The 129,558-nt window shown below is 44.7% G+C and overlaps 1 protein-coding gene across 1 annotated transcript; it reads right to left on the bottom strand.

Annotated features, from left to right (window-relative positions):
- Nucleotides 1-7,910: 7,910 nt before the first annotated feature.
- Nucleotides 7,911-127,460, bottom strand: scml2 (Scm polycomb group protein like 2). Its single transcript, XM_055644921.1, has 17 exons — nucleotides 127,430-127,460; nucleotides 126,318-126,412; nucleotides 121,182-121,250; nucleotides 120,385-120,406; nucleotides 96,568-96,638; nucleotides 85,435-85,669; nucleotides 76,416-76,504; nucleotides 68,583-68,826; nucleotides 54,957-55,204; nucleotides 39,651-39,786; nucleotides 38,188-38,391; nucleotides 29,640-29,822; nucleotides 26,713-26,763; nucleotides 26,377-26,430; nucleotides 14,528-14,791; nucleotides 9,458-9,621; nucleotides 7,911-9,337 (listed from the first exon to the last, which is right to left on the bottom strand). The coding sequence occupies exons 1-17, from the start codon at nucleotides 127,443-127,445 to the stop codon at nucleotides 9,212-9,214; spliced, it is 2,271 nt and encodes a 756-aa protein (XP_055500896.1). The 5' UTR covers nucleotides 127,446-127,460; the 3' UTR covers nucleotides 7,911-9,211.
- Nucleotides 127,461-129,558: the final 2,098 nt, after the last annotated feature.

Genomic DNA, 129,558 nt, shown 5'->3' with positions numbered 1-129,558 from the left:
AAAGCATCCAGAGAATCAACCTCCACTGCCTTCTGAGGCTACTGCCCAGATCTCACCACCTTTGACAATTATTTCTCTCTCAAATAGTTTGAAGTTCACCCATTGATGATAAGAATGGAAGCAGGAAAGTTTAAGTATTGTACAGTGAGGTAATTATCCAGGTTATTGATTTTCATCTGACTGATTTCATTGAGAAGGGCAAGGGGGACTTGCCGAATAGGAGCACGTTAAAATCTAGATGCAACATTTTGGAATGGAAGCAAATTCAGGTGAAAATATTCAAAAGGCATGTTAAATATTTAAAAAGGAAACTTCAGGTCTACAAGGAAAGAGAAAATACCTATAATTGAGTCTTGAAACAAAAATAATCTGCTAAATAGTTTTATTCTGGGCAAGACTTGTGCTTCCATGCAGATGGAAAATACTTGAACTACATATTATTTACAAAGCATGCAGAGGTCTGGCAGTGTAAACCTTGTAACACACTGATCAGATTGTAGTTGTAGGTATGCTAACAATGGAATTTCAATAAATTATTGCAAAGAAACTGGGATAAAATTTCAGTGCTGAAACAGGACAAGCAACATATCCATTGAACATTGCAATACTACTACACCTGAGACAGTTCCCAAAAGCACTTCTTAATCAAATCTGTTTACAGAAACACCTTTTAATTCAGTTTTCTCATGCTCTATTGAAACAACTCTCTTCATTGTCAGGTTTGTATGTTAAACAAAAGTGGTTGGTGGGGGAATATCCCATGTACATTACCTGCAATTAAATTATTACAAAGTAGGTAGAAATGAGAGTGACTATTCAGTGTGGTTGATACCCATCATAACAAATTTCTGGTCATGAATCACAGATGTTTTTTATTGTTTGGAACATTTGCAATTGCTTTTAAGGGAGAGACAAATTATCAATTTGTTTTCCCAGATTGCTTTGCCAAACATGTTCCCAAGTTATATTTAAGATGAAAATCTAAGCAGAATTTTTTGAAAAGGTAAGGACAATGCATTCAATTTGTTTATTTTGCACTGATAAAATTATCAAATAAATTTTTGCTTAAAAAGAAAATTAAATGTTTAATACAGAAAAATACTTTATAATAGCTGAACCTCGAGTAAACTTTCACATTTGAAAGACCGGCCTTGAATCTTTAAACATGATCTCAAAAGAGCCATAACGAGATACAGTGCCCTCCATAATGTTTGGGACTGACCCATCATTTATTTATTTGCCTCTGTACTCCACAATTTGAGATTTGTAATAGAGAAAAAATCACATATGGTTAAAGTGCAGATTTCATTAAAGGCCATTTTTATACATTTTGGTTTCACCATGTAGAAATTACAGCTGTATTTATACATAGTCCCCCTATCTCAGGGCACCATAATGTTTGGGACACATGGCTTCAGAGGCGTTTGTAATTGCTCAAGTCAGGTTTAATTGCCTTCTTAATGCAGTTATAAGAGAGTTCTCAGCACCTAGTATTTCCTCCACCTTTGGAAACATGTATTGCTGTTTCTCTACATGAGGACCAAAGTTGTGCCAATGAAAGTCAAAGAAGCCAGTATGAGATTGAGAAACAAGAATAAAACTGTTGGAGACATCAGCCAAACCTTCAGCTTACCAAAATCAATTGTTTGGAACATCATAAAGAAGAAAGAGAGCACTGGTGAGCTTACTAATCGTAATGGGACTGGCAGGCCAAGGAAGACCTCCACAGTTGATGACAGAAGAACTCTCTCTATAATAAAGAAGAACCCTCAAACACCTGTCCGACAGATCAAAAACACTCTTTAGGAGTCAGGTGTGGATTTGTCAATGACCACTGTCCACAGAAGATTTCATGAACAGAAATACGGAGGCTACACTGCAAGATGCAAACCACTGGTTAGCTGCAAAATAAGATGGCCCGGTTACAGTTTGCCAAGAAGTACTTAAAAGAGCAACCACAGTTCTGGAAAAAAGGTATTGTGGACAGATGAGATGAAGATTAACTTAAACTTATATCAGAGTGATAGCAAGCGCAAAGAATGGAGGAGGGAAGGAACTGCCCAAGATCCAAAGCATACCACCTCATCTGTGAAACATGGTGGTGGGGGTGTTATGGCCTGGGCATGTATGGCTGCTGAAGGTACTGGCTCAGGTATCTTCATTGATGACACAACTGCTGAGGGTAGTAGCATAATGAATTCTGAAGTGTATAGACACATCCTATCTACTCAAGTTCAAACAAATGCCTCAAAACACATTGGCTGGCAGTTCATTTTACAGCAAGACATTAATCCCAAAAATACTGCTAAAGCAACAAAGTTTTTCAAAGCAAAAAAATTGTCAATTCTTGAGTGGCCAAGTCAATCACCTGATCTGAACCTAATTGAGCATGCCATTTATATGCTGGAGGGAACACTGAAGGGGGACTAGCCCCCAAAACAAGCATATGCTAAAGATGGCTGCAATACAGGCCTGACAGAGCATCACCAGAGAAGACACCCAGCAACTGGTGATGTCCATGAATCGCAGACTTCAAGCAGTCATTGCATGCAAAGGATACGCAACAAAATACTAAACATGACTATTTTCATTCACATGACCTTGCTGTGTCCCAAACATTATGGTTTCCTGACATCAGAGGACTATGTATAAACACTGCTGTAATTTCTACATGGTGAAACCAAAATGTATTTAAATGGCCTTTATTAAAATCTGACAATGTGCACTTTAACCAAATGCTGAGATTCTAAGCAATGAAGAGGATTCGGATAGATTTCAAGAGGATTTAGGCAGATGTGAATGGGCAAGGATATGAGAAAAATCATTTTAGCATGGAAATCTGAGATCAGCTGCATTGGATGAAAAAAAAGTAGAGTACTTTTTCAAATTATTGGAAATTGAACAAACCTTTGAATGATGACATCCAGATACAACAATTGGGAACTCAGGTTTGATGGCTCCAATTGCCTGATGATTTGAATAGAATGAAAAAATGTCTTACTGCAGTTATACAAGAGCTTGGTGGGACTTTTTCTAGAATCTTATATGCAAGCGTGGTGTGTTTATCTTTAGAAGGATATAATTATAATAGGAAAGCAATGAAGATTAATTAAATTGATTCCAGCCATGTGGTGGGATGGCAACGGCCATAAAAGGACTTTTAAGCAGGCAAGGATTCTACCCTAATTTAAAAGAATGAGTGATGATCTAATTGAAACAATATGTTTTACCAACTAAATGCAACTCTCTAAGCTGGGGTGTCAAAGCAAGGAATCAGTTTGACGGGTGAATGATTTTCTTCACCCACACGGTTGTGAATCTTTGAAATTCTGTCCCAAAGGATTGGGGGCAGTAAAGCAGAGTTTATCCGAGATTTATCCGGCTGCCGGCTGCCTTTCTTCCTTTTGACTCGCTGCTCCTTCCTATCAGCTTCCAACACACTTCAAAACAAAGTTGCAAGGCAGGAACACTCTGAACTTTTCACCTCAATGGGATATCACAGCAAGTGCTTCAACAGGAAGGGGAGGGCCAATTGATATTGCAATTGAAACTGCTGCAGCAGGCAGGGAAGGTGCAATTGGAATTTTTTTTCAATCCACTGCTGAGGGAGGCAGGATAGTGCTGGAATCTTACATTTGGGAACGGGTTCAGTTCCGTTGGAGGAGACGGATGCATGGTGGAATATTGGGTTGGGGGATCACACCATTGGGGGAACAGACCCAACGGGTCTGCACTTGGTCTAGTATATATATAAAACCATATAACAATTACAGCATGGAAACAGGCCATCTCGGCCCTACAAGTCCATGCCGAACAACTTTTTTCCCTTAGTCCCACCTGCCTGCACTCATACCATAACCCTCCATTCCCTTCTCATCCATATGCCTATCCAATTTATTTTGAAATGATACCAACGAACCAGCCTCCACCACTTCCACTGGAAGCTCATTCCACACCGCTACCACTCTGAGTAAAGAAGTCCCCCCTCATGTTACCCCTAAACTTCTGTCCCTTAATTCTGAAGTCATGTCCTCTTGTTTGAATCTTCCCTATTCTCAAAGGGAAAAGCTGATCCACAGCAACTCTGTCTATCCCTCTCATCGTTTTAAAGACCTCTATCGTCCCCCCTTAACCTTCTGCGCTCCAGAGAATAAAGACCTAACTTATTCAACCTTTCTCTGTAACTTAGTTGTTGAAACCCAGGCAACATTCTAGTAAATCTCCTCCGTACTCTCTCTATTTTGTTGACATCCTTCCTATAATTGGGCGACCAAAATTGTACACCTTACTCCAGATTTGGTCTCACAAATGCCTTGTACAATTTTAACATTACATCCCAGCTTCTATACTCAATGCTCTGATTTATAAAGGCTAGCATACCAAAAGCTTTCTTTACCACCCTATCTATATGAGATTCCATCTTCAAGGAACTATGCACGGTTATTCCCAGATCCCTCTGCTCAACTGTATTCTTCAATTCCCTACCATTTACCATGTACGTCCTATTTTGATTTGTCCTACCAAGGTGTAGCACCTCACATTTATCAGCATTAAACTCCATCTGCCATCGTTCAGCCCATTCTTCCAAATAGCCTAAATCACTCTGTAGACTTTGGAAATCCTCTTCATTATCCACAACTTGGTATCATCTGCATACTTACTAATCCAATTTACCACACCTTCATCCAGATCATTGATGTACATGACAAACAACAGTGGACCCAACACCGATCCCTGAGGCACCCCCCTAGTCACCTGCCTCCAACCCGACAAACAGCCACCCACCATTACCCTCTGGCTTCTCCCATTCAGCCACTGTTGAATCCATTTTGCTACTCCTGCATTTTTACCCAACAGTTGAATCTTCTTAACCAACCTTCCATGAGGAACCTTGTCAAAGGCCTTACTAAAGTCCATATAGACAACATCCACTGCTTTACCCTCGTCAATTTCCCTAGTAACCTCTTCAAAAAATTCAAGAAGATTAGTCAAACATGACCTTCCAGGCACAAATCCATGTTGACTGTTCCTAATCAGACCCTGTTTATCCAGATGCTTATATATATATTATCTCTAAGTCTCTTTTCCATTAATTTGCCCACCACTGAAGTCAAACTAACAGGCCTATAATTGCTAGGTTTACTCTTAGAACCCTTTTTAAACAATGGAACAACATGCGCAGTACGCCAATCCTCGGGGACTATTCCCGTTTCTAATGACATTTGAAATATTTCTGTCATAGCCCCGGCTATTTCTACACTAACTTCCCTCAATGTCCTAGGGAATATCCTTTCAGGACCTGGAGACTTATCCACTTTTATATTTTTCAAACGTGTCAGTACTTCTTTTACTTTGAAACTCATAGTATCCATAGCTACTCTACTAGTTTCCATTACCTCACATAATTCAATATCCTTCTCCTTGGTGAATACCGACGAAAAGAAATTGTTCAATATCTCCCCCGTCTCTTTTGGCTCTGCAGATAGCTGTCCACTCTGTCTCTCCAATGGACCAATTTTATCCCTCGTTATCCTTTTGCTATTAATATAGCTGTAGAAACCCTTTGGATTTACTTTCACCTTACTTGCCAAAGCAACCTCATGTCTTCTTTTAGCTTTTCTAATTTCTTTCTTAAGATTCTTTTTACATTTCTTATACTCAAGCACCTCATTTACTTCATGCTGCCTATAATTATTGTACATCTCCCTCTTTTTCCAAACAAGATGTCCAATTTCCCTTGAAAACCAGGGCTCTTTCCACTTTTTACTGTTTCCTTTCAACCGAACAGGAACATAAAGATTCTGTACTCTTAAAATGTCCCCTTTAAATGTCCTCCATTTCTCTTCTACATCCTTCCCATAAAACAAAATGTCCCAGTTCACTCCTTTTAAATCATTTCGCATCTCATCAAAGTTAGCCTTTCTCCAATCAAAAATCTCAACCCTAGATCCAGTTCTGACCCTCTCCATAATTATATTGAAACTAATGGTATTGTGATCACTGGACCCGAAGTGCTCCCCAACGCATACCTCCGCCACCTGTCCCGTCTCATTTCCTAACAGGAGGTCCAACACTGCCCCTCCTCTAGTAGGTACCTCTATGTATTGCTGCAAAAAACTATCCTGCACACATTTTACAAACTCCAAACCATCCAGCCCATTTACCGAGTGCGTTTCCCAGTCTATGTGTGGAATGTTGAAATCTCCCACAATCACTACTTTGTGCTTACTACTAATATCTGCTATCTCCTTACATATTTGCTCTTCCAATTCTCGATCCCCATTTGGCGGTCTATAATACACCCCTATAAGTGTTGCTACCCCTTTCCCACTTCTCAGTTCCACCCAAATAGCCTCCCTAGATGAGCCCTCCAATCTATCCTGCCAAAGCACTGCTGTAATATCTTCCCTGACTAGTAATGCAACACCTCCACCTCTTGCCCCTCCAATTCTATCACACCTGAAGCAACGAAATCCTGGAATATTTAGTTTCCAATCACAGCCCACCTGCAACCATGTTTCACTGATCGCCACAACATCATACTTCCAGGTGTCTATCCAGACTCTAAGCTCATCCACCTTTCTTACAATGCTCCTAGCATTAAAATATGCACATTTAAGAAACCCCCCGCCTCTTATTCTGTTTATTTCCTTTTTCTTCTTTCTCCTCTTGTGCCCGAGTGCTTCCCTTTTCTGCTTCCTGCCTCCCATTCTGTCTACTAGCTTTCTCTATTTGAGTCCCTCGCCCCAACCATTATAGTTTAAAGTCTCCCCAGTAGCCTTTGCAAATTTCCCCGCCAGGATATTGGTCCCCCTCGGGTTCAAGTGCAACCCATCCTTTCTGTACAGGTCCCACCTTCCCCAAAAGAAGTCCCAATGATCCAGAAACTTGAATCCCTGCCCTCCGCACCAGTCTTTCAACCACGCATTTATCCTCCACCTTGCTCCATTCCTACTCTCACTGTCGCGTGGCACAGGCAGTAATCCTGAGATTGTTACCTTTTTGGTCCTTTTCCTTAACTCTCCTCCCAACTCCTAAATCCTGCCTTCAGGACCTCTTCCCTTTTATATATCTTAAGGGAATTGATGGATTATGGCGTTCATACAATAAAGTGGCTGAGGAAAAGTGGCAGGCATTATCTTACTGATTGATGAGCAAGTACAAAGGACTGGTTTACTGCTATTTCTTATGCTCTATCTGATGAAAAAGGTGTGGTGGGCAGGTGAAATCATCTGCTGTTCTGCTCTTGTGCATTGATAACTTAGCACATCCAGGTTCACATGAGTACATTGGCCTAGTCAAAAAAGATAACAAGAAATCGGACTTAGATAGCATCTTCTGTGATCTCAGTATGGCTCAAACATCTCACACCCAAAACAATCTTGTCAGCGCTGCAGTATAGTGACGAGCAGCGATTTACTTAATGCAGGATTCCATAAAGAAGAATTAGATATCCTGGTCATTGAACAACTCACCTGCTCTTTCTATCCGAGGATCTACTGCAAGTTCTGACGGATTCCCAGTTTAACACCACATACATTCCAGAATTCATAAGAATGTTATCGAGTTGAAACACTCTAGTTTCACTTCCATTTCAGGCAACTCACTGTATGAAATGCATTACTTTGTTAGTTTTCAGAAATAAATCAGTCCTCTGCTTACTGACTGTCCTGCCATGGGAGGTTTCCCTTCATTTACTCAAAATCCACCAATAAAATATCTACAGAAAATAGGTCAGGTACCATCTGTGGAGAAAGGAAATTGTTAATTTTATTAGATGTTTCAGAGTTCTGCGGGTACCGATTCCACATTGCTCCAATGATGTCTAGTTCGGTCCTATAACTGTATCACAGTAAACATGATACTCGTGTCGACTTTCATAGACATTAACAGAGACGGTGAAACACAAAACTGACCAAAATCATTTATTTCTTGCCAAGATGTTTTATTATATATACAGTGCTTTGACTATTGCTTATTAGAATTGCAACAGAGAGAGATGCTCAGTTAAAACCAAAACAGGACTGTTTATAAACAATAACAAAGACTATTCTTAAATTATAACATGACTACACTTACAAAAGTTACACGAGTTTATATAACTACAAAATGTTTGTTAAGCATAAAGCATCTTTTCCCATAAGTGTTTCATTACCTATGCAAAAAATATTTTGCTTTTATTTTACTAAAAGGAAATTACCTTGTACAAAAAGGCAACCAGCAACAAAATAAACTATTTTCACAGACTACATGTGTAAAATAGTTACTTCTTCCAATTAATTTACTTATGAAATACATTCAAACTGTTACTGGCTAGGAAATGTTACATTCTTGTCCCTGATTTAATTTATCTTCACAGGCACAGATAGTAAAATTGATTACTATCAATATGTTAGATCTCACAGTGTATAAAAACATGGCTAGTTGACTAATCCATATAGTCAACAAATTATGTTTAAAAAAATTGAGGGTAAGAACATAGTATAAATGTAAATGTCTCAATGTAACCTTCCAAGACATTGTACTGGTCTAGTTTTCAATTACTGCATAACAATGTAAACTACTGTCTGACCCCAAAAGGTGTGACAGCATTAGTCTGGTTGAACATATGATACAAGACTGTTTGCTCCACTGGAGCATAGGAAGAGCTAGGTAAGAACAGTCACGGGATTTGCTAACAAGGCAAGAACACCTGATCATTCAAAAATCCTTCTAGTAATCTAGAAGCTTTGCATAAACATTTTAGTACAGTAAAATCCTGATGCAGATATCCTTTGGATTTTAGCTATTTTGGAAACAGGAAACAAACTGTATTTGTGGATTATCAGGTATTGCAAATGGAATATTGTAAAACGTGCATATTAAAATCAGGAACATACAATGAAAGGCCTGCATGACTAACTGCAGACTGAATTGTGTTTAAAGAATGAATGAATTTACAGAAATAGTATAAATGCACAATATTTAGCATTTTCAGCACCCTTGAAAACAAAAACGTACACAAACATCCTTTGACAATGATTAAAACAAGGGCCATTTCAATACTACATTGCAGGATGAAACTGTACATTTCTATAGCTTTAAATGTCTCATTAAACAGCAAAGCAGCCACTCCTCACAAGAGAAATCTGAAAAATATTTCACAAAAAGGATTTCAGTGGCTTTAGGGATCAAAATTTCCATCAGGTTGATGAAAAAATGTTATCCTCTGTTAGTACTTTCCATGCTTCAATCTTTCAATATGATAACAAAGCTTCAAAGCTGGACCCAACTTCAGCCCCATGTATTTCATTATCATGTCACTTCGCAGTAAGAGCAGTGCCTTTCCATCAATTTCCTGCAATACCATAAACACACATTAAAACATGTAAAGATGACAAATCTTGCCACAAAATAAGTGCTGATGAACAGGTATACTTGAAGAAAAATACTTCTGACAGCTCTGAAAAACACTTACATGTCTTCTGAAGAGATCTGCATGTGGTGCCAAAGCCATGGGATCTGCATCTTTAACAAACTTCATGACATCTTCAATAGACCAAGTTGAAGGATCTTTGCTATTAGTTCTTGGAGAGTCTCGTTCTGTCGAATGAAGGTCAGGTCCAGTAGTAGAACTTGCAGCTACATCAAAAAGTGCAAGATAAATATAAGCCAAACATCATAAAGCTCAAGGGTTGATAATTCTGCAATCCTTCCTATGAAATCTCCAAAAAGGCTTTCAACTTCTAAAATCATTTATTGTTGTTTTCAGAATGAATATCATCTTTTGTTTTTTTCAGATTTGTAGGTACCCACAGCTAAGTGTGGTTACAAGAGTCAATTTACTGTTCAGTTCACTTTAGTATAATGTAATTTCAAAAATATCCATTTTATGAACTAAAATTTGGAAGTGTAAACCAAAAGAAATTTCCTGCGAGTCAACAATGAACTGAGAATGTAAGCCACAAAGAAATTCAAAGTATATCAATATCACATTTTCATAACATTAAAATTGAATGGAATTGGGTGATGTGTGAAGTAATTCTGATCAGTTGCTAGCTCAATAATAGTTGAACCACAATTCTGATTGCACTTGCAATCAGAATAATTTGGGAGTCTTCCCTGTAACATCCTGTGTTCCCAAAATATTGTGTTATGCCGCAATTTGAGGTACATAAGTGTCCTTTGATCAAGCTAAAAAGGTCTGAGCTTTAGGTAATCTTTCATTTGTGGTCTGAGCTTTAGGTACCCTTTCATTTTAATTCTTCCCACATTCCATGTTATGAAACATTATAAACTGTTCAAACAGCATCTACCATCCCAGACCCAAATGGAGACACATGAGACTGCAGATTCTGGAAACTTGAGCAAAGTACAAACTACTGGAGGAACTCAGTGGACCATGCAGCACAATTTCATTTTCTCAACTTATCACCCTCCGCATTGGTTATTATCTTCTCATTCCCCCACAATCAACTCCCTCTTTATCTAGATTCGCCCATCACTTGCCGGCTCCTGCCCCTCATCTTGCCCTCACTCATTTCTTTCTATCGGCTATCTGCCCTCTACTCCAGTGCCCTACATCAGTCTGAAGAAAGAACCTGACCCACAATATCTGTCCATTTTTCCCCCACAGATGCTGCATTTCTAGTATGTTCTATTGTAGTAATAATAATAATAATAATACACTTTATTGTCATTGTAAATGCATACAACGAAATTTCAAGTGCACTGCCGAGTGGAGCTCCAATGTATCAGATAAATAATTACGAATAAAAAAACGGCAAGAAAACGTCAAGTCAAGTCCATAATGTGCAATATTTCACAGTATAGTGTTGTGGCAGTACAAAATATTGGCTATGGGGGCTGTGTGTTCAATGCAGAATTCAGACTGGTGATGGCCTTGGGGTAGTAACTGTTCGTTAATCTTGTGATGTGTGATTTGATGGACCTGTAACGCATTCCTGAGGGCAGAAGGGCAAACAAGTGATGTGCGGGATGAGATGAGTCCTTTAGTATGCGTGATGCCTTCCGCAGGCAATTGAGCTATAGATCTCTTCCAGGGACGGCAGGTGTGTGTTGGTGATCTTCTGGGCTGTATTCATGACTCTGCAGAGTCTTCTTGTCAGCCGCAGAACTGTTGCCATACCATACCAAGATGCCATGTGTCAGGACACTCTATGGCGCAACGGTAGAATGACACTAGCAGCTGTTGTGGCAAGTTGACTTTCCTGAGTGATCTTAGGAAGTAAAGCCGTTGTTGTGCCTTCTTTTGTTGACCACCTGAGATCTGCCGAGATGTGGGTGCCCAGGAACCTGAAACTGGAGACTTTGTCCACTCTTTCTCCGTTTATGTGCAGTGGGGGATGGTCACCTTGCTTCTTCCTGAAGTCAATGATTAGCTCTTTTATTTTTTTTGTATTGAGTGCTAAGTTGTTCTCTGAGCACCAGTCTATTAATCTCTGTACCTCCTCCCTGTATGCTGACTCATCGCCCTCAGTGATCAACCCCGCCACTGTCGTGTCGTCTGCAAGTTTTATGATGGTGTTTGTGTTGTGGGTTGGTATGCAGTCATAGGTATAGAGGGAGTGGAGGAGGGGACTTAGCACACAGCCTTGTGGAACTCCTGTGCAGAGTGTCAGAGTGGGGGAGTGGTGGGGTCCCATCCTGACTGACTGCGGCTGTAAGGAAGTCCTTAATCCATAGACAGATGTTGTGTTCGAAGCCTAGGTCGGACATCTTGGAGACCAGTCTACTGGGTACGATTGTGTTGAATGAGCTGTAATCCACAAATAGCAGTTGTGCGTATGCTCCCCATTGTTCTAGGTGGAGCAGCACAGTATGGAGAGCAGTGGCAATGGCGTCTTCTGTTGATCTGTTTGCTCTGTATGCATATTGGTGTGGATCCAGGGTTGATGGGAGAACGGCCTTGATGTGCTTAAGGACCAATCTCTCCAGGCACTTCATGATGATTGGTGTTAGTGCAACCGGCCTGTAGTCATTGAGACAGGTTATGGCAGTCTGCTTCGGAACTGGCACTATTTACGATGTTTTTAGGCATGTGGGGACCATGCATTGTGCCAGAGATTGATTGAAATTTTTTGTAAATATGTCAGTTAACTCAACACCACAGTCTCTGCGAACCCGTCCGGACCTGCTGCCTTCCGTATGTTAACATTCCGGAGTGTGTGTGTGTGGCATCAGCAGTATGTATGATGAGTGTCTGGCTGTTGGGTGTTGGAGTGGAAGTAGTGGGCATGACTGTCTCTCATGGCGGCCTAAGAAGTGGTTGAGCTGTTCTGCTAGAGGGGCACTGTTGCTGGTGGATGAGTTGGTATCCTTTTTGTAGTTCGTGATGTGCCGTATACCTTGCCATACTCGACGGGGAAGTCTGAGTTGTTAAAGTGACTATCGATCCTTCGCTTATAGGCTGCTTTGGCGTTCCTGATGCCCCTCTTCGTCGGACCTGGCCGCACTATACAGCTCTGTGTTGCCGGCCTGAAAAGCCACATTGCGGGCTTTTAAAAGCAGTCGGACGCCTTTGGTCATCCATGGCTTGTTGTTGGGAGGGATACGGATGCGTTTAATGTTGGTGACATTGTCTACACAGTTTTTTATGTAAAAATGTACAGTGGAGGCATCGGAGTCAAACTAGACTAAGTGCAGCTCCCCCAACTAAATATTCCACCACTCATGCATAGCCCCCAACTGTGCAGGTGCAGCTCATTTCCTCTCATCCCCTTCCTCTTTCCCCCTCCCCAATCCCTTCCTCACCTCTCCCTCTCTATCCCACTATCGCTCCTCACCTCCCCCACTGCCCTCCTCTCCCTCTATACCCTTCCTTCCCCACACTACCCTCCCTACTCCTCCTCTCCCTCAATCTCCCCACTAACCTCCCCAGGATCTTTCCCCTCCTCCTCCCCTCCCCAATTCCTCTCACCTCTCCCTCCGTCTCCTTTCCCCTACCGTCACTCCCTCCCTCCTATTCCCCCCCACTATACCTCACTTCCCCCACTGCCCTCCTCTCTCTCTATTCCCCAATCCTTACCTCCCCCCCTCCTCTCCCTCTACCCTCCCTCCTCCCCCACCAGACATGAGACAGGAAAAAAAAGAGAAAAAATGGAAGAATAGATTTCTCAGCAGATTTTGAAATTCCGCGGCGGCCTCACCACCGCAGTGCCTCCTGGATCGCTGCGTAGAACCCCGGCTGGGGCCTCGCGGGTATAAGCCCGGGTCGGATGAGGCTGCTGACGGCGCCCGGCTGGGCATCATGGAAGCCGCGAAGTAGGCTCAGCCACTTGGCACCACAGAGGCACCCACAGACGCAGCTTAAACCGGCAGAGCGTTAGTGATGCTCACTCCTGCACTCCTTCAGCTTTATATTCTCCTCGCCGGGCGCCGCCCATGACTGACAGCGGTCCCGGCCAATCAGTGAGGCGATAGTGCAGGAAGGGCCGTCGCCATCCCGGTGAATGACAGGAGAGGAGGCCAATCTGCGTGGCGGCGACCAATCTGCGCATGCGCGGTTTTAAAGATTTTTAAACCTGAATAACTGAAAATATACCATAGATCGGAACAAATCTTGTTGCCCTTGCTGCACAGGAGAAAGGTGAGTAAGGTGGCGAAAAACTGTAGCACTATCGCGTACCTTTTTGCACAAATAGAAAAAAAACGCAAAACCGGAAGAGCACAAGATCATAGTTTTAGTTATGTATGGATAGATAGAAAGATAATATTGTGATTGAAAATCCTGTTCATTATAAACGGTTGCATTACATAATCTGCTCTCCTTTGAATTAAATCTTGTTCGATTTATACATAGAATACAACCAAAGTTAGATTTTATTTATTTAAACAACTTTAGATGACACATTAACAAATGTTTCAAATAAAATTACTTAAACTGCTCCATAAATGTTTTCTCCCAACATGAAATCACTAATTAACTCAACTCTGTGGTTAAGAGTTATGCCCTCAGTTGCCTAAGCATGATGCTATGGACATCTTTCCCCAAATGTTTTTGCTTTTCAATATCCTTTTAAAATTCTGCCAAGCTTTTGAAAACCTTTCCTAATGTGGGTCGGTGCAAGTCTTGATCAATAACACAAAAGCATTTGTAATACAAAAACTGATGTTGGAAATTTCAAATTAGAACAGGAAATGTTTTATATACTCAGCACTTCCGGTTATATCTGCAGAGAGTGAAATGGAATGAATGTTTCAATTAATTTTGAGCACTTTCTATACAAATGCAAGTAATACTGTGCAAAATTTATCTGTCTAATACTACATCAAAAAATTGAGGTTTTAAGATTGTTGGCATGTAAAACCACTGTGATGAGGACCACCGACTCTTCTTAAGTGTTACTGCACTGACCGAAAGGAAAACAACCACTTCAAAGTGCAACCTGGAAATACCCATTCATACCATCATATTTTCTTTTCATTGCTTTAACTATGCAATCCTTGTGTCATAAATAATATGCTTACACAGCTGACAACAAATAAGCGGTCAAGAAAAATCATGTTGCAATGCTTAATTACTTACCTTCTATTCTCCTTTGCATTCGGGCTCTGTTAACATCGTAGTAACCATTATTTGCTGCGGAGTTTGAAGCCACTCTTCGTAAAGTTGATGTAGAGTTTGAGGTAGAACAGGATGGTACAACTGAATTTCTGAAAACAAGTTTATTTCCTGAGTTACGATATTCACTTGAATTTCGTTGAGAGGGGCTAGGTGGTTTAGCAGAATCCAAGGTCTCCGAATATTTGTGTTCCTTTGGTGTAACATTATCTTCTGCAGGTAATATTTCTACAAAAGGTATAAATGAAATGATGAGAACCTGCTAAATGCTAAAATCATGATTTAGAAATAAGCTTTTTAAAATCTTCATCTCAAATTGTACGTGCTGTTTGTATAACTGTGCACATTTGTGTAAATCATATCTTTGTTGATTTCCTATGCACAAAATTAGGCTGTTATTTTCCATTTTATAAAGATTCATGGAATAATTGTTCAACATTACAAATTATTTTTTTCACATTAAGCAATAACCTGGCATTAATTTTTCAATCAGAAAACCATCATTTATCTGCCAATGTCATCAATTGGCTTTCATTTGAACTGGCTCATTTCTGAGATTTGGTTCCACTAAGAAGAGAAAATGTTTAGCAGAAATAACTTGTAGCATAGGTTACTTCATAATGCGTAGTTAACCAACCAACATAATCAAGGAGCACTCACACCCATCATTCCCTCTTCTCTCCCATTGGGCAAAAGATTCAAAAGCTTGAAAACACGACATCTTGTGCTGTTCAATGATTGCAACATGGCCTGGCATGTCAATTCCAATGCATAGATACACAAGGCTGCAGAGAGTGGATGACTTAGCTTCTCTAGAAGATGGCATCTAACATCAAGGATCCCTACCGTCCATGCCATCCTTTCTCGCTGCTACCATTGCGCTGGAGGTACAGAAGCCTAAAGCCCCACACCACCACGAACAGGAATAGCTACTTTCTTACAATCATCAGATTCTAAAACAGACTTGCATAACCCTAATCCTACCTCAGCAACAGAACACACCATATTTCATCTGTAATTAAATATATGCAGGATTCAAGGATTCGGATGGATGAATGGAGGAAGCAAAGAGCACAATAAACAATTTATTAAAGCAAACACAAGTAAAACACAGAAACACTATCAATAAATAAACAATCTAAAATAACTCTTACACCCCTCTGCATATTCCAAGTCACCTGTCCGCACTGGCCACACACCAAAGTCCAAGCTCCTCCTCCCTCTCCTTGAAGCTCTTTTCTCTCCCCGAAGATGAAGCTCATGCTCTCATGGTCGAAGCATGTATTTATATAATAATGTTATCTCTAAGAACAACAGGTGATTATGTGTCAAGCTAGCTATCTTCCTTGGTTGCTTAATGGCGTGAGTTATGTGTCCTATCAGACACCGAGCTGGTCTTGGATGTCTCTGGGAAAGCAAAGCGAATCTCAGTGACCTCGCAGGTATCCTCATAATCTACTGGTCCCTTTGAATTGGCCCAAGCCCAAAAACATCTACTTGTTTTCTAAAGAAGGGTTTGAAATGCGGTGCTGCTAATTTAGCTGACAATTCCATTTTAGTTCACAATCTGTTTAACCCTTACATTAGACCATCTCTTGAACTACCATGTACTTGTATTCTCATTGTGTTTTGCAGTCTTTTTCTTTTTACTTTATGTTTTGTGTGTGTGCGCACCTATGATACTGCTGCAAATAAGATTTTCATTGTACCTGAACATCACCGTACATAGAACAGAAAAATCCAACACAAGAACAGGTCCTCGCTCAAAATGTCTGTGCTGAACATGATGCCAAGATAAACTAATCCCAACTTCCTGCACATGATCTCTATCCTTGCATTTCCTGCATATCCATGTACTTATCTAAAAAAAATTGCTCACCCGCTGAGTTTCTCCAGCATTTATGTCTACCTTCTATCATATCTGCCTCCACAACCTCACCTGGTAAAGCAATCCATGCACCTACCACCCTTTGTGTGAAAAACTTTGTCTCACTCACCTTAAAGCTATGCCCTCTAGTCTTTGACATTTTCCACCCTGGAAAAAGAGTCTCACTGTCTACCATATCTGTGCATCTCATTCTAATATTTCTATCAGATCTCCCCTCAACCTTTGGCGTTCCAGAGAAAACAATTCAATCTGTCCAGCCTATCCTTATAATTTACACCTTCTAATCCAGGCAGTATTCTCTTCTGCACCCTCTCCAAAGCCTTCACATCCTTCTGTATTGGGGGCGACCAGAACTGTTTGCAATATAGCCTAACCAAAATCCTATAAAGCTGCATCATTCCTGACTCTTATACTCAATGACGAATGAAGGTAAGCATACCATATGGATTATTTACCATTCTATCTACTTGTGTTGCTACTTTCAGGGATATATGCACTTGGACCCCAAGATCCCTCTGTACATCAATGCTGTTCAGGGTGTTGCCATTAACTGTAAACATCTCCCATACATTTGACCTCCACAAAGTGCAACACACAGCTGATCAATATTCCCCCACTGTATACATTGACAGTCCACCTCACAGTCCGCAACTCCAGCAATCTTGGAGCCGACTGCAAACCTACTAACCGACCCATCTACATTTATGTACAGGATATATCTATAGTCATGTATATCTATTTATAACTATAGTTATGTATATCTATATATCTATATCTATAGAAACATAGAAAAATAGGTGCAGGAGTAGGCCATTCGGCCCTTCAAGCCAGCAACGCCATTCAATATGATCATGGCTGATCATCTAAATTCAGTACCACGTTCCTGCTTTTTCCCCATATCCCTTGATTCCTTTAGCTCCAAGAGCTAAATCTAACTCTCTCTTGAAAACATCCAGTGAATTGGCCCCCACTGCCTTCTGTGGCAGAAAATTCCAGAGATTCATTTTTCCTCATCTCAGTCCTAAATGGCCTACCCCTTATTCTAAAACTGTGATCCCTGGTTCTGGTCTCAACCAACATCGGGAACATTTTTCCTGCATCTAGCATGTCCAATCCTTTAAGAATTTTATATGTTTCTATAAGATCCCCTCTTGTCCATCTAAATTCCAGTGAATACAAGGTCAGTCGACCCATTCTTTCATCATATGTCAGCCCCACCATCCTGGGAATTAACCTGGTGAACCTACGCTGCACTCCCTCAATAGCAATAATATCGTTCCTCAAATTAGGAGACCAAAATTGCACACAACACTCCAGGTATGGTCTCACCAGGGCCCTATACAACTGCAGTAGGACCTCCTTTCTCCTAAACTCAAATCCTCTCACCATGAAGGCCAACATGCCATAAGCTTTGTTCACTACCTGCTCTACCTGCATGCTTACTTTCAGTGATTGATGTACAAGCACACCCAGGTCTCGTTGAACCTCCCCTTTCCTAACCTGACACCATTCAGATAATATTCCGCCTTCCTGTTCTTGCCACCAAAGCGAATAACCTCACATTGGGGAGGGAGATTGCAACCTTCACGTGATCTGCCCTGTTTCGACTAATGCAATCATCCTGGTGTGCACAATCAAATAAGTTCAAATAGAACAAGTTGTCCTACAACTTTAGGCTGTGCATGTCATATGCAAGAAGAAGACCTCACATTTATGTTTAAGAAAGAACTGCAGATGCTGAAAAAATCTCACATTTATCCACATTATACTGCATCTGCCATGCATCTGTCCACTTGCCCAACCTATCCAAGTCACCCTGTAGCCTCATCGTAGCTCACACTGCCACCCAGCTTTGTGTCATCCGCAAACTTGAAGATGTCACATTTAATTCCCTCGTCTAAATCGTTAATATATATTGTAAATAACTGAGGTCCCAGCTTCGGACATACGTCACCCCACTAGTGACTGCCTGCATTCTGAAAAGGACCCGTTAATTCCTACTCTTTGCTTCCTGTCTGCCAACTCTCTATCCATGTCAATACCATGTGCTCTAATTTTGCACACTAATCTCTTGTGTGGAACCTTGTCAAAGGCTTTTTGAAAGTCCAGATACACCACATCCACTGGCTCTCCCTTATCCATTCTACTTGTTACATCCTCAAAAAATTCCAGAAGATTAGTCAAGCATGATTTCATCTACATAAATCCATGCTGACCTTGACAGATCCTGTCACTGCTTTCCAAATGCGCTGCTATAACATCTTTAACAATCGACTCAAGCATCTTCCCCACTGCCGATGTAAGGCTAACTGGTCAATAATTCCCCGATTTCTCTCTCTCCCTCCTTTCTTAAAAAGTGCGGTTACATTGGATCAGTTCCGGTGGACTGGAGGGTAGCCAGAGTCGAGAGAACATTGGAAAATGACCACCAATGTTTCCACGATGTTTTGGCCTACCGTCTTGAGCACTCTGGGATGCAGACCATCAGGCCCTGGGGATTTATCTGCCTTCAGTCCCAACAGTTTACCCAACACCATTTCCTGACTAATGTGGATTCCCTTCAGATCCTCCATCCTACTAGATCCTCGGTCCCCTAGTATTTCAGGGAGATTGTGTCTTCCTTAGAGAAGACAGAACCAAAGTACTCATTTAACTATTCTGCCATTTCTTTGTTTCCAATTATTAATTCTCCAGGACCTACATTTGTCTTCACTAATCTCCTTTTTACATATCTAAAGATGCATTTAGTCAGTTTTTATATTCCCTGCAAGCTTTCTTTCATGCTCTTCTTACCCCACTTAATTAACCCCTTTGTCCTCTTCTGTTGAGTATTAAATTTCTCCCAGTCTGGTTTGCTGCTTCCTCTGGCCAATGTATATGCCTTTTCGTTGGATTTAACACTGTCCTCGATTTCCCTCATTAGCCACGGTTGAGCCAATTTTTATTTTTTCACCAGACGGGGATGAACAATTTTTGGAGTTCATCCATGAGGTCTTTAAATTTTTGCCATTGCATCTCCACGGACAACCCTTTAAGTATAATTTGCCAGTCTTTTCTCGCCAATTCCCATCTCATACCTTCAAAGTTTCCTTTCTTTAAGTTCAGGAGCCTGGTCTCTGAATTAACCATGTCACTTTCCATCCTAATGCAGAATTCCACCATATTATGGTCACTCTTGACCAAGGGGCTTTGCACAACAAGATTGCTAACTAATCCTTCCTCATTACATATACCCAGTCTAGGATGGCCTGTCCTCTAGTCGGTTCTTCTACACTGGTTTAAAAAACCATCCCGTATACATCCCAGAAAATCCTCCTCCTCAGCGCTGCTACCAATTTGATTGGCCCAATCAAGATATCAATATATGTAGATTAAAGTCACCCATGATAACTCATGTACCTTTACTACATGCATCCCAAATTGCCTGCTTGATGCTATCCTCAACCTCCCTACTGCTGTTTGATGGTCTGTATACAACTCCAACAAGCGTTTTCTGCCCTTGGCTATTTCGCAATACTATCCATACCGATTCTACAGCATCCAAGCTAATGTCTCTCCTTGCTATTGCATAAATCTCCTCTTTAACCAGCAATGCCACCCCACCTCCTCTTCCTTTCTGTCTATCCTTCCCGAATATCAAATGCCCCTGCATGTTTAGCTTCCAGCCTTGGTCACCCTGGAGCCATGTCTCCGTAATTCCAATTATATCCTACTCAACAACTAACTGCACATTCAATTCATCCACCTTATTACAAATGCTCCTCGCATTAAGGCACAAAGCTTTCAGGTTTGTTTTTCTTATCTCCCTTCTACCTTTTGCTTCTGTCCTCCTTTTATGCACCCCCCCCCCCGCCCCACCTGTTTAGTTAAAACCCATCCGTGCAGTAGTAGCAAACCTGCCAGCCAAAATGTCCGTCCCCCTCCAATTAAGGAACAACCCATCCCTTTTGTACAGGTCACCCCTGCCCCAGAAGAGATCCTAGTGATCTAGAAATATAAATTCCTGCCCCCTGCACCAACTCCTTTGGCACACATTCAGATCCCCTATCTCCCTGCTCCTACCCTCACTAGCACGAGGTACTGGAAGCAACCCAGAGATAAATACCCTAGAAGTCCTGCTTTGCAGCCTCCTACTTAGTTCTCTATACTCGTGTTACAGAATCTCCTTCCTCTTCTTACCCGCGTCATTTGTGCCTACATGCACAACTACTTCCGGCTGTTCATCTTCCCTCTCGAGGATGTTCTTAAGTCGGTCTGAGACATTTTGAACCCTGGCACCACCTTCCTCGAGTCTCGCCTGTAGCCACAGAATCTCCTGTCCACACCTCTGATAATGGAGTCACCCACCACTATGGCTCTGCCTGATGTCGGTCTTGCCAGTCTAGCCTCAGTGCCTAGATTCGACTCAGACCTGTCCGCCGCACGGACTGGCAGCGTCTGCCCCGACAGCTCCCAAGAGGGTGTACCTGTTTTCAAGAGGCACTTCCACCGAGGTCTCCCGCACTAGTTTCACCCCCTTCCTTTCCGACTCTAACCGTCTTATACTGTTGGAGTGACGACCTGACTGTAGGTCCTGTCCAGGAACTTACATATAGTTATGTATATCTATATATCTATGTACATCTATATATATCTATACATAGATCTCTTTCCCTCTCTATAATAATATATATAAATATCTATTGTTATGTATATCTATATATCTATCAATATCTTCCATACCAGGGCATGGGAGATGTCCTCATTCTTTAGGAAAAGGCGGTTGCCCACTTCCATTCTAGATGAGTCACTCACTGGGGTCTCCTCGATATCCCACAGCTCCGCTCTGACTCCCCTCCCCCCATTCGTAACAAGGACAGAGTCCCCCTTGTCCTCACCTTCCACCCCATCAGCTGTTGCATACAGCATATAATCCTCCAATATTTTTGCCACCTCCGACGGGATTCCACTACTGGCCACATCTTCTCATCTCCACCGTTCTGCTTTACGCGGAGACCGTTCCCCCCCGAAACTCCATGGTCAACTCATCCCTTCCCACCCAAACCACCTCTTCCCCAGGTACTTTCCCCTGCAACCGCAGGACATGCAACACCCGTCCCTTTACCTCCTCCCTCGACTCCAATCAAAGGACTCAAACAGTCTTTCCAGGTGAGGCAGAGGTTCACTTTCACCTCTTCCAACCTCATCTACTGTATCCACTGATCCAGGTGTCAACTTCTCTACATCGGCGAGATCAAGCGCAGGCTCGGCCATAGTTTCACTGAACACCTCTGCTCAGTCTCTTAACCTACCTGATCTCCCAGTGGCTCAGCACTTCATCTCCCCCCTCCAATTCCCAATCTCACCTTTCTGTCCTGGGCCTCCTCCATTGTCAGAGTGAGGCCCAGCACAAATTGGAGGAACAGCACGTCATATTTTGCTTGGGTAGTTTACACCCCAGCGGTATGAACATTGACTTCTCTAACTTCAGATAGCCCTTGCTTTCTCTCTCTCTATCCCCTTCCCAGTTCTCCTATGAGTCTTACTGTCTCCGACTACATGCTATCTTTGTCTAGCACCCTCCCCTGACATCAGTCTGAAGAAGGGTCACGACCCAAAACGTCGCCCATTCCTTCTCTCCAGAGATGCTGCCTCACCCGCTCAGTTACTCCAGCTTTTTGTGTCTATCAGTATCTATAGTTATGTATATCTCTATCCTTCTAGCTGGTTTTTATTGTTTATTGTCATGTGTACCGAGGTACATTGAAAAGCTTTTGTTGCGTGGTAACCAGTCAGCGGAAACAATACATCATTACAATCGAGCCATTTACAATGTATAGATACATGATAAGGGAATAAGGTTTAGTACAAGGTAAAGCCAGTAAAGTTCGATCAAAGATAGTCCGAGGGTCACCAACGAGGTAGATAGTAGTTCAGGATCACTCTCTAGTTATGGTAGGATAATGCAGTTGCCTGATAACAGCTGGGAAGGAACTGTCCCTGAATCTGGAGGTGTGTGTTTTCACACTTCTATACCTTTTGCCCGATGGGAGAGAGAAGAGGGAGTGACCAGGGTGAAACTTTAACTTGATTATGTTGCTGGCCTTGTTGAGACAGCGTGAAGTATAAATGGAGTCAATGGAAGGGAGGTTGGTTTGAATGATGGTCTGAACTGCATCTACAATTCGCTGCAATTTCTTGTGGTCTTGGATGGAGCTGTTCCCAAACCAAGCTGCGATGCATCCCGTTAAAATGCTTTCTATGGCGCATCTCTAGATGTTGGTGAGAGCTGTTGAGGACATGCCGAATGTCCTAAGCCTTCTAAGGAAGTAGAGGCGTTGTACTTTCTTGGATGTTGCTTCTATATGGGTGGTCCTGCATAAGTAGATAGTGATATTGACTCCTCAGAATTCAGCGCCATCAATGCAAACCGAGATATGTGTACCGCTTCGCTTCCTGCAGTCGATCATTATCTCCATTGCCATTGAGAGAAAGGTTCTCAATCTCCTTCCGGTACTCCGTCTCATCGGTTTTTGATATCCGGTCCAAAACAGTGTCGTCTGCGAATTTGAAAATTGAATTAGATTTGTACATGGCTGCACAGGTGTGGGTGTGCAAGGAGTAAAGGGGGCTGAGAACGCATCCTTGTGGAGCACGAGTGTTGAGGATTATCGTAGAGGATGATTTGTCCCCTATCCTCACTGATTGTGGTTTGTTGGTCAGGAAGTCGATGATCCAGCTGCAGAGACGAGTGCTCTCCAAGTCCCAGTCTGGTGATACGCTTGGATGGTATAATGGTGTTAAAGGCACATATCTATATCTATCTTTATTTATATCTATCTATATGTATCTCAAACCTGCGTGGCACACACAGAAAAAATATATATATTACACACATCCGCACAATATTTACGCAATGTCAATAAATCTGACTTGGTGTGACAGATGAAAAAAGCAAACAATTCCGGTCAACAAAATTGATTTAACATTTCATCCACATTGGGTAGATGGAACATTCCAAAAGCAAATATTTATGCTCGTTACTAGGGCAACATATAGGATTACAAGCATATTTTCCAAGCATCTGAAAGAAATGGTGTCATTCAATGTCACCAGATGAGTGCAAACTTAAATGGTAAGTTATACAATTAGCGTTAATTTGCGTTACCCAAATCTTCATAACTTCATAAATGCAGGATGGGCAGGTTACTCAAAATAACCCCATAATAGCTTGTCTCAGCAAATGAGGTGCCACTGCATTTTGTGATATCAGTGCATATTACATATGCTCTGCAGCAATTCACTAAGGGATGGTTTGAGGAAAACATGAAGCTGTGGCATGACACTAGAGTTGCTGCCAGATCACAGAGACTTGGGCCCACAGCATCATGTGGAGCAGATGACCTGTCCTCATAAGCCTGCTCAATACTCATTTTGTCAATTGAACCACTACCTAGCAGTTCCACAAACTAACTTTAAACTCTATCTCACTTAAAAGCCACAGGAAAAAACAAAGTGAATTACATTACTGCACAACATCTCGGTTGCTGTGTTTGGACAAACCAAGCATTTAATAAGGTACAGCTGTCCTGTTGCAGGGAGACTATATGGTGCCCCTCTGAAACCAAGCATTTAATAAGGCCAGCTGTCCTGGCAAGATCATGTGGAGCCACTCTTCCTTACGGTTTGTCAAAAATTTACAGATTTGTACAACATAATGGGCTGGATCATCCTATCCTAAGTATGAATATTACTACAGATTTACCTGCAGTCGTAACACATGGCGCTCGATGTCACTGACAGGCTTGCCAATCTCCTATCCCAGTACACTGGGCTGATTCCACTAGAAAGCACTGGTGCATGCTACATTTTGTGCGGGGTGTCAATTACTAGTTTTCGTACCCGAGTCTTTAACTGTATTCACCCTCACAATGTATTGTGAAGACGATTAAATAATTGATAGAAAAAGCAACAAAAAAAAAACAACTGGAGGAACTGAGCAGGCATGGAGCATCTGTGGAGCAAAATGGACGTACGATGTTTCAGTTTGGGACTCAAAACATCTGAAGGGGCCCACACTCACAATCCTGGTGAGGACGCGACTATTATTCAAGTCGCGTCCTCGCCCCCCCCGCCTCCCCCCACAGCGGCCTACCTACCTGGATTGGCGCGGCCTTTCCTGCTGGGATCTACCGGAGCTCCAGCAGCGGCAGGACAGCGCTGGAACATCGCAGGCTGGCGATGCCTTACCGGGGGTCGCCGTCTGGAGCCCGGAGTGCTGGACCTGCTGTACCGACATCCTGGAGCTGCGGTTTGCGGAGCTCCCAACGCGGGCGGCGCTGATGGACAGCGCGGGGTCCTGTGACTCTGCCCGGCTCGGCCTGTGGACTCAGGAGCTGCAGACTCCGGCAGCGGGAGGCGGCTGATCAGGAGGTCCGGGCCGCTGAGGAGGAGGATGCTCACCGTCGGGGTTCGGCGTCGGCGTTCCACCAGCCCGGCGTGAGGGCCTGAACATCGGGCCACCCGGGGCGGCGACTGCGGGTGCTCGGAAGGCCCCGACCACGGATGAACACGGAGAGTAGGCTGGCTGGACTATGGTGCCATCCTCACCTTGGTGCCATTTATGTTATGTTGTGTCGTGGACTTTCTGTGTTTGTGCTTTTTTTAAATTCAATTTCAATTTTATTTTTAATATGTTTTATTATTTATTTATTTATTTATTTATTTTAATTTTTTTTATGATACTGCCTGTAAGGGAAATTCATTTTGTTGTCTCAAATTGAGACAATGACAATAAATTTGAATACAATACAGAATACAATATTGTCTGTCCATTTCTCTCCACAAATGCTGCCTGGTTCTGCTGAGTTCATCTAGCACTCTGTTTCCTGTGCAAGATTCCAGCATCTGCAGTCTCTTGTGTCTCCATTGGCACAAACGTACAGGTTTCTAAGCACTCATGGAAACAACCAGAAGTTTACTTTTTTAAACTTAAATAAAAAGTCTGAAGTAGAGCACTGGCACAAAATGCAACACTGAATAAGTGAAATACTTGGAGTTTACAATTAGATAAATATTTATATGTACACATGTATACAAATGGAAATCAATGCAATATAAATAATGGAAGTGCATTTCAGCTTCAATATTTACAGCAATTATTGAGTTGTATCTATTTGTTTAATCTGGACTTTAAACAAATCTATAATGTTTAGAGGCCACCTAATAACTTGAAACTTTTCATTTAAACCTTTAAATACAAGTTGATAAAGTATAAGTTACACAAAGATAACTGATCATCAAATACTTTCTGTTTTACCTTTCTAAACTACTGTATTTTTAATATGACTAGAGTTTGCCAAACCGAGCAAGACTCAAATTAAATAGCAAGCAGCAATATGCATATTTTGAGTCGTTATAACTTTGATTTCTTTACCATTATTACGAGGCAATATGGATTATTGCATTATCCGTCTCAGAGATTAATATTGGAATGACAACTTAAGTTGATTCCTTTCCGATTTATATGCAGTAAATGAAGAGACAGACCAAATTAACATTAACTTCAGCCTCCATCTCTTCTGTTTACAAATTATTACATATGGTAAGGAAAAACTGAATCATATCAATTGAAATGTTACCAACCAGAAGAAATAGATGCAATACCAGAACAACTCAAGTTATGCTCCTGTGTGTATCTCTTCCAGGAGGACAACTTCCATTACTATAGTATTCACAGCAGCACATAAAATGGGGAAAATATCTTCAGGGTAAAAGTATTATTTTGTATTCCAGTTAAAAAAAAAAAAAAAAAAAAAAAAAAAAAAAAAAAAAAAGAAAAAAAAAAAAAAAAAAAAAAACAAAAAAAAAAAAAATATTGTTCTTTGAACTAAATACAATTCATATTCAGCAATTAGTGGATCACCTTCAGTAAACCGCATAGTACCTTCTGAAGGATGAGATTCTGCTCTAGGAAGTTTTGGAGAGATGGGAGATGGAGATTTTTGTGAGATAAATTGAGTGTCCAGGTAGTTTTTCTTTAAAAAAATTCATAAAGAGCAAAACCCCTGGATGTAGCTGGATCTGAAAAAAAAAAAAAAAAAAAAAAAAAAAAAAAAAAAAAAAAAAAAAAAAAAAAAAAAAAAAAAAAAAAAAAAAAAAAAAAAAAAAAACTCTCTTCTTTTGCTAAAGCTTCTGAGTTGCATTCTTTCCTGGTCATGAATATATTAGAGTCGTTGTACGTTCTAATCTAGGATTTAAAAATTTTTTCCCTCAATGTGTTGTGGATTTTTTGGAAATCGTTTTAAAGAATGGATCTGAATCTCTTCTTTGGCTAAGGAAAGAGTTGCAATATTGTCATGAATATATTAGAGTAGTTGTACCATTATTTTCAACAGAATACTAAATCTCAGCCTGGTTAAACACTGGTGTAGAATTTATTAAAAATCATGACGAGTCATCAAACTTCTACCCTGAACAAACAATTAATCCAGTTCCAATTTAAAAGCTTTAACGTAATCTGGTCTTCATTTCTAATTTGTAGCTAACTATATTGATTGATAATAGGGACGTTAATTTTGTGTAACTCTTGTTTCAACATGAGCGTTAATTCATGTAACATTAATTGGCAAGAGATACTTATAAAAGGGTGTGGCACATTCAATTCTCTCGTATTGAATCTCCATGCTGTACCTCTAGTTAATTTAACTAATCAAATTACGCACAAATTAAAACTTCAAAAGTATCATTATGCAAAAATAATATTCCCGTTTAGCTTTAAGTAAACGCAGTCCATTCCAATCATTGTGCACTTATAAAATGTAATTGGTGCAGGGGTGGAAATCGCTATAAAAACATGGGGTGGGGCACAATTTGGGGGGGGGGGGGGGACACACACAATTTCTTGGTGGCCCCGTGTGCGCACACACACGCACGCGAGGCTTCAGCCGTGGGCCCTGTGGATGGTAACATCGGGAGTTGGTGTTTGGTGACCGACTCCGAACTCCAACAACAGCAGCTTCGTCCGCCCCGAATCGTGGGGCTTGAATCGGCCCGTTTGCGGGGCCTTTCATCGCCCAGCGCGGCTTAAAATCGGCCGGTGGAGGCTTCAACATTGGGAGCCTTGATCGCCTTGATGCAGCAGTTTGATTTTAAGCCGCGCCGGGCGATGAAAGGCCCCGCGAACGGGCCGATTCAGCCCTTAGAAAGCGTCTGATACCCGCTTGAATCTTTCAAAAGCTACAATGTGATAAACAACACTTAAACAAATAAAACTTAAGCAAATAAAGGCAAACAGAAGAACCAACCTTGGAGGGGAGAGAGAGAGAGCGATGGGAAAAACATACTAAATAATGCGAGTGACCGTGAATGAGAGACTTACCTGCAAGCCAGCCAGGAAATTCGTTCGACCGGAGCCCTTAATGACCTGACCCGTTTAAATCCGATACCCGTTTAAATCTTTCCCATACAGCAATACATTCAATTAGTTCAAATGGTAATTGTACCCGCATCAGACAGCTTTAAGAAATTTTCAGTGGAATACCTTCAGTAATACTTGATGGTCAAAACACAATTGGTGACACATCGTCTTAATACAATGTTAATAGGAACACTTAATAAGCGCTTAACAGTGACACCCCTACTGTCTCGCGGAAAGCGGAGATTTTAATAGATTTTTTTCACTGAATTTCAAAATCCGGATTACAAAACAAGGGGGGGGGGGGGGGGGGGGGGGGGGGGGGGGGGGGGATTGTCCCCCACCTCTCAAAACATGGGAGGGGCGTCCATGAATTGGAGGAAAAACATTTCTGACAAAAAGAGCAATTTGGTCTATTAAAATAAACAAAAATATCTTTGTGACAAAGGAGGCCGTTTTGTAACTGACCACACTTGAATGATGAGTGGGTGGGGACAGGATGTAGTTTAACAAGGTAATTGGTTTGGGGTACAGAATTCTGTTATTTTTCACATCAAAACATTAAAAAATCATTTTCCAAAGATCAAATTTAATCAGAATCAAATGTACGTTTTTTTGCAAAACAAATCTGAAACGGAAAAGCACCGGTGGAGTTTAAATTCATATCGAATGCTAAATATGAGACCGCGACTTAATATATTTGGTACATTTGTTATTCCGTTGACTTAAATTACATCAACCCATTACAAGCAAAAACATCCATGTCTCAACAGTTCACTTACTTTTCAAATATTAATGCAGTATCTACAGACTCATACCACATTTTAAGATTATTTCACAAAACTGTCAGCAGGTTTGAATTTTCCTTGTACATTTGAATATTGTCAAAAAAAATTGCACGCTGTTGTCACATGTTCAATATGAAAGCAAAGTTGATTGAGTATTTTAGTGTTGGAGCAGCAGCAGAAGATTTCAAGAGGGAGTCATTGGCTTGGCTGTGAATGTATTTCATTGTCGGAGCAGGGGTCAGAGATTTCAAAGGGAAGCAGTTGGTATTGGCTAAGGGAAGCAGGATGATCAGCTCTGATTTCAAAGGCAGTCACTGGATTGGCCAAATAAATCTTATAGAGATGGACAAAATCATGAAGGGGGTAAGATGAACGAATTTGATCTGTTAATATTTTTACCCAGAAGGAGGTAGTTAAGGCAGACACTATAACAACATTTAAAATACATTTGTTCAGGTACATGAATAGGAAACGTTTTGTGGGATATGGGCCAAACGTAGGTGGGACTAGCATAGTTGCAGCATCTTGGTCAGCAGGAAAAGGTTGGGCTGAAGGACCCATTTCTGTGCTGTATGACTGATACTATAAGTTGATGCATCTCACCACTATTTATGCCAGAAATGGAGTAAGCCATGTTTCCTCAAAGGGGGAGTTTGTTAATTTAAAATGCCCTTTACGTGATTTATGTTTTAAATCTTCATAAAAATAACTAGTTAAATTGGATTTTTTTAAATGTTCAACATGTTTAAGATTTTTGAAATGTTTTTGTTAATTGCCAAAACATTTTTAGAATGTAGCAACACTTGGCCCTGTGGTCAACAACATTTTGGTTCCCTAAAAGTAGCACAATAAGTAGATGGAGTGGCAAAGAAATTTAATTTCACTAAAACTCCAATTAAGTGCCAGACATACTATTTTGCAAATTTTGTAAAATCTCCTGCTAGAATTTAAAATTCTATTGTGCAGTTATATTTAGAACAAAAATTTAAATTAAATGCTCCTTACCTGATTTTACTCTCTCATATTCTGTTGGACTATGTGCATTTCCCATATATGGGCTGAAAGGTTGGCTGCTAAAGAGGTTCTCGCACTGCAGACTGTAACAGAGTTTTTCCAGAAATCGTAACACGAATGAAACACTATTTACAGATGGAAGCTTCACTGTGTGCTTCTCTCCATCAAACGAGGCTACAGAAAAAAACATGCTTTGAGTGTTCCACACAAAACATTTCAGTACATAGCAATAAGGAAACATTATTTCCGTTTGTGTCTCTTGTAGTCCGTGCCAAAACCAAAGATTTTACTGGGAGAACATACAAAGTCCACAGAGACAGCAATGGAGGGCAGGATTGATTCCAGGTTGCTGGAGCTGTGAAGCACACACCTACCATAGTGCCATTTCAGGAGAATATGATTTCAGATGAATTACAATATATATTAATTGTCGCAATGAGCAGAACCTCTGTTCAGCCTCATGCCTAGAGCCAGAGAATCCGGAGGTTAATGATGACAATGTAAAGATAAATTTACAATTAAATAGATATGAAAATCTGTAATCTAATGGCAATATATTAACAAGCCTTGTCATGAAATCACACTGTCATGAACTCTTTTGGCTTTACTTTGTTCAAGGCATATTCCCTTTTGTGTTGAAGCCCAAAACATGGTTGTGCACCTCATTCATTGTTGCCAAACTGTCACATAGTAAGAGACTACACAATTAAAATGTTATCTGATATATTACATTTAATTGAAGAGGAATGCAAATCTCAGTGACGCAAAAGGATTAATCTTCTGAACTTTTACACATGTGCACATGCATATAATTGATGGGCTTTTTAAGTAAATGGATAAACATTTTCAGGGGTAGACACAAAATACTGGAGTAACTCAGTGGGTCAGGCAGCATTTCCAGAGAAAAATAGGTGACATTTTGGGCGGGGCTGCTGCTTGTTTGTGAACCAGCGGCTCAGGCAGCGGATTGGCGCTCGATTGTTCTGTCGCTGTTGTTCCCTTAAAGGGCCTGCTCCACTTTGCAATTTTTTTCGGGTACCACGGAGCATCAGTGACGGTTTTACGGGCGTCAGTCACTGACGCTCCTCCCGCACTCCAAATGCGCACAGGTTTGTTTAAATTGTCCCAAGCGTGTGTGGGATAGTGTGCGGGGGATCGCTGGTCGCAGGCTGGGTCCACAAATGGGGGGCGTTGGGGTTGGAGAAGGGGGGGGGGGGGGGGGGAGAGAGGGGATGTGAGGGGAATGGAGAAGGGGAAAGAAGAATGGAGCGTGGAAAAGTGAGGGAGAGGGGGGAAGGCAAGAAGGGGGAGGGGATGGCGAAGGAGTGATGGGGGCCGGTGGGAGGAAGAGGGGGGTGGAGGGGAGAGGGGAGTTCAGTCTCCACTAACTGAATCCATGTGAAAAGTTAGAGACGGTGATTTGGACCTGCAAGCGGACCAATACAAAATAAAACGGAACGATTCAGAAATCTTTTCATTTGTATCTTGATTTTATTGTATTAATTTTAAAATATTAATGTTTAAAATCAATGCATTGAAGGAAGAATATTTTACAGCCCGTCTGTGGTCTCTAACCCCAACCCTAACCGAGTGTCACCCGCAGGACAGCATACATTAGCGTGTGACAGGGTGCACGACATGATGAGACACACAAATGTCGCCCCTGGATTTTGAACATTCCAAATGAACATGCGTCACGACCCGACCACGACGCGACAACCTCTTTTCAGGCTGTCGCCGAAAATGTCGCCCAAGTGGGACAGGCCCATAAATCCCTCACCCCACGGGACAGGGAGAGAAACTGCAAAGCACCTGCCTGCATTTGCTCCATATCCCTCCAAACCTTTCCTATGCATGTACCTGTCCCTGTCTTTCTATCTGTCTCTGTCTCTCTCTCCATCTCTGTCTATCTCTGTCTCTGCTCTTTCTGTCTCTGGCTTACCAGTCCTCCCCCACTTTTTCATCAGAAACCCACCCTGAAATTTGAGCATTGAAGTTCCCCTAATGCTCCAGTGTAGTGCCAAGTAACAGCCATGTTGCTGGAAGGGTTGTTGTGATACAGCATGGTGTTCCTGAAGTCCCACACCAGAAGAGCTACCCAACATCTGCACTCTCCTTGACCTCATCTTTACCATACCGGCAAGTTCAGCTGAGGCTGAGCGAGACTTCACCAGCTGAAGCAGTTGAAGACTATCATCCGAAGTTCCCTCCAGGACGACCAGGTGATGGACCAGCTCCTCATCATGCTGCATGCCAGTAACATCAAGGACTTTGATCCCCGGCCAGCCATCAGCTTGTGGCATGCAGGAGGGATGAGGGCAAGGAGACCTGACACGGGAGAAGACCCAGCTACAGTATCTGCCTCGGGACCTCACCCTGACAGTGACAAGTCTGATGAGGAGGATGCTCTGCTCGAGAGCGACTCAGATGACAATTAAAATGATCTTTAGATGTATTTGAACAGCTCTGTCCTTACTTTGCTTTTCAGGAGATGGTTTAAATATCAAGCATAATAGTTACACAAGTTCTCACAAATATAAGGTTTCTGTTCATTTAAAGTTGATACCTCCCCCCCCCCCCCCCCCCCCCCCAATAAAGAAATAAATAACCACTTCAGCATTTTTATTGCCCTGCTGCCAAGTTCCATGATTGATTCAATATAGTTACCTACTTCCATTACTCATCTTCTTAGTGGGCCCAGAGTAAAAGAAGTACTGTGTACATTCAAAAGTATGGTATAGATCTGGTCAGGTAATAATAATACAGTAACAAGTATGCTACAAGAAATGGAAAATTAAAGTACACTTCCATTCTCTTTTTTTTTTTAATTACAAAATCCTAGAGCAGAAGGGATATATCCCATCTTGGTGTTGTTACTGTGTCTACCTTCAAAGGTGTCAAACAGATTGATTCAATTCCTTATCAACTTACCTTGCTGTGACTGGGCACAACAGAGATTGATGGTTGAAGATTCAAGAGGAAAAGACACATGCTATGGCCATGTCAAGGTGGAAGGTTATGGTCTGAGTGCAGGTAAATGGGACTAGGGGAGAATATGTGTTCGGCACGGACTAGAAGGGTCGAGATGGCCTGTTTCCGTGCTGTAATTGTTATATGGTTATATGTCGTGATAATTTTCAGTCCTTCACAGAAAACATGCTTGCATCAATCTGTAGTGTGCATGGTTAAGCATATATGTTACCATGGTCCAGGATTTATTGACACATTATATGCTGAATAATCCAACAACATTTTTGTTTGGAAGTGGAAAGAAATAATAGAAATTGCATTCATTGCAACGTGTAAAAAGAGTTGAGATATGTATTATAATTTTGCTGCATGTCATTGTGGTATATATCATGTCTTGATTGGGGAATATGTTTAGTTTGTGACTTTATTTGAAACAGAAATAATATGTGAATGCTTCATTGAGCATAATTCCGACTACGCACTTCGTCCGAGCACATTATCGCACGTGGCATGCAAGCCGTCTTAAATGACAACCTAAACTGTCATTCGGCAACCTAAAAAGCTGCCTAGGTTGCCCTGCTGGCAACAGTGAAAAAAAAGTTAAGTGAGAGTCTCAAACAAATGTAATTGCTCAGGTGTATTTAATTGCCTCCGTAATGCAGGTATAAGAGACCTCTCTGCACCTAGTCTTTCCTCCAGTCTTTCCATTACCTTTGGAAACTTTTATTGCTTTTTATCAACATGAGGACCAAAGTTAACCATATAACCATATAACAATTACAGCACGGAAACAGGCCATCTCGGCCCTACAAGTCCGTGCCGAACAACTTTTTTTCCCCTTAGTCCCACCTGCCTGCACTCATACCATAACCCTCCATTCCCTTCTCATTCATATGCCTATCCAATTTATTTTTAAATGATACCAATGAACCTGCCTCCACCACTTCCACTGGAAGCTCATTCCACACCGCTACCACTCTCTGAGTAAAGAAGTTCCCCCTCATATTACCCCTAAACTTCTGTCCCTTAATTCTGAAGTCATGTCCTCTTGTTTGAATCTTCCCTATTCTCAAAGGGAAAAGCTTGTCCACATCAACTCTGTCTATCCCTCTCATCATTTTAAAGACCTCTATCAAGTCCCCCCTTAACCTTCTGCACTTCCAAAATCAACTGTTTGGAACATCATTGAGAAGAAAGAGAGCACTGGTGAGCTTACTAATTGCAATGGAACTGGCAGGCCAAAGAAGACCTCCACAGCTGATGACAGAATAATTCTCTCGATAATAAAGAAAAACCTCCAAACATCTGTCCGACCGGCCAGAAACTTCATGAGTCAAATGTGGATTTGTCAATGACCACTATCCGCAGAAGACTTCATGAACAGAAATACAGAGGCAACACTGCAAGATGCAAACCACTGATTAGCTGCAAAAATAGGATGGCCAGGTTACAGTTTGCCAAGAAGTACTTAAAAGAGCAACCACAGTTCTGGAAAAATGTCTTGTGGACAGATGAGACGAAGATTAACCAATAACAGATTGATGGCAAGAACCAAGTATGAAGGAGAGAAGGAACTGCCCAAAATCCAAAGTATACTACCTCATCTGCGAAACACGGTTGTGGGGGTGTTATGGCATGGCAGGTATGGCTGCTGAAAGTACTGGCTCACATATCTTCATTGATTATACAACTGCTGATAGTAGCAGCATCCTATCTGCTCAAGTTCAAACAAATGCCTCAAAAATCTTTGGCTGGCGGTTCATTCTACAGCAAGACAATAGACAATAGGTGCAGTAGGCCATTCGGCCCTTCGAGCCAGCACCGCCATTCAATGTGATCACAGTTGATCGTCCCCAATCAGTACCCGGTTCCTGCCTTCTCCCCATATCCCCTAACTCTGCTATCTTTAAAAGCCCTATCTAGCTCTCTCTTGAAATTATCCAGAGAACCGGCCTCCACCGCCCTCTGAGGCAGAGAATTCTACAGACTCACAACTGTCAGAAAAAATGTTTTCTCATCACCGTTCAAAATGGCTTACCCCTTATTCTTAAATTGTGGCCCCTGGTTCTGGACTGCCCCAACATCAGGAACATTTTTCCTGCCTCTAGTGTGTCCAAACCGTTAATAATCTTATATGTTTCAATAAGATTCCCTCTCATCCTTCTAAACTCCAGAGTATACAAGCCCAGCCGCTCCATTCTCTCTGCATATGACAGTCCCGCCATCCTGGGAATTAACCTTGTAAACCTACGCTGCACTCCCTCAATAGCAAGAATGTCCTTCCACAAATTAGGGGACCAAAACTGCACACAATACTTCAGGTGTGGGCTCACTAGGCCACAACTGCAGAAGGACCTCTTTGCTACTATACTCAATAGATGGATAGAGATAGATAGAGATGGATGGATGGATGGATGGATGGATGGATGGATGGATGGATGGATGGTGGATGGATGGATGGATGGATGGATGGATTCAGTGGATGGATGGATGGATGGATGGATGGATGGATGCCTGGATGGATGGATGGACATGGATGGAATGGATGGAATGGATGGATAATGGATGGATGGAATGGATGGATATGGATGGATGGAATATGGAAGATGGAATAGATTGGATAACATGGACCATGGATGGATAGATGGATGGATAGATGGATGGATAGATGGATGGATGGATGGATGGATGGATGGATGGATGGATAGATGGATGGATGGATGGATGGATGGATAGATGGATGGATAGATGGATGGATGGATGGATGGATGGATGGATAGATGGATGGATAGATGGATGGATAGATGGATGGATAGATGGATGGATAGATGGATGGATAGATGGATGGATAGATGGATGGATAGATGGATGGATAGATGGATGGATAGATGGATGGATAGATGGATGGATAGAGATGGATGGATAGATGGATGGATAGATGGATGGATAGATAGATGGATAGATAGATGGATAGATAGAGATAGATAGGAGATAGATAGAGATAGATAGATAGATAGAGATAGATAGAGATAGATAGAGATAGATAGAGATAGATAGAGATAGATAGAGATAGATAGAGATAGATAGAGATAGATAGAGATAGATAGAGATAGATAGATAGATAGAGATAGAGATAGATAGAGATAGATAGAGATAGAGAGATAGAGAGATAGATCCTTTATTGTCATTCAGACCTTTCAGTCTGGACAAAATTATGTTGCCTGCAGTCATACACAGAATCAATAATAACAAAACATACAATAAACACAAATTAAACATCCACCACAGTGAGTTCACCAAGCACATCCTCACTGTGATGGAGGCAAAGTCTTAGTCTCCGTCTCTTCCCTCCTTGTTCTCCCTCTGCGCTGAGGCGATCGATCCAGGCCGAAGATGCCGCTCTCCAGTCCAGCGGACCTCCGTGGTGATGTCGCCGCTGCCGAAAGCCGGAACGCCGTCTCCGCTCCGAGACGGCCCGCCACAGCATCAGCTCCGGGCAGCCGCCCCAGCTCCGGGTCCTGCAGTCTCCGCTCCGGGCCACCGCCCCAGCTCCGGGTCCCGCAGTCGCCGCTCCAGGTCCCGCAGTCTCCGCTCCGGGCCGCCGCCCCAGCTCCGGGAAGCCGCCCCAGCTCCGGGCAGCCGCCCCAGCTCCAGGCCGCTGCCCCAGCTCCGGCTCCGAGCCCCGCCGCATCAGCTCCAGGCCGCCGCCGAAAGACAGAACGCCTCACCAGCAAGTCGGGCCACCGCTGCCTCAGCCCTGAAGACGGCCAGCCTCTCGTTGGTAAGTCCTGGCTGGCTCTGCCTCCGGAGCCTTAGGGTCGGTCGCAGGTTGGAGGCCGCCAGCTCCGCCATTAGGCCTCAGCGCAGAGGCAGAGAAGGGGGATACGACACGAAAAAGTCACATTCCCCCGAAGGAAGAGACAGAGAACATGTTTCACCCCCTCTAACACAACCCAACAAACTAAAACTTAACCAAAACAAGACAAAAAAAAAAAAACAACAGAAAAAAGTTAAGACAGACGGACTGCAGGCGAGCCGCAGCTGTTAACAGCGCCGCCAACTCCACTTGTTATAAAGGCCAACATGCCATTCGCTTTCTTCACTGCCTCTTGTCCGTGCATGCTTACTTTAATTGACTGATGAACAGGGACTCCTAGATCCCGTTGTACTTCCCCTTTTCCCCAACTTGACACCATTTAGATAGTAATCTGCCTTCCTGTTTTCACTACCAAAGTGGATAACCTCACATTTATCCACATTAAACTGCATCTGCCACCCACCCAACCTGTCCAAGTCACCCTGTATTCTCATAGCATCCTCCTCTCAGTCCACACTGCCACCCAGCTTTGTGCCATCTGCAAATATGCTAATGTTACTTTGAATCCCTTCATCTAAATGATCCCAAACATGCTGCTAAAGCAACAAAAGGCGTTTTTCAAAGCTAAAAAATGGTCAATTCTTGAGTGACCATCAATTACTCGATCTGAACCAAATTGAGCATGTATTTTATATGCTGAAGAGAAAGCTGAAGGGGACTAGCTCCCAAAACAAGCATAAGCTAAAGATGGCTGCAATACAGGCATGGCAAAGCATCAGCAGTGAAGACACCCAGCAACTGTTGATGCACATGAATCGCAGACTTCAAGCAGTCATTGCATGCAAAGGATATGCAACAAAACACCAAATATGACTACTTTAATTTACTTGACATTGCTGTGTCCCAAACATTATGGTGCCCCGAAATGGGGGGGGGGGGGGGGGGGTGAGACTATGTATAAACACTGCTGTAATTTCTACATGGTGAAACCAAAATGTATAAAAATGGCCTTTATTAAAAACTGACAATGTGTACTTTAACCACGTGTGATTTTTTTTCTAGTACAGAGGCAAACAAATAATGATGGGTCTTTGTCCCAAACATTATGGAGGGCACTGTAACAAATTTGTTTCTATAATAATTTTATTAAAAATAAAGATCATCTAACAACATTTCACAGGCCGTCAGTGGGACATCACCGTCGTCACAAGTTAACTCAATTGCTTAAAAATGAATTTGCAATTAAAATGTATCAAAAAAATTAAAGAATTTAAATGTAGATTTTCTTCTGAAATTCTTGCGATTTAATCATGTTTAAAAGATTGTTGCTGAATGCCCATACAGAATTTAGCCAGATGGACTTCATATGTCTACAATGGATCATCAGCATTCCTTGCCAAGTTATCTATACTGAAAAGAAAACATCAGATTTCTGCAAATGCTTCCATTTTGGGAATGTTAAAAAGCAATCTCAAGGTACGTTTAGGGATTATTATTTTATTAAGTTGCTACAAGATTATAACGGCCTACCTATTTGTTTTACTGCAGTTCAAAAGCATTCCAATAGCAATTGGCAATCAAAACCATAGAAAAATACAACAGAAATTCACAGTATATTGCCTTTATATTTTGAAATATACAAACATATTAATGCTTAGATAGACTTACATTTAAAAAAGTATATTTATACCTCTGACTGACATCTTTAAATGAATGTAATGAAACGGCAAAGGTAGTTGAATTCATGCTCACCAGTTATTGCTTCTCCTCCGTGATGTCCTGACTTTAAAAATGAGAAGACTGTTTTCGCTTGGTAAGCACAATCAACACAGCCCTGTACAGCCTGTTGAAGCACTATCGGCACAGGGCCAGGCCCAAAGTGATCTGGAAGTTGCTGAACTTTTTTTTTATTCAAATGTGGTCCACAGTTTCCATGTTTGTTAACATACACACAAACTGTAAGAAAACAGCCTCGATTAAATATAAAAACTTAAACTTAAATGAGTCGTTATAGTTAAACAATTAAACAATTTGGGTTTCTGTTGTATGTAAAAATAGTATCAGGAACAATAGATTAGTGAACTTCTTTGCACTTTTATGTAACTTGAATGCACCCTTTGAAGAATGAACTGATTTAGCATTAAACACAGAATTATGAAATGGTTATTGTTCAAAGACTGGAAGTCAGCCAGATATTAAACTTACAATACTCCAAGACTTGCAGGTCAACCAGTCCAATTATCTTAAAATTATCAAAATAAATAGAAATTTATCACAAATCTACCATTTAGTTCTGACTTACTATTGTTTAAATTAAGCAACTTATTAGATTCCAGTCATTTAAATGATCCAGTCATAACATCGGGTAATGCACAATAAAAGCATGCGATTCACTTCATTGAAATTACATAACATTGTGAATTTAAAGAGTAAGGAGTAAAGTATATTTAATAGGAGGAATTACAACATTATAACTTGGTCAGTCTTGCAACACAATATCCTAATTGTTGAGTGGTTAAAGGGCCTGTCCCACTTGGCCGTCATTTACGCGACAGGCCGGTAGTGACTGACGCACGACGGTCGCGGCGTCATCATGCGTTCGCATAGCCGTCTGGAGCGCATGACGTCATTTGAAGATAGACACAAAATGCAGGAGTAACTCAGCGGGACTGGCAGCATCTCTGGAGAGAAGGAATAGATGATGTTTTGGGTTGAGACTTCTTCAGTCTGAAGAAGGGTCTCGACCCGAAACGTCACCCATTGCTTCTCTCCAGAGATGCTGCCGGTCCCGCTGAGTTACTCCTGCATTTTGTGTCTATCTCCAATCGTCTTGGCCCCACTCTGGGAGTAGGAGTGGTGGCGGATCCGGATCCACAACAGCCGTGAGCCCCAGGCCGAGCTTGGCGATCGCTTGCCTGCTTCTGCTGCTGTTGGAGGTGAGATGTTGCGCCGCACCAGGGTCTTGGGCCTGTCCCACTTTGGCCGTCAGTTACGCGACAGGCCGGTGGCACGTGAAGATTTAGTGCAGGATGAAGTCCACATTCCTCCACGCCACTCCACACTCATCCACACCACTCCATGCGCCTGTTCCGCGCTACCCACACGCTGGCAGGCCGCGTAAATGGCGTGCGAATGACGGCCAAGTGGGACAGACCCTTAAGACTCTTCTCCTGCCCGCCCCCTTATTTATTAAACATGAACAGAAATGCGTATACCTGTGGACAATACTGATGGAGTTGTACTAGGAATACTGGCAGCATCTTGAGGTCCCTGGGCACTACTGATGTCAGGTTCGGGCATTGTTGTGGTGGGTGAAGGAGGATGTGGACTCGGTACTATGCGAGTCTTTCTCTGAAGTACAAAAATAAAACTAATCTCACAACTTTCCTCAAACCATAAAATATTGCAGAAGGAATTTATTTTGTTTATATTAGAACAATAAGAACATTCAAAATAATTGCAAATTTTGTCTTTGAATATTTGCTTTTGGAGTGTCTTTGTTCCCTCTACAATGGTCCATTGATTTACACTGCTCAACAATCTGCCTTATTAAACACTGCATGAACTTAAGTCACCAAAATCTCCACTGTCCATGCCCTCACGCCAAGTTTTGTTACACCACAATACTTGTGCTTGCAGGGCTGCACTAGTGCCTGGTTAACACAGAATATAGAACAGTACAGGAACAGACCCTCCAGCCGACAATGTCCTTGCTGAACATGATACCATGAAAAACTAATCTCAATTGCCTGCACGACCCATTTCCCTCCATTCTCTGCATATCCATATGCCTATATAAAAGCCTCTTAAATGCCACTGTTGCATCTGCCGCCACCACTAACCCTGCCAGCAAATTCCAGGCAACCACCACCGTGTAAATACAAATTGCCCAAAACATCTCCTTTAAATTTTTCCCCTCTCACCTTAAAGCTATACCTTCTAGTATTTCATGTTACCAACGTGGGAAAAAGGTTATGACTATCTGACTATTCTATCTCCCCTCAATCCCTTTGGCGTTACAGAGAAAACAATCCAAGTTTGTCCAACCTCTTCTTGTAGTAATACTCTCTAATCTAGGCAGCATTCTGATGAACCTCTTTTGCACCCTCTCCAAAGCCTCCACATCCTTCCTGTAATGGATCAACCATTCATGCATGCAATGCTCAAATTACACCCTAACCAAATTCTTAGAGCTGCATCATAACTTTTTATTCTGTTCGAAATAAATAATAATAAAATAAATAAATAAAATAAATAACCGTCTGACTGATAGTTAATACCCTGACCAATGAGGGCAAGCATACAATACCACCATATTTTACCAATCTGAAGGGATTTGACCCAAAACATCACCCATTCCTTCCATCCAGAAATGCTGCCTGTCCCACTGACTTACTCCAACATTTTGTGCCTATATAAAAAGCCCCCTTTACAATTCTTTTTATACGCGTTGCCACTTTCAGGGAGCCTGGAGCCCAAAATCTCACTGCACATCAAAGCTGATAAGTGCCTCGCAAAAAAACATATATGTTCCCCTTACATACAACCTCCCAAACACAACACCACACACTTGGTCAGATTAAATGGCACCTACCATTTTCACCCCATCTATGTAGTTGATCTATATCCCACTGTATACTTCGACATCCTCGATTTTTTAATTATCTTCCCTATTTTCAAATGTAGTGTCTTGCGTTTCTTGTTTGTAATATTCTGCCATCCAATAATTCTTAAAGATAACTATATTTTCCTAATTCTGGTATCTTTCCTATCCTTGAATATAATTCTTCCATGTTTTGTTGCATTTGTGCATGTTAACAAATGGACAATCCAGTCTTGTAGATTTTATAATTGTCAAAATATTTTATAAATCCATAAGGGGGAAAAAGGTAACTAGAGAGAGAGTGGGACCTCTCGGGAATCAAAGCAGTCACCTCTGTGTGGAGCCACAGGAGATGGACAAGTTCCTCAATGAGTATTTCTCCTCTGTATTTACTGAGGTGAAAAACAGTAGGATGGAGGAACTTGGGGCAGACAATGGAAGTGTCTTGAGAGCAGTCAGTGTTACCGTCAAAGAAGTACTGAAGGTACTATCGTGTATGAAGGTAGGCAAATCTCCAGGGCCTCATCAGATATATCCGAGAACATTGTGGGAAACCAGAGAGGAAATTGCGGGAGCCCTGGTTAAAATTTACGAGTCGTCCTTTATTTACGGGAGGTGCCAGAAGACTGGAGAGTGGCAAATGCTGTGCCTCTTTTCAAGAAGGGTTGCAGGGAAAATGCTGGGAACTATAGGCCGGTGAGCTTAACATCTGTCATTGGAAAGTTACATAGAGTATTCTGAGAGATAGATTATACAAGCATTTGAATGAGCAAGGGCTGATTAAGGATCGTCAGCATGGTTTTGTACGTGGGAGGGCGTTTTTTTGACCAAAAAGGTTGATGAGGGAAGAGCTGATATGTTGTGTACATGGAGTTCAGTAAGGCATTTGACAAGGTTCCGCATGGTAGGCTGCTCTGGAAGGTTAGATCACATGGGATCCAAAAAGAAATAGCTGAATGGATAGCAAATTGGATCCATGGAAGGAAGCAGAGGGTAATGGTGGAAGGTTGCTTCTCGGACTGGAGACCCATGACTAGTCGTGTGCCTCAAGGTTCGGTGCTGGGCCTGTTACTGTTTGCCATCTATATCAATGATTTGGATGAGAACATACAGGGCAAGATTAGCAAGTTAGCTGATGATACAAAAGTGAGTCGTTTTTCAGATAGTGAAGATGGGTGTGAAAGATTGCAGCAGGATCTGGATCGATTGGCCAGGTGGGCTAAGGAATGGTTGATGGAATTTAATACAGAGAATTGATATTTGTTGCATTTTGGGACATCTAACAAGGGCAGGACCTACACAGTGAATGGTAGGCCGCAGGGGAGTGTTGTAGAGCAGAGGGATCTAGGAGTGCAGGTGCATCATTCCTTGAAGGTCGTCGCAGGTAGATAAGGTGGTCAAAAAGATTTTTAGCACATTGGCCTTCATCGGTCTTGAGTATAGAATTTGGGCGGTCATGTTGCAGTTGTATAAGATGTTGGTGAGACCGCATTTAGAATATTGTGTTCTGTTCTGGACACCATGTTTTAGGAAAGATATTGTCAACCTTGAAAGGATTCAGAGAAGATTTACGAGGATGCCAGGACTAGAACGTGTGAGCTATTGGGATAGTGTGGCGGTCCCTGGGGGGTAGGCCACTCCTTGGATCATCCCCCTCGACGATTGAGGGACAGGGGCGTAGGTCTGCCACGGGGTTGACCGGTCGACTCCCGAGGGGTAGAGATAAGAGTGTCGGTATGTGTTCTTGAACTGTTGGAATTAAAAAGCTTCTTTTGAATCCGCCTGGCATCCGGTCTTTTCCTGACCTTGACCAGGCCACCACACTGGTGACCTCGACTTCGTTCATCACGCGTCGTGATGGATAATAACGCTGTTGCGCTGAAGCTCCCAACTCTATGGACTGAAGAACCCGAAACCTGGTTCCAGCAGGCAGAGGCCCAGTTTGCTGTGCGAGGTATCACGCAGGATGAGACTAAGTACTTTTACGTGGTTGGCTCGCTTGACCAACTGACCGCGAGGCGGGTTAAGCCTTTCCTCAGGGCCCCCCCCCGGTAGCAAACAAATATACTGGCCTTAAAGCATTTCTCATCAGGAGGTTTGGCCTGGGTGATGCCCAGCGGGCAGCTCGCATTTTCAGAATGGACGGCCTGGGCGACCGCCAGCCGTCTGCCCTCCTGGAAGACATGCTCACCCTAATGGGGGACCATGAGCCGTGCTTTCTCTTTAAATATGCCTACCTGCAGCAGCTGCCTCCCGACATTCGCATGCAGCTCGCCAGGGATCCGTTTACCGACATGCTGGCGCTGGGTGAACATGCCGACGAGCTGTGGAATTCTCGCCATCGCAACCTGGAAGCAGTGGACGTCCTTCCCGAGGCGTTTGAAGACTCAGAGCAGGTCGGGACCGCTATCCACCGCGTCTCCACTGCTCCCGGTCGGCCCCCGCGGCAAAATCTGGCGGCCATTACGCATTCAGCAGCAGGCACGTCCTTCCAGCACGGCCAGCCTGCAGTTCAAACCAATGCCAGCAGAGGTCGCTGGCGTTCAAACCAGCCAAATTGGCTTGCAGTTTCACCAGACGCCAGCGGAGGTCGCTGGCGCTCAAACCAGCCTGCAGTTCAACCAGACGCCAGCAAAGCTGGTTGGTGTTATTATCATCGCCGCTGGGGAGCTGCAGCCAGGCTTTGTCGCCCACCCTGTTCGTTCTCGGGAAACCAAAGGGCCGGTCGTCAGCGATTCCTTCGGCGGCCGGCACGATTCATCGCGTTTTCGCTTGGGATCGCCTCAGTGGGGGACGTTTCCTCGTCGACACTGGTGTGGAAGTGAGTGTTCTGCCTCCCTCCATTATTGACATCCGGGCGGGCAAACAAGGCCCCCTCCTCACCGCGGCAAACGGGAGTGCTATTCGCACCTACGGGTTTCGCACCATTCCCCTCAACTTTGGCCGCAACTCGTTTTCGTGGAGGTTCATCATTGCAGACGTTTCCCAGCCGCTGCTGGGCGCAGACTTCCTTAGAGCCCATTCACTGCTCGTGGATGTCAAGCGGCGGCGCCTGATGCACTCTGTCACGCTGCAGCCAGTCTTCCTTTGTACTGGTGATCCTGTAGTACGCCCTGATGGCCCCCTGTCATCCGTGGATGCGACTTTCGCGCGTATCCTGGCAGATCTTCCTGGCATTCTCGAACCCCACTTCCACTCCTCCACCCCGAAGCACGGGGTGGAGCACCATATCCCCACTACTGGCGCGCCTGTGCACGCCCGGGCACGTCATCTCGCCCCAGACAAGCTCCGTCTAGCTCGGGAGGAGTTCCGCCAGATTGAGGCGATGGGCATCGTGCGTCCCTCCGATAGCCCATGGGCCTCACCGCTCCACATGGTCCCTAAGAAGGACGGGGGCTGGCGCCCGTGTGGCGATTACTGGCGCCTGAATGATGCGACCGTCGCCGACAGGTATCCGGTCCCTCACATTCAGGACTTCTATGCCCATCTGGCTGGGGCATCCGTATTTTCCAAGGTGGACCTCGTGCGAGGGTACAATCAAATTCCAGTCCGCCCCGACGATATCCCGAAGACGGCCATTATCACACCATTTGGTCTTTTCGAATTTGTGCGGATGCCGTTTGGGTTGAAGAACGCCGCGCAGGCCTTCCAGCGGCTTATGGACTGCGTGTGCCGCGGATTGGACTTTGTTTTTGTGTACCTGGACGACATACTCGTGGCCAGTCGCTCGCGGCAGGAGCACTGCACCCACCTCCGTCAACTGTGCCAGCGCCTCAGCGATTTCGGTTTAACTATAAACGCGTCCAAGTGCTGTTTCGGGGTGACGGCTATCAACTTCCTCGGCCACCGCATGACTGAACAAGGGGTGGTGCCTCTGCCGACCAGGGTGGACGCTATTCGCAGGTTCCCCCGTCTGACCACAGCTAGGGGCCTGCAGGAATTCATGGGAATGGTCACTTTCTATCACCGCTTCCTGCCGTCAGCAGCTGCGATCATGCGTCCGCTTTTCAACCTGATTGCTGGTCATCGCAGGGAGGTTGATTGGTCCGTGGAAGCAACAGCGGCATTTGAGAGGGCTAAGCAGGCACTGGCTGAGGCCACAATGCTCGTCCACCCACGAGAGGATGCCACGACCGCCTTGACGGTGGATGCTTCGGAGATTGCGGTTGGGGCAGTGTTAGAGCAGCTCATTGAGGGTTGCTGGCGGCCACTTGCCTTCTTCAGCAGGCATCTCAGTGGACCACAGCGTCGTCGTTACAGCTCCTTGCCCTATATCTCGCCGTACGCCATTTCCGCTATTTTCTGGTGGGGAGACCATTTACTGCATTCAAGGACCACAAGCCACTAACCTTCGCATTCGCCAAGGTATCAGACCCGTGGTCTGCCCGGCAGCAGAGGCAGTTGGCGTATGTGTCCGAGTACACCACCTCCATCCGGTTCGTTGAGGGCAAATTTAACAGGGTGGCCGATGCCTTATCAAGACCTGCAGTCCACGCGGTTCTCCAAGTCGGTGAGGGGATCAACTATTCCGACCTGGCAACTGCTCAGCTGGTCGACGAGGAGATGGCTGCCTATCGTACAGCAGTTTCGGGCCTGCAGTTGGAGGACGTTGTCTGTGGTCCTGGGGGTACCACGCTGTTGTGCGATGTCTCCTCTGGAGTTCCACGACCCATCGTCCCGATCGCCTGGCGGCGCAGGGTGTTTGAGGTGCTCCATGGCCTTGCGCATCCCTCCATCAGGGCAACAACGGCCCTGGTAGCCTCCCGCTTTATGTGGCACGGGCTGCGGAAGGAGGTTGGACATTGGGCGCGCACTTGCATCCCATGCCAGACCGCCAAGGTGCAACGACACGTGCACGCGCCATTGCAGGAGTTCCACATTCCTCATAAACGTTTCGACCACATTCACGTGGACATCGTGGGGCCGCTGCCGTCGTCCCAGGGCATGACGTATATATTTACCGTTGTGGACCGCTTCACGCGGTGGCCTGAAGCCATTCCGCTACAGAATTCCACCACAACTACCTGTGCTCGAGCATTGTTGGCGCACTGGATCACCCGGTTCGGGGTTCCACTAGACATAACATCCGACCGGGGGCCTCAGTTCACGTCAGAGCTGTGGTCGGCCATGGCACACCTCCTGGGTGTTCGTCTGCACCACACGACAGCGTACCACCAGCAGTCGAACGGCCTAGTGGAACGGTTTCACCGACAGCTTAAGGGTGCCCTAAGGGCGCGGCTCACTGACCCAGACTGGGTAGACGCTCTACCGTGCGTTTTGCTGGGGATACGCACCGCACCCAAGGAGGACTTGGCCTCCTCCTCCGCTGAGCTGGTGTATGGTGTCTCCGTTAACGGTGCCTGGGGAGTTCATCCCGACGGCACGTGGCCAGGTGGAGCAGCCTTCAGAAGCTCTGCATCGTCTTCGGCAGACGGTGGGCAAGCTGGCGCCAGTGCCCACTTCTCGTCATGGGTCCTTCCGTCCGCACGTTCCCTCTGCTCTGGAGGACTGCCAGTTTGTTTTTCTGTGCAGGGATGCACATCGGACACCTCTACAGCGGCCGTACGAAGGCCCCTTCCGGGTCTTGGAACAAGGCTCGTCAACGTTCGTCCTGGACATGGGGGGTCGGCGGGAGACTGTTTCAGTTGCGCGGTTGAAGCCAGCACATATCGATATCGATCGGCCGGCGCTGGTAGCACTGCCCCGTAAGCGAGGGCGACCTCTGTCTAGGGTACCTCCTCCTTTGGTTACTTCGTACCCCGCACTTGTTGATCAGGCGCCTGTTCCGGGTCCGAGCGTAGTGTGCACCCGGTCTGGCCGTCCTGTCCGTTTCGTACCTCGGGTACTTGGGGGGGTCCTGTGGCGGTCCCTGGGGGGTAGGCCACTCCTTGGATCATCCCCCTCGACGATTGAGGGACAGGGGCGTAGGTCTGCCACGGGGTTGACCGGTCGACTCCCGAGGGGTAGAGATAAGAGTGTCGGTGTGTGTTCTTGAACTGTTGGAATTAAAAAGCTTCTTTTGAATCCGCCTGGCATCCGGTCTTTTCCTGACCTTGACCAGGCCACCACAATAGGTTGAATAGGCTGGGTCTCTATTCCTTGGAACACAGGAAGATGAGGGGTGATCTTATAGAGGTGTACAAAATCATGAGAGGGGCAGATCAGGTAGGTGCACAGAGTCTCTTGCCGGGAGTAGGGGAATCGAGGACCAGAGGACATAGGTTCAAGGTGAAGGGGAAAAGATTTAATAGGAATCTGAGGGGTAGCTTTTTCACACAAAGAGTGGTGGGTGTATGGAACACGCTGCCAGATGAGGTAGTTGAGGCTGGTACTATCCCAACGTTTAAGAAACAGTTAAGATGGAGAAAACAGGCTTGGAGGGATATGGACCAAGCGCAGGCAGATGGGACTAATGTAGCTGGGACATGTTGGCCGATGTGGGCAAGTCTGGCCTATTTCCACTCTGTATCACTCTATGACTCTCTATGCCTCTAAGCAAACACACTTCCACATTCATTTCTGTTTGATTAACATTCCATTTGTGCTTTGGGATATTTTGCTGTTATATTCATTATTATTGAAGGAAGAACATAGATTAATCACATAGATTTAGTTGAGTTTCTTATTGTCACATAGAAACATAGAAAATGGGTGCAGGAGTAGGCCATTCGGCCCTTCGAGCATGCACCGCCATTCAATATGATCATGGCTGATCATCCAATTCAGTATCCTGTACCTGCCTTTTCTCCATACCCCCTGATCCCTTTAGCCACAAGGGCCACATCTAACTCCCTCTTTAATATAGCCAATGAACTGGCCTCAACTACATTCTGTGGCAGAGAATTCCAGAGATTCACCACTCAGTGTAAACAATTTTTTTCTTATCTCAGTCCCAAAAGATTCCCCTTTATCCTTAAACTGTGACCCTTGTTCTGGACTTCCCCAACACCGGGAACAATCTTCCTGCATCTAGCCTGTCCAACCCCTTAAGAATTTTGTAAGTTTCTATAAGATTCCCTCTCAATCTTCTAAATTCTAGCGAGTACAAGCCAAGTCTATCCAGTCTTTCTTCATATGAAAGTCCTGACATCCCATGAATCAGTCTGGTGAACCTTCTCTGTACTCCCTCTATAGCAAGAATGTCCTTCCTCAGATTAGGAGACCAAAACTGTACACAGTACTCCAGGTGTGGTCTCACCAAGACCCTGTACAACTGCAGTAGAACCTCTCTGATCCTATACTAAAATCCTTTTGCTATGAATGCAAACATGCCATTCGCTTTCTTCACTGCCTGCTGCACCTGCATGCCTACTTTCAATGACTGGTGAACCATGACACCCAGGTCTCGTTGCATCTCCCCTTTTTCCTAATCGCCCACCATTCAGTAAATAGTCTACTTTCCTGTTTTTGCCACTAAAGTGGATAGCCTCACATTTATCCACATTATACTGCATCTGCCATGCATTTGCCCACTCACCCAGCCTATCCAAGTCACCTTGCAGCCTCCTAGCATCCTCCTCATAGCTAACACTGCCCCCCAGCTTCGTTTCATTGGCAACTTTGGAGATTTTGCATTCAATTCCCTCGTCCAAATCATTAATATATATTGTAAATAGCTGGGGGCCCCAGCACTGAGCCTTGCGGTACCCCACTGCCTGCCATCCTGAAAAGCCCCAATACCGTGTCCTTTAAGTTTGTATACTAATCTCTTATGTGGGACCTTGTCGAAAGCCTTTTGAAAGTCCAGATATAACACATCCACTGGTTCTCCCTTATCCACTCTACTAGTTACATCCTCGAAAAATTCTATAAGATTCGTCAGACATGATTTACCTTTCATAAATCCATGCTGACTTTCCAATGATTTCACCACTTTCCAAATGTGGTATCCCATCTTTAATAACCGACGCTCGCCGTTTCCCCACTACCGATGTTAGACTAACTGGTCTGTAATTCCCCGTTTTCTCTCTCCCTCCCTTTTTAAAAAGTGGGGTTACATTAGCTACCCTCCAATCCTCAGAAACTACTCCAGAATCTAAAGAGTTTTGAAAAATTATCACTAATGCATCCACTATTTCTGTGGCTACTTCCTTAAGTACTCTAGGATGCAGACTATGTGGCCCTGGGGATTTATCGGCCTTTAATCCATTCAATTTATCTAACACCACTTCCCAGCTAACCTGGATTTCACTCAGTTCCTCCATCTTATTTAACCCCGGTCCCCTGTTATTTCCGGCAGATTATTTAAGTCTTCCTTAGTGAAGACAGAACCAAAGTAGTTATTCAATTGGTTTGCCATGTCCTTGTTCCCCATGATCAATTCACCTGTTTCTGACTGCAAGGGACCTACATTTGTTTTGACTAATCTTTTTCTCTTCACATATCTATAAAAACTTTTGCAGTCAGTTTTTGTGTTCCCTGCCAGTTTTCTTTCATAATCTTTTTTCCCTTTCCTAATTAAGCCCTTTGTCCTCCTCTGCTGGACTCCAAATCTCTCCCAGTCCTCTGGTAGGCTGCTTTTTTCTGACTAATTTATATGCTTCATCTTTTGTTTTGATACTATCCCTGATTTCCCTTGTTATCCACGGATGCACTACCTTCCCCGAATTGTTCTTTCGCCAAACTGGGATGACCAATTGTTGTAGTTCATCCATGCAGCCTTTAAATGCCTTCCATTGCATAGCCACCATCAACCCTTTAAGAACCAATTGTCGGTCTATCTTGGCCAATTCACGTCTCATACCCTCAGTTACCTTTCTTTAAGTTCAGAACCCTTGTTTCTGAATTAATTATGTCACTCTCCATCCTAATGAAGAACTCAACCATATTATGGTCACTCTTGCTCAAGGGGCCACGCACAACAAGACTGCTAACTAACCTTTCCTCATTACTCAATACCCAGTCTAGAATAGCCTGCTCTCTCGTTGGTTCCTCTACATGTTGGTTTAGAAAACTATCCCGCATACATTCCAAGAAATCCTCTTCCTCAGGACCCCTGCCAATTTGATTTACCCAATCGATATGTAGATTGAAGTCACCCATTATAACTGTTTTACCTTTGTTGCACGCCTTTCTAATTTCCTATTTGATGCCATCCCCAACTCCACTACTACTGTTAGGTGGCCCGTACACAACTCCCACTGGCGTTTTCTGCCCCTCAGTGTTTCGCAGCTCTACCCATATCGATTCCACATCCTCCAAGCTAATGTCCTTCCTTTCTATTGTGTTAATCTCCTCTCTAACCAGCAATGCTACCCCACCTCCTTTTCCTTTCCATCTATCCCTCCTGAATATTGAATATCCCTGGATGTTCAGCTCCCAGCCTTGGTCACCCTGGAGCCATGTCTTCGCGATCCCAACTATATCATAGTCAATAATAGCTATCTGCACATTCAACGCAATCACCTTATTACGAATGCTCCTTGCATTGAGACACAAAACCTTCAGGCTTGTTTTTACAACACTCTTACCCCTTATACCCTTTTTGATTTTTGCCCTGGATTTGTCTGATGCCACTTTTACTTTTCACCTTGCTACCTATTGCTTCTACCCTAATTTTAAACCCCTCTCTGCTCACACATGAAAGGCTTTTGTTTGCACGCTATCCAGTCAAATAGACTATACACGATAACAATCATAGAAACATAGAAAATAGGTCTAGGCCATCCGGCCCTTTGAGCCAGCAACGCCATTCAATATGATCAATAGACAATAGGTGCAGGAGTAGGCCATTTGGCCCTTCGAGCCTGCACCGCCAATCAATGTGATCATGGCTGATCATCCCCAATCAATACCCTGTTCCTGCCTTCTCCCCATATCCCTTGACTGCTATCTTTAAGAGCTCTATCGAGCTATCTCTTGAAAGTATCCAGAGAACCGGCCTACACCGCCCTCTGAGGGAGAGAATTCCACAGACTCACAATGCTCTGTGTGAAAAAGTGTTTCCTCATCTCCGTTCTAAGGCTTATCCCTTATTCTTAAACAGTGGCCCCTGGTTCTGGACTCCCCCAACATCGGGAACATGTTTCCTGCCTCTAGCTTGACCAAACCCTTAATAACCTAATATGTTTCAATAAGATCCCTTCTCATCCTTTTAAACTTCAGAGTATACAAGCCCAGCTGCTCCATTATCTCAGCACATGACAGTCCCGCCATCCCGGGAATTAACCTTGTAAACCAACGCTGCACTCCCTCAATGGCAATAATGTTCTTCCTCAAATTAGGGGACCAAAACTGCACACAATACTCCAGGTGTGGTCTCACTAGGGCCCTATACAACTGCAAAAGGACCTCTTTGCTCCCATACTCAACTACACTTGTTATGCAGGCCAACATGCCATTCACTTTCATCACTGCCTGCTGTACCTGCATGCTTACTTTCATTGACTGATGAACAAGGACCCCCAGATCCCATTGTACTTCCCCTTTTCCCAACTTGACACTATTTAGATAATAATCTGCCTTTCGGTTTTTGCTACCAAAGTGGATAACCTCATATTTATCCACATTAAACTGCATCTGCCCACTCACCCAACCTGTCCAAGTCGCCCTGCATTCTCATAGCATCCTCCTCACAGTTCACACTGCCACCCAGCTTTGTGTCATCTGTAAATTTGCTAATGTTACTTTGAATCCCTACATCAAAATCATTGATGTATATTGTAAATAGCTGCGGTCCCAGCACCGAGCCTTGCGGTACCCATTGGTCACTGCCTGCCATTCTAAAAGGGACCCGTTAATCCCTACTCTTTGTTTCCTGTCTGCCAATCAATTTTCTATCCATGTCAGCACTCTACCACAATACCATATGCCCTAATTTTGCCCACTAATCTCCTATGTGGGACCTTATCAAATGAGAAATGCTTTCTGAAAGTCCAGGTACACGACATCCACTGGCTCTCCCTTGTCCATTTTCCTAGTTACATCCTCAAAAAATTCCAGAAGATTAGTCAAGCATGATTTCCCCTTCGTAAATCCATGCTGACTCGGACCGATCCTGTTAGTTCTATCCAAATGTGCCGCTATTTCATCTTTTATGATTGACTCCAGCACCTTCCCCACCACCGATATCAGGCTAACTGGCTAATTCCCTGTTTTCTCTCTCCCGCGTTTCTTAAAAAGTGGGATAATATTAGCTACAATCCAATCTACAGGCACTGATCCTGAATCTATAGAACATTGGAAAATTATCACCAATGCGTCCACGATTTCTAGAGCCACTTCCTTAAGATCATGGCTGATCATCCAAAATCAGTACCCTGTTCCGGCTTTTCCCCCCATATCCCTTGATTCCCTTAGCCCTAAGAGTTAAATCTAACTCTTTCTTGAAACCATCCAGTGAATTGGCCTCCACTGCCTTCTGTGGCAGAGAATTCCACAGATTCTCTCTGGGTGAAAATGTTTTTCCTCATCTCAGTCCTAAATGGCCTACCCCTTATTCTTAAACTTTGATCCCTGGTTCTGGACTCCAATATCCTGCTTCTACCCTGTCCAATCCTCTAAGAATTTTATGTTTCTATAAGATACCCTCTCATCCTTCTAAATTCCAGTGAACACAAGCCCAGTCGACCCATTTTTTCATCATACGTTAGTCCCGCCATCCAGGGAATTAACATGGTGAACCTACACTGCACTCCCTCAATAGCAATAATGTCCTTCCTCAAATTAGAAGACCAAAATTGCAAACAATACTCCAAGTGAGGTCTCACCAGGGCCCTATACAATTGCAGTAGGACCTCCTTGCTCCTAAATTCAAATCCTTTCGCAATGTAGGCCAACATGACATTAGCTATCTTCACTGCCTGCTGTACCTGCGCACTTACTTTCAGTGACTGAGATACAAGCACACCCAGGTCTCGTTGCACCTCACCTCCTCCGAATCTGACACCATTGAAATACTAATCTGCCTTCCTGTTCTTGCCACCAAAGTGGATACTCACATTTATCCACATTATATTGCATCTGCCATGCTTCTGCCCACTATCCAACCTATCCAAGTCACCCTACAGCCTCCTCGCAGCTCACACTGCCACCCAGCTTTGTGTCATTCGCAAATTTAGAGGTTACATTTAATTCCCTTGTCTAAATCGTTAATATATATTGTAAATAACTGGTGTCTTCCTTAGTGAAGACAGAACCAAAGTACTCGCTTAACTGTTCTGCCATTTCCTCGTTTCCAATTATAAATTCACCTGTCTCTGACTGTAAGGGACCTACATTCGTCTTCACTAATCTTTTCCCTTTTACATATCTAAAGAAGCTTTTAGTCAGTTTTTATATTCTCCGCAAGCTTTCTTTCATGCTCTTTTACCCCCTCTTAATTAACCCCTTTGGCCTCCTCTGTTTGAGTTCTAAATTTTGCCTAGTCCTCTGGTTTGCTGCTTCTTCTGGCCAATTTATATGCCTCTTCCTTCGATTTACCTCTATCCTTGACTTCCCTCGTCCGTCACAGTTGAGCCGCCTTCGCAGTTTTATGTATTTGCCAGACAGGGATGAACAATTTCTGGAGTTCATCCTTGCAGTCTTTAAATCTTTGCCAATGCATCTCCACCATTAACCCTTTAAGTATAATTTGCCCGTCTATCCTAACCAATTCTCGTCTCATACCTTCAAAGTCTCCTTTATTCAAGTTCAGGACCCTAGTCTCTGAATTAACTGTGTCACTCTCCATACTAATGCAGAATTCCACCATATTATGGTCACTGGTGCCCAAGGGGCCTTACACAACAAGATAGCTAACTAATTCTTCCTTACTACACAATACCCAGTCAATGATGGCCTGCCCTCTAGTCGGTTCCTCTACATATTGGTTTAAAAACCCATCCCGTATACATTCCAGGAAATCCTCTTCCTCAGCAGTGTTACCAATTTGGTTGGCCCAATTTACATGTAGATTAAAGTCGCCCACGATAACCGCTGTACCTTTGCTACACGCATCCCTATTTTTTTTTCTGCTTGATAATATCACCAGTGGATCAAGCAATCCACAGTGCACAGATAAAGGGTACAACATATGGTGCAAGATAAAGGCCGATAAAGTCAGATTATGCTTTGGTTAAAGCCAAAGCAAAGCTCTTCTTTCCATTATATATCTTTCAGAAATTCCTTTCTGAACAATTTTATGATACAACTGTTGATTCTCTTACCAACAGAATAATATTTGAAGAACTGAATTTTAATAAATGTAAGCAGCAAAGTGATTAGAAAAGAAGTTTATGTCTAAAATTGAACCATGTCCAGTTATAAAGGGAACAATGGCAGCTTTTATAAGTAATTCAATATAGTTTGCCTGATGTAAAGGCTCAGTCATTGAGACTCGAGTAATAGAGGATATTAATGTTCATCATTATTTTGATATGTCAGACAGTGGCATCCAGCTTTTTTTTTTAAAGAAAAGAGTTTGCAGGACAAGATTGTCACTGACCACCTTTTATTGCCCAACCTCAAGAGGCCTTGTGAGGATTGTTGGAATTTTTTCCTTCTGGAGAAATGCAGACATCGGGAAGTTAATATCAGAGATATTCTGCACTTCCAAATTTTGCTACATAATATTGTTCGGAGACAGCATGAAAATATATGAAAAGTCATTATATCATTGCTCTTCTAAAGAAATACATTGAACATTACAACAATGAGTTATAGCTGGTGTATTCATGGGCAAGTAAATCTAAAATCTTAATGGCAAAACTTTCTGGCTTTGAAGTATTTACTTGTACAAATATGGAATCTCATTCCTTTTACTTGACAAAAAAGATAACATCCAAAAAAATTACTGAACATCATGTACAAATATGGCAAATACATATGAATGCCGCGAGCACCTTTTGTCTTTTACAATATATTTATAACACATACTTTGGGTTTGGTGTACTACATTTATAAAATGAAGAAGAATTTTGGTAGAGGTGTCTGAACAAACCTTCACTCCAGGCTTTGCTCCTCTTTTCGTTGGTTTGATTGGATCAGCACCAGAAACAGATTTAGGTGATGAATTAATTTGCAATGGTATGGTATTTTTTGAAGGGGACTGCCCAGGTTGTTTGCCTCGAATGCTTTTACGCCCCTTCTGTGTTGGCATCTCATTAGGTTTCTGTGGTAGCTGCATCGTCCTTTTAGTCAATCTGGAAGGAGTTGATGGAGTTGCAGGAATATTCTTTGGAATAGAAACTGTGAATAAGCAGAACATTTAAAATAAGTGAACATCTTAACTGAAATACTTCAAATATTAACACTAATATATTCCTATTGGGTCAAGAAACTAACCATTCCATATTTTCCTTCACAATCTAGCTAGATTGACCTCCATCCATTTGTCTAACAATGCTTGTGTCAGCTTGACATCAATGATCACATGCTCACTTTCCAGTCATAAATTTGATCTCCACTCCAGAGATGCAAATACAATCTGGACTGACATTTTAATATTGCACATATAGTGCCCTCCATAATATTTGTGACAAAGACCCATCATTTATTTATTTGCCTCTGTACTCCACAATTTGAGATTTGTAATTAAAAAAAAAAAAAAATCACATGTGGTTAAAATGCACATTGTCAGATTTCAATAAAGGTCATTTTTATACATTTTGGTATCATTATGTAGAAATTACAGCAGTGTTTATACATAGTCCCTCCATTTCAGGGCACCATAATGTTTGGGACACATCAATGTCATGTAAATGATAGTAATCATGTTTAGTATTTTTTTTGCATATCCTTTGCATGCAATGACTGCTTGAAGTCTGCGATTCATGAATATCAGCAGTTGATGGGTGTCTTCTCTGGTGATGCTCTGCCAGGCCTGTATTGCAGCCATCTTTAGCTTATGCTTGTTTTGGGGGCTAGGCCCCTTCAGTTTTCTCTTCAGTATCTAAAAGGCATGCTCAATTGGGTTCAGATCGGGTGATTGACTTGGCCACTCAAGAATTGTCCCTTTTTTAAGCTTTGAAAAACTCCTTTGTTGCTTTAGAAGTATGTTTTGGATCATTGTCTTGCTGTAGAATGAACCGTCGGCCAATGAGTTTTGAGGCATTTGTTTGAACTTGAGCAGATTGGATGTGTCTACACACTTCAGAATTCATTATGCTACTACCATCAGCAGTTGTATCATCAATAAAGATAGTGAGCCAGTACCTTCAGATGCCATACATGCCCAGGCCATAACACCCCCACCATTGTGTGTAACAGATGAGGTGATATGCTTTGGATCTTGGGCAGTTCCTTTTCTCCTCCATACTTTGCTCTTGCCATCACTCTGATACAAGTTAATCTTCGTCTCATCTGTCCACAAGACCTTTTTTTTCCAGAACTGTGGTTGCTCTTTTAAGTACTTCTTGGCAAACTGTAACCTGGCCATCCTATTTTTTCAGTTAACCAGTGGTTTACATATTGCAGTGTAGCCTCTGTATTTCTGTTCATGAAGTGTTCTGCAGACAGTGGTCATTGACAAATCCACATCCGACTCCTGAAGAGTGTTTCTGAAGTCGGACAGGTGTTTGGGGATTTTTCTTTATTATAGAGATAATTATTTTGTCATCAGCTGTGGAGGTCTTCCTTGGCCTGCCAGTCCCTTTGCAATTAGCAAGCTCGCCAGTGCTCTCTTTCTTCTTAACGATGTTCCAAACAGTTGACTTTGGAAGCCTTAGGTTTGGCTGATATCTCTAACAGTTTTATTCTTGTTTCTCAGTCTCATAATGGCTTCTTTGACTTTCATTGGCCAACTTGGGTCCTCATGTTGTGAACAGCAATAAAAGTTTCCAACGGTGATGGAAAGAATGGAGGAAAGACTAGGTGCTGAGAGCTCTCTTATACCTGCATTAAAGAGGCATTTAAACACACCTGAGCAAATACAAATGCCTGTGAAGCCATGTGTCCCAAACATTATGGTGCCCTGAAATGTGGGGGGACTATGTATAAACACAGCTGTAATTTCTACATGGTGAAACTAAAATGTATAAAAATACCCTTTTGCAGTTTAACCACGTGATTTTTTTCTATTACAAATCTCAAATTGTGGAGTACAGAGGCAAATAAATAAGTAAGTAAGTAAGTTTATTGGCCAAGTATTCATATACAAGGAATTTGCCTCGGTGCTCCGCCCACAAGTAACAACATGACATATAGTGACAGTTACGAATGACTCAGAAAACACAAAACATTAATGATAAAACACCATTTATCAAGCATGTGAACCAACAAAATACCAGATCAAAATGATGGGTCTTTGTCCCAAACATTATGGAGGGCACTGTATCTTAAGAACAGGATATTCTCGGAAGAAAGGTTTATACCTCAACCACAATAATGAAACAGAGTATCAGAAATCGTTATTGAAATGTAATAAAACATTTCTTATTGTTGCTGGCAGAATCTGATGAACAAGCATAATGTTCTCAATCCACACAATGATTGTTCTTTAAAAGTCGGTTAATTAGTTGCTCAGCATATTCAGACATCCTGAAGTCAGAATTATTATATAATTAGGAAATAAAAGAACCAGAAAGATCTCCAAGCCACCAGTTTTATTGTCAGGAAACTACAGGCAGTTAAAACTCCCAATTTTGATTGTATTTTATCTCCTAGTTCAATTAATCCTATTAAACAATATTACATTAACAAAAAATAAAATATGAGATATAATTTACTTATTTTATTCAAATGGTGTTAGATTGTTATCCTTGTTGTTCCTCCCTTTTGAATTAGACAATTTCCATTCATTACCTATTTAAGAAATCAACTTTTAAGGTCTGAAAATTAAATTCACTGATAGTCATTTCACTCTTTATCAACACCATCTGCCATTATGATCTTTCATGCTCATATCATAATATGGCAGTTGATACCCTGACAAAAACAGTAAATACTAGAAACACTTGGCTGGTCAAATTTGCTCAGAGGATATTAAGTTAATCTGAAACATTAATCATATCTTATCCAAATGACTCCAGCGATTGATCTCCGATACTATAATCAAAGTACTTGACCATCAGGGTGGCATTTTGAAATTACGAAGATAGATCTGCCCAACTACGACCACCTCTACTGTTCCCCTTGGCTTCCAGTAGTTTCCTACATCCACTTTTCTGATGAAAGTTACTGCTGAATGTAATTCTCTGCACCTTCAGGCAGAACTTGCCAAATCATAATTTGCTATATAATATTGCTCATCATAGAGAACAGAGGGATCTATGAATAACTGTGCATAGTTCCCTGAAGGTGGAATCTCATGTAGACAGGGTGGTAAAGAAAGCTTTAGGTGTGCTGGCCTTTAAGTCAAAGCATTGAGTATAGAAGTTGGGATGTAATGTTAAAATTGTACAAGGCATTGGTGAGGCCAATTCTGGAATATAGTGTGCAATTTTGGTCGCAAAATTATAGGAAAGATGTCAACAAAATAGAGAGTACAGAGGAGATTTACTAGAATGTTGCCTGGGTTTCAGCAACTAAGTTCCAGAAAAAGGTTGAACAAGATGGGTCTTTATTCTTTGGAGAGCAGAAGGTTAAGGGGGGACTTGATAGAGGTCTTTAAAATTATGAGAGGGATAGATAGAGTTGACGTGGATAAGCTTTTTCCATTGAGAGTAGTGAAGATTCAAACAAGACATGATTTGAGAATTAAGGAACAAAAGTTTAGGGGTAACATGAGGGGGAACTTCTTTACTCAGAGAGTGGTAGCTGTGTGGAATGAGCTTCCAGCGGAAGAGGCAGGTTCGATTTTATCATTTAAAAATAAATTGGATAGGTATATGGACGTGAAAGGAATGCAGGGTTATGGTCTAAGTGCAGCTAGATGGGACTAGGTGAGAGTAAGTGTTCGGCACGGACTAGAAGGGCCGAGATGGCCTGTTTCCGTGCTGTAATTGTTATATGGTTATCATCTTCCATCTGGTGATCTTGCTATTATTTTCCCATAGTTGTCAAAGCAGAAAGAACGCAGAGCACATGGAAAAGCTCTGGTGCTGTACATTTTTTTATTATATGCAAAAGACCATCCTTTCCTTTTTGGAAGAGCCAGCTCTCACATAAATTGATTGTATGACAGCCTTTAGTAGTTAGTATAGCAATCCAACATCATCCCTGGCAAAGCAGAAAATAAAATGACAGGATTACTTTTACATGCCTTTGTACGAATTGCATGTAGCTGTAACATTTGCAGTACACCTGCTTCCTTTACCCTTCAAGAGCAGACTTATCACATTTAAATAGTACAAGGTTAAAATTCACAAATAATTCTCAAATAAGCACTATTTGCTAAAGTTCAATGCAGCAGTAATTGACAAGCCCCACCCAGGGTCTCACAATATGGGTTGATACCATTGCATTATTGAAATAACATTATACAAGAGGAGAAACAAAATCTAGGTAAACAGAGCACAAAGTAAAATAAAAAACTCCAAGAAATATCCATATTTTTTCCTTGAATAGAAGTCATTATCAGCAACAATTCACACAAAAATGTAACCTTGAACACCAAATTGAGTAAGTCAGGTCTACAAATAAACAAAGTACAATTTTACAAAATTAGTGTTGGAGGGAAGATGTAGCAGGAATATTTATCAGTATTGCTGTTTCTAGGACTTCAGCCAATAATAAATCCAAGGCACAAGTAACTGCAGGTTGGAAAGTTGACCAAAAATCAAAAGGTTGGAGGAACTCAGCAGATCAGGTAATACAAAACCGTGCTGACTATCCCTGATCAGCTCTTGTTTATCTAAATGAAATGCATTTAGAATACTCAGAATACTCTCCAATAACTTTCCGACCACAGATGTTAGACTGACTGGCCTAGACTTCTTAGGCGTTTCCTTACAGGCCTTCTTAATAGAGGCACAACATATTTAACTCAAATCTCATCCTGCAATTTCCCCTCATAGCTTCCCACAGCTTCCTCGGATATATCCGATCAGACATGGGAGATTGGTCTACCTTCAGACACATTAGGACGTTTAGCACTTCCTCAAACGTAATACTGACTACCCTCAAGACACTTCCGTTGATAGCCTCAAATTCCCCGGTCCTCCTGTCTTTCTCGGTAAGAAGAGAGGAGAAACACTCGTTTAGGACCTTCCCATCTCCACAGAGATAACCTCTTTGATTCCTGAGGGACCCATTTCTCTCCCTGGTTACCTTTCCTCCCTTAATGTACATAAAATCTCCTTCGATTAACCTTAATATTATCTTCCAGCCTTTTCCTGCCCCCTTTTCGCCCTCCCAATTTCCTTCTTCAGCATCCTCCTCAGTTCCCAAAACTCGTCCAGGGAAATGCTTGATCCCAGCTACCTATACCTGTTCCATGCTCCTTCTTATTCTTGACCAGAGCCTCAATTTCTCCTGTCAACCAAGCTTATGATGCCTTGCCCTTCGCTGTAACAGGAACATGCATGCCCTAAACTGCTGTCTGCACACTTTTAAAAACATCCCACTTTCCAGACATTCCATTTCCTGCATACAGCCTGCTCCAATCAACTTGAGCGAGTTCCTGTCTAATACCTGTCTAAATTGGCTTTGCCGCAATTTAGAAATTTAACTCACAGGCCTGCCCTGTCTTTATCCATAACTATATTGAAGCTAATAGAACAGTGGTCACTGGTCCCAAAGAGCTCACCAATGAACACTTCAGCCACTTTTCCCTCCCAATTTACTACGGCTAGATCAAGTGTTGCACTCTCTCATGTAGTGCCTCTACATAATGCCATCGGAAACATAGAAAATAGGTGGAGTAAGCCATTCTGCACCTTCGAGCCAGCAACACCATTCAATATGATCATGGCTGATCATCCAAAATCAGTAACCCGTTCCGACTTATTCCCCATATCCCTTGATTCCCTTCGCCCTAAGTGCTAAATCTAACTCTGGAAAACATCCAGTGAATTGGCCGCCACTGCCTTCTGTGGCAGAGAATTCCACAGATTCACAACTCTCTGGGTGAAACTTTCCTGAACACCCGACAAATTCTACCCCGTCTAAACCTTTTCCACTATGACAATCCCACTCAATATTGGGAGAGCTAAAATCCCCTACTCTAACAATCTGATTAGTCCCGCATAAACCCTCACTTACCCATAAAGCCATCAATGTCATCTCTGACCACTGCAGTGACATTGTCAATCAATAAAGCAACACCCCCTCTTTTACCCCACTTCTCCTTCTCCTGAAGCATCTGTACCCTAGAACATTAAGCTGCATGTCCTGTTCATCTCTTTACCAGGTTCTGTTCTGGCTACAACATCCCAGTCGCACGTACCTATCTACGCCGAGTTCATCTGCCTTTTCCGTCATTCTCACATTAAAATAAGTACAATTCAACCCAACATGCTTTCCACGCTTCTTACCATCTGTCCACTGAACTTTCATTCATTACCACCCATGCCAACTTCCAGTCTCTCACCTGCCTCGATTCCACATTGGGTTCTGTCCCCCTGCACCCCACCTTTCGAGAATGTTATTCAGCTGTTCCGAAACATCCTGGACTCTGACACAAAGGAGGCAACACACAATCCTGGAGCCTCGACTGCTGCCACAAAATCTCCCGTCATTGCCCCTAACTAAAGAGTTACCTACCACAATCTCTCTGCCAGACATTACCCTTCCCTGCTCTGCCTGAAGAGCCAGGCTCGTTGCCGCAACCCTGCCAGGTACTGCTGTTCAACCCTGACGTGTAATTTCCCCTCCCCCAACAGTTTCAACTAAGAGTGTACCTATTTTGAAGGGGGATGGTCGCCAGCACTCCAGGTCTATTTATCTTCCTCGTGATCACTCACCATCTCTCTTCCTAGACTTTGGGCATGACCACCTCACTATTTAATCTTATCCAATAAGCTCTCATTCTCTCAGATGGTGCAGAGGTCAACCAGCTGCAGGTCTAGTTCCCTAACACGGTTTAAGGAGTTACACCAGCAGTTTTCCTGACTTCCCGCATCCTGCAGGACTATGGTATCAATTTACCTACCATCACCACTCCACTGAAACAAGGAAAAAAGCACACATACACATGCACATACAATAACCTTATCCTCTTTTGTTTTTAGCCTCCTTGCCTCAGCCGCCTTGGCAAAGACTCCTGAGCCTAAAACACACACTTGCCCTCCACACAACACTTCACCCTCACACAGTCCTGCTCCCATTAGGCTGCTCTGCTATATCTTGCTTTATTTTAATTTCAATTTGCCAATGTTGATCATTCAACTAATCCATTGATTTAAATTGTCCCATCCCTCATGTTAGCTGGCTCCAGTAATCCTCCCGCTTACCGTATAAATTATCACGCAATTTTCAGATATTGAAATTGAATATTGATACTGATGTAATTGGATAGCATTCAAAACAAAGATGTTCACTGTACCACAGTACATATAATAATAAACCTTATTATAGCCATGTTGACCATCTCTGATTTGGTTATGTCTGTGCAAGTGATCTTTAATCATGCTGCTCAAGATTTGTTTCCATTCATTTCCTAAGTGTTCGGCTCACAGGTCTGTAATTATTCAGTTTTTTCCCCTGTTGTTCTTCTTGAAAAGGGAGAAGCACCTTCCAGTCATCTGACATTTTAATCTTTGCTGGCTACAAATAAAGTATCTCTAGATACCCAGGCTATTACAGCATAGGGAACAGCTTGATGAACTAGAAGCAATACCTCTAAATAAGTAGGCAAGGATTATTGAATAATAGTAAAGGAAAAATAAACATGATAACATTGAGTGACAAAATTAATTCATTGTTTAATTCTTAACCAATGCCGCAGTACCAATGTTTGTTTGGAAAATGCAACTGGGATCTTGGTGTGCAGTGTCAAAAATTCAAAGTGAAACTTTATATTTTTCTCCTCATACATTGTATGGTGTTTTTCTGTCCTTTGTATAAAAGGAGACAAGCAATTGTTTCTCATTTAAATCGAGGCAGTTGAAGACTACAGAATATTAAATGTATGGAGCATTATTTCATTAATCAATATTCCACACACAGCGTCACTGCTCCAGTCAAACATCTATGCAAGAACAAGCTAAAAGAAAACAATTTTGCAATCCACAGTAGAGAATATTCACCATTCTCCCAAAGTAATAATATTTTATTATATGATAATTTTAACAAGGAAAGTAAGTTTATTAAACTGTTACAATCTTACAAACTGTTACAATTAAACGTTGGCAAAATAGATTAGGTATTCTTTAAAAATAAAGCACAATATCTACTGAGAAACAATTGAAGCTTACAAGTCCTTCAATAAAAAAACATTTCGACAATAGCTTGATATCAATAGTTAAACTACAACTATAAATCATAATGTATTTATAATTATTGACCAGCACAATAGTAAAAAACAGGATTGATTAATTGCATCAGAATACATATCATTTAAAAAAAAAATCATAACTTCTAGCACCAAGTCCAATGACACCAATTTATGACTTTTTTTATACAAAGAAAGGGTACTGCACATTTGAATTTGAGCAGGTTTGTCAAACAAAAGCTACACAGGCAAATAACAACAAAGACACCCAAACTTGGTTCAATTTAACAACACCAATAGAAATGAAATTTCATGCTTTAGTGTTTACCGTGGTGATTTTAGATTTCTCTCTTTCTGAGACCAACTCCTATCAGCTTAAGAACCCTGAATTTTCCTTTTAAATTTCCTTTGGTGATAGCACTTTTTTTCCCATCGACCAATCCTTCAACAAAGCCCATGCTGATTGAAGCTCAATTGCCAAACAGCACGTTGATGATATTTGCATTAGTTTGGGGATCTGGGGGACGCGGGGGAAGGGTAGAAAAGAGAAGTGTTGCATTTTAAACTAATGTGTATCCTGTGTGCAGGCTAAAGTGACAGTCTCATCAGTCACCTGCTCCCACTATCTTCGCCCCTGCTTTTGCACAAGGCGAAACGGTTAAAAAGGGTCAAAGATCCACAAAAGGCAGAAACCCAAATTAGTAATTTGCATTTTTAGACAAAGGCAGCCATTCCAAAATGTGTGCAATAAAACAAAAACCAGGAACACTTGTATTAAATTCTCATACAGTGGTTGTTTAGCTCAATAGCACATACAGGTTTTGGCAATCTGATTATATTAAGAGATAGGGTAATATGCAACATTCATTTCATAATGAACTCTGTCATATTGAAACATTATTTTTACTGCAACGTAAAATTTTAAAATATGCAAAAGCCAATGCGGGTACCAGTTCTGTATGGTCAATACTTGACAAAGCTCAATTCATTTCCATCTTCTGTTTCTCAATAATCAAGGCGTACCGTCCCAAGAGTATTAAGGAATATATATTTTTTAAATTATCTAAAACAAGCTAACTTGGCCACCACAGAAGAAAGGTCGAAGTCATGAAAATATTCTATATGAGCACTTTACATACTAGACTCAAAATCTTTGCATTAAAACCACATTCAGCTGTTTTAGAGCTGGAGATTTACAAGCAATTATCCACCCAGGTAATCGCGTTTTCAGATCCATACATTAATTTGAATATTTCATCTATTCAAAGACCAGACATAATCACAAGACCACTTCCAAGAATAATACAGAACATACAACAGTACAGTGATAGGCCCTTCGATCCACAATGTCTATGCCGAACACAATATCAATATCAACTCTTATCTGCTTACATGTAGTCATACAGCATGGAAACAGGCCCTTGAGCCCAACTTGCCCACACCGACAACATGCCCCATCTACATTAGTCCCACCTGCTCGTGTTTGGCCCTCCAAACCTATTCCATTCACAATATTGAAAGATACACCAAAAGGCAGATCAAAGCCAGCAATGAGGTTCAGGAAAGGTGCCCACAATGGTCCATTGTTGGCAATGGGGAAGCTGATGAGGGGATCCTGGGCATTTTTCCTCGCCCATTTTAGTAACCGGAACCTACCCGACCCGACTCGCAGTGTGATCCAAAGATCTTATAGCAGAGCTATAGGATCTTTGGTGCAATTCTGTTAGTTCACACTTCTGTTAATTCTTGTCAAGAATAAAATTTGACTCTGGTAATTGTCTTTTTTAATGTTTTTTTAAATCATTTCTTTTTAAATGGTTCATAGGCTGTGTTTGAGTTGATTTTGTATCAACCGGAACCTACCCGACCCGACTCGCAGGGTAATCAATGTTGCGGGGGAACAGTTTTTGTGTGTGATATTGGGTTAGATTCATAATTCTGTTAGTTCATAATTCTGTTAATTCTTGTTAAAGAATAAAATGTTTATAAATTTTGCCTCTGGTAATTTTCTTTTTTAATGTTTTTAAAATCATTTCTTTTTAAATGGCCCATATGCTGTGTTTGAGTTGATTTTGTATTACACTTGCACTCTGTAATTCATTCATCTAATCACATTAATGTAATCACACTGTTCACATCTGCAGTATTTGTGAAAATAATAGCAATATGAAGATTCCAGTTGGTCTAGCTCTGGAATATTACTTAATGTTTTGTGCTTATTTTCTATGGAGTTGTTTCTCCACAAATAAAAAGGTGTCTGGTCTTCCCAGTAGCCAGAGAGTGGAATGAGATCTGCCTGTGGGGTTATCTAATTGAAGGATTTCACAAAATTAACTTTGTTTTGAGCAAGATTTCCAAAAGATGTATAACTTAAGGATGGTTTTATTCCATGAGCATACAACTGACTGTGCTGGAAAGAACACACATACATGAATGTGATATAGATGTACATAATCATATAACACACATAATTATATTTCTTCTGATTTTTATATCCAATGATGAACTTTATTTCAGACTAGACAAGGGACATTAAATAATAAACATTGTAAACCTCCCCTCAACTTCACACACACTAGGCCCTATCCCACCCCTCAACTATCCCCCCCCCCCCCCCCACACTCCCTGGCCTCCCCCCAAACTACAATGTCTCCCCCCCTCCTATGCCCCTCTCCCCGCTGCCCCGGGCCGCCCACCCCCTCTCCCCGGGCCTGTGGTTGCAGGGGAAAGTACCTTGGAAAATTGTGGCTTGGGTGGGAAGGGATGAGTTAACCAGTTAGTTGCGGAGGGAATGGTCTCTGCGGAAAGCAGAAAGGGGTGGAGATTGGAAGATGCTACGAATGGTGGGATCCTGTTGGAGGTGGTGAAACTGTCAGAGGATTATGTGCTGTATGTGACGGCTGATGGGGTGAAAGGGGAGGGGGAGGGGGAAAATATGGATAGGTGATGTTTTGGGTCAACTGAAGAAGGGTCTTGACCTGAAAAGTTGCTTTTCCATATTCTCCAGTAATACAGGCTGACCTGCTGAGTTACTCCAGCATTTTGTATCTTATTTTAAGGTACAGGTTGGTCAGGAAAGGAATAGTTCATTGTCAACAAGTCAAATCGGAGAGAGAAGGGTGGAGATAGTGAAAGGCTGGAGGTGGTAAATTGGAGAAGACAAAAGACTACAGATGGTGGCATCTGATAAGGAGGCAAGGCAAGTAGTGAAATGTAGAACCAGAAAGAGGAATAGTGGGTACTGGGGAAGAGAGGGGGTGATGGGATCCCCTAAGGTGGTCGGAGTCTAAGATGAGCAGGAGTAGGATGCATAGCAGAGAAAGGGGGTGGTACGAGGAGTGCTGGGGGAATCTAAATAAATGTATGTGTGAGGTAGATGAGGAGACAACATGTTGGTGGAGGGATGTGACCTGAGAATTCAATATTCATGTTGTTGGGTTGTAGGTGACCCAAGCGGAAAGAGGTATTGTTCTAGTTTGTGCATGTCACCGTGGCATTGGAGGGGACCATGGATACACAGGGTTTTAAACAAGTAAGAGGCAACGTTCAGTTTTAACTATCTTTTTAAAGTTACTTAAAGCTGGATTACTCATAAGGAGCCAACTAAAATCAAACCAAAAATATTTTCTGTGATAAACCCATTGTCACCTCCATTAATAAAACCCAATATTCTGGCAAAACTTACCCAGTTACCATTCCCAAATATATCAATAATATGTTTAATACAAAGTCCACTTTCAAAGACATTGATCAAAAGAACTTGTTATAGAAAATGACACTTCCAATGTAATGCAAATAAGCACAAACAGAAAATGTAGAGAAAAAGAATAGTTCTCAAAACAATGTGTATCTGGATCATGAGTTGCACCAGACCAACCATCTTTGCCTTTGCACTCAACAATGCATGAACAAAGCTTTTTCCTCTGAGCAGATGCATTACTTTTACTTGAAGTGTGCTGACCTATCTTCTGTAATAACTGCCATGTCATAAATTGTCAGCTTCATCATCTTTACACTACAAGTTTGACAGCAACTTCAGAATTTGGAGCCAAGACAAAAATCTTACAAGTCACAAGTTTTTCAGAGCTCACTACATAATTAGCTCATAACAACAACTTAAGTTACAAATACAGGACTTGTTATTGGCACCTGTATCATGAAAGTAATTTAAAAAGTTAAGATAGTTAAATATCAATAAAGTGGCAATTTTAGCAACATGACTAATAATAAGTTTAAATTAAATTTAAAATAATTTTGTATTTCTGTAGCGAAATAGGCAACATCCTATGGAATCAGAATCATTGTAATGTCAAGCAGATGTCTTAATAATAATAATAACTTTATTTGTATAGCACTTTTCATACAATTGACATTATAACAAATGTTTAGAATAATCGTCTGAGATTTTGGTTGAAGTATAAATATTGGCTAGGTGACCACTACTTGTCGCTAAACACCTCCAAGACCAAGGAGCTGATTATTGACTTCAGGAGGTCCCATAATGGAGAATACGCCCCAATCTCCATTTACAAGGAAAGTGTGGAGAGAGTGTCCAGCTTTAAGTTTCTGGGCACTCACATTTCAGAGGACCTCACATGGTCCACCAACACCGCTGCACTGGTCAAGAAGGCACAGCAACGACTGTTCTTCCTGAGGACATTAAAAAAGACTGGTCTGCCCCAACAGCTGTTGACAACCTTCTACCGCTGCACCACAGAGAGCATATTAACGTATGGCATCTCTGTGTGGTATCGCAGCTGCACAGAGGCGGAGAGGAGCGCTCTTCAGCGCGTCGTCCACAGAGCGCAGAGGATTATTGAGAAACAGCTACCAGCCTTGGAGGGCATCTACCACACAGGAAGGCCGTCAGCATCCATAAAGACTCCTCACACCCTTGTAACGGACTGTTCGAACTATTTCCCTCCGGCAGACGTTACAAGGCCTTCTACGCCCGAACCTCCAGACTCAGAGACAGCTTTATTCCCAGAGCTACAGCGGTTCTGAACTGGCCCTGCTGAGTACACCCCCCCCCCCCCCCCCCCCCCCCGGACTGTCTCCCTCAGATGGGTCACGCCGCACAGTTTATGTATTTATTTATTTATTTTTGACATCGGTTGGAAGCTGCATACTAAATCTCGTTGCACTGATGTGCAATGACAATAAAAGATAATGTTATTATTATTATTATTATTAAAAGTTCAAAATATTCTGGAACATTCACAATATTCTGCATTGTTCTCCAATAATACAAATTTTAATTAAGTACATCATAGAATATTAAGTATGTTCCTCAATAAAATCAGTGTAAAGACTTACCCCTATTTCCAGGTGGCTGGAGACTATCTCCTGTCAGGCTACACCACCCCACTGGAAAAATATCACTGGAGTCATATTTGCACCAGTAGTCAAATGCGCCTCTCCAACCATCAAATGTTATAAAAATGTCTTCTCCTTTCACTTCAGTAATAGTCGCTGGACAAATCAGATGAGGGTTTTTCCGATCCACAGCTTCCAGTTTCATCCCAACTTTAAAATGATTATGCTGTGGACTTGGAGGTTCCTCCAAGAGAAGAAAAAATATACATTAATTAGTGTATACATTCAATTAAAACTTAAATATTACAATTGTAAATAGGTTTGGCAGTCATACTTTGTTTTCTAATGTGTACTTGAATATTTTTTCAAATGAAGATTGCTTGTAGATTCATAACCGAGAATCAAACACTGTCCTTTTTGAAAGGACCATAGCAGGTCAGGCAGCATCTGTGGAGGGAAGCTGACTTTTCACATTGGAATTATTCAGCCACTTCACAACTTTAGCATAACTGACCAGAGTTGTGTTCATTCCTCATACATCATATCACCAAGACAAACTACGTCCATTTGATTGACATTTAACTTCTTTGAGGTAACGAAGGAGATCAATGAAGGAATGAATTTCTCAAACTGGAAATAAGGAGTCCCAGCATCTTATGTGTCGAAAGGAACTGCAGATGCTAGTTTATACCAAAGTGCTGGAGTAACAGAAGAGGAGGAGAACTTCTTCAAATTAGGCATATCCAATCAGAAGAGGGGTCCGGACTCAAAACATTTTTCTCCAGAGATGCTGCCTGACCCACTGAGTTACTTCTACACTGTGTCTACACTCAGTCCATTTACATGATGTTATGGCAGGCGAATATGCAAGCCACGCGTGGTGAATCAAAGAGATCTTTATTGTCAAAGCAAAGAGAACAGCACACACGTGAATGGGGGAAGGTTGACAGGGGGGTTCATTTTTTATACTAGGGCACACCCCTATACCTAGTGACAACTCCTTCCCGCCATTACCCAGTCACGTGACCCTACCGCGCCTGTCGAGGGTTCACATAGTAAGTGGCCTAACCACCGGGTGGCGGCACAGGACACTCCCCAGAACCGGAGGCACGAAACCGAAAGGGCAGACGAACGAGGTGTTGCCCTCGCACATCCACCAACAGAGAATGGGCACGGAGGAAATCTGCACCCATCAACGGCTGGGAGACGTCAGCCACCGTGAAAGTCCAGGTAAAATGGCAGGGGTCAAAGATGAGCGGGATCATGCGAACCTCATACGACCGTATGGAGCTGCCATTGACTGCAGTCAAGAGATGGCCCCGCTTGCCAGAACGAGTGTCGACCCCCGACGAGGGCAAAACGCTATACTCCGCGCCACTATCAACCAGGAACCGTCGCCCCGAGTGACGATGTCAAGCGTAGAGGCGATGTTCAGGCCGACCGCCGTAGCGGCTACTGGCGGCCAGCCCCGGCATTTCCCGGATACGAGCAGGGTGGGCGGTACTGACGGGTTGCGGGACGCCATCTCTGGTGTTAGTAACATAACTTCCCCTTACCGGGGTCGTTTGGGACAGACGGCACAGCTGAACTCCTGGTGGATGCAGGGCCTGGTTTCTGGACCTTCCAAGGCACCGCCGACACCCAATCGATCGAGCCACAGCCATGCTGCTTGGCTTGCCACAGCTCGTCCGCACGCTCCGCTAGCTGCAGGGGGTCTGTGAAATCCTCACCGGCAAAAAACAAGCGTTCGAAGAGCAGGCAGGGCGGATGACAGTGTGAGCATCTCGCTCATGAGCACCGATGGCTTATGATCGCCGAGGCCGCCCATGTGCATGAGCCAAGCTGCGCGGTCCCAGCGGCTGAGCCCAAAGGTCCACAAGAGCAGTGCTTTGAGGCCCTTGTATTTGTCCTGATCTGGCAGCACACGTAGGTAAGGGACCAGTCGACCGGTCGTCTCCTGATCCAATGCATTGACCACATAGTAGTACTGGGTGTCATCAGCCGTGATGCGTCGAACGTGAAACTGGGCCTCGGCTTGTTGGAACCACACTTGAGGCTGCGATGTCCAGAACACAGTCAGCTTCAAGGAGACAGCATTCTGCTGGGCTGGATTGTCAGCGACCTCGGGCTGTTGAGGTTGATCATTGGCAGCAAACATCGTTTAAATCCAAAATTACCGTTTTGGATCGTCGGGGTCACCAATATGGTGGGCCAATAAGCAAGCCACGTGTGGTGAATAAAAGAGATCTTTATTGTCAAAGCAAAGTGAACCACAAACACGCGAATGGAGGAAGGTTGATCCGGGGTTCATTATATATGTGCCTTTTTACAATACTGGAAAGATTTTGAGGAACAAGATTATTATTCCGTTTTTTACACCAATACACTGTTCTTAACAAAAATCTACCCATCATGTGAAACCTTATAAATAACAGATATAAATTAGATAACTTCAAGACCGAAAGTCAAAAACTTTTTTCATGACAGACGTTCAAATCTTCATCGTTTTACCACCAATTATGACACCAAAAATGTGACATAAAAAACTCTACCATTTTTAGTCATGAATATATAATTCATAAATAAACATCATATGGCCCATCATACATATACGTCTTGATAATGATCTAGGGAAATATCTTCATCAATACCAGGAGTCATCGGCCATCAATATAGCTCAAATCCATACCATTTAGATCACATTGGTGAAAGTGTTTGGATTTTGCTAATAATGTAACGTTCATTTCCTGGGACACCAAACCTTTTAGTATCCACCGCAACGTACATTTGTGTGTATGATGTGTAATGCGCGTTGCGGTGTCCACTCAGATGGATGCAGTATTCTACTACATGATCAGGTGAATGAAGTCGAAACGGCGTTTGCAATTTTATTGTTCCATGTGGTATTCATAAACATGGAAAGGAATAAGAAATACACGACAACCGTTACACAAAATGCATTTGTGTATTCCGATGCCATTTTCAGAAACTTGCGATCAATTTGCTATCTTTTCTTATATTTTTTGTTGATACTATGTTAGTCATGAACCCAATAAAGTGCTTGTCAAATTCCTTAAAAAAAGTTGAAATTTAACCCCCTTTGTCACATTTTTGTGCGCCGTATTGCAAAAAGACACATATACTAGGGCACACCTCTATACCTCGTGACAACTCCTTCCCGCCATTACCCAGTCACATGACCCTGCCCCTGACTGCCAAGGGTTCGCATAGTAAGTGGCCTAACCACCGGGTGGTGCCACAATGTGTTACATGAGGAAGGTTGGAGGTAGTCAAAGAAAGTCCCATTTCTTTCTTCTACCTTCTGGGAGAACATATAGGAGCTAGAAAGCCCAGATGTCCAGCCCGAATAATAGCTTATTTCCCACTGTTATCAGACTCCCAAACCAATCATTTCTTTCACACACCCTTACTGGAGGTGCAGACATGTACTTTGATTCTTAACTGCACCTCATTTGGTTATTCCGTTATTGCACTTTAGTATTTTGCTTTGCATCACTTCAGATTACATTACAATCTTTATACCATTCAGTTGTTTTGTATATTGCTGTATCAATTAATAATGTGTATAATTTTTACTCTTTAAGCTTCATGCGAACAAGGAATCTTATTGCACCACGATGTATTTGACAATAAATTTATCTGAATTCAAATCTACGCACAGTGGCACAAATGGATTATGACTAGATAATCTGTTATTTTACTGTTACCAGTTGAGGAAGACATTTTTGGCAGGTGACCAGGGGACACTATATCTCTTCAAATATTGCAAAGAAATGTTATGCCCATCTCATGAGACCAAATATAAAGTTCCTTCTAAGAGAGCATACGCAAAAACCCAATATTGTGGCGGCTCCTAAGGGTCGTGCCATTATACTGCCGAACCCCTCGGCACAGGAGTGGCGCAGTCCGGAGCAGCTCCCGATTTCCTCCGGTGGGGCGGGGGAGCTGTGGAAAGAGTGACAACTCCAGCCTGACGGCCAGCACGATTACCCCCAGCGGCAGTGAGAGGTACTGCACCTGCAGTCCAGCGCCAGCAAGCTGCAGGCACCACCAGCAGGGGCAGGCAAGCTCCAAATAGCACCAACACAAGGAGCTGGTGCTATTTCCATCAGCGCTGGGGTGCTGCAGCACGACAATGCCGCCAGCCATGCACGTTCCCGGGAAACGCCTGGGCCGGCTGCCAATAGTCCCCGTGGTGGCCGGCCAAATTCACCGTCTTTTCGCTTGGGATCGGCGCTCCGGGACCCGCTTCCTCGTGGATACAGTCGGAGCTCAGCGTCCTGCCCCCTTTGGCCGACATTCGTTCCGGTAAGCGGGGGCCCTTCTCACCGCGGCGAACGGCAGCCCATCCGCACATAGGACTGCCCATGGTTCCCATCGTGCTCGGCTCCTGCCATTTTTCATGGAACTTCACCGTTGCCGACGTTCCCACCATTGCTCGGGGACGATTTTCCCCACGCATTCCCTCATGGTGGACGTCGGGCGTCTCGTTTGGTCAACGCCACTACAATGGAGCCGATCACGTTGCGCTTGAGTCAACCGGTGGGACGGCCACTGGCGTACGTGGATCCCGATTCGCACGAATCTTGGCTGCGTTCCCGGACATTCTCACTCCGCAGTTTTCATTCAGCAACCCCCAGCCACGGAGTTGTACATTGCTTCCCGACTACCGGCCCACACTCCATGCACGAGCACGACGACTGCCACCAGATAAACTGCGTCTGGCACGGCGGTAATTCCGCACGATGGAGGCCTTGGGGATCGCTGCCCCTTCGAGCAGCCCTTGGGCGTCCCCACTCTCCACATGATCCCTAGTCAAGCGGGGGCTGGCGACTCTTTACCGAGCTTCACGCGCAACAACAGGGATCTTATTGCCCCACGATGCCCATTTTGGGGCCACATTTTTTTTCAAAAGTGGATCTGGTGCGGGGTTATAATCAAATCTACCCGGATGACGTACCCAGTGGCATCATCACGCCATTCGGCTTTACGAGTTGACTAGATGCCGTTCGGTCAAAAACGCTGCACAGGCCTTTCAGCGCCTCATGGACGGGGTGTGTCGTGACCTCGAATTCGTGTTCGTGTACCTGGACGACATCCTGGTGGCCAGCCGCTCGCAGCAGGAACACTGCGCTCATCTTCGACAGCTCTGTCAGCGGCTCAGCGAGCATGGTTTGGCCATCAACCTGGACAAGTGCCGTTTTGGGGTCAACGAAATTGACTTTCTTGGCCACCGCGTGACTGCGTAAGGCGCGGTTCCCCTGCCTGACAGGGTTGACGCCATCAGTCGGTTTCCCCGCCCACGCACGGTGCGTGGCCTGCAGGAATTTGTCGGCATGGTGGCATTCTACCATCGTTTCGTGCCATCCGCGGCCCACATCATGCGGCCCCTGTATCAACTTCTGGCGGGTGGGCAGCAAAAGAGCGTTGAGTGGACCCACGAGGCGGAGGCAGCTTTCGATGGCGCGAAGGAGGCCCTTGCTCGGGCCGTGCTGCTGGTGCACCCGCGGGAAGAAGCCCCAACTGCTCTCACTGTGGACGCCTCGGAGTCGGCAGTTGGTGCTGTACTGGAGCAGCTGACAGGCGGAGTTTGGCGGCCTCTGGCCTTCTTCAGTCGGCACCTCAACCGCGCGCAGACCAAGTACAGCGCGTTCGATCGTGAGCTCCTGGATCTGTACCTGGCTGTGCGCCATTTTCGTTACTTCCTGGAGGGCCGCCCGTTCACCGCCTACACCGACCATAAGCCGCTCACTTTCGCCCTGCAGAAGGTTTCCAACCCCTGGTCCGCACGTCAGCAGTGGCAGTTGGCTTACATCTCCGAGTACACCACAGCCATCCGCTACGTCAAGGGGAAAGAGAACCGGGTGGCCGACGCATTGTCCCGCCCTGCTATAAATGCCGTGTTCGAGGTGGCGCCCGGATTGGACTATTCTGCTCTGGCGGCGGCACAGCTCACGGACGACGAGGTGCCCACCTACCGGACTGCCATCTCCGGCCTCCGTCTTGAGGATGTCCCTCTCGGTCCTGGGGTTGTGACGATCCTGTGCGATGTGTCGTCCGGTCAGCCGCGCCCCATCGTCCCTGCCACCAGAGAGTGTTCGAGGTGATCCACGGACTGGCTCACCCATCAATCCAGGCGACAACGGCACTGGTGGCAGCTCGCTTCATGTGGCACGGTCTGCGCAAGCAAGTTGCCCATTGGGCTCGCACCTGCATCCTGTGCCAGACGGCAAAAATCCAGCGCCATGTCCGCGCACCTCTCCAGGAGTTCGGTCTACCTCACCGGCGGTTCGACCATCTCCACGTGGACATTGTGGGGCCCCTTCCACCGTCCAGGGGCATCACCCACCTTTTGACCATGGTGGACCGCTTCCGCGGTGGCCGGACGCTTGGCTGACACCTCATCGTGCGTTGTCCGCGCACTGGATTGCTCGCTTTGGGGTGCCGGCGCACATCTCCTCCGACCGGGGCCCACAGTTCACCTCCGAGCTGTGGTCAGCCATGGCTCGCTTGCTGGGGGGTGCAGCTGCACCACACCACGGCTTACCACCCGCAGGCTAACGGTCTGGTGGAGAGGTTCCACCGGCAGCTGAAGGCGGCATTGAAGGAACGACTCACCGGCCCGGACTGGATGGACGAGTTGCCGTGGGTCATGCTGGGCATCCGGACCGCTCCCAAAGAGGACTTGGCCTCATCATCGGCGGAGCTGGTGTACGGGTCGACACTCACAGTGCCCGGGGAGTTCGTGCGGTCGGCGCCGGAGCAGCAGGAAACGCACTCCTCCACCCTTCAACGCCTTCGCGAGCGAGTTGGCAGGCTCGCACCCGTCCCAACGTCCCGCCATGGGACATTTCACCCACACGTGCCAATGGCCCTCACGGACTGCCCATACGTCTTCCTGCGCCGTGATGCCCACCGGACGCCACTCCAGAGGCCGTACAAGGGCCCGTTCCGGGTGCTGGAACACGGGCAGTCAACTTTTGTCCTGGACATGGGGGGCCGGCCGGAGGCCGTGTCGATTGACCGTTTAAAGCCGGCGCACCTGGACATTGACCAGCCGGTGCTGGTTGCTCAACCTCGGCCCCGAGGGCGCCCCCCCTCACGACTCCCTCCACCTGTCCCTCCACCTGTCCTCCCGCCGGTCCCTCGACCTGTCCCTCCACCTACGCCCCCGCAAGCCCCGGGATCTGCTGACTTCCGCACGCGGGCCGGCCGGGTCGTGCGCCCGCCGGTGCGTTTTGTGCCTCTGGATCTGGGGGGGGGGTCCTGTGGCGGCTCCTAAGGGTCGTGCCATTATACTGCCGAACCCCTCGGCACAGGAGTGGCGCAGTCCGGAGGCGGTCCTTAGCCGGAGGGTATAAAAGGCAGGGTTTGGGTGCCATCTTTTCCTGGTTTCGTCTTCCCCTGAACCGGGAGGAATTAAAGTAAAGTGCTTCTCAAACTTCAGACTACTTGCCTCATTTTGAGACCCATGCACTACAATATTGTCTTAATCAGGGAATGTGAAATAAAATGTTTTCAATTTGTCTTTTCAAATATCTTTTGCGATAATGTTACTTTATACTATGAGAGAAGGTGATATAACTTATTTTAAATCTAATGTTTCATTCACATCACCTTTTCAAAAACATCCTTGTATTGTTCCCAAAAGATGGTGACATGCCCACTTGAGAAAGCCATCTCTTAAAATCAGTATCACCTAACAACGTTATACTAAATCATATCATTTAAGGGGTGGGGAAGGTCGTGTCAAAAGCACATCAAGAAAAATTCAAAAGAGAGTAAGGCACAAGATGAAATGTTATTTCTTACCTTTTTAAATATAGATGTTGGGGCCATTTCAGCTCCATTTAGTGTTCTCAACAGAAACATTGGCCAGGAGGATGCATTCATTCGGAATCCTGTTCACTCATGCAAAACAAACTTGAGTTAGTTTCAAACAGTAATGATAACCGAAGTCATGTAATAAAAAAGCCTATTCCATGCTAACAATATGTTTGTTATAACGACTAGGGTTTTCCACCTCGTGGCTGAATGGCGCTTTACTTAATTAAAGGCCTTTTTTTAGTGTTCTTTTTAAGCAATTTATCCTGCTCATGTTATGCTGGTAAGCAAGTCCTTATGCTTACCTCGTTTCACGTAAAAAAGGATCAAAATACCTTACATCATGAATGGCAAGACCAGAAGTTAATGGGAAAAGCAAGATCTCATGCCAGTTATCAGCCCCTTTTGTGAAGTCCACTCCCTGCTCTTCATAGGGTCACAAATTGAACCAAAATAATGGATCATAAAAGCAAGCAAAACACCTCCTTTTATGCCAAAAAGCTTTTATGTTACAAGTGAACGTGCACTAATCTATCCTCTCGCAACTGCAAGATAAAGTCAATCCCTATTTTGAAAACAAAACATTGAAATTGTTACATATATTCAGTCACAAGTCAAGTCAAGAGAGTTTATTGTCATGTGTCCCAGATAGGACAATAAAATTCTTGCTTGCTGCAGCACAACAGAGCATTGTAAGCATAAATACAGAACAGTTCAGTGTGTCTATATAGCATAGACCATGTATATACACATAAATAAACAGATAAAGTGCAATAGGCTGTTATAGTTCAGAGTTCATTTGATGGCGAGTTTAATAGCCTGATGGCTGCGGGGAAGTGGCTATTCCTGAACCTGGATGTATCAGATTTCAGGCTCCTGTACCTTTTACCTGTTGGTAGCGGAGAGATGAGTGTGTGGCCAGGATGGTGTGGGTCCTTGATGATGTTGGCAGCCTTTTTGAGGCAGTGACTGCGATAGATCCCTTCGATGGTGGGGAGGTCAGAGCCAATGATGGGCTGGGCAGTGGTCACAAATTTCTGCATTCTTTTCCACTCCTGGACACTCAAGTTGCCGAGCCAAGCCACGATGCAACCAGTCAGTATGCTCTCCACTGTGCACCTGTAGAAGTTCGAGAAAGTCCTCTTTGACATACCGACTCTCCGGCATCTTCTCAGGAAGTAGAGGCGCTGATGTGCTTTCTTTATAATTGTATCAGTGTGCTGGGACCAGGAAAGATCTTCAGAAATATGCACACCCAGGAATTTGAAGTTCTTGACCCTTTCCACCAATATCCCGTTGATATAAACAGGATTGTGGGTCCCTATCCTACCCCTTCCAAAGTCCACAATCAATTCTTTGGTTTTGCTGGTGCTGGGAGCCAGGTTATTGTGCTGGCACCATTTGGTCAATCAGTCGATCTCACTTCTATACTCTAACTCGTCACCATCAGTGATACGTCCCACAACAGTGGTGTCGTCGGCGAACTTGAGGGTGCAGTTCGCACTATGTCTAGCTACACAGTCATGAATATAGAGTGAGTACGGCATGAGGCTGAGCACGCAGCATTGAGGTGCTCCCGTGCTGATTGTTATCGAGGATGACACATTTCCACCAATACAGACAGACTGTGGTCTGTGGATGAGGAAGTTGAGGATCCAATTGCAGAGGGATGCGCAGAGACCCAGATCTGAGAGCTTGGTAACCAGCTTGGAGGGGATGATGGTGTTAAATGCCGAGCTGTAGTCAATGAATAACAGCCTGACATATGAGTTTCTGTTGTCCAAGTGGTCCAGAGCAGAGTGGAGAGCCAGCGAGATCACATCCACCGTTGATCTGTTGTGGCGGTAAGCGAACTGCAGTGGGTCGAGGTTCTTGTCGAGGTAGGAGTTGATTTGCGCCATAATCAACCTGTCAAAGCACTTCATCACCACAGACATTAGTGCCACTGGTCAATAGTCATTGAGGCACATCACCTTGCTCTCTTGGGCACTGGTATTATTGATGCCCTTTTAAAGCAGGTGGGAACCACAGATCTCAAAAGTGAGAGGATGAAAATGTCCGTAAAAACTCCTGCCAGTTTGTTCGCAAGGGGCAGAACAGCCTATTCCTGCCTTAATAGCTCATGTTCTTATGATTTAGGATAGAGAGAATAAAAAAGCAGTTATGTTTTTTGACAACCTCGTCTAACACTGTTTAAAATATAAATCTCATTTGACTCTGTATGTATTCCTACCGAAAATGTGGATTCCCAACATTTTCCTGCATCTTAAAAGCTCTGTAAATAACAGGCTCTCAAGCTAAATTGACAAACAAATAAAGCCGCACGAAAAAAATAGCTTTCACGGTAAAAATTCCAGGTTCCTGTTACAATTTATATGAAACAGAAAATTTGAAACTTTCTAACCTGAAACAAATGGATCCCTGTTCTCTGCAAAAATTTACAAAACTGGTCTTTTGGCCTTCTCCTTTAATTTTTTCCAAGCAATATTCTCATAGAATAACAGTTAGGTTTTATTCACAGCTACTCCAGATTAGATTGAATATGAGAAACAGAAATAATATATCGTGTGAAGCCATCTTAAATGACCACCTAAACTGTCATTTGGCAACCTAAAAATCTAGAAGTTCGATCTCTCTGTGCCTTTAATCCACAGCGGCCGGGGGGGGGGGGCCTGGAGGCAGGTGGGCCTCGATTGGTCAGCATGTGGCATTGTGACGTCAAGCAGCTCATGAGTCCGGTTTAGATTTTAAAATTAGTGAGATTTTAAAACGAGGGAGGATTTTATTTTAAAATGTGCACATAAAAATGTCTAAATTTAATGAGGAGTTGATTAGCGAATGTAAAAGTGAAATCGCTAGCGAAATGGAAAAAATTACGGTTTAAGCATGTGGTGTTGGCGGTCCAAAGAATCAAAGGGCAAAAAAAATATCTGAAAATGGAATCTGACATACACCCACACACACACACACGCAGAGTTTTAATATATAGATAGATATGATATGATGGTTTAATCGCAATACCAGATTCTTTACTTTGCATGTTATACAGAAACATATCATCATTGTACAATAACCGTGTGAGAGTATTGAAAATAACTATAGCGCTGATGTAACACGCCCTTTCACAATACTTAAAACTTGATAGATTGTCCTTAAGTAGCCTCACAGTGAAATGCTTAGCCACATCTTGGGGAACTTGGGGCAGTCAATGGAAGTGTCTTGTGAGCAGTCAGTAATATGGATGCGAGGTGCTGCAGTCCCTGATGTGTATGAAGGTAGACAAATCTCCCTGGCCTGATCAGATATATCCAAGGACACTGTGGGAAGCTAGAGGGGCAATTGCAGTTGCATTGGCTGAGATTTACGAGTTGTCATTATATATGGGTAAGATGTCGGTAGACTGGAGGGTGGCAAATGTTGTGTTTCTATTCAAGAAGGGTTGCAGGCAAAAGCCAGGGAACTACAGGCCAATTAGCCCAACATTTGTGGTTGGAAAGTTACTGGAGTATTCTGAGGGATAAGATATACATGCATTTAGATGGACAAGGGATAATTCCGAATAGTCAGCATGGTTTTATACGCAGGAGGTCGTGTCTCACAAATTTGATTGAGTTTTTTGAACATGCGACCAAAAAAGTTGATGAGGGCAGGGGGAGGGGCGAGAGAGAGGGGGAGAGGGAGGGGGAGAATGGTAGGAAGGTAGGGGAAGAGGGGTATGGGGGAGAGGGATATGGGGAGGGAGGGGGAGGGGAGAGAGGGGGGGAGTGGAGGGTGGAGGGAGGGGGGGTGGAGAGAGGGGGGGGAGTGGGTGGAGGGGGGGGGGGGTGGAGAGAGGGGGGAGTGGGTGAGAGAGGGGGGCAGTGGGGTGGAGAGACGGGGGTGGGTGGAGAGACGGGGGGAGTGGGTGGAGAGAGGGGGGGAAGGGGGGAGAGGAGAGGGGGGGGGGTAGTGGGGGATAGGGGAAGGGGAAGGCGGGAGGAAGGGGGGAGAGGAGGGGAAGTGGGGGTGGAGGGGAGAGGAGGAGGGGGTCGAGAGGAAGGGGGCGAGAGGAGGGGGGGGCGAGAGGGGGGGGGGGGGGAGCGAGAGGAGGGAGGGGGGAGGGGGAGGGGAGGGGGGATGGGGATGAGGGAGAGAGGAGGGGGAGATGGGGGAGGAGAGGGGGGGGGAGGGAGGGGGAGGAGGGGGGGATGGGGGAAAGGGGGAGAGAGGGGAGATGGGGAGAGAGTGGGGAGGGGAAGAGGAGATGGGGGGGAAGGGGGGAAAGGGCTAGGGGGGGAAAGGGGAGAGCGGGGAGAAGGGGTAGGAGGGGAAAGGGGTAGGGGGGGAAAGGGGGGGGAGGGGGGGTAGGGGGGAAGGGGTAGGGGGGAAGGGGTAGGGGAAAGGGGTATGGGGGGAGGAGAAGGGATAGCACGGAGGGGTTCTGGGTTGTGGGCGGGGTACTGAATTGGGGGGACCAGTGTAGGATGGATGAGGGGTGGCATAAGAATCAATGCGAGGTGGATAGGGTGAACATTGCAGGATAAATAGATGGGAGGGGGAGCACAGGGGATGGCATTGAGGACTGAATAGAGCCAGGAATGGGGATCAGTGCGGGATGGAGAGGAGGGATCCCGCCGACACGCAACGTCACTTCCTTTTCTCCAGAGATGCTGCCTGACCCGCTGAGTGACCCGTTTTTTGTATCTATCTTCAGTATAAATCAGTATCTGGAGTGCCAAGCCGGGCAAAAAGACTCGGGGCAGTGGGGGGGGGGGGGGGGGGGGGGGGGGGGATACTTTGCGGGATGGACGGAGGTGTGTGGGATTGGAGAAAGAGGTTTCATTTTGCCTTTGAAAAGTATTTCCTCGAAAACCAGACGCAAAAACGCAAAGAATTTTGCATGTTTCGGTAGAAATTTAACATGATTTCAGAAAGCCTCTCTAGATTTGGAAAGATCAATTTTTTCCCCAGATTTTGAATAACATTGTTCATAAAACATCAAAAAAAATTAAAATCAATGCTGCATGAGTCACAGTGCCACTTCACAGATGTCCAATCACAATGGATCTCATTTACATATGATATGACATCACAATGGGACGGGGGGGGGGGGGGGGGGGGGGGAGATTGGAACCTTCACGTGGTCCCACTAAAATTAATCTGCTGCATGAGTCACAGTGCCATCTCACGCCACCGCTGCCCAGCTGCTGCAATATTTACTAACATTTATAACCAAACCGGCATTTAAAAAAAAATATTAAGGTTGCCCAGCTGCTGACCTTGCAATGCCTTTGCACCTGGCCCAGCCTGCCTGCTGCCCCCCCCCTCCCAGCCTGCCTGCCTGCTGGCCCCGTCTGGCCCCGCCCCGCTGCCTCACAATGTCTTTGCACCTGGCCCTCTACCTCCTGGCCCTGCCCGGCCCTGCCCCCCCAGCCTGCATGTTGGCCCCGCCCCCACCCCCCAGACTGCCAGGTTGTTGATTCCATTGTTTTTCATTCAATTCAATTATTTCTCACTTAACATCACTAATTCTTAACATTAACTTTTAATTTCAAAGACAGCTTAAAAAAAAAAAAATTGCTGTCTTCATTGACAGCTTAGATTGGACCCGCTGTGTGTGTGTGTGTGTGTGTGTGTGTGTGTGTGTGTGTGTGTGTGGTGTGTGTGTGTGTGTGTGTGTGTGTGTGTGTTGTGTGTTGTGTGTGTGTGTGTGTGTTTAGGGGTGGGGGGGATTAATGTGTGTGTGTGACGTGGCAGGCATCTCCCATGAATTCCACAGAGCTGCCACCAGCTTTCGTGCATGACACGCACGCTTCATTTCCAGAACATTCTGAACACGAGACGCACCGTTGCATTTAGTTTGTTCTCTCTGTCTCTCCCCCCCTCTCTCCCCCATCTCTCTCCCTCTTCCCCCCCTCCCCTCTCTCTCACACCCCCCTCTCTTTCTTCCTCTCCCTCCCTCTCTCCCCCCCCTTCCTCTCCCCCACCCTCCCTCCCCTAAACCCTTTTCCTCCACCCATCCCCCTCCCCACCCCTCCCTTCCCCCCCCCCCCCCCCTTACCCCCTCCCTCTCTAGACCCGCGGGGTTGGGGGCTATGCGTCAGTGGATAGGGCGGGTATGGGGTTAAAAGGAACAAATTAATAATATAATATCAAGGGGGTAGTTAGCATGTGTGCGGGGGGGGGGGGTAACTAGTGTGTGTGACACCACATGCCGCCCCCCCCCCAGCAGCCCCCCCCTCCCCCGCAAACACACGTTGGGGGAACAGACCCAACGGGTCTGCACTTAGTATAGTAACTATTAAAACTCTCGTCGTTCGGACGTTCGTTCACATTCTATTTCGTGAATATTGCTTTTAGCCGTTTTTGTATCTCCTCCTAAACCTGACGCGGTAATGGAGAAATGTTTGCATATTCCGGTAGAATTATTCCTCGTGAATCCAGTCATTTGAAAATTTGGTTAATTTCCCCACTTTTTTAGTAAAAAACATCACAATTTTTAAAAATCATACTACTACATGACGTACAATGCCTTTGCTCGAGCCCCAGCCCCGCAAATCATACTGCTGCTGATGTCACAATGCCTTTGCTCGAGCCCCAACCTCCTCCCCCCGCCTGTGTTGCATCATGTGATCACGTGATCAACATGGCGGACGTTACGCCCCACTCCGCCCCCCCCGCACCTAGGTATCATAAACATGTAACTATTAAAACTCTGTGGCCCAGCCACCCCCTCCCCCGACTTTACAATCTGAGATCTTTTCAAAAAAAGAGCTGCATGCCGTTACAATGGCTCCAGATGGTCTGTCTTCATCAGACACACACACACACACACAGTGCGTCCGATGTAAGCTGTCAATGAAGCCAACAAATTTATTTTTTTTAAACTGTCTTTGAAATTAAAAGTTAATGCTAAGAATTAGTGATGTTAAGTGAGAAATAATTCAATGAAAAACAATGGAATCAACAAACTGGCAGGCTGGGGGGGCAGGGCCAGGAGGCAGCTAGGGGGGGGGCGGGGCCAGGAGGCAGGCTGGGGGGGGCGGGGCCAGGAAGCAGTTGGGCCAGGTGCAAAGGCATTGCAGTGTGGTGCCGGGCGGGGCCAACAGCCAACCTGGGGGGAGTGGGGCCAGGCGGGGCCAGGAGGCAGTTGGGCCAGGTGCAAAGGCATTGTGAGGCCAGCAGCTGGGCAACCGTAATATATTTTTTAAAATGTCAGTTTGGTGAATATCTCGGGAAATAATCAACCAAATTTATAGAGGATTGGATTTTTGAAATCATAAGGAAATTTTCTCCCAGAAGATGTAAAAATGTCACTGTTATTGAATATATGTATACACAAACACACACACACACGTGTGCATATATGTATACACACACACACGTGTGCATATTAGATATAGATAGATATGCCATTTATTGTCACTATACATGTACAATGAGATTAAAAGCAGCTCGTACTCAGTGCATACATATAATTTAGTACAAAAAACAAGAAACAGAAAACAAAACAAAAGGTGGAGGGGGGGAAATAGGTGCACAATTCTGCGGCGCTATATACATATCTATAAAAGGCAAAATGGTGAAGGATGAATAGGTAGTATTCTTAGGCAGATGTTTAAAAATTATATTAAATATTTAAAACAATTTTTAAAAATATTAAAAATTACAGTTACAATACACATTACAGTTCCAAATTTCAGTACGTGGATAGAATAGATGGAAGTCCGGGTGTTGGGCTGTGAAGTCAGTGCATGTGTGAATTAAGAGTAGTTATGACTTTCGGTAAACAACTATTCCTGAGTCTATTTGTCCTAGATTTGATGCACCTATAACGCCTTCCAGAGAGCAGCAGGTCGAACAGTCCAAACGCAGGATGGGAGCTGTCCTTGATGATATTCTTTGCCCTGCTAAGGCAGCGGGAGGTATAAATATCCATCAGGGAGGGGAGAGGGCAACCAATGATCTTCTGTGCTGTCCTAGTTACCCTCTGAAGCCTCTCCCTGTCTGCCGTGGTGCAGCTGCCGTAACATGCTGTAATGCAGTATGTCAGCAGGCTCTCGATGGACGAGCGGTAGAAGGTCAGCAGCAGGTTAGAGTCCAGGCTGTGCTTCCTGAGAACCCTCAGGAAGTGCAGCCACTGCTGAGCCTTCTTGATGACCGCTGTCGTGTTGTCTGTCCAGGAGATATCAGCAGAGATAAGGACGCCGAGAAACCAGAAGGTGTTGACCCTCTCCACACACTCGCCGTTGATATGTAGGGGGACTAAGTCGGTGCTGTGCCTCCTGAAGTCACACAAGTATATGTGTACGCACACACACGTGTATATATGTACACACACACACACACGTGTATATGTGTATATACACACATACGTGTGTATATACACACACGCATCCAGACGCACAACACAAACGCAGAGATTTTTGCAATTTCGGTAGGGATTTAACTTGCGAGTTCAGAAATCCACTCCTTGGTCAATTATTTCCCCAGATTTCATTTATATTGTGTTGATATTACACACACACATATAAATATAAACACATAAAATAATAAACAGCCTCTCATCAACCGTACCAAATCTCACTGCATTGTCCATTGTCTAACTTTGAGTTGAGAAAAAAATGTACATATTCAACTTATTTTGAATAATTAAAAAAATAAGCACAAAGTTTGGAAATCAAAGTAGGATTCGATTACTTGTCATCAGAATTACGCACTTCATACATATTTGGACAACATTCCTTGGGGAGGTGCCCCACTGAAACAAGACAGGATTTATTTAAAAAAGTACATCAAGATTTTTTGGGCAAATGATACACACAACTTTTAAAATCCCACAACCATAATTATCAATCTTACATTTGATTTTCTCTACATTTGTACAACATAATTAATTAATAATTGTTGTTTAAGTAACCAATCCGATATGTAGGAAGTCAGTTATTTAAATTTATATTGCGTTGATATTATACACCATTAATTCAATTAGATGTAAAGAATTCAATATTGCAAAAAGGTTTCCTACCAAGTGGAGGCTGCAGCATTCCACTGTTCTTCTCACAAGTCCCAATAGGTTGTATATCAGATGAGTCAACCAATCTCCAAAAGTCATTTTTGTTGTCACTCCCATCAAGCCGTAATCGCAGTCTTGCTCCTGTTATTCCAACCACTGTAGCGATACAAATGGAGGTAACATTTCTTGGATCCTGAGCCTCAAGCTTCATATTGATTTTGAACTCATTGCTGGGTGGAATTCTCGGCTGAAGTGAAGGTACAATATAAATACAAGTCTTGAGTGAAAATCATTGTCCATATTTTCATAAAAAGATCAAATCAACTAAGTACTATCATATCATATCTTCAATATACTTTTAAAACTCTGTGTGTGCGTGTGTGTGTGTGTGATACCGCTGCTGCCGCCCGGCTCTCCTCCAAGAACACCGACATTTTTCACATTTCGCTAGCGATTTTTGCTGCTGCCGCCTGGCTCTCCTCCACTCCCCCCCTCCCCCCCCCCCGGCCCGGCTCTGTCACGCTGGCGGAAGGCACAGATCGGCAGATCCCCCGCTGCTTTTCGCCGTCCCCACGGGCTTACACTGTCTGAAAATCCCGCGCATCAACGGCCTGTCAGCCCGCAGGCGCATTGAGGGCGCACGCAGCGTCTCGAGTCGTACGCAGCGTCTCGACGGTGTATGCCTAGCATGTGGCGTTGCGCGATGACGTCAGGCCGCCCCCCCTTGTAACCGCGCGTTGCGGAAACAGACCCTACGGGTCTGCACTTGGTCTAGTATCTATTAAAACTGTGTGTGTGTGTGTGTGTGTGTGTGTGTGTGCGCGTGCGCGCGTGTGTGTGTGTGTATGTTGGCGTGGATGTGTGTGTGTGTGTGTGTGTGTGTGTGTGTGTGTGTGTGTGTGTGTGTGTGTGTGTGTGTGTGTGTGTGTTATTGTGCATGTGAAACGTATCTCCTTGAAAACCAGACGCACAACACAAACGCAGAGATTTTTGCAATTTCGGTAGGGATTTAACATGAGTTCAGAAATCCACTCCTTGGTCAATTATTTACCCAGATTTTGAATAAAATTGATCACAAAACTAAATTTTAAAAATAAAAACGGCGCTCACCAGCTGCTGACGTCACAATGCCTACATGCTGACCAATCCAGGCCCACCTGCCTCCAGGCCATCGTCCCCCGCCGCTGTGGATTAAAGGCGCAGAAATATCGAGAAAGTTCTGCAGAACAAAGATTCTACAGCTGCGTTCCGCTATAGCTTCTTTGCTCTACAGATCTCGGGGCAGCGACTCTCACGCGCTGAATTTCTCCTCATAAGTTCCGCTGAACTTTTTCCTCACAGCCGTCGCAGCTCGCGAAGCCCCGCCCGCCTGCGCGTCCCCATCCCATCCCATCCCGTGCGCGCTAATTCCAGCTGTGGGTTTCCAGAGAGTCAGAAGCTGGTGCTTCTTTGCTGTGAATGCTCGCTCCTGGGCGTCTTGCCTTAGCGGCTTTAAAGGGCACTTATCAACGGCTGCGGGCGTTGCGAGGCCAAGTTACGTCAACAGCCCCCCCCCCCCAACCGACATGCGCTGGCATTTGGCTCTCTGACTCCTCCCTGTTCTGTGTTCCTCTCTGTGAACGCGCAAGTTCTGCAGATCCGGAGGATAGGCGAGATCCTGGGGAGGTGAAGAGGGGGAGTGAGGGGATTGAGGGAGAGGGGGGAAGGGAGGAGGGAGAGTGTGGGAATAGAGAGGAGTGGGGAATAGAGATGGGACTGCCCCCACCCCTCTCTCCCCCCGTACCTCCCCCTCCCCTCCACACACTCTTCCCCTCTTCCCCTACCCCATCTCCTCCTCCTCTCCTCCCCTAACCCTTCACCCCACCCCTCTCCCCCCTTCCCTTCCTCCCCCCTCACCTTCTCTCTCACCCTCTCTCCTCCCCTCTCTCACCCCTCCTCCCCCCCCTCACCCACCCTCCCTCTCCTCCTCCTCCTCTGTCTCTTCCCCTAGTCTCTGCCCCTTTCTCTTTGTCTATCCCCATTTTCTCTGCGCCTGCGAGTTGGGGGCTATGCGTCAGTGGATAGGGCAGTTATGGGGTAAAAGGAGCAAATTAATAATGTTAATATAATATTAAGGGGGATAGTTAGTGTGTGTGCGGGGGGTAGTTAGTGCGTGTGCGAGGGGCAGTCGCAGCCCCACCCCCCCCCTTCCCCCGCAACCACACGTTGGGGGAATAGACCCCACGGGTCTGCACTTGGTCCAGTGTCTATTAAAACTGTGTGTGTGTGTGTGTGTGTGTGTGTGTGTGTGTGTGTGTGTGTGTGTGTGTGTGTGTGTGTGTGTGTGTGTGTGTGTGTGTGGGTGTGTGTGTTTGTCTCTGTGTGTGTGTGTGTGTGTGTGCGTGTGTGCGCATGTGTGTCATTTTGCACGTGAAAGGTATTTTCACGAAAACCAGACGCAAAAACGCGGAGATTTCGGTAGGGATTTAACTTATGATTTCATAAATGCACTCCTCTCTTGATTTGGTCAATTATTTCCCCAGATTTTAAATAAAATTGTTCACAAAACATCAAAAACAAATTTAAATCAAACTGCTGCATGAGTCAGTGCCACCTCACAGATGTCCAATCACAATGGATCTCATTTACATATACGACATCACAATGGACAGGTGTGGGAGATTGGAACCTTCACGTGGTTCACTAAAACCAAACTGCTGCATGTCAGAGCCATCTCACAGATGTGCAATCACAATGGGACAGGGGTGGGAGATCTCTCCCCCTCCCTCCCTTCCACCCCGTGCCTTTCCCCACTCCCTCCTTCTCTCTCCCCCTCCCTTCCACCCCTTCCCTCTCTCTCTCTCTCTCTCTCTCTCTCTCTCGGTCTCTGCCCTCTCTCTCGGTCTCTGCCCTCTCTCTCTAACCCCCCCTCCCTCTCTAGACGCGCCTGCGAGTTGGGTGCTATGCGTCAATGGATAGGGAAGGGATGGGGTAAAAGGAGCAAATGAATAATATTAATATAATATCAAGGAGGGTGGTTAGTGTGTGTGCGTGCAGGGGTAGTTAGTGTGCGTGTAGGGGGTGGTTAGTGTGTGCGACATCGCAGCCCCCCTCGGCAACTGTGCGCTAAGGGGACGGAACCCAAAGGGTCCCGCTTGGTCTAGTATATCGTAAATATTTCTATCAAATCAACTAAGTACTTCAGGAGGGTAATGGCGGAAGGATGTTTTTAGGACTGGAGGCCTGTGATTAGTGATGTGCCTTCAATGCTGGGCCCATTGGTGTTTATCATCTAAATCAATGACTTGGATGAGAACGTACATGTCATGATTAGCAAGTTTGCAGATGACACTAAAGAGGTTGGTTATGTAGATAGTAAAGATGGTTGTCAAAGATTACAGCAGGATCTTGATCAGTAGGGCAGGTGGGCAGAGGAATGGTTAATGGAATTCAATATAAAGAAATGTGAGGTGATGCACTTTGGGAAGTCTAACATGGGTAGGGCCCACACAGTGGATGGTAGGGGAGTGTTGTGGAGATGAGGGATCTAGGAGTACAGGTGCATAGTTCATTGAAAGTGGTGTAACAGGTATATAGGATGGTGAAGGAGGCTTTTGGCCCATTAGCCTTCATCAGTCAGAGAATTGAGCATTAACGTTGAGAGGTCATGTTAGTTATCCAAGACGTTGGTGAGGCCACGTTTATAGTCTTGTGTTCAGTTTTCGTCACCTTATTATAGGAAAAATAATACCAAGACTCGAGGAAGGAGGGAGCTACAGGGAGAGAATTGAGCAGGCTTGGCTTGATTCCTTGTGAAGGCAAAAGAGGATGAGGAGATCGTAGATGGAGAGCAAAATCATGAGGGGAACAGAAGGGTAAACGACTTCGTCCAGAAGTAGGAGAAAATCAAGAAGCAGAGAAGGGAGGTTTTAAAGAGAGGGAGGGGAAAAATTTAAGGGGAACCAGAGGGGAGGGGATTTTGTTTACACAAAGGGTGGTGGGTGTATGGAACAAGCGGCCGGAGGAGGTAAGTGAGCCAGGTACTATTGCAGCATTTAAGAAACATTTAAACAATTACATGGATAAGCTAGAGAAGGGGGGAGAGCGGAAGGGGTGGGGGAGGGGGGAGAGAGAAGGGGGGGGGAGGGAGGGGGAGAGAGGCGAAGAAGGGGGGGGGGGGGGGAGAAGGGGGAGGAGAGAGGGGGGGGGGAGAGAAGGGGGGGGAGAGGAGGGAGGGGGGGAGAGGAAGGGGGGGGAGAGAGGGAGGGGGGAGAGAGGGGGGGAGAGAAAGAGGGGGGGGAGGAGAGAACGGGGGGCGGAGCGAAGGGGGGGGAGAGAAGGGGGGGAGGAGAGATGAAGGGGGGGAGAGAAGGGGGGGGAGAAAGAAGGGGGGGGGGAGAGGAAGGGGGGGGAGAGGGAGAAGGGGGGAGGGAGAGACGGGGGGGGAGAGAGGGGGGGGAGAGAGGAAGGGGGGGAGAGAAGGGGGGGGGAGAGGGGGGGAGAGAAGGGGGGGGAGGAAGGGGGGGGGGGAGAGAAGGGGGGGGGAGAGAAGGGGGGGGGGAGAGAAGGGGGGGGAGAGAGAAGGGGGGGGGGAGAGAAGGGGGGGGGGGAGAGAAGGGGGGGGAGAGAAGAGAGTGGGGGGGCGAGAGAGCAAGGGGGGGGGGGAGAAGGGGGGAGGGGAAGGGGGGGGGAAGAAGGGGGGGGGAGAAGGGGGGGGGGGGGGGGAGAGGAGGGGGGGAGAGAGAGGGGGGGGAGAGAAGGGGGGGGAGAGAAGGGGGGGGGGAGAAAGGGGGGGGAAGGAGAAGGGGGGGGAGAGGAAGGGGGGGGAGGAAGGGGGGGGGAGAAGGGGGGGGGAGAGAAGGGGGGGGAGGGGAAGGAAGGGGGGGGAGAGAAGGGGGGGGGAGAGAAGGGGGGGGAGAGAAGAGGGGGGGGAGAGAAGGGGGGGGAGAGAAAGGGGGGGGAGAGAGAAGGGGGGGGGGAAGAGAAGGGAGGGAAGGGGGGGGGAGAGAGAGGGGGGGGGGAAGAGAAGGGGGGGGGAGAAGGGGGGGGGAGAAGGGGGGGGAGAAGGGGGGAGGAAGGGGGGAGAGAAGAGAAGGGGGGGGGAGAGAAGGGGGGGGAGAGAAGGGGGGGGGAGAGAAGGGGGGGGAGGGAAGGGGGGGAGAGAGAGGGGGGAGGGAAGAGAAGGGGGGGGGAGAGAAGGGGGGGGGAGAAGGGGGGGGGAGGAGAAGGGGGGGGGAGAAGGGGGGGGGAGAGAGGGGGGGGAGAGAAGGGGGGGGGAGAGAAGGGGGGGGCGAGAAGGGGGGGGGAGAGAAGCGGGGGGGGAGAGAGATGGGGGGGGAGAGAAGGGGGGGGGGGGGGGGGAGAGAGGAGGGGGGAGAGGGGAGAGAAGGGGGAGAAGGAGAAGGGGGGGGAGAGAAGGGGGGGGGAGAGAGAGGAGGGGGGGACGAGAAGGGGGGGGGGGGAGAGAAGGGGGGGGAGGGGGGGGGGGGAGAGAAGGGGGGGGGAGCGAGGGGGGGGAGAGAAGGGGGGGGGGGAGAAGGGGGGGGGGAGAGAAGGGGGGGGCGAGAAGGGGGGGGAGAGAGGGTGAGAGAAGGGGGGGGGAGCGGGGGGGGGGGAGAGAGAAGGGGGGGGAGAGAAGGGGGGGGAGGGGGGGGGGAGGGGGATGGGGGGGGGGGGGGGGAGAGGGGGGGGGGGGAGGAGAAGGGGGGGAGGGAGAAGGGGGGGAGAGAGCGGGGGGAAGGGAGAGGGGAGGAGGGGAAGGGGGGGGAAAGGGAAGGAAGGGGGGGGAGAGAAGGGGGGGAGCGACAGGGGGGGGAGAGAAGGGGGGGGGACGGGGGGAGAGAAGGGGGGGGAAGGGGGGGGGGGGGAGAGAGGGGGGGGAGGGGGGGGAGGGAGACGAAGGGGGGGGAGAGAGAGGGGGGGGGGAGGGGAGAGAGGGGGGGGAGAGACGGGGGGGGGGGAAGGGGGGGGAGGGGGGGGGAGAAGGGGGGGGAAGGGAGGGGGGGGGGAGAAGGGGGGGGGGGGGAGAGAAGGGGGGGGGGAGAGAGGGGGGGGGATGGTGAGATGGAGAGAGAGAGGGAAGTGGGAGAGAGGAAAGAGAAAGAGAGGGAGATAGAGAGAGGGAGGGAAGGGGAGGAGGAGGGAGAGAGAGGGGGAGGGAGAGGAAGGGGGGGGAGAAGAGGGGGAGGAGGAGAAGCGGGGGGAGGAAGGGGGGGAGCAAGAAGGGGGGGGAGAGGAAGGGGGGAGAGAAGGGGGGGGGAGAAGGGGGGGGAGAGAGGGGGGGGAGAGAAGGGGGGGGAGGAGAGGGGGGGGGCGGATTGAGGGGGGGAGAGAGAGAGGGAGGGGGAGAGGGGGGGAGGGGGGGAGGTGGGGGGAGGGAGAGAGAGAGGGAAAGGGAGAGGGGGAGGGGGGGGGGGGAGAGAGGGGGGGGGGGAGAGAGAGGGGGGGGAAGGAAGAGAAGAGGGGGGGAGGAGAAGGGGGGGGGAGAGAGGGGTGAAGGGAAGGAGGAGGAGAGAAAGGGGGGGAGCGAAGGGGGGGGGAGAAGGGGGGGAGAGGAAGGGAAAGAAGAGAAGGGGAGGGTGGGAGAAGAGGGGGGGAAGACGGGGGAGGGAGAAGAGGGGGGGGGGGAGAAAGGGGGCGGGGGGGAGAGAGGGGGGGGAGAAGAAGGGGGGGGGGAGAGGGGGGGGGGGGGGGGGGGGGGGGGGGGGGGGGGAGGGGGGGGGGGAGGGGGGGGGGGGGAGGGGGGGGGGAGGGGGGGGAGGGGGGGGGAGAAGGGGGGAGAGGGAAGGGGGGGGGGGGGGGGAGAAGGGGGGGGGAGAAGGGGGGGAGAAGAAGGGGGGAGAGAAGGGGGGGGGGGAAGGGGGGGAGAAGGGGGGAGAGAAGGGGGGGGAGAGGGGGGGGAGAGAGGGGGGAAGAGAAGGGGGGGGGAGAAGGGGGGAAGGGGGGGGGGGGAAGGGGGGGAGAGAAGGGGGGAGAAAGGGGTGGGGGAGAAGAGGGGGGGAGGAGAGAAGGGTTGTTGGAAGAGAAGGGGGGAGAAGAGAAGGGGGGGAGAGGAGGGGGCGAGAGAAGGGGGGAGGGGAGAGAGGGGAGGGGGGAGAGAAAGGGGGGGAAGAGAAGGGGGGAAGAAGAGAAAGGGGGGATAGAGAAGGGGGGAGAGATGAAGGGGGGAGAGAAGATGGGGGAGAAGGGGAGAGAGGGAAGGGGGGGGAGAAGGGGGGAGAGAAGGGGGGAGAGAAGGGGGAGAGAGAGGGAGGAGGGAGGGAGAGAGCGTAGAGGGGAGGGGAGATGGGAGAGGAGAGTAGAGGGGGAGGGAGAGAGGGGAGGGAGAGGGGAGAGAGGGAGGGGGAGAGGGAGAGGGAGGGAGGGAGGGGGGAGGGACAGAGAGGGGAGGTTGGAGGTGGGGGAGGAGAGGAGGGACAGAGAGGGGTAGGTTGGAGGGGGGAGAGAGAGGGGAGGTGGAGGGGGAGAGAAGAGGATGGGGAGAAGAGAAGGGGGAGGGGGGAGAGACGAGGAGGGGGGTGGAGGGGGGGAGGATAGGAGGGGGAGGAGAGGGGTTGGAGAGGGAGGGGGTGGAGAGGAGAGGGGAGAGGGGGGGGGTAGGACAACTTGCTCTATTTGATCTTATTTGATTGTGCACACCAGATCATGAGAAGGTTGCAATCTCCCACATTGTGATGTCATGTCATATGTAAATAAAATCCATTGTGATTGGACATCTGTGATTTGGCACTGTAACTCATGCAGCAGCTTGATTTTAATTTTTTTTAATGTTTTTTACTAAAAAAGCGGGGAAATTAATAACCAAATTTTCTAATTTTCAAAACAAAATGTGGAGGAGGAAAAACACTACAGGAATATGTAAAAATGTCTCTGTTACGGCAAAGGCTGGAGGAGTAAATCCACAAACTAGACCAAGTCGGACTCGTTGGGTCCCTGTCACACAGGAGGCCTGGTATCCCATCGCAACTCATTCCTGCAACACAATATTCCACCACTCGCCCATAGCCCCCACGGGAGGCTTGGCCCCCCAACGCAACCCGTTTCCCAACGCAATGTTCTACCACTCACCCACTTCCCCAACGCAATAGTCAACAACTCACCCATAGCCCCCAACTGCGCAGATGCTGCTCATTTCGTCTTATTCACCCTCCCTCATTTTAAACTTTAAAAAACATTCGGTGTACAGTGTCTTTAAAATATTTTTTTAAATGCACCCTCCCTCCATGCTGCCAGGAATATTAAAAAGGGATTGCAACATTGCAAGACTGAGTGTCCCGGGAATGCAACAACATAGCTGGTAGGTACACAAAAATGCTGGAGAAACTCAGCGGGTGCAGCAGCATCTATGGAGCGAAGGGAATAGGTGACGTTTCGGGCCGAATCCCTTCTTCAGACCAAAGATCTTAGAGCAGAGCTGGTAGGGTTACTATCCCATTGTGAAGTCATAGCTGCAGAGGGAAATTTTTTTTTTAATTTAAAAATGGAAATAACTTGTAAAATATGGTACCCGGACGTGGTGCTGACAGACAAGAAGCCGAAGCAAAGAAGTCGAAGCCAAAGAACGGAATGGAAACGAAGCCGAAACACCAATAAACCGAAAGAGTCCGAAGACGAAACGCCTACTAACCAAAAGAAAGGGACGCCTAAATGCAAACTAACCGATAGGGCGGGACGCCTAAATCCCAAGGAACCGAAAAGCTGCGTCGCCTAAAAGCAAACTTACCGAATTGCCGCTCTGTAGAAACGCCACCTACCCGAAAGGCGGCGTCACCTACAAGCCAAAGGACCGACTGCTGCTCAACAGAAAAGTCCAAAAACGGACTTGACGTTGCCGGGGAACGGGACTTGTCAGCGATTGGTCCAGACCCCCGCATCCATCACATCACTGTGAAGGCATGAACATTGTCCCAAACCTCGGCTCCACCCGACCCGCAGCCTGTGGAGGGTGGCCGTGGGAGCTGTCCCGAGCGATGCGCACCTTCGCCCGCTTTCAACTCGGTGCTTGGGTTCAGATTGCCCAGTCACCTATCGCTTGTGTGGGAAAATGAAAATTGGGTTCAGATTGCTCCAGTCTCCCTCCCCCTCCTCTCCCCCCCTCCCTTCTCTCTCCCCTCCATCTCAAATCAGGCACCCCCCGGAGGCAATCATCCCCCACAAGGAAAATTCTGGAATTTAAGGAGGCATCACCTCCCCCCCCTCCCACAAGAAAAATTCTGGAAGTTATTATAAATGAAACCTCTCCCGTATTCCACCCACCCATAATGAAAACCCACACGTGGGGGGGGAGGGGGGAAGGTGATGCCTCCTTAAATTCCAGAATTTTCCTTGTGAGGGATGAGTGCCTCCGGGGGGGTGCCTGGTTTGTGATGGGGGGGGGGTTGAAATGGGCACCTCCCCCCAATCCCATCGCCCCACAGGGAAAGTGTCATTTTTTTTTGTAAATGAAACTTCTGCCCTATTCCGCCCCACCACAATGAAAGTTAGCGCTCACTCCCATCCAACTCCACAAGGAAAATCGTTTTTCTTTTTTGAGTAAATGAAACCCCTCCCGTATTCCACCCTCCCACAATGAAATCTTATCTTTTAAATTAGATTAGCGAACCCAGATCTGTTGCTAAATGAGATTCCTTTGTGATTTACCCATTCCCCAACGCAACTCGCTCACCTAATGCAATATTCCACCACTCACCCATAGCCCCCAACTGTGCAGGCATGGCTCATATACTCCCCCCCCCCCTCGTCTTTATCCTCCCACTTCTCTCCCCTCTCCTCCTCCACTCCCTCCCACCCTCTCCTTTTCCCTACCCTGTCACTCCCTCCCTCAGCTATCCCCAATCGCACTCCCCCACTAAACGCAATGTTTAAATAACATTTCTTCTCCTCCCCTCCCCCACTCCCTACAACAATGTAAGAGCTTATCCCAACACTGTTGATTGGCAGCTGAGATCCCATTGTGATGTCATTGTCGGACACAGCAGCTTATGTAAATGAGATTCCATTATGATTGGAGGCTTAACTGCCAGAATCTCCCATTAACTACCACAGCATGTCAAGTTATTGTTCTGAAAGTGGGGTTTTGTAAACTTTTAAATGTCAATAACTTGTGAAATATAACATCAATTTGAACGAAACTTGACACAGATGACCACATGGTAAGGTGGTGCAAAAATGTTTGCGCTATCGTGTGCCATTTTGGCGTTGGTCCAGGATCACATGGTCGAACACGCAGATAGATAGAAACAAACAAGATGAGATAGATAGAAACAAACAACCAAACAAGATGAGAGATAGAAACAAACAAACAAGATGAGAGATAGAAACAAACAAACAAGATGCGAGAGATAGAAACAAACAAACACAAGATGCGAGATAGAAACAAACAAACAATCAAGATGAGAGATATATAGAAACAAACAAGATGAGAGACAGAAACAAACAAAATGAGAGAGGCAGAAGAAAAAAATGAGATAGATAGAAACAAACAAGATGAGAGAGATAGATGCAAACAAATATGACAGAGAGAGAGAGAGAGAGAGAGAGAGAGATAGAGAGAGAGAGATAGAGAGTGACAGAGAGAGAGAGACAGAGAGAGACAGAGACACAGAGACACAGAGAGAGAGAGAGAGAGAGAGAGAGAGAGAGAGAGAGAGAGAGAGAGAGAGAGAGAGAGAGAGAGAGAGAGAGAGAGAGAGAGAGAGAGAGAGAGAGATACAAACAAACAAGAGAGAGAGAGAGAGAAAGACAGAAACAAACAAGATGAAAGATAGATAGAAAGAAACAAACAAGATGAGAGAGAATGTGGAGGTGTAAAGGAAGGATAAACTGTTTCAAATTAAACCAAGCACTTTATATTGTGGCAGAATATTAATAATGCGAAGATGTACGAAACCTAGCTAATTTAGCGTATTCAGCTCAAGTACTCAGCAGTTTGATCTTGTAATTAAACAAATAATGGGCCCTGCTTCAAAAACCTAATTGACTGTCATCATGTGTAACATGTTACAATTCTGAATTCAGCTTCTGTGATTACATGTAGAAACAAGGGACTGCAGATGCTGGTTTACAAATAAGGTCAGGTGCTGAAATTACTCAGTGGGTCAGGCAGCATCCCTGGAGAACATGGATAAGTGATGTTTCAGGTCGGGCTTCAGACTGGAGATTACATACCTGTCTAAAACAGTGCAGGGGAGCTGGAACTTCTCCACTTTCTTTCAAGTAATCATCCCAGTTAAAATGAGCTGCGAACAACAAGAACAATTTTGTACAATAGAGTGTTATACGTTCAGTTCTTGTTAAGTTTTCATCATTGAAACTAAAATGTTAAAAACAAATGCATTAGATGAAGGAAAATTGTTATTAAGATATTGAGTAAACTAAAATTTCAGAATATCATGTGGCAAAAGAAACTTGTGAATACAAATATATTTTTGTTGCAACATTACAAAGGTTGCCAAAAATGACACAACAGTTACTTCATTTTGTGCACATGAATATCTAAAACGAATGTGTGTTTACGGAGTAAAAAGCAGAGCAATTATTCGTGGTGTCATTTTATTTTCATGGTTCCAAATTACTGTACCTATTCAATCTGTATCGTTCAGAAGTTGAATATGTCATGAAAGTTGTGATAAATTAAAATAATCAGACTATTTAAAAAAAAATCAAAAATAGTAATTACATTCAGTCATATGTACAGCGGTACTGCAGAGCAGCAAATATATAAGGTGATAATCATGGATTGGATCTCATTTTGTCTAGTGACTCCTTTTTCAATTTCCTAAGACTGCATTCTTCAGCAAAATTGTAATGTCAAGTATTAATTTTACCCCAAACATCTCACAATAATGCAGAAAAATAGAAAATGAGCAAATACATTTTATCAGAGAAAATAAAATGAGTATCTGTACAGACATTCAGGGAACCGAGACCTTTACTGCAGTGGGGATATCATATTAAACTGCTGGATATTTCAAATAATAACTTAGTTATTTGGCGAGGTGGAGTGAATACTTGCAGATAATGACCTGGATATCATTACAGTTTTTGTAGGAAGGAACTGCAGATGCTGGTTTAAACCAAAGATAGACACAACAAGCTGCATTAACTCAGTGGAACAGGCAGCAACTCTGGAGAAGGAAAAGGGTGATGTTTTGGGTCAAGACCCTTCTTCAGACTGGGAACATTACAGTTTGGTTCTCTTGCTTTGAACCAATTTCCTGATGGGAATGTTCCTTGTCTTTGTACTATATCGTTTGTTTGTTTTTATATATTGAACTATGTTATTTATTATGTTGTCTGCTGAGTATGATGTTTATACATCTGTTGTGCTGCTGCAAGAAGAATTACATTGTTCCATTTTGAGACATAACTATAAAACACTTGGTTTTAATATTTTACTAGACCAAGTGCAGACCCGTTGGGTCTGTTCCCCTAACGTGCGGCGTCACACACACAAACTACCCCCCCCCCCCAACACGCTAACAACCCCCCTCGATATTATATTAATATATTAATTTGCTCCTTTTACCCCATAACCGCCCTATCCACCGACGTATAGCCCCCAACGCGCAGGGGCGTCTAGGGGGGGGGGGGGGGGAGGTAGAGAGTGAGAGCACAGAGAGAATGGGGAGATATAGAAAGGGGCAGAGACAGAAGGGCAAGAGACAGATGGGGAGAGAGGGGGTGGGTGGGGATTGAGGAGGGGAGGGTGGGGAGGAGGGGTGAGAGAGATGGGAGGAGGGGGGAGAGGGGTACGGGGAGAGAGGGGGAAGAGTGGGGAGGGAGGGGGAGATGGGGTAGGGGAGAGGGGGAAGAAGAAGGGTGGGGAGAGGGGTGGGACACACACACACACGACTAAACAGTTATTATTTAGTCATAATTGCAGACTGCTGGTAAAAGTTGTTTGTTCACAAAAAAATGGCCAATCATGCCAATACTCAACTGTATTGACTGTAAAGGTCCTACATGATATTCAAAAATTCTAAATGCATTCTATATTTTACATGCTATCAAAGAAGCATTCTACAGATGCACTGTATAAAAGTAGTCTATTGAGATGCATTTCAGTCAGGTATGGAATTACTCTTTCCTTAATTGCATGAACGTGGATAGAGTGGAGTACAAAATGCAGAGGAGCTTTCCCAATCACTCAAACACGACCCAAAAGAGATGATCCAGGAATTTACTCAACTAATGCTTGTGTAACTTTGGAGAAATAAACAATCTGCAGGAGAAACTCAGCTAGTCAAGCAGCACCTGAAAGGAAAGGAATGGCCGATGTTCCAGGACAAAACCCTGCATCAGTGAGAGCTAATATAAAGAGAGAGGCATGGTGAAACAGAAACTAGAGGTTGATTGGTAGACAGATGAAGAATAATGGGCATATCAAGCCAGGTCGGGGAGGGGGAAAGAGTGCTATTGGGGGGCAGTGGCAGGTAGATGATGGATAGAAGCAGAATGATAAAAGAGGGAAAGAAAAACAAAAATGTATTAAAAAGGAGGAAAATAGGTGAGGTGAAGGGAGGGTTGGGTGAAAGTGGACATGTGCTGGAAGGCGATAAGCAGGAACACCAAAGGAAATTGATAAAATAGACAAATTGCAAATGCTGGAATCTTTGAGGAAAAAACAAAATGGAGGAACTCAACAGGTCAGGCAGCATCTGTGAAAGGAATACACAGATGACATAGGAGGGTCCCAGCCCGAAAAGTAATCTGTGTGATCCCCCAACCCAATATTCCACCATGCACCCGTCTCCTCCAATGGAACTGAAGCCGTTCCCAAAAGTAAGATTCCAGCACTGCCCTGCCTCCCTCAGCAGTGGATTTAAAAAAAAATCCAATGGCATCTGCCCTGCCTGCTGCAGCAGTGAAAAGTTCAGAATGTTCCTGTCTTGCAACTTTGTTTCGAAGTGTGTTGGAAGCTGACATGTACATGGAGAAGCCAGTTAATTTTGAAATACTTGGGTGTGGAGGGGGGGGGGAGAAGGATTTGATTAAAAACGTGCATTTCAACACGACGAAATGTAATGAGGAGCGGATACTTAGAAAGAAAAGCAAAATCTCTACCGAAATGGAAAAGATCTCGGAGATTGAGCGTCTGGATTGGGCGTGGCAATGAATCAAAGGAAGAAATGCAGCCGGCAGCCGTACATGCAAATGGATCCATTCCGATTGGACATCTGCGAGCATCGGCCATTCCGATTGGACATCTGCGAGTATCGGGCACAAATTGAAAGGCAGCAAGGGCGCCGGACGGCAGTCGGTCGGATGGCCCCAGAGTTTTATAGATATACTAGACCAAGTGCAGACCCGTTGGGTCTGCTCCCCCAATGGTGTGATTCCCCCAACCCAATATTCCACCATGCACCCGTCTCCTCCAATGGAACTGAAGCCGTTGCCAAATGTAAGTTTCCAGCACTGCCCTGCCTCCCTCAATTGCACCTCCCCTGCCTGCTGCAGCAGTGAAAAGTTCAGTGTTCCTGTCTTGCAACTTTGTTTCGAAGTGTGTAGGAAGCTGATAGGAAGGAGCAGCCGTCAACGAATCAAAAGGCAGGAAGGGATCCGTACTGCAGGCGGACGGATGGGTTTGAGTTTTATATATTAATTAGACCAAGTGCAGACCCGTTGGGTCTGCTCCCCCAATGGTGTGATCCCCCAACCCAATATTCCACCATGCACCCGTCTCCTCCAATGGAACTGAAGCCGTTCTCAAAAGTAAGATTCCAGCACTGCCCTGCCTCTTTAAAAAAAAATCCCTGCCTGCTGCAGCAGTGAAAAGTTCAGTGTTCCTGTCTTGCAACTTTGTTTCGAAGTGTGTTGGAAGCTGATAGGAAGGAGCAGCCGTCAACGAATCAAAAGGCAGGAAGGGATCCGTACTGCAGGCGGACGTCAGATGGATTTGAGTTTTATATATTAATAGATAGATAGATAGATAGATAGATAGATAGATAGATAGATAGATAGATAGATAGATAGATAGATGCCTTTGCACCAGCCCCAGCCCCCGGTGAACGTTACATCGTGTGATGTCACAATGCCCAATGCCCAAAGACATTCTTGCCATAGAGGGAGTACAGAGAAGGTTCACGAGACCGATTCTTGGGATGTCAGGACTTCCATATGACGAAAGACTGGATAGACTCGGTTTGTACTCGCTAGAATTTAGAAGATTGAGGGGTGATCTTATAGAATCTTATGTTTCTATGTTTCCCTCTCCTCACCTCTCCCTTTCCCACCCATGCCTCTCTCCCCCACCCCCCTTCACCCTCTACCCCCCCACCCCTTTCCCTCTCCCCCACCCCCTTCCCCAACCCCTCTTCCATCACTCCCCCTACCCCTCCCTCCCCACTTCTCTCCTTCTCTCCCCCCTTCCCCTCCTCTCCCTCCCCACTCTTTCCCCTCTCTCCCCCACCCCTCTCCCCCTCCCTCCCTCCCCCCACCCCCCCCCCTCTCCCCCTCGCTTTTCCTCCCAAATCTGTCCCGTTTCTTCCACCTCCTCTCCCCTCTCTCCCCTCCCTCCCCTCTTCTCACCCCCCCCCCACCTGTGTGTTTGGGGGGTGGTTAATGTGAGCATGATGCCGCAGCACCCCCCCCCTGCAAACGCCGTTGGGGAAACAGACCCAACGGGTCTGCACTTGGTCTGGTATATTACTAAAACTCTTAGCGTGCTGTGTGTGTGTGCGCGTGGCCCACCTTACTCACCATTTTCCTGTGATGCAAATGAAACAAGTTTTGTTCAGATTGATGGTATATTTTACAAGTTATTGACATTTGAAACGTTACAAAAACCACTTTTCCACTTGCCCTGCCAGTCAGCCGCATTAAATGTTACAAGCACGTCGCAATGGGATCTGGAATTTCATTACATTTTAAAAATAAACAAATAAATAAATAAATAAAAAAAATTTAAGGATCGCAATTTTCATTCACATTGATTAAATCAAATTCTTCCATTTTCATTAGCAGCTAACACTGTGTTGAAGTTATTTTAAACCTGATTTTCATTGTGAGTTTATTTTTTTTTTAAACATCACGATTTTCATTGTGGGAGGGGGGGGGGGGGGGGTGGGATAGGGGGATGTAAGGAGTGGGGGAGCACGGGGATTGAGGGAGAGGAGGGGGGAAGGGAGGGGCGAGGGGAAAGTGGGGGAGGTGAGGGAAAGTGGGGTAGGAGGGGGGTAGAGGGGGGGGGGGGGGGATAGATGGAGAGGAGGGGGGGAATGGGGGGGGGAGGGAGTGGGGGATCGAGGGAGAGGAGGGTAGTGGGGGAGGTGAAGAGGGAGAGTGAGCGGGTGGGTTAAGGGGCGGTGAGGACGGAGAGTGGGATAGGAGGGAGGTGAGGAGTGGAGGAGCACAGGGATAGAGGGAGAGGAGGGGGTAGGGAGGGGAGAAGGGTTATGGAGGGTGGGAGGGAGTGACTGAGGTTAGGGGAAAGGAGACGGAGAGATGAGGGAGGGAATGGCGAGCGGAGGAGGGGAGGGGAAAAAGGGAGGGTGAAGAGGAGGGGGAGGGAGTGCTGGGGGATGAGTGGGAAAAGAGGAGGATAGGGGTAGGAAGAAGGATGGCATGGTAATGGAGGGGAGGAGAGGAAGCAGAGGAGGGTGGGGAGAGTGAGTATAATGGAGGAGGGTAATAGCGGACTGAAGAGGGAGAGTGAGATGCATTCACATTGATCTTATATTTTACAGATTAATGCCATTTTGAACTTTAAAAACATTGCAGTCGCGCTCCCACTTGCCTGCGTGCCTGTGCAGCTTGGGGAGGGTTGCCGTGACCCGCGTCACAACGGGAACCTGTCAGCCACGCCTGCGCAGTTGGGGGCTATGGGTTAGTGGTGGAATATTGCCTTGAGGGTCAGGCCCAACAGGTCCGCACCTGGTCTAGTAATAATTAAAAGTAATATATTTGAATGGATGCAGTATACGGAAAAAATGGGTGAGCTTATAGCGTTTAGAAATTGGTAGATACGACATTGTGGGTATCAGAGATGGCTGAAAGGGGATCAGATCTTGGAGCTGAACATCTAAGGATACACATGTTATCAAAATAGGCAGAGGGATCGGGGTGCCTCTGTCGATAAGGAATGAAATTCAATACCTCATAAGGGATGACATGGGATCAGATGTAAAATCCTTGTGGGTAGAGTTAAGAAACTGCAAGGGTAAAAGGTCCATGATAGGAGTTATATACAGACCTCTGTACCACAGCCAAGAAGCAGGGTAAAAATTGCACCAGGAGATACAACCGGCATATAAGAAAGGCAATATTACAATGGTTGGGAGATTTCAATATGCAGGTTTGAAAAAATCAGGTTTGTACTGGATCCAAGACAAGGAATTTGTAGTGCCTGTGAGATGGCTTCTTCGATCAGCTTGCGGTAGAGCCTGCCGGGGATATGGAAATTTTGGATTTGGTGTTGTGTAACAAACTGATCTGATTAGGGGGCTTAAGGTAAAGGAACCCCTATGAGGTAGTGCCCATATGTTAAAATTCAACCTACAGTTTGAGAGGGATATGAAATCAGATGTGTATTACTGTTGCGTCAAGGTGACTTTAGAGGCATGTAGGAAGGGCTAGCTAAAGTTGATTGGAAAAGGACCCGAGCAGGAATAAAGGTGGAACAGCAGTTTCTGTGAGTAATTGAGAAGACAAAGGATCTTTTCTGTCAAAGATGAAGATAGATTCTATGGGTATAATGAGGTGACCACTGCTGACAAATGAAGCCAAAGGCAGCATGAAAATAAGTGTATCAAATTGCAAAGATGAGTGGGAAGCTGTTTCAAGTTCGAGTAAAGTTTCAAAAAATCAACGTCAACTGAAAAGGTGAGAAGAGAAAAGATGAAATATGAAGGCGCTAGCCAATAATAAAAGCAAAACCTTATTCAGATATATAGAGCGAAAGCGAGGCAAGAATGGACATTGAACCGCTGGAGAAGAAATAATAGGGAATAAAGAAATGGCGCAAGAGGTTTTTTGCATCAATCCTCACAACAGAAAACACTAGCAACATGTCAGAAATTCAAGAGAATCAAGGAGCAGAGGTACCGATTGGGGATGGTCAGCCACGATCACTTTGAATGGTAGTGCTGACTCGAAGGGCCGAATAGCCTACTCCTGCACCTATTGTCTATTTAGTTCGAGTTTCAGAAGGTCTTTGATAAAGTGCCAATAGATTGGCTGAATAGGTGGCAAAATATGGGAGTAAAGGGGGCTTTTTTTGGTTGGCAGCCAGTGATTATTGGTGTTCTGCAAGGGTTAGTGTTGGGTCCACTATGCAGGGTTCGCAGAGTTATAGAGTCATACAGTGTAGAAAATTGCTCATCAGCCCAAGTTGCCCACACCGACCAACATCTACACTTATCCCACATGCCTGCATTTGCCCCATATCCCTCTAAACCTATCCCATCCATGTACCTCTCCAAATGTTTCTTAAACATTGCGATTGTACCTGCCTCAAATACCTCCTCGGCAGCTCATTCCATATACCCACCATCCTCTGTGCAAAAAAAGTTACCCCTCAGGTTCCTATTAAATCTTTCTTCCCTCACCTTAAACCTGTGTTCTCTGGTTCTCAATTCCCCGACACTGGGCAAGTGACTGTTTCTTTACACTATCTATTCCGCTCATGATTTTGTACACTTCTATAAGATTACCCTTCATCTTCCAGCACACCACAGATTACACCATACCTGCCTGCTTAACCTCTCCCTATAGCTCAGACCCTTGCATCCTGGCAACATCCTCATACATCTTCTGTGCGCCCATTCCAGCTTGATATATTCCCTATAACATGGTGCCCAAAACTGAACACAATATTCCAAATATGGCCTCACGAATGTCTTATATAACTGCAACACGATCCCCAACTCCTATACTCAATACTCTGACTGATGATGGGCAAATTGCCAAAGAAAATGCCAAGGAACTATGTACCCTGCACTCTTAGATACCTTTGCTTTACAACAATTCCCAGAGCCCTACCATTCACTGTGTTGGAGAAAGGGAGACAGATATATGGAAAGTTAAGGTGTGAAAATGAGACATCAAATGGGACAAAGTTCAAGGAAAATGTAGAATAGATCATTGTTAGCTAGGGGAAGATTACAACTAAGCATGCTAAAGATAAAGAGAGCGGGAAAGCAAGGGTTACTTGAAGTTAGAGAAGTCATAATTCATACGGTTGGGTTGTAAGCTCCCCAAGCGAAATATGAGGTGCTGTCCCTCCAATTTGCATTGGGCCTCATTCTGACAGTGGAGGCAGCTCAGGACAGAAAGGTCAGTCTGGGAATGGGAGGGAGAGTTAAAGTGTTCAGCAAATGGGAGATCATGTTGGTTTAGTCGGATTGAGCGGTGTTGTTCAGCGAAACAATCGCCGAGACTGCATATGGTATCGCCGATATATAGGAGTCCACACCTGGAACAGTGGATATGGTAGATGAGGTTGGAGGAGGTGCAAGTGAATTTCTGCATCACCTGAAAAGACTGCTGGGCTCCTTGGCCAGAGTCGAGGGAGGAGGTATAGGAACATGTGTTGCATCTCCTGCGGTTATAGGGGAAAGTACCTGGCGAGGGGGTGGTTTGGCTGTGAAGGGGTATGTTAACGCGATTCCACCACTAGCCACATCTCCACCCCTTTCCACTCTGCGCAGAGACCGTTCGCTCCGCAACTCCCTGGTTAACTCATCCCCTCCCACCCAAACGATACGCTGGAAAATACCGGCAAATAGCGTACTATTGCTGGACTCCATTAAGAATGCCAAAGCAAGTTGGCAATCAAAACAGCACCGAAGACTTTAAGAAAGTTCAGGAAGTGAGTGTTCATATGATTAGTCTGCGATAACTGAAATCCGTTATAAAGAGGTCTGTTAAAACAAGGATGTACTGTAATAATAACATTATACCAATGGAGGGCACTGGAGTTCTTTTAACTGACAACCTTCCAGAAAATCATAATTCATGCAAATCTCAAAAGCGCCAGCTACATTTGGTAAACCTGTGTAAAAAACAATTTAATAAATAAAAATTTAGCCCAAATGTAAATACTTAAGAAATTAAACCAGCCGATCCCCCCTCATCCAGTTTTATATTGAAAAATAACAAAAAATGCAAAAATCTCCAGTCATAAGAGGTGCGCAGAGTTAAAAATAGATATTGTATGCAAGGCTTGGTCAAAAACGTAGTACAGAAGAAATAAAAACGTGAAAGTCAAGCAGCTAAGAATGGAAGTACGATCCTGGACATTTTTTCTCAGTTAGTGTTGCTTCTACAGAGTTCAAATTTTTGAAAATCAAGCTTGCTATTGACAGGTGCACAATCTTTTACGAAATCTGGACATTTTAAGTCGAAAACCGGACATTTTTTAGTCTGCACACCAAAGCTTGCGTTTAACTACGAAAGACGGTCAACCCAGGTCTGTACTACTGTAGCGGCTTCTTGAAATCTGTAAATGCTTAAATGTCAGTTAGTTTGGAGGGCTTCTATGTGAACAGGTGAAGGGGCACTTTAATCTTAGTCCCCTTTCGGGAGAGGCGGGGGAGCGGTCAAACCGGGTCGCCGTGCAGGAAAGCGCAGGCCAAATCCAAGCGGCCCGACGGAAACCGCAGCCCCACGATTTTTTCAGGGCCATAGCGCTCCGGAGCTTCTTACTGCACACCAAAGCCTCTCCGAAATTAGGGGATAATTCCCCTTTGCGAATAAAATCCCTCCAAACTGCTGTCATTTAATGATTACAATGATTCCCCGGTTCAGACTTTTCAAGCCGCCCGCGCTACCTACCTAATCTACGCTAAAAATCTTCCATTCGGGCAATTACATGGATTGATAAACAAACACGGGCAGGTAGGTCTGGGGTAGATGGAGGATCTTTTGCATTTCTTCTTCGGAGACATCTGTTTAAAATGTAAAGAAAAAAAAAAGAATAGGAATGCTACAAACTTTAATTTGATGCTCTTTAAAACTTCAAATCAGTGATAAGTTATGGTAACTGAAACAGCATTGCAAAACAAAATTTAGATTTTTAAAATCAAACCTGTAAATCCCAAGTTATTATTTGCACTTTTTTAGGAAAAAAGGTATGGTAATTTCCATGATGGAAAGCATCTTCCCTAACACTAAAACATAAATAGTCAAATAGCCCAACAAAAAATTTATAAAAATTAAGAGAACTGAATGAATCAGTTATTATAGTTTCATCTGAAACAAAATTAATCTTACTTGGATCTAAAATCAATTAAATTTCATTCTGACGGAAATATTCACCCAATTGAAAATTCAAAAATGTGATATTCTCTCAAAACATTCAAAACAGACAGGTCTATCAATTTCTTAATACAGAGAAAAGGCATTTTTTTATCAAATAGCCTAGGTATCCAAACTTTTCAATTTTGGTAAAATAACAAAAACTGATGCCTTTCTGCCACTTCACACAAGAATGTCCTGTAGATCATAAGTATAACATGATTGTTAAAATCTCACTTGGTCATTTTGAATTTGTGACCAAATGTGGAAAAAAAAAAGGAAACAGTTCAATGCAGTTTTAGGAAAAAAAGGTAGAAAATAAAGCTCCCATCAATTAATCTATCAATCATCATCATCACTACTCAAGATAATCAAAATCATTATTTTTTGCACAATACATCTGACTAAAACGGTACTGTGGATATTTAGTGTGAAAATATTGATCATGGATAGACAATAACAAAATATAGGTGATTTAGATGTTCTTATGACATGATAGTGCAAAAACATAATGAATTTGATTATCTTGAGAGTGGATGTTTCTGTAATATGATCGATTGGAATGTTGCCATTGCCATAAATTTTAAGCCCATATCGGCAGGCAAGACATGGCCGATTCGTAACAAGCCTAAATAAATTTTTTCGCATCATAAGATTAAAATGAAGCCATACCAAAAAGCAAGATAATGTTAAATACACGACATACCTTTTATTTTGTCCTGATATTGCGATCGGGTTGAAGGTGTTTTTAGTCGTGTTTAAGTTTAATCCAGCGACGCATCGTCCAGCAACATTTTTTTTTAAAGACCCGCGAACAGAAGCCCGAACGATTTTTCTTCATCAGCTAGCAGCCCAAGGAAATCCCTCTCCGACAACCAATACAAACCTGCATTTTAATCCAGCCCCCCCCCCCAAAGCTTCCGGAATCGCATGCACAGTCAGTGGCAGATTTGTAGCGCCGCTGATGGTAGGTTTTGTAACAATGCTACTAAGTTTGGATCCTAAGATAAAGGGGTTATCAAATGAGGAAAGATTTAGCAGGTTGCAACAATCTTCATTGCAGCCGACGCTATAAACAGAACATGCCTTGAGCTTTCAGTAGAATCAATGATTAAACTTTTTATAAGACCCATGAAAAGCCATCGTCACGAAACGATAAAAGTGTTAAATTAAATCAAAGAAGGAATCCAGTTAACAAGCTCTCACTAGATTATATGCAATCTAACCATCCAGACAACCCTGCTATGAGGGACCTTGTCGAAGGCCATTCTAAATTCCACATAGCAGGCATGATATTCACCTCTAGAAAAAAAAGTATTGGCCGGGGGTCCCAGAGGCCAGCTAGGCCCCCAGCGGGGTCCAGGGGCACGGGGAATTCAGGGGGCTCCTGCATTTTCAATAAATTGGAAGTAATTCCTAAGCTTTCTGCTGGTAGTTTACATAACAGAAGCTTAGAACTTTTCTAACACATAACCAGTCAAATAACACTGAAAAGATAAATATTTCATGAAATAACTGACTTCAGACAGTTAAAAAAAATCTTTACAAAAAATGTTACCCGAATTTCTAAATGAGTTAATTGTAGAGATGCCAAAAGAACACAAAAGTAAAACCTACACGTCACCTTAGAAAGGTACCATCTCAAGGCACAAGTATGCACAATACTGCAAGGCACAGTTAACTGTCAATACACTGATGTTACATCTACAACGCTAAGTCTTTTCATCTTTTTATTTTTTATTTTAGTTAGTTAAGTGTTTTGTTTGGAGGTCTAGACTTTTTTTATGTGGGGGGTGGGGGGGGAAGGGGGAAACTACCTTTCAGGGTCCCTACCTGGTCGGAGAGGCAGCTTTTCTCCGGGATGTAGCTTTGACTCATCCTCGCAGCCTAAAAGCGGGCCTGGAGCGGCATTTCCTGTCGGGGACCACCCAGAACCTCGGCTTCGGCGGCAGCACAGCGCTGGAGCGCTATCGCGGAGCGGGCGATGCCTTGCCCGGGTCGCCACGCTGGAGCTCTGGTGAGCTGAAGATCACTGAGGAAGGCATCGCGGAGCTGCGGGACTGTGGAGCGACCAGCTGCGGGCGGCGGCGCTGACTTTACACTGGGAGCATGGGATCTCTAGATGAGATCGCCAGTTGTGGAGCTCCAACCGGCGTGGCCTTGTTGGCTTTGGAAGCCGTGGCCTCCAGTATGGAAGCGGCCATTCCAGGGTTCACAAGCCGCTGAGAGGACTCTCCCGACACCGGAGCAACATCACTCGGCGAGAACGGCCTGGAACATCGGGTCTCCGTAGAGGCAACTGCGGAGGCCTCAATGGGCCCGACTATGGGTGAACAGGAGTTGGGGACTGGACTTTGTGCCTTCCCTCATAATGGGAACCATTGTGGGGGGATGTTCTTTATGTTTAAAACTCTTATTAATGTTGTGTCTGTATTCCTTCTTTATGTGCTGCAAAATGGCAAGATGCATTTCACTTCACTACACCTAGATGTATGTGAATGTGACCAATAAAATACCTTTGAAGGTAGAAAACTAAAAACCTCTGCCAATAACAACGAAAACAAAAATTCCCAATATAAACAGAAAATCATCAGAAAGGGGAGCGGGTAGCCACTGCCTGGGAGGTAGGGCCCCGCATCTCTCTAACCCCCACTATCATCGCCGGTACCATTCCCTTTTCAGTCGCAGCTCCATATGGGAAACACAAAACACTGTTGTGTTAATTTATTTATTTTCACCACAAGAGAGGAGGGGGAGGGGATCAACGCCCCGCAGCCATCGTGTGTGTGTGTGTGTGTGTGTAGGTATGTTACAAAACCTACCCGAATCGTCCATGAGAATCTGCCCCCAGGCCGTGTGTGTGATTTTGGCGCTGTTTAGAGGGGGCGGGTTTAAAACGCGATTTTTACTAGGCTGTTGCAATCGAAAATGTTCAGCCTAGTAAATCATTAACGGAAAATCGCTGAAAGACCCCGTCGCAAAAGGTATTATTAGTTTTTATGGCCTTGTATAATAGTTATAGTAGTTTAAAAACCACTCTCTCAACCCGCGACCTCTCGCAGCCCCAGGGTTTTATAAAGCAAACAATTAAAGGTATGTACCTTATTTTTACATTAAAGGGGCTTCCTAAGAACCCTGTATATAAAGTTTTCTATAGCGAATAGTTCATTTTGGGCTCTTTATATCCCGCAGTATTTTTCTGGGCATTTGAGGGCACAAATCCACTGCAATGTGAACGTTCTAAACCAGCGCGTTCACAGGATCCCACTAGAAAGCTGATTTAAATTGACTTTAATTTACAGCAATTGAACACTAAATTCCTTCCATTTGGCCTATAAATTGATGTAAATGAGATTTAAAAATCATGTTTTATTGTGAATTATTTGTGAATATTATTTGGACACTTAGGCTATTTAAAAATGTTAATCATTTATTAAGAAATGGATAGATGTTTAGATCTAGTAATTGAAGTTTGAAATTAGCTACAATTGGGTAACTAACTAATTATATGCTTTAATTTCAGGTCCTCCAAGTAAGATTATTTTATATTTGTTTCAGAATGATTCAATCTATGATAACTGAAAATTTCATTCAGTTCTCTTAATTTTTAAGAAGGTTATGGGCTTTTGACTGTCCTCGATCACAGCTTTTTTGTTATGTCCATAGAAAATTAATAGGGAACAAGATGCTAATTTACGGGTATGAAAATGGCCATAACTTTTTTATTACTTGAGATATGAAAGTGAATTAGGTGTCAAATTAAACTTATTGTTATGCTTTATCTGATGGGATAAATTGCAGACTTGATTTTTTAAATCTCAAAATTTTGTGACATTGCTAGTGTGTGTGTGTGTGTGTGTGTGTGTGTGTGTGTGTGTGTGTGTGTGTGTGTGTGTGTGTGTGTGTGTGTGTGTGTGTGCGATTTTGCCTTTGAAATGTATTTTTTCGACAACCAGACGCAAAAACGCAGAGGTTTTTACAATTTCGGTAGGGATTTAACTTACGATTTCATAAATCCACTCCTCTCCAGATTTGGTCAATTATTTCCCCAGATTTTGAATAAAATTGTTCACAAAACATCAACAAATTTTAAAATCAAACTGCTACACGAGTCAGTGCCACCTCACAGATGTCCAATCACAATGGATCTCATTTACATATATGACATCACAATTGGACAGGTGTGGGAGATTGGAACCTTCACGTGGTCCCACTAAAACCAAACTCTCCCCTTCCCTACCTCCCTTTTACCCCCGTGCCTTTCCCCCACTTCCCCCTTCTCTCTCCCCCTCCACTCTCCACCTCTCTCTCCCTCCCTCTTCTCACCCACCCCTCTCATCTCACCTCCCCCTCTACCCTCCCCTTCCTCCACCTCTCTACTCCCCTCACCCATCCTTCTCCACCTCCCCCCTCTACCACCCCCTTCCCGTGTCTCCCCCTTCACCCTCCCCCACTCTCCTCCCCTCCCCCATCCTCATCCCTCTCTCCCTTCCCCTCCACTCTCTCCCCATCTCCGTCTCTCCCCTCCCCCCACCTCCTCCCCCTCTCTTGCCCTTCTGTCTCTCTCCCCATTCTCTCTCTGCACTCACTCTCTAGCCCCCCTCTCTAGACTGCGAGTTGGGGGCTATGCGTCAGTGGATAGGGCGGTTATGGAGTAAAAATAACAAATTAATAATGTTAATATAATATCAAGGGGGGTAGTTAGCGTTTGTGCGGGAGGGTAGTTAGTGTGCGTGACGCAGCATGCCGCCCCCCGCAGACCCCCCCCCGCAAACGCACGTTGGGGGAACAGACCCAACGGGTCTGCACTTGGTCTAGTCGACCTTAAAAATGCTTTAAGATTCATATGGCGTATGACATCACAACATATTTGCTTTAATTCCTTTCTTCCATGATCTACTCCTCAGTAAAATCTGATACAATATCTATCTATCCTTATAAGTGTGTGTGTGCGCGCGCGTACGTGTTGATGAAAATGTTCAAAATCAGAAATATCTTTGAAAATATACGAGCTGATGACATCACAATGGGTTTGCTCGCGCCGCCCGCTGCGCACTATTTTCCACGCGCCGCATGCTGCGCACTATTTTCCACGAGCTGCGAGTTCTCCCCCCCCCCCCCCCCCACCACTCGCAGTCATTTGGTCGCCGTCCGCTCCGCTCGCCGAGTTAAAGTCCGCCCTCTCCCTCTCCCCTCTCTCGACCCCGCCGCTCGCAAGTCCGGCCGCGCTGTCGCCGCCCACCTGCCGTGGCCACGCCAGCTCAGTCGGCTCACACTCGGTTGGCCCTCTGCCCCGTCCGCAGCCCAGCCGCCCGCCCTCACCCCCCAGGCTCTGGATTGAAGCCATTGAACACGCAGCAATTTGGTTGATGCGCGCGCACCAATGCCCACTCCCTTCCTCCAGTCCCCGCTCCCTTCCTCCACTCCCCGCTCCCTTCCTCCTCTCCCCTCTTCTCCACCCCACCTTCCCCTCAAAAAACTCAAATAACTTAGATATTCGGCTGGCTTTGGCTGATGACGTGGACGTCACAATGGCTGCACGTCATGTTCACGCACTGCGAGTGACGTCGCTCGCTCGCATTTCGCAGCTCGCTCACATTTGGCAGCCCGCTCGCTCACCCGGCTCCCCTCCTCCTCTCCCCCCTCTCCGTGTGTGACGACGCCGCCCCCCCCCCCCCCCCCCCCCCCACCCAACTCGAGGGGATGGGACCCAGCGAGTCTCACTTGGTCTAGTATTATACTAAATCTCTTCCCTTTGTTCTTAACATTCTAAATGTCTGTGTGTATGCAGGGTTGTGTTGGTACCCCCCTCCCTGTGGATGGTGAGTATTGGGACCTTGGGTGTGGTGGAGGCGTTTTTCTTTTCAATACCCCCTCCCTCTACCACCATTCCCTCACCCATCTACCCCCCTCCCTCTCTCCCAACCGCAGGCAGTGGTGGGGGCTATGTAGGTATGTTACAAAACGTACCTATGGGTGAGCATCTGCCCCTCCCCTTGGTAGAGTTTGGAGCGTTTGGAGGGGGCGGGTTTTAAAACCCGATTTTTACTAGGCTGTTCCAATCGCAGCCATAACGGAGAACGCTGCAAGACCCGGTCCCGCCGCGCCCCCCCTCATTCCGCAAGCTCTGGCAGCCCCAGGGTTTTATAAAATCTCTACCTTATTTTTACATTAAATGGGGCATGTATATAACCCTATAATTATAACTATAGCGAGTAGCTCATTTTGGGCTTTTTATATCCCCCAGTATTTTTCTCAGCCACTAATCCACCCACATTCTAAACCTGCCCCCCCCCCCCCACTAAATTCCTTCCGCTATAAATTAATGTAAATTAGATATAAAAATCATGGTATATTGTGAATTATTTGTGAATAATCTTTGGCGCATCTTTCCTTAAGAAATGTGCTTTTGACTATCTAAGGTAATGCCCTATAGGGCAAGATGAGTATGATATGGGCTTTTTTAATAGGAGATATGAAAGGGTGAAACTTAAGGAGCAAATGCAGAATAAATCTATTTTGTAATTGCTATAAGAGGGCTGGGGGAAAAAGGGGAATAATATTAATATAAGAGGGTGTGGGTGTGTGTGTGTGTGTGTGTGTGTGTGTGTGTGTGTGTGTGTGTGTGTGTGTGTGTGTGTGTGTGTGTGTGTGTGTGTGTGTGTGTGTGTGTGTGTGGGGGGGGGGGAGGGGGTGGGATGGTTCATGTGTGTGTGTGACGCCGCAGGTCGCCCCTACGCAATCGCGCGTTGAGGGGACGGGACCCAACGTGTCTCTCTTGATCTAGTATTATACTAAAACTCTTCCCTTTGTTCTTAACATTCTAAATGTCTGTGTATGCAGGGATGTGTTGGCTTTCTTTTAATCTCCTTAATTTGTATCTTCTTCCAAACGTTAGGCCACAACCTTCCCATTTTCATACATGCTAACATTTTTGCCGCCGACCGGTTACATATCTTCCCGTCGCATTTCAAATTATATATATTTAACAAGTTAACCTTTTAAAAACAGCTTCAAAATATTAAAGTTTTCAACATTCTAATTTTCAAGGAAAAAATTCCAACTGACGTCACAATCAACTCGCAAGGCACGACGGGACACTCCGCGCGGGAGGTGCACTCAAGCGCTCAAAACACACAGAAAAAATGACATCAGAACGAAACACTGCGCGTGGGAAGGGCACTCCGGTGCCCCAAACACAAAAAAAAATCCGACAGACGTCAGAACGCGATACTCCATGCGGGAGGGGCATTCGAGCGCTCCAAAGACAAAAATAAAATCAAACCACTCGCAAGTCGGGTCCTCAGGTCGACATCCGCCCGCAGACTCGTTCGGGGTCCTCGGGTCGACGCCCGCCCGCAGCCCGGTGTCAGTTGGGAGGTTGCTGCTGCGGGCTAAGCACGGTGACTGGGCCTGGGCTGGAGCAGAGCCTGGAGCTGGAGTGAGGGCCGAGCTCGCGGCTTGGGATGGAGCTGTGACCGACGCTGAAAAAGCAGGGGGTGGAACCAAGGACGAGCCGTGGTCAGGGACGAGCCCAGGGATTAAGTCGGGGCCTGGACTAAGGACCATACGGCGGCCGAGCTGACGGCTGCTCTCTACAGCCAGGACCGGGCTGAGTACGAGAACCAGGCAGAGTTCCAGGCCCTGGCGCTGCTCTACGACCTGCGTAGGTGCTGTCTCCACCTCCTCCCCCACTACTGCCTCCCCCACCACCCCCTTCCACTCCCTCTCTACCACCTTCTCTCCTCCCTCTCTCCCCTCCCTCTCTACCACCACTCCCTCTCTAGGGAGGTGAGTATTGGGATCTATGGGCGAGTGGTGGAGTATTGCGTTCGGGGACCAGCCCTCCCCTGTGACGCCATGAAGCCCCCCTATCCTTCAATTTTTGCCCCCTCACTCCCTCCCTCCTTGCCCCCTCCATCTGCCCCAACGCCTTTTTCTCTACCGCCCTCCCTCCTCCCCCCCCCCCCCCCCCCCCCCCCCCCCCCCCCCAGCAGCCCTCCCTACCCGCGGCCCTCTCTACGGCCCTTCCTACCTCTCTACCCCACCCCTCCCTCTCTAGGGAGTGATGAGTATTGGGACCTATGGGTGAGTGGTGATTGCGTTCGTGGACCAGCCCTACCCTGTGACACCGCGCGCCCCCCTACCCCACAATCGCTATCCCCTCCCTCTCTACCGCACTCACCCTCACTAGCCCCTCCCCCTCCCAACCCTGATCACGACAGTGAAGCCCAGACACACGTGTGCGGCCGTGCCGGCGGCTTTGCGCAGGAAGCAGTACAGCCAGAGCTCGGCACTGCTCAGCGGCTCCACCAGCGCACGACTCCTTGCGTCGCCTCGGGAGGTACCGGAGATTATGGAAGTCTGCGGGCCGGATAATTACAGGAAAAAAAATACGGCTGCGGGTCGAATGATATCGGGTTACGGGCCGCATTCGGTCCGGATGCTGGAGGTTGCCGACCCCTGCTCTAAGCACTGTTGTTGCGTCCTTCCTCATCAAAAAGATACCCCCCTTCTCATAACTGTACCTCTATCAGACCTGTAATATTTGTATTTAAGAAGGAACTGCAGATGCTGGAAAATGGAAGGTACACAAAAATGCTGGAGAAACTCAGCAGGTGCAGCAGCATCCGAAGGAATAGGCAACGTTTCAGTCCGAAACGGTCTGAAGAAGGGTTTCAGCCCGAAACGTTGCCTAATCCTTCGCTCCATAGATGCTGCTGCACCCGCTGAGTTTCTCCAGCATTTTTGTGTACCTGTAATATCTGTACCCTGGAATATTGAACTGCCAGTCTTGTCCATTCAGCCATGCTTCAGTTGTGGTTATTATATCCCAGACTCATAGTCATAATGGGCCTGTCGCACTAAGGCAACTACTGGCGACTAGTTTGTCGTCACATGTTGGCTGGTGGTCGCTGGGAGTAGTCTCCTCAGTCGCGCAAAATGTTGTAGCGTCTTTCTGGTGGCCGCTAACTTTTCAACATGTTGAAATTTTTCGGCGACAGTGGGTTTGACGCCAATGACCGTAGCTTGACTTCTGACGTAGGTGCTGTCGTACGTTGTCGCCAGGATTACGTAGGTTGTCGCCGGTTTTTCGGCGACCTGCTACGACTATGACAATCGTCGGCAGTTACCTAAAAAATCGCCAAGTGGGACTAGCCCAGAAGGAATAGGTGTAGAATTAGACCATTCCGACCATCAAGTCTACTCCGCCATTCAATGATAGCTGATCTCTCTCCCTTCTAACCCCATTCTTCTGGCTTCTCCCCATAACTTTGTGGATACCCATACTAATCATAAACCTATCTCTGCCTAAAAAATATCCACTGGCGTGGCCTCCGCAGCCTTGTGTGGCAAAGAATTCCACCGATTCACCACCCACTGACTAAAGAAATTTCTCCTCATCTCCTTCCTAAAGGAACATCCTTTAATTCTGAGGCTATGACTTTTAGTCCTAGACTCTCCCACTAGTGGAAACATCCTCTCCACATCCACTCTATCCAAGCCTTTCACTATTCTGTGTGTTTCAAGAAGGTCCCCCCTCATTCTTCTAAACTCCAACGAGTACAAGCCCAGTGCCGACAAACGCTCATCATAGGTTAACCTACTCATTCCTGGAATAATTCTTGTAAATCTCTTTTGGACTCTCACCAGAGTTAGCACATCCTTTCTCAGATATGGTACCCCTGAGCCAATCCACACTCTTGAGTTCATCCACCATACCCGTTTTGACTCGTGCATTGAAATAAAAAACATCAGTCTTTCCTCTTTCTTTACTGTGCCATCGTTTATTAAAGTTGCTCTCTTTGCCTATTGTATTTTCCCCCAAGTTGTCACCAGGGGAAATGTCTTGTTTACAGCCGCAGTCTCTCTGGTCTGTACCCCTACTTCGAGTCTCCTATTATTATCGCACTGACTGATTTCACCTTTCTCTGCTGAGTCACAGAGACCGTCACAGCAAAACAGACCTGGCTGTTGCAGTTGCCACCAATTTCTGAAAAGGTCATCACTCCTAACAGTCTGCAAAGAGAGATAAGTGTTACTAAGAGGAACAGCCACAGGAGAACCCTGCTCTCCCTACTCCTTTCAACTTCCCTGGTGGTCACCTAACCACCCGCCGCCTACACCTTGGGCATGACCAGCTCACTTGAACTCCTAACTATGATGTTCCCAGCATCCCAAGTGATCCTGAGTGCATCCAACTCTAGTTCCTTGACATAGTCATTCAGACGCTGCAACTGGGCACACTTCCCACAGATAACATTTTGGCAGCAAGAAATAAACTCCTAAAAGTCACACATACGGTGACAAAGAATCAAGAGAAACTTGGCATGCGTTTTATACCTTTTATCATCTATTCTTAATGCGCTGTGAACAATTTTGCTGTCAAATCTTAAGCCTGAAAGACAGCAAAATTGAAATATTAAATTAGGCTATGTACATCGACACTAATGAAAACTTAACATACACAAGTTTTACATTTATTATTAAAGTGGTTGCAAAAGGCAATAAACATTAAGTCCTGACATTTCACTTACAAAATTGAACTCAATCTTTATTTGTAATTTAGATGGTGAAGCAACACTGTGAATGAGTGTTCAACTCTCAGGTGTTGCAACAACCTTCTCTTATATACTTACATTTCCGAAGGCAGTTATTACAAAAGATCATGAACCAAATCTATTGGCTCTGAACAGAAATGCTGACACTTCCACATTCAAAGAGTATGTTTATTTAAAAAAACTAAGTCTGTAGATAATGCTATACTGTCACTCATTTACAAGAGTTAATTTTGCAGTGTTATTTTCCTCAAAGAACGGTGGCTAATATGTGCATGTACGCAATATATATGTCTATATTCATGTTCTTGCAATCCTTCATATGAACACAAGATCGCTGCTAGTTAAAGTGAATTAAAAATGATTGTTAACTAACCATTGATGCATCGAAAATTCAAGTCTCAAGAAATAAATATCACTCTGAAAATAAAGTACTTTGGACATTTTACATAAATTGCACAAACTTATTCATTTAGCCCTCTTTTTTCACACGACAATCTACCAAATTCAAAATAACGATCAAAATCCTCTTGACAGGATTTTTAATTTTAGCAACTTTACAGCATGATCTGTCAAAAAGGTTACATCTTCTTCATACCCATATGGAAAGAAAACTCAAGCACACAAACCAGTAGTAAATGTGCAGCTCTGTCCAACCTACACAGAAATCAAAAACTGTAAGTGCTGGATATCAGACCAAAAATAAAAACTACAAATCCTGAAAAACCAAATCAAAACAAATTTCTGGATCCACTCAACAGGTGATTAATGAGCTTGGGAGAGAGCAATAACATACAGACACACGGAATTACAGATCCTAGATCTTGAACAAAATAAGATGCTGGAGGAACTCCACGGGTCAGGCAGCATCTGTGGAGGGAATGGACAGATGACATTATGGTCAGGGCCCTTCTTTAGACTGATAGGGTAGGGAAGATAGATGGGGGTGGTGCAAAGTCTGGCAAGTGATAGGTGGATGTGACAATGGCTAGAAGTAAAAGGAGATAAAATAAGATGTCAGAGAAGGTGAGAAAGGAGAAATGAAATATAATGCAAGGAGGGATATTGGGTAGTGGAAAAGGGGGGGGGGGGGGGGGATCAAGGGGAAATAAGCTATTTGGCTATGGAAGATGAGTATACAGAGGAGGGGATAGGAACAGGATGGCTGGGGCATAGTGTGAAATGTGTGCATTGGTGTGGGGGGGGGTTATTTCTTAAGACTGGATCATTCAATGTTCATACTGTTCAAGATGTCCACATTCAGTAAATGTGGTTCCCCCTCTCGCCCCCTGCAGACAACCCCCCCCCCCCCCCCGCCCCCGCCCCCAGACAGAACAAGGATAGCGTTACCCTGGTCCTCAGCTTTCAAACCAGCAGCTTCGACAGCCAACACATTCTCTCACATTTCCATAACTTTCAATGTGATCCCACCACCAGTCAAATCGTCCCTCCCCACCCCTTTCTGCTTTCCATAGACATCACTCCCTCCCCAGCACCCCTTCCAAGTGAGACAGTGGTTTACCTACACTTCCAAACCTTATCTACTGCATTTGTTGTTGAAGTGGTCTCTTTTACTTACATCAGCAAGACCAAGTCGTAAACTAAGCAACTGTTTTGCCGAGCACCTCTATCCACCAAGGTCAGTTGGATCTCCCAGTTGCCAACCATTTTAATTTCCCTTCCCATTCCATACCAATCTTTCAGTCTTTGTCCTAGTCCATTGCCCGAGTGATCCAATTAGCAAACTTTGTGGTTAGCCTTCAAGTTCAGCCAACATCCTCATGAATATTCTCTGCATTCTTTCACATTTAACTTCCTTCCTATAGCAGGGTGACCAAAATTGAACAATACTCCAAATGAAGCTCACCAACGTCTTGTACAACTGTAACATAACATCCAAACTTTTCAGTAGAAACAAAGAACTGCAGATGCGGGTTTACATCGACTCCATCTACACATCACGCTGCCTCGGCAAGGCCACGAGCATAATTAAGGACCAGTCTTACGCCGGTCACTCCCTCTTCTCCCCTCATCCAACAGGAAAGAGGTACATGGGTTTAAAAATGCATACCTCCATATTTGTAGACAGTTTCTTTCCAGCTGTTTTTAGGCAACTAAACAGTCCTCTCAACAGCAAGAATGTGGTCTTGATCTCCTAATTACGTCATTGGTAACCATCTTTAATTGGACTATATCTTGGACTAAATGTTGTACCATGCAATCAAACATGAAGAACAGCACTTCATATATCGCTGAATGACGTATTCTCCCAATTGCAAATAGTACATTCCCTACTCTCCCACTTTTTCCCATCCAACCACGGTGCGTACAAATTTCCCCCACCTCTCCCAACCACCCTGCTCCTTTCTCCTAATTCCGCACACTCATCTCTCATCACTGAGTCAACCAATTCCTTTATTCCCTCCTTTTCCCCTCCACCCATTCTCTTTTGTCTCTTTTTCACTCATAACCTTTGTCACTTACTCCACAAATCAGCCAATCGAGCACCCTCACCTGTTATCCACTTATCACTGGCCACTTTTCCCAACCTCAACCTCTTTTCCAGCTTTCTTACCCCTACTCCAGCAGTCTGTAGGATCCTGACTTGAAATGTCACCTGTTCATTCCCTTCACAGATGTTGCCTGACCTGCTGAGTTTCTCCAGCACTTTGTGTTTTTTTTGTAGAGAGCAAAGTAGTTCAAAAAAGACCTGCCATGAGACCAGGACAATTACCAATTTTAAAAAGCAGATAAAAGACATTGGAAAAAAAAAGCATATTTGTACATACTTGCACAGGGTGAAATTAGAAAGGCCTGTGAGCTTAAAAATAAAATAGATTTTAAAAAGGCTGGTGATATTAACACAAGACAATATGAAGCATAATAAAGGTTTACTATATGTTGAACCACTGATATCCCACTGTGATTTACAGTCAATTAAGTACTTTTCATGTGTGGTCACCATTATAATGTCGGAAAATAAACAGCCAATTTGTGCAAAAAAAGCTCATATAAACAGCAATGTGATAATGACCAATAAAACAAGTAGAAATGGCAATAGGGAAAGCCAGCAATGCAGAACAGGTTTGGAAAATGAAAAGCAAAATAGCATGCCAGCAACACAAAGGTGCAGAAGGCCCCACCAATTCAGCGTTCTGACAGAGGGTTCCCACCTCAAGCACCAACTCACCTCCCCGAAATGCCAGCATCTCCTGCCACAGAGAAAGTGCGATTTTAAGTTTAGTCAGAAATTAGCGGTCAGTATTAATTTGAGGTTCAGCAAATCTTAAATTTGGCAACAGTATTAACTAGCACACAAAGCTAATTTCACTATTTTTGAGTTATTTATAATTTCCCAAACTAGTTTTCATACTATTAACAAATACAGCAATACCCTTAGATTAAAAAAAGCAGAAAGTGACTAATTGCTCTGTGAACTTCTGTCATTCTTAAATCAGTCACCAAATATAAATTCACTAAATCCCCATAAAAGCTACTAATTACTTTTCAGTTACTTTAAGTGGGTTAAAATAACAGCGTTTTGTACTGTCAACTGTTAAGTTGAGGCAATCTGACAAATGCATCCTTTCGAACACTACCGGTCATGTTGGTGGAACGTCACAATAGTAGATGCCTGAAAGTTCACAGGCTCAATCTCTTCTGGAAATTCTCTAAGTACTTTTATTCATTTGAAGTAAACACTCAAACAAGATCTTTAATAAATGAATCCAGAAATTTTATTTCAACAAGTTTTACTGATCGCATGCATAATACAGAATAATACTCAAGGTTACAACATTGAATATAATACAGTATTTTTAAGCCAAGCCATGAAATGTGAATACTAAAGCAAAGGGGAAAATACATTTTAATCAAATAATATTTTTTAACATAACACAATCTTAAATGATGCAAAAATGTATAGAATAAATCAGGTATTGTTATGGCAAGATTTTATATGCTACTTTTCCTAATGCACGCACTTACCATTATTCTTAAGAGAATTATTTGATAGGCGATTCCTCCCAGATTTTTCTTTGCGGCTTTCCTTTGAATCTAAAAGTAGGTGTAAATATGCTGCTTTAAATACATTAATTATATTTGCAGAAGAATAAGCACATTATTTGTTGAATAAATTGAACGTAAAACAATTAATTTATCTCATTTGAAAAATGCTCCCACGAGAAACTGAGTAGAATCCAAACTTAACTTCTTATTTACTTTGTTTTTCCAATCACTTGTGGCTGCAATGATTTTGTCACAATAGACTACCTATCAGAAGGCAGGATCTAGCTTTTAGCGGGGTATAACTATGTGGTCAAAGGTGGAACAATGTTAATATTTTTTGCCAAATTTACTAATTGAATTTGTAGTTTCAGGTCTCAATTTCAGAAACTAAGATCCCAAACTGTCTTTTCTGAGACAGCCCATGGTGTTCAAAACAAGTTTAATGCAACAAGCTTGCGAAATAAAATACTTAATTAACTTGCGATATTAATGGATTGCATTAGTCAAGCCTTGGTGGGAATAACACATTCATTAAGCCAGTTCGGTATTCTGAAAAACGCAAGGAATCATGGGATTTTTCAAAGGTCATTCGAGAATTTAAAAAAGCGAATGGGGTGCCTGGTAGCAGGGGAGAGCGGGATGTAACAGCGAGAGAGAGAGGGGATATATGCAAGTGGGAGACAGTGAGAGACGGGGAAGAGAGGTTTCAGTTAGACAGACAACCACTGGTAAAGCCATGGCTCGTTGCTTCTTGGAGAGTCGAGAAAATATCCTCAATCGAGAAAATGCAACTTCAGAACCCCCTCGTCTCGACCGCACTGGAGATTTCCGCGGGCGCAAGGACCAAATGGCCTAAAGTTTGCATTGAGTGAACCGAGTGTTACCGTTCTCGTCGTACACCAGCGTTTTGTGATAGTGGTTGGATCCCGGGATCGAGCAGTCATCGCCCGACAGGTGAGCGGGTCTGCGGTAGCTGATGCCTCTCCACTCGCTGCTGGAAGAACTGACACCTCTACTCCCGGGTCGGGCGCTGCTTCCTCGACCCCGCTGCTCGGCGGATGCTGACTAGGATTCCAGAGCATCGCCAATGACTCGCATCAATACAATACCGTTTATTTGTCATTTGAACCGCACATGAAGTTCAAACAAAATTTGGCTTCTACAGTCATACAAGAAAAGAACCAAGACACACACCAACACATCAGCTCCTGATCCCCCTGTCCGGATAATGTGACCGACGCTGGTCGAGCAGAAGCTGGGATCCAACCACTCTCCCAAAACGCTGGTGTACGACGATAAGAACACTCAGTTCACTGAACGCAAACTTTAGATAATTTGTTCCTTGCTCCTGTGGAAATTCCCGTTCCCATCCATCTCAACCACGGCACAAAAGTCTAATGTGTAGGAGGTCTGAAGGAGGGTCTTCTATCCAGAGGTCCGCAGACGGGACTGTCGGCCCAGGCCTGCAGCCAGCGAGGTGAGGAGGTTCCGGCCCCAGTTTGAATCTGCCTGTCACGCTGGTGGGACGGGTAGAGTCGAGCTGGAATTGGTGCTCCTTTTCCGCGCCGCCACTGCGACGGGCCAGCGCCCTGCCGGGACAGGCAGAGCCGAGCTGGAGCTGGCGCCCTTCTCCTCCCCTCCTCTGCGCTCCGCCTGGGGCCGCCCCGGACGGGACACTCAGGAGGGGACGGCCCAGCAGCAACTGGATAGGGACGAGACACAGGTCTGCACCCATGCAGCGGCACAGCCACCGCGAGTGTTTAGCCTGAGCGACCTATGACCTGTGCATGCACAGATGGAATACCAAACTGGCTTATTCTGGGCGTGACACTTTGAGTGAAGTCAATGTCCCCGAGAGAATGGAGGTAGTTTAATAGAATGGCATCAAGCATATTGTATTCCAATTCAATAGAGAAAATAAAGACTCCTGTGTTTTTCATTAGAGAGATTTTAAAATGTTGAGCAAAAATTGAAGGATTTTCATTCATAAAATTTAGAGAAAAAATTGGTTGATAATTAAAAACTTATATAGCATGGCTGTAATGTAGGTTGCATATTTCTATGACTGAAAGGAGCTCAAAAATTAAACTGAAGTAAAATAATTTAAGAACACTTACATTGTCCATACTCAAACCCCACTAAAATAAATAGCGTTTCCAATCCTATGTTAAGTTTTGTAAGAGCCATTAAGCTTACGTCAGTATATTATAGCCATGTCTAATATTTTTAGTTTTTTTCTGTCTGTATTTAGTATGTGGGATTTGATACGTAGAGGGGTGTGTCTACTTTGGAGGAGACTAGTGCAGACTCATAGATTGGGAGTTCAGTTTAGTCTCGGAGGATGGTGAGAAAACAGTTTTTTACCACACGTTAACAACCGCACGGTCACGACTGTATTGTCTGAAGAAGAAACAGTTAATAAGAACAAAAACTTATGAATTATTTATTTCCTTGTACTACAATAAAAGACCAATTAATCAAGAAACAGCATTTGGAAAATTTGTTTTTGCTATCTTTAGAGTGCGGTGAGTTTGTACACTATAGCCCCACCACATCCCCGAGGAGTAATGGCTATCAAAGTTGGACTTTGAGAACGTATTAAAACTGCCATTAGAAGTTTAATTGGCAAAAGATCAGAGAGCAGATTCGCCAGTTTAACCAGCGAGAGTGGTGATGGACTCCACTGCAAGTATTGAAATTAAAGCTGGCCCCAAAAAAGCATGCAACTTTTTGCATGGGAACTTACACTCATAAAAGGTCTCATGATACGTTAGAATTTTCCCATTAAAACTATGTATGCTTCTAGTGGAGCAATTAGTCCCATTTATCCATTCTTTTCTGAATGGACTGCATTTCTTTTCCTCCCTCCAATGCCAAGATAATTCATGTACTGGTCAGGCAGAGCAATGAAGAAAAATCATTGATCATACAACTCCCCTCTATTCTGTTCCTTCAGTAGTACCTCATAATCCAAATGTGCACCATGTTTTCAGAAATTGAAATACAGACTACATCACCTGTTTTTGTTCCCAAAAAACTAAGAAAGGAAATGGGACAGCATTCTTTGTAGCATTGACATTAGAATTCCAGAACATTTATTAAAACAATATAATATTACATTTTTGATTAAAGGGCCTGTCCCACTTAGGCGACTTTTCAACGAACTGCCTGAGACCTTCAAGCTGAGCGGAACATACACAAACACATATCGCAACGGCGGGGGTCAGGGAAAGCGGGGCTCGCTGTCTGAAATTCACATGGTGCAAAGCCAAGGTGATACAGACTCACACCGCGATGAACAGGAAGGTTAAGACAGCTAGCACAGTGCACGGTAAATCCTTTAAAAGAGTGGGGAGGAGGGAGGGGAGAAGGGGTGAGAAGGAGTGGAGACACTTTTAAGAAGCCAGACAACTTTTAATAAGCCAGAGATACACAGCTCTGAAGTTTAGCGAGCATTTAACATTACCGGTCGGTTTTCCTTGGTTCTGAAAACTTGTGCTTACGTTTAGCCAATGAAAATGCCCGGTTAGCAAAAGAGATTAACGAAAACTACCTACGGCTACCTCTACTACCTACAATGACATGGTGACCCCACTACCACTGCACCTACGACTACAAAAGTATTGATTTTCTCCATGGCGACCAATATTTGGCCGCGGAAAAATTTTCAACATTTTGGAAAATTTGCTGCGACTAGTTCCCAGAATGCGTGAACTCCTCCGGACCACGAAGGAGACTCACCAGAGACCACCAGCGAAGATGTGGCGACCATATGGCGAGCACAGTCTTCTGCACTCGCCTAAAAAGTCGCCTAAGTGGGCCAGGGCCTTAACATTTATAATATTTGTACAATTTTTCATTGATCAGTTATAATTTCTTCTATCACTTAATATACAATTCCCCAAATTCCTGAAACAATTTCAGATTTGGAAAGTGAAGATTTGTTAATTGTACAAATGGTTATTTTGCAGTGTTCAAGTACACATATCTCTGCTGTACTGCAACATAATTGACATTCATGTCCTTTTATTATATTAATTATTTTGGATACAAATTAACAAAGTTAAAATGGTGCACATCTTATGACATCTACATCCACAGGGGAGATAACCCTTCCAATTATTCTGGGGGGGTTTTTAAATCAGGATTTCAACTATAAAATTTGTTAGCAATATATAAAAATTAAGCCAGATGACAAATGTTCCAAACAAGGCAGATGACACTTTCTCCTTAAAATAGATAATTAACTTTTATCACATTTAATTACTTTTGTACAATTATGAATAGCAAATTACATTTCCACCTCTGTCCTATTACAAGCTGAACAAATACTCTGGATTTGAAAGGAGTACTTACATTCAAACTGAAAACTAATTAATAGTAAGGGAATACAGATTATAATTGTTAAGAAAGTACAGCAGCATAGAATGCAAAGTACCAAGTAACTATGAACATGCATTGCATTTCTGGTGCAATTTGTAGTTTCATAAAAATCAATTTTATTGCTCAGAGATTAACAATGCTATTCTGCTTAACCTATTCTACGTTGTTCAATTGCAATGCAAATAAAAAGCCAATCACCTGGAGCAGTACCACTAACTGTACAAATTCAGATTAAATCATAGTACCCTTTACCTCGGTCTTAGAACCTCAATGGGATGTGATGTCAGTGCTTGTGATATCATCTGGACATATATAAATTCTGAACGTGGAAGGGAGAGTGGACAAGTTCAAAAAAAGTACACATGCCACATAAAGAATAGGAGTAAAATTAGGCCATTCAGCCCATCGTCTACTCCGCCATTCAATAATGTCTGATCTATCTCTCCCACCTAACCCCATTCTCCTGCCTTCTCCCCATAACCTGACACCTGTACTAATCAAGAATCTATCTATCTCTGCCTTAAAAATATCCACTGACTTGGCCTCTACAGCATTCTGCGGCAAATAATTCTTTATATAATGCTGGATAGGTGCAACATCTGCAGTCCCTTGCAACTCCACAAACAAATATTACTACTCACTTCCTTCAACCATTTTTTTTTTCAGTTACATGCTCTAACTCTACCGGCAAGATGACATATCAGGTAAATGGTTCAAACTGACCAGTCCTACCTTTAGTTGATGAAATCCTCCCCATGACGGATCCTGCGCAAACTGTTCCACACAACACAACTGCATCAACTTCCTTCTATTAAAAAGATAATTTCCTGCAAAGAATTACAAAAAAAAAATCCAGATGACAAGAGGGTACAAGTTTTAAAAATAGAGTTAGCAATAGCCAATAGGTCAGCAGCATCTTTGACAAAATAAACAGTGCAAAACATTGCCTGTGAAGAAAACTGTGTTCTTCAAATTAACCCATTGAGACCAAAGCTTTTTTTTTTGACATTGTACACTTCAAAGATTGACTATTTTCCAGGAAGTTAGGAAACCCTTTTTGTTTTTTTTTTGTTTTTTTTAAATAAACATTCTTGCTTCCTTGGATTTTATTCACCAGCATTCCACTGTTCAGTGCTCACTCTTCATACATACAAAAGCATGGTATAGACTTCAATTTGCAAATGGATAATAATTAGCTCACAAGTATGCCAAGCCAGAAGATCTCTCTTTTATTCCATATAAACCTTTTCAACATATAGATCAATCCAAGTATGTTGCTCCATACTTTCTTTGAATCGTTGAGACTTGAATCTTGAAAACACATAAAAATTACACTGAATCTGAAATGACAGCACGAAATCCGCATAGGAAGGAAATTCAAAAATTCACCCAACCATGTCAATTATGCGCAACAGCATCTAATATATTCTATACTCAACCATCACCATAATAGTAAGTCTCAAAATGTTTATTAATCATCTTGAGGATCAAATAGAACCAAAAAAAATTTCAGCAAACGTGGCTAGACCCAAAACGTGACCCATTCTTTCTATCCAGAGATGTTGCCTGTTCCGCTTACTCCAGCAATTAATGAATATTTTCAGCAATACGGATTCAAAGTGGCACGAGCCAATATGTTTCACCAGAATAAGTAGATAATCCAAAACTGACATATAGTTGAGTCCCATCAGACTTTGGTTACATAATTCATCTCTTTGTAGTTCTCTAACTGCCACACAACACATGCAATCAATGAACAGCATTTTAGGGTTAAAAAAAAATGGTATAGTGCATCCAGCTGCAATTTCTATACAACTCAATTTATCAGGATCAGGAAAACCCACCATCCTGTGTTGTCATCCTTAATTGCACTTGAAGTGATGGTGAACCACTTCAAACTGCTCTAGTCCTTCATGGGAAGGTGCTGCCAGTGATGTGGGGTGATAAGCACCAGGATTTACAGCTATCAAAGACAAATGAACCAACATTTATTTTTAAGGCAAGACAATTATTTATTTTACAGCAATTTTACAGCAATGAATTCAAGCAGGAAAACACGGTGCACAAATGCATACCAAATTAACAAAGAATTTCGAATATTGGTAATTTGGTCATGCCGATTCACATCAAATCTCTACATTTTATTCACCAGCATTCCACTGTTCAGTGCTCACTCTTCATACATACAAAAGCATGGTATAGACTTCAATTTGCAAATGGATAATAATTAGCTCACAAGTATGCCAAGCCAGAAGATACAAACTGCTAACCTTACAGATGAAGCAATGCACCTGATGGTCCAATTTAAATCCTACCAATTGACCCAAGTGCAATTATTTTAAATTACCTGGGAGTCTATTTTAATAATTTAAAATAAACTAGGAGGTACTAGAAGCAATAGTTATTTATAAAAAAAGCACTACAGAAATTATGACATTGATAAAAGATTATTCATAAATTACCAAAGGGGATATTTCTATATTTCAACAAGCTAGTTCATCCAAATTTAACCTTTGATTTAACAATTAGAAATTTGGGATTGAAAATCACATTTGTGAAATGGCAATACAAACCTTTAAAGCCACAAAAATAATTTCAATTCTTTAGTTATCTATGTGCGAGAAGGAAATTAACTTGAATTTTGTTTTGCAAACATTTTGGTACTCATTTAACTGGAATGGTATGCATTGTAAGCTAGCACAAATAGACTTAATTTCTACAGTAGATGCTAAGGTGCCATTAATGTAAATCATGAATACAATCAGTAAAAGGATCCGATATAATATGTGCTGCGTAATATTTGTCATCATTGAGCTGCGTGAGCTGACTGAAATAGACAATGCAATTGCATGTGCTCACAACTCAACGTCGGAGCGATCAGGTGAATGGATCTCTCTCTCTCTCTCTCTCTCTCATTTTCACCCTACAAACGTCCCGTTTCCTTTATCGTCGTGACTTTTTGCATCTTTCATTTATTGTTCTTTATCTCTCTACATCACCATCTATATCTCCTTTATCCCTAACCAGTCTGAAGAAGGATCTCGACACAAAACGCCACCCATTACTTCTCTCCAGAGTTACTCCAGCTTTGTGTCCATTTTCAGATGAAAACATTCCTCTTAAATGAAGCAACATTCAAATAAAATGGGTTGAGTCATCTGAGATATCCTCTACCCTGGATCAGTTGTTTACAAAAACTTCAGATTGTCTATGATAATCAATAATTATTTAATGAATCAAGGCAAACTGAGTGAATCTTACACTTTGGAATTCAATTATTTTTTAGGAGTCTCGAGAAATATTTTATCCATAAGATAAACCTTTTTGCAAACATTAGCTTCTTGATTGTTATCGAGTGAAAACAAATAATAGTCTTGTACTGATATTGAATGTAACAGAAATAGTCCCCAACAGAATGAATCTATGAGGAACTTAAGAGTATTTGATATGGCCAATATCAAACAAAGTCCGCTACTGTAAAGTAAACATCCATTAAACCAAAATTGACATTTGTAGCTATGTCAATACGTCGGAGACCAAAGAAATTTGGCATGTTTCCAGTGACTCTTGAAAACTCCTACAGATGCACTATGACTTGACTTGACTATACTGTCAGGTTTGCATAACTGCTTGGTTCGAAACAGCTCAGCCCAATACCGCAAGAAATTGGTACATGTAGATCAGTCCTTCACACAGACCAGATTCTCCACCATTGACTCCATTTACACATCATGCTGCCTCAGAAAAGCAGCCAACATAATGACTTGTCACACTTCAGTCATTTCTTTCTGCTCCCATCTGGCAGAAGGAACAGAAAATTGAAAGCACACACCACCAGACTCAGGGATAGCTTCTTCCCCTCTATTATTAGCCTCCAAATGGTCCTTTCATAAGCAAGGGTACTGTTCGATTTACCTCTGCCCCAATAAGGACATTGGACGTTGTCTAAGAAACTGATACCTACAATGCTCAG

The sequence above is a fragment of the Leucoraja erinacea genome, chromosome 13 (genome assembly GCF_028641065.1).
Source record: "Leucoraja erinacea ecotype New England chromosome 13, Leri_hhj_1, whole genome shotgun sequence".
Lineage (NCBI taxonomy): Eukaryota > Metazoa > Chordata > Chondrichthyes > Rajiformes > Rajidae > Leucoraja > Leucoraja erinaceus.
This window is presented reverse-complemented; position numbering and strand designations above follow the sequence as displayed.

Coding starts and splice junctions, on each gene's coding strand:
- scml2 (XM_055644921.1), bottom strand. Junction 121,251..126,317: donor GAGGATTTCATCAACTAAAG/GTAGGACTGGTC, acceptor ACCTACTTTTAG/ATTCAAAGGAAAGCCGCAAA. Junction 38,392..39,650: donor TCCATCAGTATTGTCCACAG/GTATACGCATTT, acceptor GTTTTCTTACAG/TTTGTGTGTATGTTAACAAA.